Raw genomic sequence first — 144,179 nt, forward strand, 5'->3', positions numbered from 1 at the left:
TCTTCCTCTTCTGCCTTCACCTTTCGCTAGCATGATTGTCTTCTCCAGTGTGTCTTGCCTTCTTGTGATATGCCCAGTGTACAACAGCTTCAGTTTTGTCATTTGTGCTTCCAAGTGAATGTTCTGACTTGATTTTATGTAGGACCCACTTGTTCATCTTTGTCAGTCCAGCACAAGCAAAGTTCTCTTCCAGCACCACATTTTGAACACATTAATTCTCTTCCTGTCAGCTTTCTTCATTGTCCCCCTCTCATTTCCATACATAATGATCAGGAATACAATAGAGTGATCTTGGTCTCCAGTGAAACATCCCTATGCTTGAGTATCTTTTCTATTTCCTTCATTGCTGCCCTGCCAAGTCTGATTCTTCAAATTTCTTGGCTGCAGCCTCTGTTTGAATTGATAACTGTGCCAAAGCATGCAAAGTATGTATTGTTGCCAGAAAAGTTCTGTAATTCTTTTGTAGTCATGATTTCTGTTTTCTTAATGTTCAGCTGCTGCCCTGCTTTTGCACTCTTTTTTTACTTTCATTAGGAGTCGTTTCAATATATTGCTGCTTTCAGCTAGTAATATAGTATCATCCACATATCATAAAATTACTGATATGTCTTCCATCAATTTTCACTCATTTCTCTAATCCTAGGAAATAGAATGGAAACTTACTATTTAAGTATCATCTTGCCTAGGCATGCAAAATCATTTTTTTCCACACAGATGTAGCTATGTTGCTATCCTAATGTTGTGCTATGCTGCAGTGGTAATATATCATTCTGGATTATTTGCATGCAAGTTTAAGCTCTGAGCTCTAGAACCTACACAGCCTACATGTGCTTATTTAGGAGCAAGTCACCCTGAACTTTGAGTCAGTATGCATACAATCAGGCAGCAACACCTAAACTCAGCCCAAATCCATTCCTAAGCAGATCTAATTAAAAGCAAATTCATGCTTTTGGCTTGAATTTGAATATTATCACCTTTGCTTTCTACATACATTTCCCAAAGTAGGTCAGTCCTAAATAATCTTTTAATGGAAATAGAAAAGAATAGAAATATTCTTAAAATGTATCTTAAACCTATTCCCTAACACAAATGTTTAGAAATGGGATGTCAAGCATTTCCATTAACTGAATAGACTGATAAAAGAGGTTTGGCTTTCTGTCCAATCTGTGCTAAGTAATTCAAGCAAGTCTTTTGTTCATCATGTAGAAGGCAAAAGCGCATAAAATATTCCCAGAACAGGAATAAGCAACTAACAAAATTTCAGATGTTTTGGCCCATTGTCAGTTATGCTGGCTAGAACTGCTGGGAGTTGTAGCCCCCCCCCCAAAAAAAAAAAAAAGGCAAGAGGGCCATAATTTATATTATAGTTTGACTAATTCCTAACTGATTTACAAAAGGAATATTAAAAATATTACCTTATAAGAGATTGTTTCAAACTAGTTCATAGTTGGGGAAAACCCAAAATAAGTGTTCAATAAATGCTTTCAAAAATGAGCAAAAGATGAGAGTCCTTTGATGCCTGGCATATTATGACAGCAGTATACAGGACAACCACTACTACAAAGAAAGCCCTTTTCCATGTTACCCTAAATGGAAATCTGTCAGGTGGAACCTCGACAACAGGGCCTCCCTTTAAGATTGCAGTGACTTGGAAAGTTCATTCCTTGATATAAACTTGACCCTAATAATGTAGAACTTTGTATGCTAACATCAACAAATCTAGCTCAGAGGGGCAACCACTGAAGATCCTTTAGAATATGTGAAATGAATTCACAGTGAGGCACCCCAGTCAGTTGCCACTTGACACTGCCCTAGATGCACAGCAGCTAGGAACAGATTTGTTCCTGTGGAAGGCATGTCAATTTGCTTCAGATAATTTATTATACATAAATAATAATCTGGGTCACTGCTCTTACAAAGATATGTACATGTTTTTCTGTTGCAACAAAAACAGTCCTGTCGCACCTTTCTGATATGTTTAAGGCACAATCCTGTGCCATTTAAGAAATACCCAACTTTAAGATGGGCAAAAGGCATACAAGTCCCAACATGCCCCAAGCAGCATGTCTGACTGAGGCATGCTAGGAATTGTAGGTTTTTTAAAAAACTGCCTAAATTTCATAAGACTGTGCCCTTATTCTGGGATTAAGATGGCACAAAACCCTTCACTGCATGTGGATATGGCATCCTTCCCCATGCTGGGACTTGCCAGATGGGTTGGACTACAAATCTTATCATCTCCCTGCCAGCAGGTGGTCAGATCTGCAAGGGTGCACTGGAGGGGGCCCTCAGGGGGCTGAAGTACCTATTTTGGAGGAGGCCCTCCAGGGAGGAGCTGCTGGATCCCTGAAGCCAGGGTCACTGTCCCTCCCTCACTGCCTCTCAAGAGACTTAATTTTGCTGGCTAGTCTGGCAGCTGCCACTGGGTTGGAGTCCTGAATTTAACTGGTGAAGAACTGGGGTATTTTTATGGCAGTTCCCAATAATTCCTGTGAACTATCTACCTGGAGAGGCCTGCTAGGCCATGTGTTTTCTATGACACTTTCCCTCATGGTCAGCCTCTGCACCTCAGCAATGTGTGGGCAGCTTGCCTCTGCTGCTCCAAAAACTACCTTCCATCCTCACTGTTCCACTTATTCATGTCTGCACTTCAGTTGTGAAGGTCTGAATAGGCAGAGTGGCTTCAAGGTCACAGATGTTCAAATTTATTTTTTTTGCAAGGGAGTACTTGTCAATTATAGCAGCTAAGTTTCATTTGTCCTTTTTGCATAGCAGACTGGGAGCCATTTCTGTTTTGTGTTGAAGGGTAAACAAGAGTGCTACTTTGTATTCAGTTCTTCCTATGGTCTTAGTTGGTGTTGAACTTTACAGGGCGTTCTGAGTTAGTTAGGCAGGCCACAAACAGTGTTTCGAACTGCAAACAAGCTCTGATTAATTCCTTCTTCAAAAACCCAAAGAAGTTGCAGGGAACGAGAAGGCTGTAGCTGCAGAACAGACAGTGAACCCTTATTATACCATGCTATTAAGCCGTCTGGTTGCAGCAGACGGTCACCGTGTAGACCCAGAAGTCAGTACTTTGAACAGTATCTGTGAAAGTAGGAAGGACAGTCAGGTGGTGTCAGTAATGTCTGCCCAGATATTTCGTCACTGGAAGCTCAGTGAGCCACTGCAGGCCAAAGTCTAACTTACCTCAGAGGCTGTGGTGAGGGTAAAGTGGAGCTATGCATGCTGAATGAGGTTCTTCACAAGGAGAAAAGATGGGGTATAAATGCAGTGCAACGCTAATAATACTAAGGGAATCCTCCTACACAACAACGAATTGGCGGGCCTGTAGAGACACACTCACCCCCACCTCTTCCCTTACTGCTCCAATATCAACCCCCTTCTTTGCTGCGGGCGGCAAGGAGAATCTAAGAATTAAAACGATGGGCCTGGCTGATACCATCCGACACATATCAGAGCAGTCACTAGGGGTGGTTAACCCGAGTCATTCCTTTGCCCGGCCTCTTTGCTCTCCTCCCTCTGTCTGCGGCAGTGACGTTAATATTACGTAGTTGAGTTGAGTCAGGCATGTCTTGTCAAGATAGAAAAAAACGGTACGCGGGGAAAGGGATGGTTTCGCGCCTGCGCAGTGAGGGCTGCAGGCAGTGACAGGCACCGCGGCTGAGGCCTTTGGGCCGGCGTTATGGAAGAGCTCCGCGAGGTCCAAAGCAACGGCGACGGCGGTGGCCCTGGCGAAGGAGGCACCGCCGCAGCCGCTGGCTCGGAGGCGCTCAGTGCGGGAGAGTACTCGCGGCGTGTACACCAATGGCTTTGGGACTCGTACTGCGGATACCTGAGCTGGCAGAGCGGCCTGGCAGCGCTCATGGCCGGAGCTGCGACCGCGGCCGCCTCTGCTTCTGGCCCGGCCCCCGGCGGGTACTACTACGGCAGCAGCCCCTGCTACTACTTCTTTGCGACCCCTCCGGCCCCCTCTGCCGAGGCCGGCCCCGTGCCCTCCCGCGCGGCCTCGGCTTGGCAACCGCCGACGGGCAGGCAAGCGCCCCTTGCCCAACGAGCGGGCCCCGCCCCCTCCAGCTCGCAGCGGGAATCCGGCCGGCCGGCAGGTGAGCTTTCATAGGGTGGGGCGAACGACCCGGGGGGAGGGGCGGAGGCTGGGGGCCAGGTCAAGCTGGTGATGTTTCCGTGAGCTGGTGGTGGATCACAATGCTGGATAACATCCCTGGGTGGAAGGCATGCTGGGCAGGGAGGAATGGGAGCCTTGCAGGTTGCATGACAAAGTTAGTGGGGTTCGATCCAGATTGAGACGAGAGCAACTGCGCTGCAGGAAGTGGACTTCTTCGCCCACTCCTTCCTTCCTTCCTTCCTTATTTGTTTATTTATAATATTTATATCCTGTCCTACATGAAAAGAATGTCCTAGGACGACTTACAAAAATTATAACAATGGTAACAACAACGAATAGCAATCATAAACAACAAAAACATAATACTAGCAAAGAATCAAAAACTAAACAGAAAGGAACTGTGAGTGTTAAAACGGATTAAAATTTCTAATTCTTAAAATGATGGGTAAATAAAAAGGTTTTCACCTGGCGCCAAAAGGAATATAAAGTCTGTGCCAGGCAACCCTTTCTGGGGAGTGCATTCCAGAGTCTGGGCGTCACTGCAGAGAAGGCCCTTCTCCAGGTAGAGACCTTTACCTCCTGCAGGGAGGGTTCCCAGAGCAGAGCCTCTTCGGCAGATCTTAGGGGGTGCAAGGGCATATGGGGAAGGAGGTGTTCCTTCAGGTATCCTGGTCCCAAGCTGTTTAGGGCTTTATAGGTTAACACTAGCACCTTAAATTGGGTTCATACTTCAGTCCTGTCCTTCTCAGGGCAGCCTCTCAGCTCCTTGAACATGCTACAGAGGGGGTGGTTTGTAGAATGAAAACACTTTAGAGTCATTTGTTGTGAATTGCAGTAGGTGCCAGGTGTGGTTTGCATAACCAGTACTGGGCTGCAGTTTGTCTCTTCTGAACCCAGGCACTATGGCTTGTTAGAGAATTAAGCAACCCTCAAAAAATGCATGGACTGCTGTCGATAGTTTCCTTTGATCATCAACAGTAAGAGACCTGGTGGTTTGGGGAGGTTGGATCCTTATTGGAGCCCTTATTCTTGCGGAAGACTCCTATCCAACAAAGAGTCTCATGGCACTTTTAAGAATGAATATATTTTTTGTGACTGAAGCATCTGACTTCTGCTTTCTCAGATGACAGGTTCACACACGCACACTCAAAACCAAATCAAAGTATTTGAGAATCATAGAATAGTAGATTTGGAAGGGGCCAAAAAGGCCATTGGGTCTAATCCCCTGTTGTTGCAGGTCACCCATTTACACCATTCCACTTATACAGTGAAGTTACAAAGACTAATAATAAATCTGTTAGTTTTTAAGGTTCCCTGTGACTTTTTTGTTACATGTACTAAAACAGTCCAGCAGTGCATCTCTGTACATGTCTACTTAGAACTAAGTTCATTTAATAACTGGATGTAGGAGTCCAGCATAACATGGCTGTCCCTCTAGTAATGTTTAGCAAAGGTGGGCATGGAAGGGTGGCTTGAATGTAATCTGTAAACTGTAATCTGTAAATTGTAAGGGTGGACTCTTGATACAAAAGGAAAAAGAGGAACTGTTCTCTGTAATTAATCAGTTTTAAAACATTACACAAGGGGAGCAGAGAAATTTATTAAATTCCTTTTAACCCCTCTTTTTCTCCTTGATTTGCTTTGTAATCTAATTTACCACATATTTACCTCATAATAATTTTTCCCATTTTCCATGTTCAGCATTCTGATAATTTATTTCATTTATTTATTTACATATATTTATAGGCCACCTATACTTGCCGAGGCCTTCCTAGGCGGCTTACAATGTACAACATACCAACAGAATAAAAATGCATTAAAAACCAATTAATACATAATAAATTAAACATCTATAAAAACAATTTAAAAGGCCCACAGCATATGGCTAAACATTAAAAACATTCCTAAAAAGATATGTCTTTGCCTGGTGCCAAAAGAAAAATAGAGATGGTGCCAGGCAAATTTCCCTAGGAAAGGAGTTCCAGAGATGGGGAGCAGCAGCAGAAAAGGCCCAGGAAAATCAGCAGTATCCTGAAATAGTATCATCTTACATTTATCCTGAAATAGTAGTATTATCTTACATTCCTATAAATTTAAAATCAAGATTTAAATAATTCTGTAACATGCAGATGAATCTACTGCTTTAAATTGGAAAGATCTTGCTAGTATTTACAAAGGAACTCCAGGAACAGTTACAATATTAACTGTTCTGCTTTTAAAGTAACAACATGCAGAAAAAATAATTCATATATAGAAAGACTGTAATTAGCCTATCTATAGCTTTATATCATCAGCATAAGAGAGCCTCAGCTATTGAGTAGTATAAAACTAAAATAAATGCAATAAATAACATTTTTTGGCTCTTTTTAAGAAGAATCTTGCTGGACCCCATCAAAGACTCACTGGTTTAACAGCTTGTTTTCAAAAGTTTCTAGTGAAATGATTCTACAAAGCCAACAGTAACTTGGCATGTAATGTTATACATATGTACGAGAAATAATCCTGCAGCTCCTAGCATTCCCCATCAGCATGGGTGGCTGGGGAAAGCTGGCAGTTATAGGAATTTTTTTTCTGAACGTGCATAGGATTGCATCCTTAGTGGGACTTACCAGATGAGCACAAAAAACCCAGTGATCCCAGTGCCAACTCTTCTTTGACCCAAAATGTCTTGCCTCTTTGCTTTGAATTGACAGCTTGCCTTTTTGCAGCTGTCAAGACAAAACAAAGTGCAAAACAAACAAAACCCCAAGTAAACCCATTTTGGAACCTTTCTGGATCTGTGTCTGTTTGGTATCTCCTACCAAAACATCCCCAAGGACATTACCCAGGTGAGATTCACATTTTTACATATGTGGAAATGTACACACTTGCATCTCCAGGATTATGCAATTGTAGGTTGAAAAGTAAAATTATTTGTGTTCGTTTGGGGTGTACCATTTTTTTGGAGGAGTGGTGTAGCACTCATAGTCCATCCGGTGTGCTGCTTGAGCATTTCAGAGTCACTGTTAGTGAGTCAGAGTCACCCCAAGGAGAGTGGTATAGGGTCAGACAACACAACAACCAAGTATGGCTTACTGCCCATGGTAGATAGTCATGTTGTGTGAACAGGTAGCTATCAAATAATTTGAGTTTATCTATGTTTCATAGTCTTTTTTCAGGCTGTTTATTTTTTCTTCAAGTATATTATAATACTGAACATTCTGTTTTGTTTGTTTTGTTTTTGTTTTGCTTTGCTTTGCTTTAGGTCGTGAATATATTATTCCATCCTTGGCCCACAGATTTATGGCAGAGATGGTGGATTTCTTTATTCTCTTCTTTATCAAGGCAACCATAGTATTAAGTATTATGCACCTTAGTGGAATTAAGTAAGTTAACCAATGCATAATGTGATTATAACAGATTTATCTTCTCTATTTCTAAGCAGCTGTACACACAGTTCCCAGGGATGTGTATCTGGGTTATTTTGCTACAGACTGCAGGTGGGGCTTATATGACTGGATGCTCTGCCATACCAAAATAAATACACAAATAACTGAGAAACAAAAATTAGATATTAAGGCGGCTTCTAGTATAGCCATCTCCCTGACAATTCTAGGCTTTGATAGAAGGGTATTTTTCTTGTACAGGAAGATGTACCATCATATGACTCCCCGTAAGAATCATTCAAACACTGGTTTATAACTTCAGTGAGAGCAAGACCTGTATGTATATGGGAAAGAGTATAAACCCTGAATAACCGCTTGATTTATTTTATAAAAGTTTACTTATAGATAAGGGTCTCTCTTCACAAGCTGATACTGCCATCCCTCAGTAGTATGCTTTGAGGCTCCGCAGTTACAGCAGTGACTGCGGAGCACAACAGTTGTTGAATGTCGGTGACTAGACCCAACTGTGTATATCCTAGCCATATAGAGAAATGTATTTGACAAATATTGGTCAACTTCCTTTTTAAATCATGACAATTCTGTTAGCTTCCCATAATGCACTTGAACTTGGTACATTCTGATAATCATCCAGCACTATATTGGTTGAGATTTTTTGCCTAGTACACCCATGTGTATACATGTTGAAATATTGATTGCCATGTGGCTTTGGAGAGGTTGACTATTAGCCTCTCCTGATGTGGGGATAGGAATGTTGATGTGGGGCTGAAGCCAAGAGCAGTTGACTTGTTGAAAGCAATCTAGTGAGTTCATGATGGAGGGGGATTCACCGTGGAACTTATTACATATACTAGCTCTCTTGACCTTGTAGATGTAGAATCAAGCTGTGGATTTTTAAAGAAAGGGAGGAACTTCCTAAATTTGAAATGAGTATACATTTCCTACTTTAAGTAGAAATGATTGCAAGAATAAGCAGGATCCAGTTGAGGATTGTGTGATCTAAATGTAACTGGGACATTGAAATCTAAGTGCAGGTTATTAATTCTATTGGCTATTTAATTCTCTGCTCATGAAAACAAGTTCCCCATCTGCTAGATGCTTACTTTTCTGTCAGGAAACTGTCAATTGAATGACAGTCTGTATTTTACTGTAATACTATTTATTGGAAGTCTGTAGAGTGCTTATGTGCTTATGTTACTAACATGAAAATTTCAATGCAGGGATATCTCCAAGTTTGCAATGCACTACATTATAGAGGAAATAGATGAGGACACTTCCATGGAAGACTTACAGAAAATGATGATTGTGGCTCTTGTCTACAGATTGCTAGTCTGCTTCTATGAGGTATCTCTATGAAAGTGGTAGGAAATCCACAGTATTTTCCTAAAACATCTAACCTGTTATTCTAAGAACATAAGAAATTAACAGTAAATATTGAGGAAAGCATTCAGAAAATCCACTGACATCATCTGACATGATCTCTCCTCTGAGTTATGTCAGGCCTCAGCATTGGCTTTTATTTGAAAGTGTCTGTCTGTTTTGACATTTCCATGAGCTGTCTTCATACCATCCTTGTGATACATGTGTTTGTGTGAGTGTGTGTGCGCCCTGGAGAGGAGCTTTGCTTGATTTGAATATTATTCTTGTGTAAACACCTTGGGGACTTAAGGCTCTATTACATTTTGATAGAACCAGTGTAAAGTTATGTTGATAGGAACGAGCTTCATTCTTGATGTTTGGGCTCATTTATTCAGCAGGAGCAGGCTGCAGGTTAGTCATTCCATCCCAGCAATCACCCTGATTACACAAAAGATTTATGTCTATTCTAGGTGCATGAAGATAGCTTCATTAACATAATGTCAGATGAAGGTAAAACACAGCCCACTGCTGACAAAGTCAAAATTACTTCTTTCAGATTATATGTATTTGGGGAGCAGGTGGAGCAACCCCTGGGAAATTTCTGCTTGGCCTGCGAGTTGTGACATGTGATACATCTGTACTTATTGCACCAAGTCGCGTCTTAGTGATTCCGTCCTCTAAAGTGAGCATGACAACGTAAGTTACCTTTTTTGTATTGTTGGTGTCTGTTCCAGTGCAAGTTGTAATTCATATTTTTTTCCTAGCAATATTGTGTAAATTAATATTCTCCTCTCTGCTACACTGAGCTTGGGATTCGCTTTAAAGAATGTTTGTCCCACTGCTCAATCCTAATTTCCAGAGTAGTTTAAACCTAACTAAACTTAATCAAAGACTTTAAAAAGCCTAAATAAACTCGCAGCAAAGTAAAACAGTAACACAAAGGCAGTAAAAGGGTTGATTTTCTATGGATGGAAGGGAGGGCATATTTCCCGAAGAAGAAAGTAGTCATTTCAGACTCTCCTTTGAATTCTTCTGAATGTTTAGGTAACAATAGCAAGTGGTTCTTGAAAAGAGAAATGATCCCAAACAATATACCCAGTTTGGGTATACCCAATAGTCTTCTTCCAAACCACAAGGCCACCATAACAACAACTTAATCCATGGTCAAAAGGGATCTGGCTCATTTATCTTACCGTGCATTGGCCTTTGAACTTTGCATAACAATTGGAAGAACTGGACAATCCACAATTCATTTTTAACATGCTTTTTCATACATATTACTCAGACATTTACTAATTCACCACAGAGGCATATCATAGAAGGTGCAATAAGGAGTAGGTCTATCTCCTCCTGCCTTTCCTGCTGTGTCCCCAAGATCTTTTGCTATGTTCCTGTGGATCTGGCAGTTCCATTCTAAACAGTATTACCTGTGTTTAGTTATTCAGTTCTTAGCACTTTCTGAATGTTAGACAAATCATATTGGCTACAATTAGAAGTAATTCAGCATTGTTAATACAGTCACTGAAGCCTCTGAACTATCTGTAATGCTGTGTTGCAACTTACATTGTACCACTGACATCTTCTGTGAAAAGAAGGCGTTTGTTTAATGAATGACAGAAGACATGCACTGCTGAGTCATTGCAGCAGTAAATTATCATGAAAGACAAACATAGTTATGGGAAGAAATAATACTTCAAATGAACAAAAATTATGATTATTATGAGAGCAAAATTCTTAATGAAAGCTGACATACATATTGGGTTTTTGAATGATGTAGTCTTCTGAGAATAATTTGTTTTTTAGTATAACTGCTATAAGCAATTGTGTACCAATGCATCAGTGCTCTCCAGTCTAGACAACAAACTGTAGAGATGTTGTATTTTTTCTTCCAGATCTACAATACGAGCTTTGATCAAGAATTTTTCTATTGCTTCCTTCTTTCCTGCATTCATTACTCTGCTGTTCTTTCACCATAACCGAACAGCTTATGATATTGTAGCAGGAACAATTGTGGTAAAAAGACATAATGTCAGATGATATCAAGAAAGTCTTGATTTGCTGTTCAAATATGCTGATTACATCTTGTTGATTATCTTGTTGGATTTCTGAATCTCACTCCAGAATGCCCGTGAAGACAGTGAACTTTTTTTTCAAACAGTGCCATAAACATTGGTGGGAAATGGCACAAGTTTAATTGGAAAGTATTTGAACTGAGCAAGAAAACTAGTTGTCTTCAAGACATTGGCAGTTTTACAGTAAGAGCACTGCACAAGGAATACTAGTACTACCATTTGGCGTCTACAAATCTTCAAAAAGTAGATTTATTTTTTATGAACATCTGGACTGTTCTTATTACTGAAGGGTAACCAAAAGGTTTACAGTGTTTGTGAGGGAAGCTATACTAAAAAAAGTTGTATCCTCCTATTTTGTTGGACTGCTAAGGGTTTGCCACTTTATAAAAGCCTTATCATGAATCGCTTGCACAAGCATTGTATTATTTTAACACTCAAAACTTTTCTGTAAACATTGTGTTAAATGTCTTTGCATGATGTGGATCTCTTGAACATAATACAAGAATCACTGAACATGCCAGCTAACATGGGAGGCAAGTAATACTGGTATTAATAGGTAAATATTGGAAGCTGTAGCAGTATGACTATAGAGATGATTGCAATTTTAATCATTGGTTTAGATGGATAATAAACTTTTTTATCTTTTGCCCTCCCATCGTACAAGCTCTTATATAGATTTTCATGGAGGCTTAAGAGTTTCTTGTAAAAAAGCACAGAAAATCGGTGCAAGAATCTTAGATTTGTTTCAGATGTATTTGGTAAGAGCCAAAATAAGCTTGATGGAAGCAAAGATTTTGCAGAGCATTTGGCACCTTTTTATAACAGAATAGTTAAAAAAGCTAGTTACCGTTTCTAAAGCAATGCAGGGAATTTGTGCAACATTTGATAAATATAAATAAGGATCCTTTTCATTTTATATGGTTGTATGCCTAGATAACTTAAATTATACTTACTGAATAAAGCATATTGTGCATGTTTTGTTTTTACTTACACTGTATTAACTGAATAGCTAATTCATCAATTCTAAGTGTTTTGGGCTGATAGACCTCTTTAAAAGTATTAGAACACTCTATCACTTTATTGTTCTGTTATGATAAAATACAGCTCTATAACTAGAAAAAGATTTCTATAAGGAACATATTCAATAGGGTAATGTCAAATCATATTTCTCACAGCAGCCATTTAAAAAGTAGTCCCTGTATTATTATGCTGGTGTTTCAATGTCTTGAAAAAACCTTGAGAATCTGAGCCATCTATTTTCTATAGCAGCAGGTGGTTCTTGTACTTAAGCAGGGATCTCAGATCACTGAGGACAGAGAAATGGCTAGAGGTAACATTTCAACTTATTGAATTATCAGCAGCATTATTTTAATTACTGCATTATGTATAACTGCAATTTTACTGGGGAAAAGCAAAGAATGCTAGTATTTCTCCTTTCCCAGAATTCTGAGTGTTCAAGCAAAGGTAAATGGGTTAGATGCTCTTGGAGGGAAACATACTGAAATTAAGTGCTTACTGTTGTTCTGAAATGCACTTTTGAATTGGAAATACACCTTGACAAATTTATTCTTATAACAAGATGCGCAGACTTCAAGTTTGTGGGATCTGAGAACCATCAAACAGGGCAAGGTACAAAATAAGGGCTCAAGTGCTAAGAATTAAGGAATTGGGTGGCCCAGGAATTTGTGATAAGTACTAGAGCCAAGCTTGCCATGTCCTTCAACACAACAATGCACTGTTGGTTTCTCCCCAAACTTTTAGTGAAATGTGAGCGGGTGGTGGTGAAGCCCTTAGTCATTACTGTTAGCAGACAATTGCGAGATGTAAATGCTTGCTGATCCACTACAAATCATTAGGCCTACCTTCTACCTATCCCCAACTTAGAGGAAAGCATTAACAGAGCCTTGGAGGATTTGGGCATGTATTACAATAGAGAACCTGCAAACAGGGCTACCCCCCCCCCAAAATGGGGGTAACTGATGACCCACATGTGGTCCCTCTGTTGCTGAAACTTGTGGCAGCAGTAGAAAAAACATTGGCTGGCATTTTTCAGTGCCTCGTGGATTATGGCCTGTGGAGAAAGTCACGGAGTGAAAATATCCCCACCCCACCCCAAACACACACAGTTGCCCATCCCTCATCTAAAACTAAACCAAAATTGGTCATCAAATTACTGTCACTGAATTGTCAGGCCTTCTTGCAGAAACTGCTAGTGCAGAGTAAAAAATCCATGGCTCTACAGATGTGAGCCAGCTTCCCACTATGGCCCCTGTATTAGCCATGCTAACTACACCTACTGAGAGTTACACTTAAAAAAATTTAGCCAGAGGAGATTTCCATCTACATGGCTGAATTACGTATTTGCTCTGTTGCGAGGGTCTAAGAACCACAGAGATTGAAGGCTGGAAGCAGCCACTACTTTGGTTGCTCTTGCCTGAGGACTCTCGTTTCTCTTTTGCTATCCTGGGTTTGAATAACTGGAGAAGTCAGTTAAACAATAGACCATTGATTTTCTCTCTGTGGTTTCAGAAAACTAATCCTATCACACAGGAACTCTATAGCTGGGTCTGGATGATGTAACAGACCTATTACCGTAAGATTCTCACGTCTGAATCCACCAACGCTGGCAAGGTACCACTCTCATATCTACTCAAGAACAGGAGGTGGCAACTCATACTGACCTGGCACTGTTTTTGGGGTCTTGTGTCATCAGGCAGGATAGAAGCCTTTGTTACCTACTTGGGAGGCCACTCTGTTGCAATCCTTATTGCAAAAGGCCAGGAAGAAAAATTAAAATCCTAGCTCCTGAAGTGAACAGTTTGGGGCTCACCGAATCCTGAAGACTGATACATGACTCAGAACCAGAGCTTTTGACTCAAAGAATAGCTCAGCAGAGATTGCCATATTTAAAGGGAGAGGCTTCCCAGAAAGCAAAACACCCCTCCTTTGTTCTCTAGAAAAGAACAACTCACAACACATGCATCTATCCACTTCATAATCTGAAGTGAATAGCAATTTAGAAAATAGGATGATTCTAAATATTCTAAGACAATTGCCAGTTTCTGTAGGACTCAGAAGGAGCAAATGATAATAACGGAAAGGAATGGGGTCTCTCAAGTTAATTTAAAACCAAGGAGACTGGTCTTCTAGGCTTTATTACATTACAGCTATATCCTGCCCCATTTTCTCTTACAAAGTCCCCAAGGTTAAACCACCTTGGGGACTATTTGCAATCCCTATTTATTCTTAAAACAAGCCTGAGAAGAAACTTAGGCAGTGAATGACCCAAAATCACCCAAGTGGGGACTGAGTGGGGACTAGTACCTGACTTACCTGAGTTTCAGTCTAGCATTCCAACCACTACACTTCAGTGGTGGTTACTAGTGCAGCAGTTAGAAGGCAAAAGAGTGTGCAAGTGCTTTACCAGCTCAATGAGGAGAGTGTAAGGTGTAAGCTGAAAAATCTATACCAGCGTGGAGGGAAACAAGTGGCATTCTCTAAAAGAGCTTTACAGACTATAAAGAATTCCTTTGGACCAGTCAAGTTACTGAGGATCCTATTTTTCATTGCTGCTGAATTCTTGGCAGTAACTATTTTAACCAATATAATCCTGTTCCTCATTTATATGTATTTGATAGGCATTTAAAGTGCCTAGTTAAAGCGCAGTCAAATGCTCTTGGAAATTCTTTTCAGCTCTCTGGTTTGGGAAGCCAGACACCCTCTTACTTCACAAATTCATAAAATCATTGCTCAGAGTTAGCTAAATAAATTTGAGATAAGACACATGTTTGTATTAAAGTTCACACAAACATATTTCATAATTTTTATTGATGGCATTTATCCCATGGTTTAACATGTTAATTATACTGTAATAAACATGGCTTTAATATTAAACTTTTCCTTATTATCCAAAGTCACCAGAGTCCATTTCCGTAAATATAAAAATATATACTTAACACTTTGTACAATACTGGTTTTTGGTCCAAACAAAAATGGATCAGAAAAGCCAATAAACTCACTTTAAGAATTCCCAATTTGAAAGGTTTTTTTTTTTTTAATGGATTTAGGCAACTTTGAATAATGAGATTTACATAATAAAATCTGAGACAATACTAAACAAAAATTTGCTGTAACACACAAAATTAAAATTTCAAGTTCACAGATTTGTTATGCCAAAGTACATAGAGAAACAGAATTGTATTTACACATTTGTTTCATAATAAAATAATGAAAAGGCGAGACAGGTGATAAGGAGCGGTAAGAATGAAAATAGAAAGAGCATATAATTATCGAATGAAGTACTACTGATCTAACTAGTCCTTAGCATGGACCATTCTTTGATCATTCTTCCTCTATCAGAAAAATTTAGTGCACAATACACGCAACTCGCTCACTTCACACGTACATCAGCACAAACTCTGTAAAGAAATCATTCATTATCCACATTCTCTACTCTATACAGACTCCCCTCTCTGATATAATTACAAGTTCGAGGTGTCAGTAAACGCAGATGAGAGTACAAAGTGGTGCAAACAGAGGTATTATACGAAGCCATTCGCTGTGCAGGCTATATTTATAACTATAGCCAGACCATGCCAAGTCACTGAAGAAAAACTGCTGGATTCGAAGAAGTTTTGCTCTCAAAATCCTCCCTGCCACCAACTCTAATTAAAAAAAAAAAAAAAACCAAAACCTATATGGGGAGGGAAAAAGCGAGCAGAGTTTAGGCAGACCTGGCTTCAGCTAAACCCAGCATGAGGTACAATTCAGTAATTGAACAATGCAGGGTGACCAGCTGTGGTAAGAGAGTTGCTGTCTGTAACAATCATTAATATTTTATTTTCTACGTCTAACAGCTGTCTTTATCTTCCGACCAGGCACTGATGATCCAGGCACGGAAAATATATTTTTCCCGTTATTCCTGCATTGGAAGGGGAAAAAAAAATAAAAGTAAGAAACTTCGCATATGTCTGAAACTTCTTAATATTATGGAACAAATATGAAAAACACCCTGTAAAAAAGTCACTTGTGTGAGTTTTCTGTAGATGTTTTCTTAAGGACACCATTTTCTAGAGAATCTGCCTTTCACTTAATGGTGTCTCAGTCTGAACTTTTGTTTCAAGGATGACAAAGCTGAAAAGCTTAAGGCCATCAACAAGTATTTACTGTTTTGGTCATAAAACACTAATGCATTTCTAATAGCAACAACAATAACAATTAAATTTATATTGCATTTGTACACTCGTTAGAAACTACATTTTTTTCTAAGCATCACTATTTAGCAGCCTGGAACTATAATGGAAGTAATGGTTTGAAAATTACTTTCACATGCCCCCAAAAACATGGATTCTAAGATGATAGTGTGATAATCTATGGAAAGTTCTTAAACTCCTTCTTACCCCAGGTTGAATGATGAAGGCTGGGTGAATGAAAATGCTGAAGAGCCTGCAGGCTGTGCTGGATTTACACCAGGAGTTGCACCAAAGGTAAATACTCCTGGGTTGTTGCCTGTGAAGTTGAAATTAGCAGTACTACTTCCAAACTGGAACACACCACCTAAAAGAGTGAACACTGAACCTTAATCTCTCAAGAACAGCTGGATTACAGAGGATTCTCATGTGCAAGTATAGCTGTTGGCTCAGTGCTAATTAGTTGAACACCACAACAAGATTCCAGAGCTATTAAAAGTAACACCATCTGTCCTTTAGAGCCAATTGATATGCTGAATTTTAAGTCTAGAGAACCACACCAGTTGAAGAACAGTATTTCTTTAGCAAGAAATCCCAAGGCCATATAGCAAACCCTTTTTTGAAAACTGGGGGAGCTTCATAAGTAGTTTCTATGGCAAAAGGGTTTTTTTTAATCACACTGGGTATGAGAGAGCTGGTGTGCTGGTGAGTGCTGGACTGAGGATCTGGGAGATTCAGGTTGTAGACCACCCCCCCCTTTATCCATGAAGCTTACTGGGTAACTGGGCCAGTCACACACACTCAGCCTAACCTACCTTACAGAGTTGATGCTGTAAGGCTAAAATGAAGCCGTGTAACCATTTGTTTATTACATGAGTACAAAAGTGGAATGTACATATAATGGAAGAAATAATTCAAGTCCATAGGCATACCCTATATTAAGTCTATGGATCCTAGCTAACTCTCTCAAAATGTATTCTGTGGTATGCTACACAATAAATCTTATATCCAAAACATCCTGTTGGGTGAACTTTTGATTGAAATGTATAAAGTATAAAACCCAAGCATCTTCAGAAAATAGTAGATTATGAAAACAAAGCTGTTTTTGAATCGGTATCTCAACTCTGTGTATGCATGTTTGTGTGTGTGGTTTTTTTCTGGGGGGGGGGCAAAGTCAACGTCTTTCTGTCTCTATATGAACATCACACTTCCCTGTATTCACTGTCTCATTGTGATTTTCTTTAATCAAGACTGACAATCAACCTTTAAAACAAAACAAATCAATTTCTGAACACAGAGAAACAGGAATATTTCGTGTTTATCAACGTTATGTCAACTGTGTAGTTGGCCGGCACCTCTGCATAAAAGCGATGCTTGAACTACAAAATCACTTGTATAGAGCATGTTGATGTTTCAGCATCTGTCCTGGCATTTCATGGAAAGTATATTCAAAACAGAGGCCAGTTCACACTACTGAAAGTGTAACTATTAATCAATTGTTCTTTTGTCCAATTGTATAATCAATTTTATGCTATCACACTTTTCAAATCAATAGTTACTTGCAACCAGAATTCAATATGCAAAATGTTTATTTCATGAGGTATTCATGATACTACAGAAAGAGTAATGTGAAAAGAGGATCGAAAAAGGGGTAGAACAACCTAGGCATAGTTCTGCTGGAACACAGCAGGCTACAGCATGAGACCTGTAGAATCTGCACTTACCAGAATTAGGAGCTGTACCTGAGCCAAAACCAGGCTGTTGGCTGGCTTGCTGTCCAAAGATGGGAGGCTGGGTACTGCTTGACACAGACCCAAATGTTGGAGGCCCAGCCTGAGAGCCAGTAGGAAATAATGAAGATGAGGAGAGTGATCCAAAAGTTAGAACAGGAGATTGGCTGGAGCCTTGGCCTTGTCTGAAGGCTGGTGTCTGACTGGCACCAAATGCTGGACCAGTTGGAGGAGCTGAAGACCCAGAGCCAAACACAAATGAAGAGGAGGAACCTATAAAAGCAAGCAAGCAGGATAAACTTGAGGACTGTGTGGTACTTAAGAATCTAGCCATTCAGAGATAATCTAGTATAAAGTAGATGTTTATTTCTAATATCTTTCTAATATATATTTTGAAATTTGAAATACCTGAAATGGCCAATAATCATATCTGCTGTTTTAATAATGTGGATTTGCACTAGGAGTTGCTGTAGCTGCTAGTGCAAATCCAGGGTTATTCTAAGAATGTCCTTTTCTACAGATATAACAGAACCCATCCCAGTAAACTCCTTCCTATGGTGTGCACATATGAACATTTCAACAGGACTTTATGCAACTGCTTGATGGGAGAGAGTAGCTCTCAAATGAACTTTTAATGTCTAGAACACAGAAGTAACCATTCTAACAGGCACTTAAATTTCTGAGGTTAGAAACAACAGTGATGGTGGTTGTACAAGCAGAGAAAGAAACAGGCAGCATACAGTGCAGACATTTGGAGGCAGTGTGTGGAAGGCAAGAAAGGTGGTGAAAAGCAGCAGCACTGGGTAAGTGGAGAAGGTGTGCAGCCATTTTCAAAACTTGCACAGTGGCATTTGAAGCATGAACATAATGTCTCCAAGTCTGGAGCATACCTGTAGGAGCTGCTGTTGTGGTACGTGCTGCAAAACTGAAGCCCGTGTTGGCTGTGCTGTTAGTGGTGGGTACTGTACCAAAGAGAAATGGAACAGGGGTGCTGGTACTGGAGGTGGTTGTTGGTGGCTTGCTCTCTTGAGAAAAGCCAAAGGATTGTGATGTACTGGAGTCAGAGGGATTACCAAATGCAGAGCTGCTCACAGTGTTGCTGGCCTGTCCGAACAAAAACGTTGGTGCAGGAGTTGAGGAAGAGGAGGTGGTGGTGCTGAATATGCTGTTGCTGCCACCACCAACAGAACCACTTGGCACAGCAGTGTTTGAAGAACTAGCGCTCAGGAAACTGAATGCAGGCTTTGCTGATCCTGGATCTGAAAGTGAATGTAATTAGATTAGTTGAGAAAAAGTACAAAGTAAAAACCAGGAGTGCATCTATGGATAACTGAACAATGTCCAAATATCAGAAAACGCATTTCTGTAGTTTTGCAGAAATGACAGTCAAATAATTCACTGCCTAGCGAGAAGCAATATTAAGATTTATTTATTGTATTTATCTCTAACCTTTTTCCTGCAAGGAATCCATGGAACTTTTCAGAATTCTCCTCCTCCTCCTATTTTACCCTCAGAAGAACCCTGTGAGGTAGGTTAAGATTCAAGTGACTGGCCAAAATTGTTCAGTAAAGCTTTGTGGCAAAGTGGGGACTAGAACCAGATTTCTCGAGTCCTAGTCCAACCACAACACCACATTAGCTCTTTTTGCATTGACTTCAAAGTAATAAAAGGCTTCAGAGGTATATGTGCAAGGATCCATGAAAACATTCCACTAAGAATTCTGGAAATGTTCTGTACACATAGCATCATGAAGATTAGGATATCTATCAATCTCATCTTAGTAAATTGAGAAGAAGTGCTGTATTTGCTTGTTTCCTTCTCTCCTTTCTCATGTTCCATAATGCAAAACTGTCAGGTTTGGTTAACAAACAATTCCCTGTTATGCCTATCAGGAAGTTGTATTTTAATCTCTGAGTGCAAACTGGGATATGAAACTTCACATCCTGATTTCTAAGAAGACACAAAGCTACAGTTTATATCTGAAAGGAGAAACAGAGAATGGTGGATTATGGAACACAAAACAAAGGATGAAGAGGAAGGGGAAGAGAGACTCAATAGGCACATCACCTGTTTTAATAAGCTATATTTGTGATTATGGCTAAACTGGGCCATGGAGCTACACTGGGCTGTTCAACTGCCATTCTCTTTACTTCCTTTGTGTGACATGAAAACAGACTATCATAGATGGTAGTTGTGCTCTTATTTCTGGGCATAAAAAAAGATTGGAAAAGCTTTGGATGAATTTTTCAACTGCTCTAGCACCACATCTTAGTGGTATTCAGTAGAGGCAGGGCATACATTAAGACTGCACAGGGTCCCAAGTCAATTTATTTTCTTGCTTTCATATTTCTCATTCTTTTCCCTTCTGTTTCTTCTCCACTGTTCCTTTATTGCCTATACTCTACCTCTGCCTTAGCATTCCTTGTGCTGACATTTATTTTGTACCACAGCTCTTGCTCCTGTGACACTTTAGGTTTTTCCTGAGGTTCTTCTGTCTCTAGCCACATCTTGAATTTTCCCTCATCTTCACATTCACCCTTTGAATATGCTCTCTGTTCATTCTTAAAAAGGAAAGCAATACTCTCTGAGGAGAAGAGAAACGGAACCGCTTCATCAGCTGTGCTAAAAGACTGGCTCCATCAGGCACCTCCTCTCCCTGAACTATTTCTGACTGGTCACTGTAAAATTAGGTTGCTCACCTGTAACTATTGTCCTTTTAGTGTTCATCTGCACATTCACAGATATGGGATTTGTGCCTGCATGGGACCTGTTGTCAGGAAGATTTCCAAGCTAAACTCATTCTGGCAGGAATCCCTCTCCCTGATATATTTAGGAAAGATCCCTGCCCTTTTCCTCAGTTCTTTCAAGACTGACAGAACCAGCAGGAGGCCAGTGAATGGCTGACCTGTTCCATATGTTATAGGCCCAAAGAAAATTATGTTAATGAAGCTATCAACACCAATTCGGGTTCAGTGGATGGAATGTGTGAATGCACAGATGACCAACTAAAGAAGGCTAGCCTTACTTTCTTCTTCATGGTCTTTGTGCATCACAAATATGGGTGACTAGTGAGTATACTTCGAGACAGAGGTGGGCAGGGGTCAGCAGAAAATTACCGATAGGACTGCTTGACTGAAGGAGCATTGAGCTGGTACTGCTGGATGAAGGTCGAGGTAGTGGACCATGTCACTGCTCTGCAGAGGTCCTGCAGTGGGATGCTACTATGCAGCACTGTAGAAGCCACCATTGCCCTGGTAGAGTGTGCTCTGGGTCACTTCGGAAACTGCAGTCCAGAAAGCTGGTAGGTCAGCATGATGATTCTGACAATCCAGTGTGCAAGCCTCCAAGGGCGAACCAACTCAACTCTGGAATGTTCACCATAACATACAAACAGTCTTTGGGACTGGTGGAAAGGCTCAGTACAAGACTAATAAAACACCAGCGCCCTGCAAACATCCAGTGTATGCAAGGCATATTCCATTGTGTGCAATGGCATCAGGAAGAATGCTGGCAAAATAATGTCCTTTGGGAGGAATAATAGGTTGAGCCGCAGGACTACCTTATCCCTTGGAAGGTTATGAACGATGGATCGATGTGCAGAGCACAAAGCTCACTTGCCCACCTGGCCAACATGATCACCACTAGAAAGGTCACTTTTCAACAAAGCAGGTTAAGTCTACTGTGGGCAGAAGCTCGAAGGGTGGCTTTGTGGAAGCCTGCATGACCACTGACAGGCTCCATCCTGGCAAAAACAATCAGGGATGAAGAACAAGGTTCTGCAGTCCTTTCATAAAGCAAAGGGACAATGGATGTGAAAAAGATGGAGAAGCCACTGACTATTATGCAGAATGATACTGCTGCCAGCTAAACTTTGATGGAGATTGGTTCCAAGCCTCTAGAGTGTAATGTATGGAGGAAGCCGAGGGTCTGGTAGTCGAACACTCAATACGGATTGAAGGCTTCATGTTGGGCAAAGGTGGCCCAGGCATTCCATTTCACTGTGTGGGAATGCCTCATATTTGGTCACAGGGCTGCAACCAGGATTTCCTGGTTCTTGAAATGGAGAGTGGACGCCATGCAATGAGATGGATGGTACTGACATCTGGATGAAGGATCATCTCTCACTCCCAAAAGATAATGTCCAATCTTGACGAAAGTTGCATAAATTTTCTGTTGGACAGGTGCAGGAGGTGTGCAAATCACACCTGCTAGGCCCACCATGGTGTAATCAGAATGCAATGGATCTTTGCTAGCACTCTGATAAGCAGAAACAATGGGAACAAGTAAAAGAGTCTTTTCCCAATGGAGAAGAAATGCCGCTCCCATGGAGCCCTGGCTGGTCCCAGCTCAGGCGTAGAAGCTGCCGCACACTGCATTGCTCCGAGTGGTGAAAAGGTCTATCAGTGGGGTGCATCAGGCCTGGGAAAGCTACTCAGTGACTTCTGGATGCAGCTCCCATTCATGAGCCCCTTTGGGTCTTCCTGCTCAGGGCATCTGTTGTGATATTGATGGTCCTGGCTAGGCAAATAGCTATGAGGGTAATGCATCTTAAAAGGCACCAATTCCATATCTGTATGGTCAGTCATGTCAGGGATGCGGAGTATGTGCTGCCTGGCTTGTTCAGGTAAAACACTACCATGGTATTGTGACTTGAACTTGCTTGTTCCCAAGATGAAGCTGGGATGTGATCAGCGCTTTCTGAACTGCAATGAGCCTGAGATAGTTTATGTACTCCCTTTGGTCCCGAGCTGTCCATACGTCATGAGTTCTGATCTTGTCACAGTGCATTTCCCATCCCAGGCACAATGCATCCAGGGTCAGTATGGAGTCTGGTTCCCACAACATGTCTGGTTTGACAAGTCTGCCAACCCAGGCTTGCCTGTACCAAATGTGGGATCACCAGATGCTTCTGGACTGAATCATGTTGAGATCAATAGACAACCACAAACCATGGCTGGAGAGGCCACATCTGTAGCCAGGCAAATGGGACAACTGCGACCATCAATGCCAGAAAACCCAGGAGTCTCCATACTTGCTGCACTGTTGTCCTGGGGGCAATGCAAAGCCATGAGCAGAGGTCAGTCAACATCACTGCTGTTGGCTGGAGGATAGACTCTTGCTGTCAACACATTAAGTCTTGCCCCTGTATAGATGATTAATTGGGAAGGAGAGAGGAAAGATTTCACACTGTTAATGCAAAGTCCCAGCGTTCCAATGAGGTGACAGACTGAGTCCAGGAATTCATCTTAGGATGGAGCAACCAGCAGCTTGTCATCCATGTAGGAAAAACCTGAAGGGGAGGGTGGTATGCTGGTGATGGCACCCTAGGGTCCACTCCTCCTCTTTCTTTTCCATGCTGGTGGTAGTATGACAGAAACAGTATAGTTCTTACTCCCAATTTGGCAGAAGGGACCTGGAACACTCCCTCAGTCAGCGGTTGGGGGTACGAGATGGTGCCAGTGAGTAGCTGCTACCCCAGTGTGGAGAAAGCCTGGTGGCTGGAACTGGTGAAGGGATCACAGTCAGTGGTTGCTGGCATGGGGAAAACAGGATCCTGTACAGGGATACCACTGACAGTGAGCAAGTTGGAGTACAGGGTAGCAAGTCCCTGACCTCCCTTTCAGAGAAGGACTGTGTCCTCCTAGACAGAGTTGGCACTGGTTCTGGCACAGATGGCAGCAGTGGGAAATGTTGTCTAAGTCATTTTTTGTGTTTCACCTTCCCACATCTGCCATCTTTTAGCTTTCTTCACCAGTTTCTCAGCCCAGTGGGCCTTTTCTGTGTGTCCAGGAGTAGACAGGATGAGCAGAGAGTCCCTAGCTTGGCTTTAGTCACCCAGCTTGATTTTTCTGGGCCTGCCTTGTGAAATCCTGGCAGTGCAGGCTGACTTCCACAAGATGCCCTTCTTCACAACAGAACAGGCACAAAGACAACTCCCAAAAGAAACATACTTCTGAAAAGGTATCCTGAGTCCCATCAGCAGAAAAGCAGAAATATACGAAGAAGAGCAGAAGCAAAGACAGATGATAAGATGGATTTGTGTGTGCGCGCACGCACGCGCATGCACTTTTTGGAGAAAAAGGCAAGCAGAGGTAAAGTAGGGTCAAAACAAGAATTGAGAGGATAGTGAAAGGCTAACAGCAAGTTCAAACACAAGACAAAGAAGGTGTTAAGGAACAGTGAAAGGTGGTAAGTCCTGAGATACCCACAATGGTGGCCAGAAGAGAACTGGGGGAGAGAGCAGGAACCATTCCTAGATACACTAGGTGCAGGGAAGGGAGGGGTTATTGCCAGAACAATTCTATAGCTTGGAAATCCTTCTGACAACAGGCACAGAGTCCATTGTATGATGTACAGAAACCACAAAGAGGAACTAATTAATTTTAAGACTGCTGCTGGAGATTGCTCTGTTCCATCTTGTTTTCTTTTCTGTCATGTAAGTTTGCGGCCTTCTCTTGTTTTTACTGACTTCATGTAAGCAGCTTTTTGAAACCTTTTAGCTGAATGTAGGGCAGAAATGCCATCCATCCATACATACATAATCCCCCTTCCTAGGTAACTTATTTTTCTCCTTCTATTTTAGACATTTTCAATGGGCATTTTGACTGAATTATTTTCTTCTCTGCTAGTTGTTTTTAACAAGTTTCAGTCAGAATTTCACCTTCATCCTTGTCACTTTTACTGAAAAAAATGCACCAGAATTACATATGATGAGGCTGCTTCAATGGTGGCTGAAAGAGAACTGATGGAACAAATAAAACGCCACTAGGGCAATGTGCTCTGGGAAAAACTCTTTAGCTACAGACGGTTCCTAATGAGGACCCACACAGGAAGAGAGCCCATATGTATAATGCACAGAAACCAGAAAGAAAACCACTAGTTTTAACTTGGTTAATCATTCTATTCTTCTCCGGGCAATATCCAGCATGAGCCATCTACCAGTGCTAAACAATCAGTAACACAGCAGAAAGCTAGCACTTGGTAAGTTCTACTAATCGTTCCATTTTAGACGCTCTAGTTTGAGCTTGTTTCCCAGGGTTGTATTATCATTCCCACTATTGCAAGGGCAGTATTATGTTTCTAATCTATGATTCTGTGTTAGCTTGTTTAAGGTCTTACCTTTTTATCATTTTCACTATTTTTCATAGTTGTCTGTACTCTTCTTCCTCTCCTTTCTTTAGTTGTCCCCCAGTGTCCTGATATATAATCTAATGTCTTTACTGCGAATATTCTTCTGCTTGCTTTCCTTATCTGTGTCTTTTTCCTAAACTGTCACTTTTACCTTAATGACTTTCAATTCCTTGCTCTGTTCATGATCTTATCTCTTCGCTCAGTATTTGTGCATGCCTCACAGGATATACTCTTATTAAAATTATTGAAAATCAAATCCACTAGTTTTCCTTTTGCCTCTTCTTTCTTGTTCTCCTTCATTGCATCATTTCTTCACATCTACATCTGAATTGTTTTTTTTTAACCAAATACAATCACTAAGTCATGCGATTATCAGTTCTTAGCTCTAACAACAGTCTTCTCTTTTTACCAATAAAATAGGGACAGTGTTTCATTCTTTTATTCTTGGTCACTGTAATGTTCTATATTCTGGTCTTCCTGCTGCTGCTTTAAAAAGATTTGCTCTCAGTTCTGCTGCTCATTAGATCTGTTCTGCACATTGCTTTGACATTTTTTCCTCTTGTCCAGTGTCTATATTGCCTTCCTCTTCAATCTTGTATCTATTATAAGCTGGTACTAAACTCTGTGTCTTCATTCTCTTGCTCCTTGCTATCTTTCTCCCCTTTTAATAAATAATAATACAGTAATTGCAACACCTTGATGTTCTGTGATCATTTTCCTGATGTTAATTCTTTAACTAGGGAGTAAGGTAGCTCCCATGAAATGACTATATGTGTGAAAAACATTATATACAAATTCATTCTTTTCACTCAGTCTATTATCCAAGTTTGTTTCCTTTTCCAATTTTCCTACTTTCTAATTAGGATTAGCTATTTTACTAGTCAAAATACTTGATCAACTTACTATTCAAACAATTCTTCAATATAACTGGTTGAATAACAATCAAGAATTTAAAGCATTAATTCAGCACAGCTATAACAACAGAAGAGATATCAATGGAAAAAAACACAGTTAACTCAATAAAATTAAGTATGTATTGTAATCACTTATTTATAGCCAACTATTTTATGCATATATGCATGTCTGTCAACATTGTGCATGAGAGTGAAGAGTTTTTAGCTATTATGTTCAATTATTCTGTTTGTAAACCATGCTAGAAACTGCATTTCAGGATAGTATAGAAATTAATAAATGTTTTTCTATTTCAAATACACTCAGCACTATGAAGATCCAAGGACACTCCTGACCTCATGGAATATTTAGCCAGGTAATAGGTGGACAACTGAATATTGCCGCAACCCTAATAGAAACTGTATCATTTCTGCTTATCTCTACAAGCTGCTTATCATATCTTAAGGATACAAAACCTGAAATGGCTCCTATTCCATAACTAAAACATATCCATAAAAGTAATTTTAGATACTTCCATGCAGACTAGAAGCCCAGCCTTTCTCAATATGGTGCCCTCCAGGTGTAGATTACAACACCCATTATCCCCAACTAGGATGGTAACTGGCTGGCTACAGATCATGGAAATTATCCTCCAACTTCATATTGCACCCTACTGGGGAAGGCTGCAGTAGCCAAACATCATAAACTCTCCTCAGATTAACTTAATCTATGACTTATTTTAGTTTGTGGCGTTCTAGTAATAAAACCACAAATATTAGTATACTGCAACATTTTCCTGAGCATGTCAGAAGCTGGCACAAGTGGGACAGAGAGCTCCACTGCAGTGGGGAGGAAATTTCTATGCAGAGAAGACGGAACTCCCTTCTCTGCCAGTCAGCTCACTCAACTGCATGCAATTCTTGAATACAAGGATAGATTAATGTCAGAATTCTTATCTATTTTTTTCCCCAGAATTTCAATTTAGAAAACCAAACAGACTGTTTCAAAGCATCAGACTGCCACGCTACCTAGGGCCTGCACTGAATCCTTCAGCCAGCAGCCATCCTAGATTCCACATGAGCTGAGCAACCCGTATATGAAGGTAATATCCCATGCGGGACACTGGGATGTTGTCCAGAGTCCCTGCCTTCTTCAAGATGACTCCTAAATTTTATTGGAAACAGTTTGGCAACCTTTCAGCAAATGGGGAGCCATTAAAAAGGTAAAGGTAAAGGCTTCCCCTTGACATTAAGTCCAGTCATGCCTGACTCTAGGGGGTGGTGCTCATCTCCGTTTCCTAGCCGAGGGAGCCAGCGTTTGTCCATAGACAGTCTCCGTAGTCTTGTGGCCGGCATGACTAACCACCAAAGTGCACAGAACGCTGTTACCTGCCCACCGAAGTGGTACCTTTTTATCTACTTGCATTTGCATGCTTTCGAGCTGCAAGGTTGGCAGGAGCTGGAACGGAGCAACGGGAACTCACCCCGTTGTGCAGATTCAAACCGGCGACCTTTCGATCAACCAGCCCAGCAGCACAGTGGTTTAAACCACTGCACCACCTGCAATCTTCAAAACAATAAAGGAAAGCAAGGGATAATTTTAGGGGTATGTGTCAGTATTCCCACAGACTCCTTTTAATCGTATGTCTCATAAATGACCTGCCAACTTAATTTTACAGAATCATATGAAAGTCAAGCAAGATACTAAAGTCTGAATACAGAAGCAACTTTTGTACCTACCAGCAGCATTTGCTTTTGCTCCAAATGTAAAAGTTGGCTTTGTTTGTTGTTCAGCTTCTTTTTCCACTGGTTTTGCCAGGCTGAAACTGAATGCAGTTTTTACTGTGCCATCATCTTTGGTTTGTTCTGCTTTTCCAAATGAAAACACAGATTGTGCCTTTGTCTCTTCATTCTCTGACTTTTTTCCAAACACTAATGGATTAGAAGGGGCATCAGACTCCTGTTTTTCATCTGTCCTTCCCAAAACGAGCTGTGGAACAGTCATGGATTCCATATTACCAAAAGTGAAGCCACCTTTTGTTGAAGGAATTTCATCTTTTTTCCCCTCTGTTGTTTTGGAGGAAAATGGGCTTAATGTAACTTCCTTTTCTTCTGAATTTCCAAACGTGAAGCTACTTATTCCAGTTTTATTCTCAGATGCAGCTGTAGAAGTTGTGGAGCCAGTACCAAAGGTAAAAGCTCCTACAGCAGGCTTGTTAGGTCCTTCTTTCTTCTCTTGCTGTCCAAGGTTAGCTATTCCAAATTGAAATGATGTAGTAGATGTAATGCTAGCTCCAGAGGGAAGTCCAAAGCTGAAAGTGCTGTTATTCTTGCTATCTTTCACACTATCTTCTGATTTAGATTCTGAAGGAAAGCTTCCCAGTTTGGAACTCTCATTTTTAGAAAATTTAAAATCTCCTGCTACAGTGTTTGTTGATGATCCCAGTTCTGAAGTGATACCAAATTTGAATCCTGTTTGTTCTCCAAATTTAAAGTTTTTTCCTGCATTTCCCAATATTGGATGTGATTCTGAAGATGATGACTGAATACCAAACGTAAATGAAGGAGCGGATGGGGCTGAAGTAGTAGTAGTAGTTGTAGTAATAGTAGTACCAAAACCTGAAATCAAAATATAACAAGTCTGTTACACACATAATTGAAATCTTTTATAAAATAGTCTTCCATGAGCTGGTGTACTCCAAATTAGTAGGACTACAACTATTATCATTCAGGGGATAATGGAAATGTTAGTCCAAATGTTAGGGCACCAGGTTAGGCAGAAGTTCCCTTGCATCCGCAAGCCCACCAACATTTTTTTCCTCTGCCAGTAAATGAAGTAACTCATCTATCTATCTATCTATCTATCTATCTATCTATCTATCTATCTATCTATCTATCTAAACCATTTTTATGCCGCCCCATTCGCAAAAAGCCTCGAGGCGGCTTACAAGAATAATAAATAAGCATAAATAAACAGTTTATACAATTAGAGTTAAAAAACCGGAAACATCTCGGCATGTACATAAAAACCCCATAAATACAATTCCTAAATTAACAATTAAAATAACTTTTAAATAAAAAGGTCTTGGCCTGGTGCCAAGAGGAAAAAAAAAATCCTTCTTGTACAAGTAAATGGTTGGAGGCAGGCAAATAAGGACCTTTGGTGGTGGGTGGCCTCTATTCCCCTCTCCAAATGATTTTTGTCAGATGGACTTTTCTGCTCCCTATATAAGAAGCCTAGGGAGAGATTCCTCATAGGCTTGCACATGGAAAGAAAAAGCCCCACTGTCAAAATAAGTCTGGAAAGAAAGAAAGAAAAATGAGGAGCTAGAGAGACAGGAGGATGGAAGGAAGACGAAATAGGGGACAGTGAGAAATGAAGAATGAGTGCCAGGAGAAGAAAAATCCATAGGAGGGGTGCGGGGAGAGATAAAGAAGCCAGAGCAGTTAGTGTGCACTCAAAGGATGTACATCATACACACATGCAAATAGGCACTTTTAATGTTTTTTAATTGTCCCTCCCACTCTACAGCAATCAATTTGTGGTGGCACCCAGAGCTCTTTTCAAAATGTCAAATCCATATATGGGTCCAAAAAGGTTGGAGACCCATAAGGTAAGGAAAGGCTAGTATAAAGAAACCCTCTTAAGTTTTAATTACTTCATTAGTCAATCATCAACACCGGCTAAAAATTTCCTTGGCTGTAAAAATAATAATTTCTTTCTAACAATATAACCTCTCTCTTCAATCATCATAGGAACCAATAAGCAATGCATTCTAGATTACTGATATGCTCACAGTAAGAAATACTGAGAAACATAATCTCAAAACCAGGATAAACATATCTTCCTCAATATGTTAGAAGAGGTATCATCACACCTAATGTGAGGCGAATGCTGAAATATGTAAATGTTTATTAGGACAACTGCTTTTTAAACATTATCTGGGAAGCAGGAATATGATTTAGTCAACTCATGCTGAGTAACAAAAGATAGCCAGCGTGGTATAGTGGGTAAAAGTGTGGGACTGGGACTCATGAGACCTGAGTTCTAGTTCCTGCAAAGCCATGGAGCCAACTGGGTGACTGTGGCCTAGCCATAAACTCTCAGCCCAACCTACCTCACGTGGTTATTGTCAAAGGGATGAAACTGAGAGCAAGAAAATAATTGTGTATGCTGCCCTTTACCTTGGAAGGGAAAAGGTGGGATGTAAATAAATAACAAAACAAGGAAAAGCAGATTGCTGAAGGGAGTCTATGTAGGAGAGGACATCTCACCCAGGAATGCAGGAAAATCCTGATTTTGAGGAGAGAAAAATCTTGCTACCATGATTCATGTTTTTCTACTATTTTAAATTAATTTTAATAGTTGTCAATGTTTTTTATTATATTTTATTGTTTTATATTTTGTTGTAAACCAACAGAGAGCTTCAGCTGTGAGCATTTATTAATTAAATAAATATAATAGTAGTAATAATACTATGAACCCAAAAGATCCTTAAAATGCAAATGGGAAAGCATTCTCATAGTTAGAAGAATCACAGGATAAATCAAATGTGCGTCCATGGCAGATATGGTCTCTGCTGCTTTGCTTCCTTGGAATGTACACCCAGATGTGGTTCTCACCACTCATTCACAGCTGGATGGGAGAACCAAATGTTCCTTACATTGAAAGAATATAATCTAGTTGGACTAAACAGACATATACAGGAAGAAGGGGAGTAAAGAGAGAACATTTCCTCTCTTTTAGAAAAGGATATATAAGCTGGATGGGGAAATGCAGGAGAAAAATAGACAAACTGTGTATAAAAAAGTCTAAACTTGTTAACATACCTTTGAGTTCAATTTTGCTGCCAGGTTTTGCAGTCTCACAAGCTACACACTTCGAGGCATCTGCTTTGTTTTCTACTAAACAGGTTTCACAGTCCCAACTTCCCTCTGGTTTCTTGAATTTGTCTAAGCCCAGAAATCCTCCAGAAAGAGCAGGTAAAGAGGATGCACTGCTACTTACTACAGGAGCTGAACCCCCTAGGTTTAAAAAAAAATGGTATACATTAACATAAGCAAAAAGTGCATTTCAAGCAATTGCCATTTTACATAAAATTATGTAAAATCCAGCATAAAACATAAAATTCTCTGTTTCGGCAAAAGAAAATATAAATGGAATATCCATCATTCTAAATAAAGACTACTTAAGTAATTCAGTTTTTATGCTGATGTTTTTACAATACTCTAAAGCAACCCCCAGAAACCTGGTGTCCTCTGCATTTGTTGGACTATCTGTCCCATCACAGGTTAGGGAAGACTGCTCTAGAGACTCTGAAATGCAGTGTATGTAGATTTCAACATGTAGACAAAAAATGAAAGTGACAACACCCATGTAAAATTTGGAAAAAAAAAGATAATTCTTTCACAGGAGACAGTAATCATGCAATTTCCTGACTCATATACAAAATTTTAGGAATGGTTCGCGGCAGAGACAGAAGTTAAAGCTAGTTTCTTGCGTTGCGTTATTAACACTAAATCAATCTTTCCTCATGTGGTACCTATGATGTTTTGGACTACAATTTCCAACTTCCCTGATCACTCATCAAGCTGACAAGGGTTCATGGGAGTTGGAAGGTCTTGAAAGGCAGTCTATGTATGTATGTGTGTGTATAACACATGGATATCCATTTTTAATAGGCAAATGAGTCAAACATCAGTAAGGTGTCATTTTTTTCAACTTTTTCACAGGATACCCTAGGTTACCTTGTAAGACAATAGTATTTTTTTACTCTGACTAGGCCATATTCTGGAACTGCTTGGACTCTACTATTAAAATCCAAGAACTATTTTCTTCAAAAATTATACCATAATGATTACTGTATAGGTGAAATCCTCATGTGTTTTAATAGCTTGGGGTTATTGATTTGAAATAAGTTACAAATAGCTGCCAAAATTCTATATATTTCAGAAATATGGAATAATAAGTCCTATTTTCCTGCTACTTAAAAGTGATACTCTATAATCTGGCAAAGCAAGAGGATAAGATATTCCTTTTATCTTTCAACCCGTGATTCTAAATCAATTGTGATCAGAGTAAAAGTAACAATTCATGAGAAATTTAGTTTGTTGAATAAAACAGAATTTCAGATCCAGTGATCATTAATTTTTCATAAAGTATCAGAGAAATATAGAAGGGAACACTGCTCTTTACAGTACCTGTCCTGTTTACCTTCACCCTGTGACTTCCATTACTACCAAATAAGGCAGACCAATTTTGTCATTGTCCAAAGGTGATACAGCAGGCAAAGAGACTTTATATGTAAGAGTGGGCAGCCTCTTTTGATCTAGGGGCTGCAGTGGCCCCTGCAGATCAATTGGGCAGGTCTGGATGTCATCAAGGGGAGCAAGGCCTCTCTCTGAAACCATGTCACTGAATGAAAGTGACATCCTCATCAAAAGAAAGGCATGGTTGGTGAGCAGAGCAGATGGGAATCCATTTGTTATCTCTGATGAGACATAACAGGGGAACCCCCCACTTTGGCTGGGGCCTGCAAGACTGACTCTTGCAAATCCCAGCCAAGATAGGTGCTTCTCTGCTGCACCACTTTTGCCCAACTGGGGTGTGCAGTAAGGGACTTAGCCATGGCTTGCTGGATCTGATCCTGCCTGCCTTGACTGAGTTGGGGAATCTCCCTATATCCATCCCAAGAGTGGAAATAACAACAGGATACCTGTCGCTTACTTCTTCCCAAAGCCTGTAGAAAGATGAATGAACCTTTGGGAAGGTGCAGGCCAGATTGGGCACCTCTTCAAGTGAGAGGTTGTTTTCCTCTGCCATATGCTGACAAGGGAAGGTGGAGAACAGGCAATTCAGTTACAAATACAGAGCAAAAGACTATGCAGTACCTTTTCAATTTTTTTTTAAAAAATCTGTATATGTTTGGTAATGCCCCCACACTTTTTTTCAAGATAAAAGGCTTAACAGTGCAATCCTATGCATGTTGACTCAGAAGCAAGCACCTATAAGTGCAGTGGTGCTTATATCATAACTGTTTTTAATACAGTACCTGGAGACATATTTTTCTCTCCAAGGCAGATTTCAATTGCTGCAAACTCACCTACTTTGTCTGACTGACAGGCCACACATCTGTTGCTTTCTGCCTTATTTGACACTGAGCACACAGAACATTCCCAAGAACCTTTTGGCTTTTTGAATTTGTCTCCCAATCCCAAAGTGACTGGAACTTCAGCAGAGCTCAAAGAGGAAGACACTGTTGTTGCACTGTCTGTGACAAAAGGCAAAACAAGAGCTTGTTTTACTCCTGTTCCAGGTTTTGGTGTTTCACAGGCCACACATTTTGTAGCTTCTGGTTTGTTCTGGACCAAACAAGTATCACAGTCCCAAGTTCCAGCTGCTGCCTTAAACTTGTCCCCAAAGCCCTTTGTCGCAGTTGTAGAAACAGCTGATTTGACAGTGATGTTCTGAGTCAAAGTACCAGCTTGCTTAGTACCATCTGATGTTAGCACTTTAGCAGCCTGGCAGGCTATACATTTGTTATCTGCAAGCTTGTTTTGTATGAGACAGGTATCACACTGCCAATGAGTTGATGCTTGTTTTACAGTATCTCCAAGTCCTGAAACAGCTCTAGAGAAACTACTTATTGTAGGTCTTGTATAAACTACTGTGCTTGTTGCAACAGGCGGAGTGGCTGCTGAGGAGTACATTGGTGGGGTGGCCGGAGAAGCAAAACCTACAAAAAAGAACAGGACAAAAGCCTGAGTTTCAAGCAAATATTTTCTTAAAATACAATCTATGTTTAGCAAGTCCTTGGAGGAAGCAAACTCTGACACAGTACTTTAAAAGCAGTACAACAGTTCATGACAAGCAATAGCTATTACTAATGCTATTATTCCTAATATTCCCATGTATCTGTTTGATAATTTTCTCTTCACAGAGGTGAGACCAGATTCTTTTAACTAAGTGCCTCAGAAACCCCCTTAATGGAATAGATGCTCAGGCATTGAAAAAATTGGGGCGAGATTAAACATCTGAAGAATTCATCATCCATAAATGTTATAAAACTTGAAATGTATGAAGCTCTTAAAATTTCATCTATAGCTTAACTAATACAAGTCAAAGATTTTGGAGCACTAAAATTGTTCAGTAATTTTTCTCACTGGCAAAAAAGTGCTTTTTAAAATTTAAAATATGATTTAAAAATATGCTAAAAATCAAAATTATGTAACTTAAGGCACAATCTTATGGCTGCAAAATGAACTCTAGGCTGCCATAGGATAGGTTGGAATCCCAGCTCCAGCTTTGGACTGCATGCTGAGATTTTGCAGGTCAGCTCAAAAGACAATTCGCAGGTCAGGTCAGGAGGAGCATGGAGCCAACCCTTGCCTCCTCCTACTCCTTTTCTTCTTTGTTGGATGACTGTAGTCCTCCAAAATCCTCCCTATAATCTTTATTCATAATGATCAAAAAAGGTCATTTTCCTAAGGTTTATGTTACACAGAATTATAAGGCGTCTACTAATGAAATATACAGGCACCAGTGAAAAATGCTATGAAATTCCTTATGGTTAAAGGAAGTTGAAAATACATATTTAAGTTCAAGACAAGGATCTCTCATCATAGGGTAATTAAAGAGAATTTTTATACATTCATATATTGTTTGTATTAAACAGTAGCCCAGATTAAGAAGTATATAATATTAACATGGTAGGAAATGAAATTGCAATGCTACATTAGCCAGCTGCATGCATATGTAATAGAAAGGTTCTTGAAAGACAGGATCTAATCCTATGCATGTTCAAACATTAAAAAGTCCTACTGCTTTCCCAGTCAGCAACTGTAGGATGTTTTTCTGTCTAACACACATAGAATTGTGCCCTTCCATGGTTTTGTAAAGCAACTTCACATCTAATTTGGGAAATGTTAAATGCAGGTGTAGAGTTCTGTTGGAATGATCTTCTTAATCAATATGAGAGGATCTAAGTGCCAGTGTGGAAAGAAAAATATTGAGTAATATGGTAATTGGAGCCAAGATACCTCAGATTTAAAACAAACAAACAAACACCCTTTTTTCAACTGAATGATTGCAAAAGATTTTTGTGCTGCTTGTTCGGGGTGAAAGGATTCCACTTGAGAAAGAAACTTTAAAAATGTATAAATTGCCTGTAAATTGTGCACTGCAGTATGAATAATGCCATGATAATCCAAACTATGATAATGCTAATACATATATACCAATGTTACAAAAAAAGGTAGTTATCTTGATGTCATGTTTGTGTTGCTTTTAAGTGCTGCTGTGGTATTTTCTATTTCCCTATTGTCATTATAGATATTATTTGTAAATGGAAAGTTGTTCCTGTGATTCTGAACTTTTGTTCTTCTATAATTGTTTTGTATCATCAAAAAAAAAATCTTAAGTATTTCAAATTGACAAATGCTTGCTGAATTAGCAGCATGTGATCATATGTTTGAATTAGACACTCATAAACTAAAAATGCTAAAACATTTGTAAAACTGTTCATATCACTATTAGTTTAGCTAAAAACTAATGTATCGCAATGGAAATATTTAGGTGGATATAAAATTATATACATTGTGATAAAGACTGAAATGGTAAAACATAGCAAGTATGAAAGGTGGTGACATTCAGGCAGTAACTTCATTAACACAATTAAACAATACATAGTTTGTTAACTGGGAGCGCCAGTGTGGATTAGTGGTTTAAGAGCACAGGGTTGGGACATAGGCAATCTGAGTTATAGCCCCACTCAGCCATGGTACAAACTGGTGACTTTGGGGGAGTTGCAGTCTCTCAGCCCAAACTATCTCACAGGGTTGTTGTTGTGTGGTAAGACTGAGAGCATTAGGAAGAGAATGATGTAGTTTGTTATAAGAAAAAAGTGAGCTATACACCTAATAAATAATAAACAAACAGTGAGTTGTTTGGGTGTGGCAAGTAAGCAAACTGACTCCTGCTCTCTTGCTGCTTCCACTTTGTGAAAAAATTCAGGAAATGTATTCTTGAGTGAGAAACAACCCAGAATTTTTGTTCAACAGAGTAGAAAGGAAAGCAGGTGAAAAACTGGGAGTCACTCCTACATGCTCACAAACCTATGATTTGCTGTTTTTTATTTGATTGTCTGCTTGGGTCTACAGGTTCACACATTTTCAAAACTGTCGCCATAAACATCCAATCTCAAAACCTATTTACATATAGAAAAGAAAACCCAAGCAAACTAGGTTCTGTACCCCCCAGATGTACACTCTTACTCAGTTACAGTTCTCACTATAATTGCCTTGTGCTAAATTTCTCATAGTAGATTACAGCCCCAAACAGGACTAGTAAAGTAAGAATATAACGGATTCTAATTGTATTTGAGCTGATTAGTAACTGGTAAGATTAATATTTAGAAATATTTATTAGAACAAAATGTATAAAAAAGTATTTGTCAAATTCCCAGTGCTACAGTGACTGAAGATAGACAATGGAGTTCTGCAAGCCTTTGTCCTGGGCAAGAAAGAGCATTAAACAGAAATATTCAATGAGCCTTTGTTGATCTGCATTGCTTGAGAAAGAAAATGGGGAACCTATACATTGTAACATAAGAATGAATTACTCCAGACATTTTTTTTAATTCCTATTAGAGAACACTTCATAAACATTTAATTAACATCAAATATGCAAACTTTCAATCACTCCAAACAAGGTAAAATCTTCACAGCTGTTTTCTTTTATGTAAATGTATAAAGCTTATTAGTTGTCCTTTAACTCCAATGAAACTCACCAGGACTCTTTAAAACATCCAGAACACTTCCTGCTTTTAGGATTTTTGCTGGCTTAAAGGGACCATCATACTCATTCTCCTTCTTATTGCTGATGCTATTGGTAGCTGAAGATGTGAACAGAAACATTTCTGAAGTTTTATGAGCTAGACTGAGGACATCTATAAACACATCATTTGTAGATAATTCCCATCTGTTTGAAGATACTCTATGAGGTAACTTTCTGGATGAATCATATCGTAACCCTTATTTTATCTACATATGAGCTAAATAATCTCCATCAGAAGGTGGGGATCCTTGGGTACAGCTCTATCAAAAATAGATGTAACTCAAAGAACCTTTACTCACAGCTGAGAGCTGGCATGCATTCACTCTTGAGGTCAATTTGATTGAATAAGCCTAACCAAAGCTCATGTTTTATAGATAGCAATCCCAATATTTCCTGAAATAGGAAACTTTCTTCACCTGATTTCCCTGTCAGGGAAAAATGTTTACATGAATGCACAATGTAATTACCTGTATTCATTAGAGATGATAATGGAGTATTCTTGGTTCCTGAAGGATCCGATGATTTTGCAACTGGAACACTAAATTTAAAGCCACCAACCTGGCAAATATAAAAATTAAATGTCAAAAGGACAATTCCAACTCATGCATAGTCATAAACATGAATTGCAGATTTCTGGTTCTTATCACTAAATTTCCAAATGAATAGTATCAGTTAGTAATTCTATCATTCCCATTTGCTCCTTTATTACAAATGCCCACATGTGTTATTACTCACAGACACGGGTGGCAGCACTTCTGCTTCAGTGGATTTTACAATTGGAGACGAAAACCTGAACACAGGACTGCTAGCTTTACCGGCTGGTTGCACCTGATTTTTTGGAAGGATAACATTTTAAAATAAATTGATTGAAAATAATTACCAGTCACTGGCTAACAATGTAAGACACAACTTAATTCATTCAGATTTGTAGTAAATCATGGCATGGATTGAATGAACTACAGAATTTGTTCTGCAGGCTCATGTATTCTCAAGCAGCAGTTCTACTCTACAATATATAAATCAAGTTATTTTTGAAACTGAAGGCAGTTTTGAAATATACTTTGTGATATAGCACATGTTGTTGGATTACAGGCCTTATAAGCAGCCAAGCCTTGTATGTTTAAGTTTACATCAGTAGGATAATACTTTTTCCCATCATTACCTACTCTGTTTTTGAGCTTCTAATTCATCAGCTATTGTGAAAGCCAAAGAATAGCTTTCTGCATCACTTAGAGCTTTTCAAACATACCAAAAAATTCAGCCTCCTGATATACCAAGCTCTACAAGTACGTTAATTTAAAACCATGGAAACAATACTTTTACTGCATGACCTCATATATGGAGTCAACTGCCAGTTGAGTATAGGATAGCAGCCTGTGTATATATAAAGCTTGCTTGGGCACTGGGAAACAGTCTTACAAACTGTTTCACTGAATAATGATAAAAATTTTGTCAAGCACATACAACCATAAACTTTGCCCCAACTATATCACTATATGACACCTAAATTACTATCAATATTTATTTAATATCAACCTTTATATTCAAGTTCCACAGTTTATACCCATGTTTTTGGAAATTTAAGTCAGATGGAGAGAGGAAAAGTTGAAGGGACAAACACAGCTTGAAGAAGGCACGAGAAAAGACAAGATGGAAGAGAATATGCATATAAATTTTTCATCTGTATACAGATACCTTGTTAGTCACAGATTGTGAACCACTGTCAGGTGAAGATGAAATGGTACTATTAGGAAGAGGGCCAAAGCTGAAAGTTGGCAAAGATGATGTACTGATGGGTAAAGATATTTCTGGTAGTACTGGCATCTCCATCTCCTAGAATTGAACAGTTATGTAATTATTTTTCAAGTTCCATTTAAACCTATATTTTTGTTCCATTAGCTCATTTCTACAGAAAAAAATGAAATCAGCTTAGCCACTGAAATAACAAAGGATTAAAAAATGAAACTACTAAAAAGAACACACAGGACAGAGGTAGCTGCTAAGGCACTGGCCAAGCCTTCTCTTGAGGCAGCTACAGCAGTATCCATATGTGGCACCTTTATCTGTACCAAGTAGTATCGTACAGGATCATTGCCATAGCCATAATGAAACTACTATCCCATGAAAGGGGTCTTGGAAAGCATTCCTGTACCATGAGGACACTTTCCTCAGTTTTGATAAGCATTCCTGGTTCAGTCCATATGAAAAGCACTCCTCCTGGAATATGGGAAGCCCGCACGCAAATCCTATACCTGGTGATTGCTGCAAAGACAGATCACAGGCTTGGGCTTTGGGAGTCCCTGAATGAGTGCTCCAACCCAAGAAGAGGGGTTGTTGAAGATCTGACTCATGACCCTGCCCAATTTCAATTGGTGCAGGAAGAACTATGCCAATAATCTCAGAGGGGTAAAGGAGAGAGGAGACCCACAAGGCTAGGATATCATTTAGCCTGAGCCTCGTCCATCCTCTTTCCCTCCTGTCCCCTGTGCTTTTGCTGGACATGCCCCTCTAATGAAAAGAAAGAAGACTGAAACAGTGAGACAAAATCACATCTGTTGCTCCTCCAGCCCTGCTAGCTTCAGCACAGCAAGGCATAGGAATGTCAGAAGCTTCTGAGTTTGGAAGTTTCCAAATTGCAATGGGACAGTCCACGGGACTGCACCATTAACAGTTTAAACTCTGCAAGCAAGGTACAAAATAAGCTCCTCTGTCTAATCATGTTGGAAATAAACAGGGTTGAAGCGCAAACTTACATATAAAAATATGAGGACAAATATTTCAATTCCACAGCTTCTGGATTTTTATTTACTTACTCTAACAGAACAGCAAATATTCTTACCTCTTCTTCTGCAGGTTTTGATACATAGTGGACACCTTTTTCCCTTCTCATCTTGCCACCACCACCTCCCACTGCTGGAGGTAGACCATTGGATGCAGAAGCGCTGAATTTGGGATTTGTGACACTGCTGATAGAAAATTGATCCATGTTACACAGTTTTTCACATTTCATAGACTTTCTGCATCAGATGGAATACAACTCACTCCACAAACAGAAATCAGTACAAGAGAATGCATGTACACACTATATTTCCACCCCAGCTAGGCATGTAACTTTAACAAGGAGTGCATGGATTTGCTTTTATTTCTTTCTCTTTCTCTCTCCCCTTCTGTCTTGTATCTTTCGGATTGTAAGCCTGAGAGTACAGACTGTCTTATTCATTTGCAATTTGCTCTGGAAGGCTTTTTGGTAAAAATGCTATACCTGCAGAAGGGTTGTCATTCTTTATTCTTTATAGTCACAGGCAATAACAAGTTTAAAAGAAAAGAAAATACAATTACATAACAATCACAAACAGAGAAAGTTGTGGCCATGTAGCAGTATAAATACAAAAAGTAATATTTGACAAATTCAAATAGAAAAGTGTTATAAAAAAAGGAAATTAAAAGATCTGTTAAAATATAATGAAAATATAATGGGATAAAACAATCTGAAATAAAATCACATAAAGGTTAAATGGATAAAATAAACATATCCATAAAAATTAGTATGAAACTTGCCTATTCCATATTTTCCTGGCTTCCAGGGCAAACTGCTATACCTAATAAACTATGAGAGGGTAGTTCAAGCAGCATACCCAACGTATAGAGGTAAAAGGAATGCAGAGACAGTTCCTTGAATGGCAAAGGGAAATCACTCTACTACCACCTTCTGGAATTGTGCTTATATTGCTCCTTTCTTTAAAGGATTACCAACAGACAAGCCACAAGAGCAGTCAAAACAGGTTTTTTAGCTGTAGGATAGAGTTCACATACCTTGCTGGTTGTTCCATTTGCTGTTCTACTGCTAGGTTTTTCTCCTGCCCTGCCTGTGAAAAAAAAATATGGTTCAGGGTTTTTCCCCCCCGATTTGCTATTCCTAAAACAAGAGAGAGATTAAATATTTAAATAACAAGACCCCACTGATCCTTGTTTACCCAAATGCCTCCTACCTGTCTCTTTATAATTTTTATATGGCTTTCAGTAATGGTACCTTTTTAATGCTACCTGCTGTCTGAAATCACCCAAATAAATATTTTCTGGTACAAACTATATTTTTTGCTATTAACAAAGCCCATATGAGTATTCTTTTTCTGCCTTCATCATTTACTTGCTCTTTCTGCTGCTGAAAGGGTGAACTTGGCTGCACTAGAGCATTGAGAACGAAACTTTCTGCAAGAACAAATACTCCATTATTTTCAATATGATTTACTTATCACCTTTCCCTCCACAAATCACTGCACAGATACTTAATCAAATGTAGGAACTATTATGACAATGAGATCTGTAATTGGATCGTCTAACATTTATCTTGTTTCCAAAATGAAAAGCAACTGTTAGGGTCCAAATCAGATCAGAGCAATGTGATTGGTTTAGAGTGGGTGTGGTTAAGCATGGTGTATAGATGAATGATTTGTAATATACATACTTTATGGTTCATCTCTATTCTTTGTCGAATCCTTCCTGATTCAGCGGCAGATGTAAGTGATGGCTTAAAATATTGAGAACGACTCACTGACAGTGAAACAGTCTTGGGTGTCACAAGCTTCTGGACTGGAGGATAATGGGATTCAACCTTTAAAGGAAGCAGTGGTCATGAAATCAAAATCACTCTGAGCAAAATTAATTCATATACAATCAACTTACATGGAAGGTGTACAGCATATTGATCATTACAGAATTAGGAACTACTCTATCAGATATCAATGCTCTTTTGAACACATTTTGAGAATACTTTATTTCAAATTATGCTTAAAATCAACGTATCTACTAATATCCAGCAAGAAGGAACTCATATGACCCTTTGCCCAAATTCATTGTCAAAAAAATTCCCATTACATACACCCAAAATTAGGCAAGTATCTTGAATAATTAGGCTATAACTGGGATTCTACCTGCATTTAGTATGTAGTAAGGCCCACTGGACATAGTTACTTAGGAAAAGCTATATATAAGAGTGCACTGTTATTTATTTAACCAGTTAATTAGCTATTTGGACTGACTATTTCATCTACACTAATACAGAGATATTAGTATGGTGATTTTTGTAAGATAGAAAATCCAAATGTTATTTTTCAAATGATAACTGATTAATATCTTTTAAGATTCCATTTTTAATCCCAGCATCCCATTAACACCTCTTTCCAACTATTGATAGATAATAGGAAATGTGTACCACAGGGTAAGAATTCAGCTACTACATGGAAAAACAGAAGCCAACATCAGAACTGTCATCACATGATATTAGAGTTACAGGTTTGGCAGTCAAATATTTACAGATCTGGAGAGCTAATAAATTAAGGTTAAACGACATCAACGCATCCTCTTTCCCTCCCCTCAAGACAATCATCTAGAAAAAAAGAGCTATGTATGAATACATATTGTGCAAAGCAAGGAGACCATTCCTTAAAGCTAACATAGTGGCTACTAGGACCGAACAACAGAGAAGGAGGGAGAACGAGAGGGAGAAGTATACATATACTAGGTTGTATCCAGAGGTGTCTTCCTGTGAAAGAAGTAAGCCTAAAACAAACAGAGGCTTCTGTAAAATGAAGTGATGGGGAAGTTATTTTTGCTGATTCTTCCTTTCCCATTCTTGATTTCTTGGCAATACTTTTCACACGGCTTCCAAGAGTCCCCCATTCCTCTGGGAGAGATCCGGTAAGGCAGAGGAGGAAGGGGAATGCCATGTGATTTTTCTACACAATATTTTCTACACATAGCAGCCTATTACCAAGAATTAATCTAACATTATATATGATGCATTCACCAAATGTATGTGATTTTATGCAAATGGTAAAACTAGTTTAAATTTGTAATCATCCTTACCAGGAGCAAACAGAAGAACTGGATTGCAAAGTACTGCTTATTTACTCAGAAAGAACAGCACTTAGAAACAATATTCTGATGAAGGAGTTCTGAAAGCTATATTCAGTTTGCATATGGTATACATAATGGTACTTTCAAATAATGTTTGTTGTGAAGTTTCATTATGAATGAAACAGATCAAATTGTTTTTTAAACAATTGCAATTACTTGATTATAAAGAAAAATGCCATGCTGCTATAACCAGATTCCCAACTGAACAACACTAATGACATATGTAATGGTTTAATTTCTTGAATAAAGAGGACAGCTGACAGCTCACTCACTTGGCAGCAAACAACTAACAAACCTCTCCTAGCCAACAACTTCTTTTGCCAACCATTTACTACATTTATGAATAGACAATTCCTCCTTTTACCACTTAATGACACTGGGTACATTAGTTTTCTGCCTGACATATTCAGTATCTGCTGCCTGTTAGTGTCTAATGCTGCAGTATGTGAAGTTTATAACTTTAGAATTTAAAATAAAATGTTTGCTCATACAAGACCAATGCTGCAAATCAATCTAATTACCTTCAGGAAAAGGTAATTTTCGCTGAAAACTTGCAGTAGAAGACTAATCTTATTAGAATATAAACATTCATCTAAAACCTTTAGTTTCTAAGTTATGAGTAACTCTTTCCAGAATTACTACAAAACAGGTAATACTTATAGTTAGCACAGACAACTCTTCCATGTCTCTGCCGCGAGACCGTAGCTCACGTCCCAATTACTCACACAGACGCAGGCAATAAAAGCTTAAAGTCCTTTAATTCCAAATGACTACAAGATATATGTATACGACACTTAGTACAGGAGCTGCCTTGATAGTTCTAAGCAACACAGTTGCCCCCTCCTTTTTGACCTCTCTGAGATTTACCACGTGGATCTCAACCTCCGTGTCCGTCCCTCCCTCCGGGGGCTAGATAAACTTCTCTCCCTCCTCCTTTCGCTTTGCCTCCCTTCTAATTGGTCCAAGCGTCGAAGTCTCCTCCTCAGCTGGGCATTCTCCATGGCAACAGACTGTTCAGCCTGATCCCCAGGAACTTGTACAGAAACTTCTGAGCCAGGTGGCGGGGGGAGGTGTTTGTGCCATGGGCACCAAGTAGAAATCTTCCTGTTCTAAAGCCTGATCCTCGCTGGGGGCTCCTGGCCCTCTTTCGTGTGCTAGCGACTCCTCTGAGTCGCTAGGCACGACAGTCTCCTAATAATCTGGACATTGTAAGAAATGATAGAATATAAAAATTGTGTTCTGCCTTTCATAATGCACTTAATTCTTTCCAGTTATGCTAGGTAATCATTTCAAAGAGATGTTGTTTGGGGAGACTTTATAGCTTTATAACTCATATAGATCATTAGGCAACAGGCAGGTGAGTAAACCAGGTGCAGCGTTCGCCTTGACCAGCAAAGCATATTTTAACATGCAGCACTTTCAACGTGTAAATCTGCATGTCTTTGTTTTCCCTGTTGCACTCTTTAATCTGTATGTTCTATACTAATCTGTTAGGGATGGTAGATACAGAAGATACAGATTCAGTGCAAGATTTCCTTCAGTGCTATACAATTTCTATACACTCTTCTATACAGTTCTATACTCTTCACACAGTGTTTCACAGTATTATAAAAGCTTTCATTCGCTCTAGGTTACAGAGTTTGAAATTAAGCAATGCACATACTTTTAGCAGAAGCAGATAAATGACAAAAAGCCTCTACTAGAATCCATATAGCAGTTTTATATCATCTGTACATAGCAAAGATAATCTGAGTTGAGAAAGAATTTACCTTTTTCCTTGGTGAATGGAAGTCAGTGATATTCAACATACTTCTTTCCACAGGCTGGAAAACAGAACAGAAACTTTAAGAAACCTGATTTTAAAAATAAAATGTCAATGTATTTAAAAACTGAAGAGTAACTTACAGATAATGAAGATGAAACAGAAGAGGGAATTCTTTTAGCATCCTGTTGAATAAGCATTACAGTAAGTTAATCCATAGCTATACAAATGAAGATTTTACCTAATGAAATAAGACATATTGATAAAATGTCATGCTATGAACTGAAATAAAACTTTTCAAAGAGAGTAATTTACTGCTAGAGGGCTTGACATCTTCTCCAAAGACTGAAGGATGCGTCGTGCAGTGGAACTTGTCACTCCATAGGCCTGTGTATTTACTTGCTTGGCTTTCATTTGCCTTCTTATTGGTGTCTGAAAAAATAATATTATAAAAGTTATAATGTCTGGTGTTAACCTTTGGTCTGCACATACAGGCTCCCCATGTTTTAGAAAGGATTTGTAAGAGTAAGAATCAAATATGTTCACTGTGGCCCAAGCTAATTTAATTGGAGCTCTTCCTGTGAATTTTAGAGCACCTGCACAGTGATGCCAGCTTGAGTTCAGTAGGGTGGATGCCAGGAAAGTAAAACAATTATCATTCTTAAAAATTTTAAACTAAAGGCTACCCCATTCCCTGTATGCCTCTAAGCATTAGCATGATGAAATACAGATATGGTATTCCAATAAATATATTGTGGAAAGTACAACAAGGACACTTATATAAGAATGATCAGTATACACAACTTTCTTCTTTCTCTTCCAACTCTCATGACATCTCTAGTTAATCAGCATCTTTCTTACCTGATAAGGAGTAATACGTAGTTTAGACTGCCTTGCTGCTGCGGCAGCACCACCATACATAGTTTTTCCAGGATAAAATGGAGAATTTCCAAGCTGACTCGTCTTAAGAACTGATGCATTACCAAGTGACTGCAAACACACATTGATGTCTAGTTAGTAGAAGCAGACAGAGGAACAATGTGGTTAAAGCAAGTGTTGTACAGTACTCACAGGAGAGAGTGTTCCAAAGGCAGATAGATTAAATCCAGGCTTTTTAGAGCTGCTGGCTGAATGTTGAGAAAGACGGACCGGTCTTTCAAGATCCGTAGACCAGAGAGGTGGTACTGAAGCAGTTTTTGAAACTGCTATGTCTAAAAACAAAAGCCCATGTGCACACACTTGCATCAATACTTTACTTATAAATGTATTTTAAACCAAGCATAGCAAAGAAAATATAATTTATTATGAAGGTAAACATTATATCAAAGCTTTGTCCTTGATATACTCCCACTTTACAGAATTTCAACAGAATGCTTGATCTGTTCAATAAAACAAGTCCTACTTCCATTCACAAGTTGAGACATACAACTTGTGTTCTTCAGATACAAATATACTATTTTCTACATTGAAGTTTATAGGTTTTATATTATGTTTTATCATGTTGCATTTTAATTTCTGTTAACTACTCAGAAAGTTTTGGCTATTAAGTGGTACAGAAATATAAAAATAAATAAATTAGCTCTTGGTTTAAAAGGGAAAGATGGAGGAAAAATTGGGAGAGGTAGACAGGATTTTATTTTGTCTTTCCTTCATCATATATAACCTAACATGAACATTTATGATAAGATACAGGTGAAAGTCTTCATAGTTTAGAGTTAGCAAGTATTTGTTCCTCAGGCTAAGCACTTATTGGCACACACAGGATAACCATAAAGAAAAGCAGCACACAAGCGGATACTCTTGCCCTCTGCCTATACTTTTATACTGTACTTTAAAGATCTTAAGTGTGAGAATGTTAGGAAGATTAAAAACTGTTGGAATATAAATCATTAAGCCAATTTGATTTTTAGTCTCGCATGAAAAGAGATCTAAGCAATAGTGGTTACAAACCATACAATCAGAGATCTGTGGAATATATTTTGACTGATATGATTTTCCCCTTCAATGAAGATCTTTAAAAGTGGCTTTGCACATGGAATATTTATTTAAATATTTTCTAAGTTGCATTTCAGGTTAACGGGCCTCCCAAGACTGTTGATAATATTCAAACGAACAGGTGCAATAATAATAATTAAAAAAAAAACCCACAACCACCAATGTACATACTCATGAGGAGGCCAGAGTAAACAAGATGGCACCTTTGATGGCAGCCCATTACAAAGGTATAGGATGACCTGCGGAAAAAGCCCTGGACTGTATTCAAATGTGGGCAAGTGAGAGGACTGCCTGCTGCTTAAAGTGAAGGCACTCCATCAAGTAATTTAGTCCCAAACCATTTAAGGTTTTCAAGGTCAACAAAAGCACTTTAATTTAGGCTTGGAAATGCAGTGGCTAGAGAGTACCCAGGACAGGGTATTCCAGGTATGGTACTTTGGTTCTGGAACTCCCTCCCTCATGTAGTCTCTTTGATAAGTTATAAAGACCATACTATTTCAATGGGCTTTTTATAGTGCCTATTTTCTTTCCCTAATTAGATCATGGAAGCTAACTCCTGTTACTGTGATTTTTATATACCATATTTTATTACTTGCAATTCTTATCTACTCTTTTTATTTTATACTGTGTTTTGTTTTCATCTGAACATTGTTGTGGGAGCCTTCAGGCACTGACATGTTATTATAAACATATACCCTACCTACATACCCAATTGTTTCTGCCATCAAACAAAACACACTGGACATATGGCTTTCTGATTTCATCTCCCCATTTGTTCGTATAACTGGGGCTTTCCTTCCTTTGATTTCTCTCTCCTGCCTTACATGATCCAAAATCTAAATGTTATTCCCTCCCCAAACCTCACTTTACAGAACCTCTATTTAGTTGTCATGACTAATAACCACTGATAAGTCTGTCCTCCAGTGTAATTATTGTTCAACTGATAGGATCCTGATGCCACAGCCCTCAGGCACAACTTGATGACAATCAGAACTAAATTACCGCACTTCAAAGTCATTAGGCAGATCAAGATACACAGCAACACAATATGCTGTCTTCTCTTGAATTGGATATTGCAAATTAAAAGTATATATTTCTCAGGTTACACATTATCTGGAAACTGTAATTGTTGGACTGGTAATGTTCACAATATTAAAATGTATGGCCAGTAACTACCATTAGTGTATTAATCTCTTCTAAAGCATATCAGTGTGATATAACAGAGTTACCAAGTCATGCTATGCTATAATTTTACAAATATTCTGTTGACACTAGTTACCTTTATCAGATGCCCTTGAAGAGAAACCACTTGTAGTTGAGATGTTGTCATCATCATGCTGAGAGGTAGAATCTTTCATTTCCTTTCCAAGTGAAAGTCCAGAATTACTAATTGGAAAGGCAGATGATGTTGATGGTTGACAAAGCGGTGATGGGGATTCCAAGATATTGCAATTAAGGTGGCTCCGATGGAGAGACGGCCTTGTTAAAATATCTGTGAAGTTTAAACCAGATCTACTTGTTGAGGGTTCTAAAGAGGAATAAAGCAACACAGTTAGAATGTTCCTAACTCCCACAGCTAATTCCTATCATCCCTAGTTCCACTGGCAAGCTTTAAGTGTAAAAAGAATGATGATACACTAATTTTAACTTGTACCACATCCATGTAAGGTTTCACTTGTCTGTCTGAAAACAGCTGCGACATTTCTTTCCATCAGTTGAGAAGTAAAAAAGGATTATCTCTGCACCATTAATCTGTACTCTAGTGCACAAATAGTTTCATGACCACATATTATTATAAATAGACAAGTTAATCTAAATGCACAGAACAGCATACATTCAACTAAGTTACTGAACAAGTCAATAGTTTACCTTCCTGTGTGCAAGTAAGTACACATAGACAATTATTTTGGTATAAGGCAATGTACTGATCAATGTATTGTGAGCTTTTAAATTTTATACCACAATAATTTTTCTGACTCAGAAAACAGGTTAAATTAGAATATGAAAAACAGAGGTTTTGACCTAGGACATACCTGTGAGAGAGGAGGGTTAGCCATTTTTTTATCCATTTTCTTCCCTGACCCCCAGTAAGCTAGTTTCATGTGGTCAGGGAACACCTAAAGTGTTTTCTAGGAGTGTGTAGGGGGAGGACAAGAAATTGGCAATAATAATACAGCATATTTGGAAACATGCCTGTTTGAAATGAAAATATAAGTCAAGACAGGGGCCACACTGGTTTCTGTTTGGCTCAACATATTTTGAATATATATTGTAAAAATTTATAACAGTTGACTACAGTATGAATATCCAGGTCTACAATATTTGTGAGAACAAGAAGCCTAAACTGCCTTAGCATCTGTAAAACTTCTAAATTTTGGTCACAAAAATCAGTGCAAGGTAGTCACTACCAAAAACAGTAAATTTGCTGAAACAGTCTAATTTATCAATGTAATTGCCTAAAGACACACGGAAAGTCAAGGTGCCTGCAATTACTCTTTCTTAAATGGAACACTGACAGGTGGGATACAGCATTTTGCAGTTTCCAATTATCAAGCCATCAATCAAGCAAGTATTTCAATTTGTAGAAAAAAGTATCTTAAAACAATTATGAAAAGTCAGCTGTAAAACTAGACAGAATCTACAGTCTACCTTCTAAAGTAATTCTTGTTGGATCAGGAGTGATTCGTCCATCGATTTCAAGGGTATTGTCAGTAATGTCATCTGCAAAAGCCGGATGGTAATTTATGTTCTCCTCCAGACTCCTTTGTTCTCCTGGGGATGTCTCTTCATTCTGTTTGAAGTATCTCTGAAGCCAAGTTGGAACAATACTCTTCACAGATTCCTTCACAATATTCATAATACCCTGTTCCAAATAAATAATGGATTTAGCTTATATTTGGAAGTTCCATTGCAAGGTCCAATTCACTAAGCTACAAATCTGTCTCCAGCATATCAGAAGCTAGGCTTAGCAGCTATTTACAGCGATACTGAGGTGCCTGAAACAGCAAATCTTAATATTCTTTTGTAGAAGTCTTTTGCTAATGTTCTAACTTCCATTATAATTATATTAAGGTTTCAAAATTAAGATTAATCCATCATCTAGCACTTTTCTAATGGGCAGAGGCCTACAACTTCACTCCCCACTGTAAGTGTTCTCCTACCCTCTGATAACTGATGAACCCCCACAGTTTCCACCCAACCTAGCTGAGCAAATCCAACATACAGTTCGATTATAAGGTCAATCCTATTCCCCCTCTCCTGTTCCAATATTGGGAGGAACACTAGAGTTTGGTTTGGTGTTCTTCTGAGGCATCCCAAGTGCTCAGCAGTGCAACACCAAAGCAGGATGGAACCTCCCTCTCAGCATCCAATAAAGATGGACTAGATGGCACTCTGGACACTCCCCATTCTAAAATCTTATCAACTGTAGAGTCCAGCTCGTGGCAATTCTAAGCAATTCTATCCCTAAAGTGCTGGGCAAAGTCGTCGCAGCAAGCTACTGATGATGTGATAGGATCCTCTTTGGGCTCAAAGTGTAATAGGCCCTGCACCACCAAAAGAGCTCAGCTGGACGACACTGTGAGGATGCAATGGAAGCAGAGACAAATTCATTGCTAATGAGCTCTAAGGTGTGCTGGATCAAATTCGTCATGGGATTTCCTCCACCTACGCTTTCCTCCACCATTTCCTTCATCTATACCACTACTACGCATCTAATTTAGTAGTGTATATAACAGCAATGCTCTCTATAACTAATTTGTGACATTGGTAACAATAAATTTAGAGTATATTCTTTTCTCCTTTACTGTAATATTTCATTAATAAACACATAAAATGCAACTTTAAAATTTCCATTGCCTATTTCCATCAAGCTGGAACAATTACTATATTTTATATAAAATTACAACTTTGAATAGTGCAAATTTGAATAATAAAACCACTTAATAGGTTTCATTATCTGAACTAATTGAACCTATCTGCACTGAAAATTTATTTACAAAATAATTATGCCTTTCTTCACCCCATTCAATCTGATTTCCTGTTTGCATTTTTATTATGCCAAATACAGGCTATCAACATTAAAAAAATAATGAGATGGGGTATATGCATGCATACACATTTAATACTGTTTGCTAGAGAATGTATTATACCTAAAGGTTACATTTAGAATTCTTAAGCATTCATCACAGTAACATTCAGCTTTAATAACCCTCCATCTCTATTTCTCTTCTTAGTTATATGCCTATCAGGTCTCATTAAATACAACTAGTCATGGGATTAAGAGTAATATAGAACTTTCAGGAACAATCCAAGAATTCAAAACTACTGAAGCGAAAGTAACAAGATCATTCTATATAATGCTTGTTTAATCTTTAGTAAAGATGAAAAATGCATTAAACTAGGAATGGGTAGTTTTTCTATATTCTTGGGATGGGGCTGCTCTATTTTCCAATCAATGATCTGAAGATCAGATGTCTACTTTGCCATACAAACTGCCATCCCTAGTGATTTGGCTCCATAATAGAACTTGGCACCATCTAGCAGGAATAGATAGATATCACAGATAGATACCACTATATCATTGGTAGCATTCTCAGTGACCCAGTAATTCTTCAGTGGAAAAAATTATTTCTCTACAGTAAACAGTAAACAATTGTAGTTCACCATGATATGTTGTGATGTTTAGTTTTGCTGGCTTTTACACATCTTTTCCCTTGTAAATTATTACTGAGAGAATGAAATTTATAGATTCTAGTGTTTTTATTGTTTTTACAACTGTGGGAACCTTCAAGCAGAAGCTCAGTCCTAGCTGAATGCAGGGAACAAATTTGAAGGATTAGGCAAGTAGGACTAGTCAAACAGCCTGGTCACATTGATCTGGGCACTGGGGAAGATAAAACCTATAAAAGATGCCTTCTTGCACCAAGTAGCCAATGTTTTCCATTATTTGTTTATGTGGATAGACCCAAAATTGGACTGCCGAATGCAGAAGTGCATAAAGCAGAAAGTTAGCTCATTCCTATTTTAAGAACACTAACGCTGGACTGTAAAGCTGTAATCATTTCCTTATAATGTTCCATTAAGTTCAAATTTCTTTTCAATGTTTTCCTCATTCTGGGTATCTGTTTAAAATTACACCAGGTATGCTGCAATAAGCATATACTGCATTTGTCAAGCCTTGACAGTGCAAAACTTTCAACTCAAAAGTGTAATGGTTAAACTCCTTTGTTCAGTCGAAATCAAGTCAAGTTTGCTGTAAAAAAAGGATGGGAAGTGATCAACTTTGGTTACTTTGACAAGTGTACCATACAGTCAGTTCTTAGGAAAAGTTTGATGATATTTGCCCCATCTCTAAATCTACTCCTGCAATGCCCATACTAAGTTTTCAGGCTACCATCCTGAATATTGAAGACAGCTTAAAACCATCAGGACTGGTAGCCATTGAAAACCTCATCCTCCATGTATATGTCCAACCTTTTAAATGGTCCAAGTTGGCAGACAATACTACATCTTGTGGGAGCAAATTTCACAGTTTAACTACAAACTGACTGAAGAAGTGCTTCATTTTTTCTGTCTGGAATTTTTCATCATCCAGCTTCAAGAGATAACTATGAATTCTAGTATCATGAAAAAGAGAAAAATGATACGGTTCTTAGAATTCTTAAAAGACTAAATAATACAATATTTTCTTTGTTCTATAGTTTCACTAAAAATACTTCTCCACAATATGCATATTTTTGCCCTCCTCCTCCCTTAATTTTTTTAAGCTAAACAGTCCTACATTTTGTAAATTTTCCTTATCAGGGAATTGCTCCAGCCCCGTAATCATTTTTGCTGTTCTTATCCGTACTTTTTCCAATTCCACAATATCCTCTTTAGATTTGGGAACCAAAACTGCATGCATATGCCAAGTATGACTGCACCACAGATTTCTATAACAGCAGCATGATATTGCCCATTTTGCTTTCATTGCCTTTCCTAAGTATGCTTAAAGGTAAAGATTTCCCCTTGACATTAAGTCCAGTCATGCCTGACTCTAGGGGGCAGTGCTCATCTCCGTTTCCTAGCAGAGGGAGTCAGCATTTGTCCGCAGAAAGTCTCCATGGTCATGTGGCCAGCATGACTAAACACCAAGGTTCACGGAACGCTGTTACCTGCCCACCGAAGTGGTACCTTTTTATCTACTTGCATTTGCATGCTTCCGAATTGCAAGGTTGGCAGGAGCTCGGACAGAGCAACAGGAACTCACCCTGTTGTGCAAATTCGAACCAGCGACCTTTTGAACAACCAGCCCAGCAGTTTAAACCACTGCGCCACTTTAATGGATCACTGCCTTGTTGTGGCGAAGGGGCTTGCGTAGCTCAATGAAGCCATGAGCTATGCTGTGCAGGGCCACCCAAGATGAACAGGTCACAGCAGAGAGCTCTGACAAAACGTGATCCACTGGAGAAGGAAATGGCAACCCACTCCAGTATCTTTGCCAGGGAAACCCCATGGACAGTACCAAAAGGCAAAAAGATATGATGCCGGAAGATGAGCTCCTCAGGTTGGAAGGTGCCCAAAATGCTACTGGGGAAGAGCAGAGGGCTAGTACTAGGAGCGCCAGAAAGAATGAAGCGACTGGATCAAAGCTGAAAGGACACTCAGTTGCAGATGTATCTGGTGGTGAAAGGAGAGTCCGATGCTGCAAAGATCTATACTCCATAGGAACCTGGATGTAAGATCCATGAATCAAGGCAAGCTGGATGTGGTCAAACAAGAGATGACAAGACTGAACATTGACATCTCAGTTACATAACTGAGACCTTGGGGGGGGGGATGTCGCCCTCTCTCAAAAGTGCCCACCCGGGTATTTGGTTCAGCACCGTCCATGCCTGGGGGGAGGAGAGGGGGGGTTGCTTTGGTTTACTGAGCCTCCATCTCCCTCACGGGGCTTCCAGTCCCCTCGAGGCCTGGGCTAGAGTGCCTCTACTTGGTGTTGGGAGACTGAGACAGACTGGGGATTCTGTTGGTGTACCGTGCACCCTTCTGCCCAACAGTGTCCCTGCCTGAGCTGACGGAGATCGTCTTGGACCTGGTGTTGAGGACCCCCCAGGATGTTGGTCCTGAGGGACTTCAATCTCCATGCCGAGACGGTTCTGACCGGGGCGGCTCAGGACTTCATGGCCTCCATGATTACCATGGGGCTGTCTCAACATGTCTCCGGCCCGACCCATGAACGTGGACACACTCTGGACCTGTTTTTCACGACGGGGCAGGAAGAGGGTGGTCTGAGGATGAGGAATTTGTGTCTGACACCCCTGTCATGGTCAGATCACTTCCTCGTGAGGTTTGTGCTCGAGAGCGGCCTTTCCCTCTGTAAGAGTGTGGACCCGATTGTGTGGGTCCGACCCCGGAGCTGGATGGATCTGGATGGATTCCTGAAGGCCCTGGGAGAGTTTCCAGTTGACAAGACTGGTGCTCCTGTCGATGCTCTGGTCAAACTATGGAATGAGGAAATGACCTGGGCTATTGACACCATCGCTCCCAAGCGTCCTCTCCCGCCGGGCAGAGCCCACTCTTCCTCTTGGTATACACCTGAATTGTGGGCGATGAAGTGGGTTGGGAGATGGCTAGAGCGTAGGTGGAGGAAATCACGGGATGAGTCTGACCGAACACACTTGAGAGCTCATTATCGGGCCTATGCTGTGGCGGTGAGGGCGGAGAAAAAGAAATTCTTCTCTGTTTCCATTGCCTCCACACAATGCCATCTGGCAGAGTTTTTTCAGGTGGTACAAGGGCTGGTTCATCCTGGCCCTAAGAAAGATCTGGTACCACCCTTGCAGGCCCGCTGTGACGACTTTGCCAAGCATTTTAGGGAGAAAATCGCTCAGATTCGTCACGAGCTGGACTCCACTAGTGACCCAGAGGCTTCTGGGGAGATACCAATGTTGCCGTCTGGTCCAAAATTGATGGATGAGTTTCAGTTATTGCGGCCTGATGATGTGGACAAGGTGCTTGGATGAGTATGTCCCACCACCTGCCTATTGAACCCTTGCCCATCTTGGCTAATTAACAACGCCAAGCACGGGATAGGGACCTGGATCCTGGAAGTGGTTAACGCCTCTCTGAGGGAGGGCTGGGTACCTGGCCCTTTAAAGGAGGTGGTAGTCCGACCAGTCCTGAAGAAGGTGTCCCTGGATCCAGAGATGGCCACTAGTTATAGACCAGTGGCCAACATCCCGTTTCTGGGCAAGGTGTTGAAGAGGGTAAAAACCAATGGCACACTTAGTTTACTGTACATGCCAATCCCCAAACAATGAGATAGAAAAAGAGTGTAGCAACTTTAGGATCACTGCACTAATTTCCCATATAAAGCAAGCAATGCACCAAAGAATTTTACCCTACATGCAAGCAAAATGATGCAACAAAGAATTTGTTTCAGATGCCTGACGTTCAAGCTGGATTCCAAAAAGAAAGAGACACTGAAGATTCATTTCTGAATGAAATAGGTATACATATAATTTGTATTGTGCACAAGAAAAGACTTATAGGCCAGAAAAAGGAGGGGGGGGGAGATTGGTGTATTATAGGCAAAGGCCTCAGACAAGGATGATTTTTATCTCCCTACACAGAAGAAAAACAGGATTAAGATCAGTGGAAGGAATGGAAATTGGTAGGTGATACATGAGAATTTAATATGATACCGTAATTTAATAAGATATCATATAACTAGCAGAAAGCAGCAGGGAATTGAAAATGACTCCTGGTGAAAGTGGAAGAAGAAAATACAAAGCAGAGCTGCAGCAGAACACAAAAAACAAAACAAAACTCATGACTACAGAAGAATTACAGAACTTCAGTATAAACAACAAAGAAATGGAAATTGTGGAAGATTTTGCATACCTTGGCCCAGTCATCCATTCAAAAGGAGCCTGAAGGTAAGAAATTAGAAGAAGGCTGAGTCTTGGAAAGACAGCAATAAAGGAACTTGAAAAGATAATCAGGTGTAAGGAAGTTTCACTGGAGACCAAGGCCAAGATAATCTTTACTACTGCAATCTCAATCACTATGTATGAATGTGGAAACTAGACAATAAAGAATGTTGTGTTCTGGTTGATGCTGGAGGAAAGCTTTGAGGATACCCTGGGCAAACAAGTGGATACCAGATCAAATCAAGAGAGAACATTTCCTGGAAGCAAAAATTACTAAACTTAAGCTGTTGTACTTTGTGCACATCATGAGAAGGCAAGATTCATGCAGAAGATAATATACTAGGGAAATCTGAATGCAGAAGAAGATGAAGATTAAATATGAAATGGCTTAATTCCATAAAGGAAGCCACAGCCTTAAGCTTACAAGAGGTGAGCAAGGCTGTCAGGGACAGCACATTTTGGAAGAAACTCATCTATAGGGTTGCCATATGTCAGAGCAGTCAGTACATAACAACAAAGACTTTAGCAGTTGTTACCAATATTTGCACTGGTTCCTCATCCTCTGTTTCTAAAGTTGTCAGTTCAGGAGTAGATATCTGTCCTATATCTCCTGCAGTATGGACAGGTCAAAACAATTTATTCCATTTTCCACAATTTCCTTATCCTCACTTAACTCCACTGTCATTCAGCAGCACAACTGCCTCTCTAGCTGGTTTCCAAATTCTGATATAAAGAATACTGTAGACCTTTGAGCTCCTCAAAATGTTTTGCTTTGTTTTGCAACTCTTACTGTTTATTTCCATTTCTTTTGTGCATGTTTTTGTTCCTTTCTGTTCTTATTTTGGCAGATCTTCCATTTTCTTTTCTATTCCCTAATACTTTATTTAATGATATGCTTAAGCTTGACATAGGTAGCATTTCAGCAAAAGCTGCCATAGCAGGTCTAGCTTTCTACCTCCAAACTAGCAACTTAAATTTGTCTTCCAGAATTCAGGACATTTCACCACATGTTGAATAGCTGTCATAAGTACAGGTTAGGTGACAAGTGGCTGGAGAGCAGCACTTGTGAAAGGGACCTCGGGGTACTGGTTGACTGCAGGCTAAACATGAGTCAGCAGTGTGATGCGATGGTCAAGAGGGCGAGTGCCACCCTTGGTAGCATAGCCAGAAGTGTGGCTTCTAGATCAAGAGAGGTATTACTACCACTCTATATGACTCTGGTGCACCCGCAACTGGAGTATTGTGCTCAGTTTTGGGCCTCTCATTACAGAAAGGATATAGCCAGGTTAGAGTCAGTGCAGCGTAAGGCCACAAGGTTGGTGGCCGGTTTGTAGGGGATGGGGTATGAGGCAAGACTGAGGGAACTGGGTCTCTTCAGCCTGGAGAAGAGGCGACTCAGAGGGGATATGTTGGCGACATACAGGTATGTGAGGGAATGTCACATGGAGATGGGTAGAGATCTGTTCTCTCCTACAGAGGAAGGCAGGACGCGCTACAACGGAGCAAAGCTCAGAGAGCCAAGGCTCCATTTGGATGCCAGGAAGCATTTCCTGACCGTTAGGACCCCGAGGGTGTGGAATGGGCTTTCACGAGAGGTCGTTGAGGCCCCATCGGTGCGGGTGTTCAAGGATAGGCTGGACGTGCACATGGTGGGAATGTCGTGAGCGGAGCTGACTAGTGCCGGAGGTCAGACTAGATGGCCTAGGAGGCCACTTCTGACTTGCTCTGTTTCTATGTTTAAAAGCACTTGTTTTAAACATGAAAGGACAGCAAAACCATTTCTGATTTTATGAAAGTCACTGTCACAAAATGTTATTCTTGAGAAGAACTAAGAGAGTAAACGTTTGTGAAGCACTGTTATCCATCTATTCCTCTCTTCTCCATTATTAAACCAAACTTCTTTAAGACTCTAACACAATTTCAATTTAAACTAATAAACATGTGCAGCCATACAAACTCTGTAACTTTTTCTGACCAGAGAAACCTGTAACTCTCTTATGAATGTAGATGTGAAGCTAAGATAAACTTAGGCAACAAAAGCAATGCTGACACAGGGTGCTTTCCCAATCAGGTTTTACTTGGGCGATCATCTTCCCTCATTAACAGAATTTATGGGGATTGTGCCAGACAACAAAGTCTTTAATTTGTATCACTCTTCTTATTTTCCAAAGCTTATGTCTTTTTTCTTACAACAAAAAAGCAGCAGACAAACCTGCTGAGGAGAAAACAAGGAACAGCTCCACAGTTTGTTTTCATTGGTAGTACTACCAACTCTCTGAACATAAACACCCTCAGTAAGGACACTTTTTCTCTATATATGAGGCTTCTCTCTTTCTACCATTATGCTCTTTATAGGCTAGCTATTAATTCTAATCTTTATTTCATAGTATTCCAGTAGTCAAGAGGCCTGTGAGTAATTCATTCACTTGAATTTCACTTCAATTCAGAATACATTCAAGGTCACAAGAACAATGCAGGTAAAAGCTTTCTAAGCACTTTGCTTTAAGGCATATCATTACTGAATAGCAGCCTGGTAGAGAATGGTGATTCTTCTCTAACAGTGAAACATAATTAAAGGTATAATCATCCTGTCAATTTATTTATTTATTTATTTATTTGGAATTTTCGTATGCCGTCCCACTCGCATAAGCCTTGGGGCGGCTTCCATCATCATAAATAAATGATCATACAGATAAATATATATAAGATCTAGATTCATCCTGGCTAAAAATTTAAAACCAATAAATAATATTAACAATTATTAAAATCATTTAAATAAAAATGTCTTGGCCTGGCGCCGAAAAACAAATAACGACGGTGCCAGGCAGACCTCTCTGGGGAGCGCATTCCATAAGTGGGGCGTCACCGCAGAGAAAGCCCTCCTCCGGATACTCACCCTCCTAGTATCTTTCATGGAGGGTTCCCAGAGGAGGGCCTCTGCCACAGAGCATTTTTCAATTTTGATCCACTGCCTTAAGATTTTTAACAGACCAAATTTCTTATTTTATTTTCTTCATTAAATCAACAATTCTTGCATGTATTAATTTTCATAACAATTTACAGAGAGGCAGCTGTGTTAGCATGATGCTGCAAGAACAATGAAGACTCTTGTAGCACTATAAAAACTAATAGAGTAATTCTGCACTTCCTAAATTAAATTCCTAAATGGGGGGATTGTAAACAGTGAGTCTGAGGGAACTGAAAAACATATATCAGAATAGCAATGTTTAAAAAAATCTGTGAAAACTTTGAATTACCACAACACTCAGCTGGTTCACACATACTTTAAGTATAGAGTGGCTTATAAGTTTATAAACCATTCCACATGTAAAGACAGCCTGGGGCTCCCACTGTTTTTTGATGAACAATCAGGTGCAGCAAGGGTTGTAAAGTACTTTCTCCTCTCTATGTCGCCCACTGATATCCCAGCAACTGCTCTATCAGACCAACAGCGGTATGGACAAACAACTGTGTTCTACTTGGCTTCTTTGAGAGGAGTGTAACAAGGGTGTGGATTATACGTAAGTCTCTGCCTACTGCTTGCCAGTGTGGCCACCTAGCTGGTGCCACAGCAAAGGCAGCATATTCTCCTGCACCTTCTCCGCTCAAGCTCCATGCAAAAACCAGCACTACCACTGCATGCTGCCTAGTCAAGCCCTGAGCAGGGCTTATGGCAGTGGCATGTGGTGGCAAAAAGTCTACCTCAAGTGCTGCCTGGCCACTTTGGGTGATTGTCATCAGAGCTGCGTGTCCCGAGCAGCAAGTTTTTCTGCCATTCTGGTCAAGCAGTTCTGTAAGCTTTGGAATTTCATCTGGGTTTGTTGTGTCATCCAGGTTTGGATGACACAGCAAGCCAACATGTAGCTACAAACTCCTAACCCATTACTGATTGTGATGGTTTCACTGCCCTCCCCCCAAAATCCATCCCATACAAAGGGGTAGTTGGGTGAGACAACAATAGCTTAGCATGTCATGCGATCTCAGTTATTTTCTCATTGTTATCACACTATGTGTGTTAATGCTCATTGATGTATGCATCTCTGTGTTATTAGCCAACAGATATCTTTCTGAATGGCCACCATATGTTAATAGCCACTCTTGGTACTTTCTGCATTTTAATCCCCTCTGGTCCCATTATTTACAATGCTCCTACCACACATAAATACAGGTAGTCCCTGGGTTAAGAATGAGTTCTGTTCTGAAAGTCGGATTATATGAGTAAGCCAAATGTTTGTCTTAGTATATGTATATATTTTATTTATTTAAAACATGTTTACCCTGTCCTTCCTGATAAAATGTTTCAGGATGGCTTACAATAATTAAAAACAGTAATAATAATAAAACTATAATCAACAATAGTAATACAATGATTAAAACAATAAATAGCAAAGCAATAAATAAATAGTATTCATAATTCCGCAAAACTAAAGAAAGAAAATGAGACTGTGATCTTAAAACTTGTAAAATCCTTAATTCTTCAAATGATGGTTAAATAAAAAGGTCTTTACCTGGCGCCAAAGAGTATTAAGTCGGCGCCAGGCAGATCTCTCTGGGGAGCGCATTCCACAATCTGGTCACCACCGCAGAGAAGGCCCTCCTCCAGGTATACACCCTCTTTACCTCCTTCAGGGAGGGTTCCCAGAGTAAGATCTTGCATTGCATAGTTCCTTAGAGACAGTCATGACTGTTTCTAGAGAAATAGACTATTTCTAGAGAACTATGAAGCAACTGATGATATGTCAACAAATGTGTTGTGTAGTTCCGTAGAGATAGTCATGGCTTTTCATTAGAGATCTCATATAGAGTTTATGGCAGTCTGTGCATTCATAAGTACAGGATGTTCACACCCTTGACAATTGTAAACCTGTACAATCACACACAAGCACACAGAAAACTCAAGGTAAAAATTCATACATCTGATGAAGTGGGCTGCAAATAAGCATATGTCATAATCAACTTGCTAATCTTTCAGGTGTCCCTATACTCTTTGTTGATTCAAGTTTTCTATTCATTATCATTCAGACAGTATTTCTAAGCACAGACTTTCCCATGTCACCACATGTGTTCATGCACCCCCCTCCACAGATTAGAACTCCTTTTTACATTATTTGAGTAAGTTTGACTAACTCAAACTCATTTTTACATTATCTGAGTAATCTCCCACACTTATGGTTAACTCATTATTATGCAGTAAGTATAAGTTTGCACTCTGAGATTAATATGACTTTTAGGCTCATTTTAATAGACTGATTTCTGGAAAGGAACATCTTAAAAACGTTGTTGTAGGAAACAAAATTACGATGGATCACATGAATTGTATCAAAAACATTCCAAGTCTTCAGTTAATAAGTTATTGCCTTCATGTTTTATTAGCTTAATTTATGAATGCTGGCACAAAGTAAATGAGATCCTAGGGCATAAATAATATCTGTTGGTTGCTTATAAGAACAGCATCTATTGGTCCATACACATTTGCATTTGGCAGGCAAAATACTCTAGTACTAATGGGTATCTCAAATCATAGAATCATAGAGTTCTAAGGAGCCAATAAAGCCATCAAGTTGTTCTAGATGTTCTCAGTCCCTTCAGATGAAGGAAATCAGACATCCTTGGATGGGGGAGTTTTTACCTTAAAGCCTTTTTTCTAACTGTAATCTATCCATGTTTATATTTTTAAATGCCCGTGGGTGGAATCCAATATCATGCAAGCAGACATCTGCTTATGCAATGGGACATTTTTTCTCCTCTGGTCCTGCAGCCCTTCAAGAACTGTTCCAGAGAGTCCCTCCACCATATGGAAGAGACTTTGAGTATGAGCAGGGGTCGTGGCTCCATGAAAGAGAAGTCATTATCCCCTCCTACTTCTGTCCCAATATAATGAAAGTGATGTTAGCCACTATATTGTACTTCCTGTGCAATCATCTTTGCATTAATATCAAATTTACAAATTGAGTGTACTATCATTTTGAATTACTATTTTGCCAATAGAACAAGCAAACAAAATAAACATTCACTCATTTATAATGTTGGCGTATTGCTTGCTGCCTTTTTGTATTAAAATATATGTATTGGGATTTACTCCCCCCCCCTTTACAAATGGCTCTCTCTTCCTGTCCCAGTTTTAGTTTTCATCTAGACCTGTCTACAAGAAAAAAAAATCTGTCCTGGAAATAGCAAGTACCATATATTTATCCAATACCCTTCCAAACACATGTGTTCAAGCCAGAGTTCTTCCTACACAGCAAATACAATTATGTAACTGAATGAAGGGTAGGAGATAACAGAGGAGAAAACAGAAAACCTGCAGTACTGCATAGTCTTTGCCATAGCCCAAGACTTCAAAATCTAGTGGGGTTAGCATCAACACCAAGAACTTTCAGACTTACAGTGAACTAGAACAAGTGATAGGTTGTTACCCATTCCACAACAGTTATTATCTTTTCAAATATTAAGAACTGATATATGACATAACCAGGATGAGTGCCAGCAAGTGTAAGATGAAATGAGAGTACTCTCCCTTTTCAACACTTCTGACCATCCAACTACTCCAGAAAGGAGAAATATTAACTCGACCCACTTTTCACAGCACCTTTCCACAACAGTTACTGAAGTTCCCTGACAGTTTTAAGAAAAGTATAGAAATGTATCTGAACTTTATGTTTAGAAAGTCAATAAAGTCAATTTTCATACCTACAGTAAGTGCTGCATTAGTGCAGGTGCCCAAATTTCCCCTTCATTTATACTCTGTTCTAACAGTTAGAATTAAAAGCATTACATTTTTAGGAGAAGATGCTGTCATCTCTTCCCTCCCCCCACACACTTTGGCTGCAACTTCTTTTGCTAATTTATCCATAGCTTCTCAACTGTCCCTAGCAACTGCACCCAAATTAGCTTTTATGCAGTCTTACTTTCTCCACTTCTCTCCTCCCTTTCTCAGCTGAAACAGACAGAGAAATTGACTAGACAAGATAACACTTAACAGACAGCTGTTAGAGAACTATTAAGAGACAGGCCAAACTAATTAATAAATAAAGTACATTAAAGACACAGATGCATAAAAAATTAGGAGCCAAAATACTGAAACATATAAATCCAATTTGCATTTTTTCAAGGCTCAGGGAAAAGCCAGTAACAAGCAAAAGGGTTAGCAATCAAGGAAGGGAGACATAGATAATATAGCTTCTGCTGAAAAGGACACTAAGATACGAGGGGCGTTCAATGTATTCTTGGTATCAGCATGAAGAAAAAGGAATGATAAACTGAAATAATTTTTATTTTTCAATATAATCCCCCATAACTTCAATACACTTATTACATCTAGAAATTAATTTTTCAATTCCCTGTAAAAAAATACCCTTCCTTCCTCCTTGTCTAAAAAATGTGCGTTAATTGCCGCTTTGAGCTCTTCATCGTCGGAAAATCGCTTTCTGTGAAGATCTTTTTTTAAATTTGGGAATAGGTGGTAGTCACTGGGGGCCAGGTCAGGGCTATAGGGTGGGTGGTTTATTTCTTCGAAACCACAGTCTCGCACAGCAGACTTCGAAACACATGCAGTGTGAACAGGCATGTTGTCGTGAAGAAGCAACACACCTGCGGTCAGTTTTCCCCACCTTTTTTCCTTACTTGCTTCTCTTAAATTACGCAGAGTGGTTCCGTAAGATGCTGCAGCATTTATGGTTTCACCTTTTTTCATATACTCAATCAATAAAATTCCCTTTGAGTCCCAAAACACTGTGGCCATGATTTTTCCGGACGATGGAGTGACTTTGAATTTCTTCGGAGAGTCAGCACCTTTTCTATGCCACTGCATGGACTCCTGCTTACTTTCAGGGTCATAGTGATGAACCCAAGTTTCATCTCCAGTAACAATATGCTCAAAAATACTTGATAGATCTTCACCACAGAGCTCTAAAAACTCCCTACAGCATTCGACTCGCACTTGTTTTTGAGGCGCCATGAGCATTCACGGCACCCATCTCACACAGACATTTGAAAGGTTAAGATGGTCATGAAAAATAGTAAATATGGTACCAATGGATAGGTTTGTCATCTCTGCTAACATTTTGATTTTTATTCGGGCATCTACCAATAAAAGTTTCTCAATTTTTTTCACATTTTCTTTGGTAGTGGCAGTAACTGGCCCGTCCGAGCGATGATCGTCTTCAATGCTTCCTCTGCCCCTTTTAAATTCACTTGACCACTTTTGAACAGTAGATAATGAAGGTGCAGAATCCTGGTAAACAGCCACCATCTCTTCATGAATGATTTTTTGACTTTTTCCTTGTTTTGTAAGGAACTTAATCACAGCGTGGTGCTCGATTTTCTTCAGCGTTGTCACGTCAGTCATCATGATCGTCTTTCACTGAGGGTTACTAGGGAACTAATGATCATACTTATTTGAAATTTTGCATGTATACCCTCAGATAGTGTCATTAGCTAATGAAATAATTAAATTACCCACATCAATAGCAAATCAACCCGATACTGAGAATCGGGTTGATTTGCGCCCCTCATACTAACAGGAGGGCCAAGATGAACCTGACTCTCTTTCTGGCTTGCTGTGGGTTGTACAGCCAACAAGGTACCCACAATTCACAGAGTGCCTTAGGCATGCTGCATGTCATGCTATTTACTCCTTTTGCAAACATCAAAACACTCAAGGGTTATCAACTGTAAGCTTTAAAAAGCATGTGCTAGGTAACACACACATATAAATTGTATGTATACAACATACGAAAGAAACAATGATGTTTAAATTGCATAAATATAAACTGTATAAAACTAATTTGAGGAGGAATTTTGCTATTTTGCTGCCAAAATACAAGATCTAGCACAGAACTGCTCGTGTTAATTTTTTTCAAATGAACGAATTGTAGAGACTAGCAAAAGATAGCTACAAGATACACACACACACACACAATGAATAGAAGAATATCCATACATATTTCTTAAAACAACTTCTTGTAAGTTTACATATAGTACAACCTTCCATATCCAAATTGATATATAGTGCTTAAAGTATTACATACCAACTCATTCATTATACATATTTTGGAGTATTAGTATGACTAAAATTTCATGGCAGCTCCATGTTTAAGAAATCAATTCGGGCTATTCTTGTTTCTAATAAGGAAGTTTGATTTAGATCCTTGGCAGTGTCTGTACCTCTCACAGTTCATCATCTGCCCATCACATTATATTTTGCCACAGAAGTAGCTTGCAGGAACACTCATGAGTGATAAAATGCATGATCTATAAAAAGCATGATTAAGAGCATCATATTAATCCTGTACAAATTATACTTTGATTTTACAAATTAAAATTATATTTTCAACATCTCAGTTAAATATATGAGTATTTCTAAAGATAATTACATTTAAGAGATTACATGAGATTTTTACTATTACATGTCTTGACTAATAATGAAGAACTTTCGTCAGCATTTTTACAGATATTGCTAGAAAACAGGTATGTTCAAACTTTTTCAGCTGGAGGGCCACATTCATTTTGAAGACGCTCTCAGGGACCATATTTCAATGGTAGCCAAGGTCATTGACAAAAGGGGAGGAGCCTAAACTCCCAAATTATTATAACTTGTAAATAAACCTTAAGACAGCCATTTATCCTTGGAGGGAAGAAATATACAAAAAAGCTGGGAATCCACCAAATGATTAGTGTTTGGGAGAAAGGGGTGGCACCATAGGAAGAAGGCACAGCCAACTGGTGCTTCCCAGATGGCCAGACTAGAACCACAGGAGGCCAGATGTGTCTCCCAGATCTGAAATTCTGCACCCCTTTTATAAAGCAATAGCCATACTGGTGATGCTCAAGTGCTGGTTGTCTTATTTCAAGTGTCTACAACCAATCAAGCTTTTTCAATCTTAAAATCTTATTTCAGTCTTTTAAAAATGTTCATTAAATTTGAAAATATGTATTCCTTATGTCCAGCAAACAATTCTCATAATCAAATCAATGAACTGTCTTTAAAAAGTTACTAGTTTAAAGTGAGCAATGCTTTGACACTAATTTCATACTGAGGGTAAATGAAAGCAAAGGTTTCCAAAGGTTTGATATTAACAGTGTGGTTCTAAACAAGTCTACTCAAATTCAAATAATTCAAAGGGACTTTTGACAAAGATGCTTAGGATTTAAGTTATGTAAGAACCATGAATCCATTGAAGCCTACACTCCTATACCAAAGATTAGGAACATTCAGACTGAAGAAAATGCTGCTGCCTTTTGTGGCCATCTAAAGGAAATGCTGAGTAAACTTAAATCGTATCAATATATGATTTTTTATAGGCTTGGCATTCATTAAATATCTTGCTTTGCTGCTCCACCTGGATGGCATACACTTTGGACATGTAATTGCATATGTAATGACAAGCATTTCACATATCCAAACAAAACCAGAACTATCCAGCAGGATTTGATTTAAGTGCTCATTTAGAAGGATGCAGGATAGTTTTAAAAGCACATGCTTTACATCTGTAAGGAACCACATTCAAACACCAGCATATCCTTCAGTGTGGATAAAAAATCAATGTTTTAAAAAACAAGCAAAAAGGGATTTTTAAAAAAATAAATAGGATTTTTAAAATTTTAATATTGTTATTTAAATTGGATTTTAATAAAAGGTTTTTTGAGGAAAAACGTATCTAAAGATAGCTTTCTATTTAAGATACACTATAGTCCAAAGGTTATTCATCATGAAATAAGGATTAATTTTTCATAGTGTAGCATGAGGCTGTATATTCATGTAATGTGTAAATTTCTTGGTAAATGAATTCCATTAATCCATTCACAATGTCATGCTCGTCCAGAGGTTTCTGTAAGATTATTGGGCAATTTTTTAAATCAAGAGGATCTTATCACAGGTGCTTCGTTTTACAGTTCTCAGAACTGTGAATTTGTGTCTGCGGCTATCACATGCCTCTTCTTCACAGCAAAAATGTTATAAAATAAACATAAGAGTTGAAAAGACCTTAATCCAATTGTTCCTTTGCAATCTATGTATACAGAATCAACCGCTTACACCTTAAATGCTTAGTTTCCAAAAATTCAATTAATAGAAGATGACCTGGGAGTGTACTAGATCTGTAAGTGTGAGGAGGGAAAGCCAAAGAGTAAAAATTAAAGTGAAATGTTTTAAACAGAATACTCCATAAGTCTTTGTGAACAGCCTGAGGTTTATCATATTGTTCTTTCCCTGGTGGAGAAAATCTGTAATGGCAGCAGGTCATAAAGAAGGCCCAGTCTGGGACTATTTTAATGAAGTTCCTCTACATACAGGTAAGGCATGTATGCATGCAAATTATGGAGAAAACCATAATTTGAATCTAGTCTTGCTGACTAGTGATATAAAAATCCATTCAATATAAATCAAATCCATCCTGTTATCCTTTAACTGGAAAACAAAACCCGATAAAGATGTCTCTCTAAGCCCTTTAAGAGTTGCTGACACTCATCAAGGCTCAATGAGCCAATGATCTAACTTAGCAGCTGCATATGGACATCATGCTTAAACTATCTCTGGGGAACCTGCAGCCTTCCAGATGCTGTCGGACTCTCAACTTCTATCACCCCATCTTTAAGGGATGTTAAGAGCTGTAATACAACAAAAAGGCATGGTTTAACAAGATATGTACGAGCCTAGTTTCCCTCCAGTTTGCCTACTCCCTGTCCTTTCTGTTTCCTGCACTGCCCAGATGAAAATTTCAGAAGCTTTCACTTGCTATGTTGTACAAACTCAGAAATTTAAGCTAAAACAAGGCACCCTAGTAAACTACATATTAAAATAGGTTTGCTTGAGAGTATCCATAGTTAAGATTAAGCATTGTTTATTGGATTCAGATGACATGGCAAACTGTGGTTAACAAAAGCCAAAATAACTCCTGAATACTTCTTCCTGATCATGAAGGAAAAAGAGAGGTGGGGAGTGCTTGAACTTGAGGACCAGTTAGGTTCATTCATTTCTTGCCAGGCCATAGTTTAGTACAACATCTGAATATAGCCAGTTCATATAGACTTCAGAATTCAAGTAGCTCAGTCAATTACACAGAAGTCTGAAAGTGTGATTTTAAAAATCTCCAGCCATCCACATTAGAACTGTTTAGATCTATTGAAACCAGCTGATTCAAATTACCATCTTAGATTTGTTTACAAATACATGTGTTTTATAATCGTTTTCTCAAAGGCAGAAATACAAAGGGTTTTTTTAAAACCTTTAAAGCAAGATTACCAGGCTAATAACCAATTCAAATGATTTTCTAATATTGAGAAAAACATTATTACATTAGTAGAACAGAAACACCTAATTTAAACATTTTACTTTAACAAGAATGTAAACTTCAGCCTGTGGAAAGTTACTTTTCTTGGAACAGTTCTACTTTTATAGAATATATTTGTTCTGGCACAATTTTATAGGTCTATAGAAGCAAAAAAGTACACAGAATCAGTCTGCAAGCTAAATGCTCCGATGAACACAGTATCTACCCACAGAGTCTTATGCCATGTGAAATGTTAGCCACAATTTCTTGCAATTATTCTCAGACACTACTGCCAAATTCATGTTACTATGCCAGCAAAACCTCTTAGGTTGGCTTGCAATGAAGTTTAACACAAATTCCAATGCAGTGTTGCAAGGAACAGTTCTCCAAGTGCAGTGCCTCTGTATGTTCTGGACTGCAACTCCCATCAATTCCAGTTCCAGCATGGCCAACGGCCAGGGATGATGGAACTGCAATCCCAAACATCTAGAAGCTACCTTGCTGGGAATACTGCTCTACCAGCAGAAAGGTCATTGCACCCATATGTATTGGGTTGCAGCTCAAGGGATTGTGCTGAAAGTTGGGAATAAATTGGCTAACAGTGAACATTCTACAAGTGTAAATACCCAGGAGCAAACCAATGTTGGCTCAGAATACATTTCTAGCAAAGGCTACAGGATAATATTGGAAGGCAGGAAAAAAGTGATCCTGTACCTATTCTGATGCACATGTGATCAGGAGCAGGCATACTTACTCTGTGTCCAGTAAGAAAAAGCTCAAATCACCATTCAATTTCTTAATCCTCTTCCTTCAGAGATTAAATAAATCAATGACCCATTTCCTAGGAGAACTGCAAGGCCTTTATATCTGGGCAAGTATTTTATGGCTAGGACTAAGGCAGCAATTGTTAAAGGGCCTGTTGTTTTTAAATAAAAACAACAAAGAATCTTGTGACACCTTGAAGACTAATTCCTAGATCCAAATGTGTATGCCAGAACAAATGTATTCATCTTCATGGGGTTGGGTCTTTGTCATTTTTGCTGCAATAAACTAACTGAGCTGCAGCTCTAGAAATCAGACCTGTTAAGTCTGATTAAGGATCATTACCTGTCTTTGGGTCTTCAGAGGTGAATGGCCTAAATATTAAAATGCAAACAGTATTAACCTTTAGTCAACCTATGCAAATTGTAATACTATTATAAAATATCTGAAGGCTTCATTCCTATGTGCATTTAGCTGGGACTAAGTACCATTTAACCCAATGAAAATAACGTCCAAGTAAACATGTAAAGGATGACTCTGTAAATGTGCTTTTGGGAAATGGAGTGCAAGAAACATACCTGCTTACTGTAATTAATTAGCTAACTAAATGTTTGGCACAAGATTGAGAAATTGGTAGAATCACAAAACAGTGAGACAGACATTGATATCCTATGAATAAAGTTTGACAAATTCCTTTTATTTTAATGTGTACTCTTAGAACTGTTAAACGGGAAAAAAGGAATCAAATCTGGCAGCAGAAAACTGACAAAAAGGTTCTAAAGATACTTAATATCTTTTATAGAGGAACAATGACAGCAGATTGAATACTTTAGGTTTATCTATACATTACAAGTTGATTTATTTCAACACCCCCTGTGACAACATATATTAAAAGATTGCACATGGATACAAATAGCAAGCCGACACATCAGAAAGGCTATACTACTGAAGAAAACTGCTCAGGGACAAACAATTTACACCCTTAAAGGAAACTGTGATTGTCGAGAATCAGAAGGGAACTCCATAGCTCCAGAGTCATTAAGAGGATGTTGTCTTGTTCTGGCCAGCCTAGGTTGATGTGCAAAAGTGGATTTAAAAGTGGAACATAAAATTACAGGTAGAACCAGTCCTACAGATAACATGGTCCCACACCATAGATAGGAACCACATATATAATGTAAGCATAGAAGGCCATTTGTTATTTAAGCCAATGGCTGGGTTCACACATGTTAAACCCTGGCTTTATAAGCCACAGTGGTTCATGTACAGCTGGCTGCATTGTCCAAACCACATTCTCTTCCCAGGGGATGGCATATAAACCACCCCAACTAACCACGTATTGTTCTGAGATTTAATAACCCCACTGTGGTTTACTGTATTATCCAAAGCCAGACAACAACAAATCCAGAGAGTCCTTTGGCAGGAGTGGCAGAAAGGGACTAGTGAATGACTGCTTTCTCCAGGCACCTTTAAGTGCCAAAACAACACTTGGGGACAAGGCTGCCTGACTTCCCCACAGAAGCAGGAACTCATTAAGCACTAGCTGTGGCTTAACATTTGAAAAAACAAAGGTTAAGATTGAGAAACCCACTGTTAAAAGGTAGTTCCATCCTCCCATACTTTAAAAAAAGTAAGTAGTGAGCTACATAATTCCAATTTGGCATGTACACAGGGTACATGCCAAATCGCAACTCTGTAGTTAGCTATTTCTTCTTTGAAAAAGGATGCATGTATGGAAAACATCATCTGATGCAGAATCAAGGATTTTTTGGGGTGTTCATGTGGCTCTAGGCTGTTCTCACTTTTTAAAGAGAATCCCAATTTGGCTAAGGTACGTAAGTGCCCCTAAAGAAAAAATTCCTAAACATCTAAAAAAGTGTAAAAAAGAGTGGGCATGTATCCCCTCAATTTCACCTGCTTCCAAGTAGGATCCATGGGGTGGGAAAGGAGCAGTGCTAGGAAGCCCAAACTTTGCAATTAGCCCTAACTGGACAGCACCTCAGGAACTGGCAATAACTTACAAAAAACTCTGGGGGAAGAGGCAAGGCTTATGAGTTAAAGGAACAAGTCTGCCTCCCTGCATGGGCAGTTGCCCAAGTTGTGAACTCTCCCCCCACTAGCAACAGGAAGGTACTTTCAACCTTGGAGAATGGCTGGGATAGCAGGCCTCCTCAAAAGAAACTGGGATATCATGCTGCAAAAAGACAAAACAGACTCTTTACATGAAGCACTTTCTACCAGGTCTTTACAAGGAGCTGCCCACTCATACTTTGACAGGTGATCTCTGTGCAAATGAGAGAGGGTGAATACTTTTAATTTTTCAAATGATTATGGGCAGCTCCCCCCCTTCTCGGGGATTGATGGGCCTCCTTGAGGGGAAGCACCTCCTGGACTGTCTAAAACAGGATAGGGAAAGATGCTTTTAATAGTGGCTTTTGCAATCTTTAGATAAATAAATGTCAAGGCATGGGGTGCTGTGACTTAGGAGATTATTGTGATGCTTCAGCCCCTGGGATACTGCAAGTCTGAGGGAAGAGGCAGGCGTGTGCGTGTACACACAACACACACACACACACCATCCCCTGTGGCCAATCATTTTTCAGGCACAGAAAATTTTCAACTTACAATGCATGGTTAAAGTACCCAAGGGGTTTAATGCATTGTGCAACCATCCCAATATAAAGTATTTTTTCTTTTCACAATACTATATCATGAATTGCGGAACAGGGATTACAAGAGGCACATTGCCTCCCACACAACTGTCAATTCTATCTTTAATCAACAACAAGCAATGCCTTTGCACCTGGGTTGTTAGGTGTGACATCTGAAACTGGAACTCTTGCTTAGTGTTGGGTTAAACCAGGGGTTGGCAACCTTTAACACTCAAAGAGCCATTTGGTCCCGTTTCCCACACAAAAGAAAACACCGGAAGCTGCAAAACCCTTTTGACATCTAAAATGATGATAACACTGCATATATCATTTTTTATCTTAATGCTATGTACCGTATTTTTTGCTCTATAAGACGCACTTTCCCCCCCTCAAAAGGGGAAATGTCTGTGCGTCTTATAGAGTGAATGTGTGTGTACCCGATGCCCAGGATGCTGCCGGCTGCCTGCACCACATGGCACTACCTGGCTGGCACGCGCTCGGCGCGCCCTGCTCCGCCCCCCCCCCCCGGCGCAGGTGAGAGCTGTGCTGCTCAGGGGGAGGTGTGGAGGAGAAGGAGCCGCGGGCTTTAACCCGCCGGCCGCACGGAGAGACGGACTGCTCACCCCCACCACCTGGGAAGACCTGCTGCCGCTGCAGCCACCGGGAAGACCACCGCTGGCATGCTGCCGGCCCCACGTGGCACCACCTGGCCGGCACGCGCTCGGCACGCCCTGCTCCGCCCCCCTCCTCCGGCACAGGTGAGAACTGTTAATCACAGGTCGGTGTTTTCAAATGGCAACCCGTCTTTTAATGAAGTCCATGGGGAAGTGATGGGGAATGTGCCTGTGATTATCAGGAAGCTTTCCATGGATCAGTTATCTGTTAGTTGATCAGACACATTTTTTTTAGGATCAGTGGATATTTCAACAGCATTACCTTTGTGTATGAAGTTTATTCTTCAAAGGCTACTTAGTCCACTGTGTGTTTGATTTACCGTACAATATCTCATTTTTTGTCACAAGTTTTTTTCTATTATTTACTAGTAGGGCAGTATGGACATTAGTGGCTTTTTTAGATTTGTGATTGAATTGTCTGCAGCAGCTCTTGTATAACTGGTGTAGATTGTGGATTCCTTCAATAATTCCACTACTGACTAAGAAAGTGATGTCAGTGATTGTGAGCAACAGAGCTTCATAAATTCTGACTCTAGTGATAATGAGTTATATGGGTTCAACGAAAACTAGAAGAGTACTCGAACTTTAAAGTCTCTCTTTTGTTAATGACAGTGATGATGGTTCTTAATGCCACTGTTGACTGCTGTTCACTTTACAAAGTTGAAATATGGTATTACTGTATTCTGTTATAGTTTATTAAATAGTTTAGTAAACCATTTGATTCAGAGTATTTTTTTTTCTTGTTTTCTTCCTCTAAAAACTAGGTGCGTCTTATGGTCAGGTGTGTCTTATATAGCGAAAAATACGGTGTATCTTCATTATGATTTAGCTGCAGTTCTTGTTCAGCCACTAAAAACTGGTATTTTTAATCTTACATTATAAACTAGTAGGACTCCTTTCCTATATTTTGAATAGGAGAACAGCTTTCTGCAGAGTCAAAGTCAGTGCTAAAGGGCTGCATGCATTAAACAGCAAAACCCCATAAGTTTGTCAGCAGTAAAAGCAAATGAATCTACCCGCGTATCATTAAACATTTGGTTTTCTTCAGAAACTTTTCTGTTCTTCGATTTATCCATGGTTGGCCTGGGGGGGAGGGAGTTGCAGATATAGGTGTATTTAGTGACTGATTAGCAGATAAACAGTCAAGTGCTGTGAATTGTGACAGGTCCCAAGCACAGCTTTTAACATTCAGATGACGGAGATTACATTGGGACAAAGAGAATCTTTACAGCAGGTTTCTTGTAACATGAGAGCCTACAGGAAACTTGCTCCACTCTTTCCCTGCACTATAGCAGAGGAATATAGCAATTTACTTAACCAGCTAGCCAGGCTTCCTGACTGGATGCCTCATCATCACCTATTGGTATTTTGTAACTCGGAGCCTCAGTCCTAGATCTGCGGCTGTGCCAGTGTGTATTTTGGGCTCTGGAGCCGCAGCAGAGGGATTCAAGAGCCACATGTGGCTCCGGAGCCGTGGGTTGCCGACCCCTGGGTTAAACAAACCTGAGTGCCATATTCAGATGCCACATGAAAAAACGCAGGAAGAATAAATGATTATTCAAAATGGATGAGGCAAGCATATGGGAATCAGTGCTTTCATTCACTTGCTTGTGACAACCCATGATTTAAAGAGCCATGCGTTTTTCAATCAAATGATGAGTTATCATTATTTTCAAACCAAACTAAAATGATTTTGCAGCTGTGAAATTCTATACCATTAAAACAACAACGGATGAGAAAGTATTTGTTAAAATAACTGTTTTGAGAACTGGAAGTAGAAAAAAGTAGAATAGTTTGGTCCTATGACACCAGTTTCTGATGTATTTAGTTTTAATGTGCATTACTAGTCAAGAATTCTTTGGAGATAATCTCCCACAAACAGTTACTATAGTGGGCATTTTCCAGTCAGATATTAGTGCCAATGTTGTTGTTGTTGTTGTTGTTGTTGTTATTATTATAACATTTCTATGCCGCCCCTTGCCGGTGTAAAGGACCTCTAGTGGCAATACCAGTAACTCTAGTTGGTACACCAGATTTTCTGGGAAATCATTTTATGCCAGGTAATACTTAGTGACATTGTGCTAAAGGTTTCTTATGCTAACCCAGCTACTAGTGCTAGTGTCTCATTGGGTACACTATAAATATACCAATGTATTCACAGTAAGTTGAACATAAACCCCAGAGAAATGAAAAGACAAAGAAATCAACTTGTCTCACTGAAAATCAAGTTCAGTGAACTTGCAGCACATCCCTACATGCAACTACTGTGAAGTAAGCCTCATAACAAGACAGTGTGTATAAGATTGCAATCTTCATCTGGATCCAACTCGCCATTTGGGAGATAATGCTTAGAACCTCGCAACAAAAGCTAATGCACAGGGTTATATTCAGAACGTAAATGTCCTCTACAAGTTAGCCTGGAGTTATGCTTCTACACTAGCTCCATAACAAAGATTTATTTATTCCAAAATGCATCTGATTTATTTATTGTGCTTTAAACAGACAGTTTATATGCTGCTATCTTATTTGTTATTTGAATAAGTCATGTACTTAACACTGTTTGTTGTTTTTATGGCTTAATTTAGTTTGAAAATTAAGGTGACCTATAATCTACTTTGTCCTGAAAGGCACATTAAAAAATAAAAAAATAAAAAAATAATAATTAAAAACAACCGTTTAGAATTGGCTGATTGTTGTAGAATCCCCAGAAATAAGACATTCAAAGTTCATGAGATTTATAAAATAGATGCTACAGGAAATTAGTGAGCTTTGCAAGGGAACTCTGCATGTTTCTCTTATTCATTCAGAAATTCAGGACTGTTAAATTCCTCTCATATAGACAATTTGTTTGTAAGATTCCTAACATGATTAAAAATACTGAAAAACAAGATTTAGAGGATTTAGTGTTCCAAAATTTGTGCATACCTTTAACAAGGACAAAAACTAATTAAGGAGCCTTCCTTGGAGTAAGCTCCGTTGTACTCAATGGAATTTATTTTTGAATAGTCATACAGAAATGAGCAGTAACTGCAGAAATGTGTTGCAGGATAAATTGGTGAATCTGCCTTTTACATCATAAATGTATTGGTTATAAGAACCCTGAAGCTGCAAGTGCTAGAAGTTCAAATAAATAATAAAAAGAAAGCTAAAATTCCTAAGCTGAAAATCATTCAAAAATAGCTCAACTGAAATAATTACATAAGGTTTATGGTGAAACAGTTACACTAGTTATACAGGGAAAAGAGTGAGGGGGCGATGACATAGATGACAAGCATAAATTCAAATAGTGTAATGAGGGTAAACAGAATGTGTCTGCTGCTAAAAATATAAAAAGAATTAGATATCAACTGCTAAACATATCAAAGTATGGATGCTAGTGTGAAAGTACAGAGAACAATATGAATTTTCTACCTTTAATGGCAATGCAGGAAATTTTGGTTGTTGCAGATATCCCCACGCCTGCCTAACCATCTTTGTTTGCCAGAAATTCCCTTTTCTATACAACGATTAAAAGGTATAGTCTGTCCTACTCTGTATGTGCTCACACAACCAGTTGTAACCTTACACCTCCAACATCATATAAATTAGCTAATAACTAATACCAAATGCACTATACCCTACAATAACATCCAAACACCCTACTCTTCATAATATAATTTCATTTTAATACTATACTATAAATTGTTAATTCCAGCCAATCTTTTCACAAATATTTTACCATTTTCATTTCTATCACTCTCATGTAATTTGAGAGTGTTTACTGTCTACATATGAACCATTTGTATACAGATTGCAATTAAGTAAGAATTGTGATTTATGGACTGTTCAAAACAACAACTCCAATTTCTAAGAGTGATCATTATAAACACGAAGTTGAACTTTTATAGCACCACATGGCAGTGGGCTGAACTAACCAGTTCTTTCAAATGTGCTGAAAGTTTAAAGTCTTAAATCGCACCATGTGCAGTGCATAAACGGACACTTTTTTCCTTGCCTTAAAAAGTCTATTTTAAAAACTTCGGTCGCTTTTTTTTTACGAATAGCAAACTTCCATATTTTCAGGAAAGCGCTATTACAAGAAATTGGTTTTTTTTAATCTATCAAACCACATAATTTCAAAATCCCAATGTCACTGCACACTCACAAATGTCAATCTTACAGTCTGAAGGTAAGTTTTCTACGATTTGTGAAAACACAGACAAAGCTACTGTGGATGTGCTCTCTAGCAAACGAACCCGCTAAAAACTACTTATAAATCGCATTTTTAAAAATCCCGACAGCACACTTCTCTCTCCCCCCCCCCCTTTCGTTCCCGACAGCGATCAAGAGAGGAGGGCAATCCTATAACCACTCCAGTGCCTCAAAGGAGAACCCCACTCCCTTAACCTTCATGCCTCCCCACGCCTTTTCCTTGAAACGTTCGCATCTTTGGGATTTCCCTCCAAGTCTTTTTCACATATATGCACGCAAGCATAGAGAGAGAGAGAGAGTCGAACTCCTCCAGACATTTTTCTTTCCCTCGTCGAGAAAAGAGGAAGGAGGAAGAGCCCGGAAAGGAAAGGAGAAAAGAAAAGCGCCTGTCTCTGTTCACGCGACCAGGTAGTTCGCCCAGAACGTGGCCTGCATATTTCTCAGGCCGAAATCGGCGACTCCCCCAGGGGCGGGGGGAAAGAACGCGAGCCTCCCCCGCCAGTTCCGGGGTTTGGCGGTGTGGCTTCCTCTCCCTCCCTCAGCCGTCCCTGCGGACTCCATGCTCCCGCGGCGGCCTCTCACCTGCTTGCTCCTTGGGTAAGGCTTCGAGGAGGCCGCTGCCAGATGGTACCGCCGCGTCCGGATCTTCCCGCCACCGCCGCCGCCGCCGCCGCTGCTTTCCCCAGAATCCATGCTGGGACCTCTCCAAGCCTCCTTCCCACCCTTCGGGCGCGCGGAGCAAACAGAGGCCCGGCCGGCCCGGCCCGGCCCGGCCTGACCCGGCCCCCCGCGCGCGCGCTCCCCTCACGCTTCTCTTTTCCCCCTCCCCGCTCACTCTTGACCCCAATCCCGTTCTGTGCTGTCACTGTCTCTATGGCGATGTCCTGCGCAGCCTGCCTCGCGCCCTCACAAGGATGTCCCTCTATCGCGCTCTCTCGCTCACCCCCCTGCCGGCTGGCGCGCGCGCGCCGATTCCGTCTCTACCGCTCCTCTTCCCCCTCCCTCTTCCCCCGTCACCGTCTGGCCCGCTAGAGATTCCCCCTCCCTCCTTCCTCTCCTCCCGACCAACCAGAGGACACACGCCCGTGCTGAATTGCGTCACCAAGCCGCGACCCGTCATTGTGCATCACTCTAGTCAGTACGCAATGATCCAAAGCTCTCATGGGAAATGTAGTTTTGGAGAGGAAGCCTGCGGAGGAGTACGGATATTCCCTCGCCTTCCCCAATAATTGCTACTGACGCATTGAAGTGCTACAGGATCTCGCGATAAATGCCGTAGCGGAGGATGGCGCTCTATTGAAAGCGAAGCGTTTTCTTGTTTTATAATTATTATAGAAGGGATTTTTTTTTAACAAGCCAAACAACTGCTGCTTGTAAAGTTAGACGGATTGCTGATCCTTTTTAACCCCAACTGTGCAACGCTTTTAGAGTCGCTTGCTTTACTGTTTTGCTTGCCACAGAAGTCCAAACTGAAGACTTTTTACCTTGGCATAATGCCCACGAGGCAGTAGAATAACCTGCTTACCGTCAGCCTTGCTGTATAAGAGTAAAGTAAAAAGTAATTTAAATAACTTTACCATAGGACTCAAAGTTGGTTTCTATAAAAGCCACCAAGTTTAACTTAATTTAATGAAAGAATCGAGTTTATTTAATTTCGGTTACATTGTGCCTTTCCCTGTCGCATATTAAATAATTTCAAAATTTGGAATATTTACTAGCAAAATCGTTAGACCCAGAATTTAAGCAAAATTCTTGCACCAAATAAGCATATGAGAAGTTATACATCTGGGAGACTAAATACAACTTAAACCAATAGAATTCACAGCTAGAAGAATGATAAAATAACTTATGGCATTCAGTATATTACTTAATGCTTTAAAGGAAGCCACAGCCTTATGTACAAGAGCTGCACAGAGCTGTCAAGTACAGGACATTTTGGGCAGTGTTCATTCACAGGATAGTCATAAATCAGAGATGACTTGACATTCCATAACAGCATAAAGGCTAAACATATTGCCTATTAGGACTACAATTATACACATTTACATGGGAATAAGCCCCATTAAACTCACTGGAACTTTTGAGTCAACATTTATAGGCATGCAGTGTAACTAATGTAGAGAGGCCAATTCTATGCAAGCTTTTCAGAGTTAAGTTCACCAAGATATGTACTCCCAAGCTAACTCACAGTTGCAATTTTAGTATCAGGTAAAGCAAAAGAACTTTTCATTTTACACCTAAAGATAGAATTGAGATTGTTCTAATAAGTACGTATTTTATATAACTTAACAATGAATTGCACTGACCACTGATAGTCTATCACCTGTTTTGTTTCAGTCACTTGGTTCATGTACCCCTCACACTTAAGAAAGCATTAATACTGTTTTGTGAATGAAGATGGAAGAGCTGTGTGAAGTATTTACACAAATAGCAAAAAAGGCACATTCTAACTTCCTGAATAATTTGCTCAAATAACTTGAGAATAATGGAGAGCACCAGCAGTCCCTTTTTAGTGGTTCTCTCCCCCCCCCCCACCGCCAATTATGGAATTTATACCAAGTTCCATTGTTATTTTTTTCTTCAGACAAAGTATAAATGCTACCAGGGAACTTTTAAGTGGAAGTGGAAGCTCAGTATGCTTTTGTCATTGGATTTTTTTGGACTACCTTGTTTTAAAGTTTGTTAACATCATGCTTCAGAACAGTTGTTAATTAACAAGTAAGCCATCTAAGAATAGTCATTAATGCTCTTATTTACACAGAAGCCAATCCCAAGAATTAGATACACATGTGAAGTGTGTATGCATTAGTCTAGTACTAGTCCCCCTCTCTCTGTTCAACACATAGTTCCTATCTGTAACCATGCAGCAGTTTTCAGATATGTCGTGCCACCACTGTAAAGGATGTAGTGTGTCCAAATCCCCAAATTCAGATTACAGAATTACAGCCTACTTTCATATATATGAGTTGAGGACAAAGATTTTAGGGAATTGGGTGTTTGATACACTGATAAACAGATCAATATTTATAGATGGAGGTGCTGTCGGTGGGCAGATTCTGTGTCCAGCTGGGAAATGCTCAATTTGTCGTGAATGGGATCACACTCCCACTAAAGAACAGCCTGAGGTGCTCCTAGATCCTGAATTTTCACTAGTCACAAGTGGACTTACTGACTAGGAGCATCCTACATCAGTTTGGGCTGATTTACCAACTACATCCCTATCTGGGACAGCCAGAGCCTAGCAACAGTGATCCATGCTCTAGTAACCACTCACTTGGACTATTGTAACACTCTATGTGGGGCTGATTTTGAAAATGGTGGGGAGACTTCAATTGGTTCAAAATAGAGCAGGAAGGCAAAATGTAACAGGGACTGGCCAACATAAACACATTCCACTAGTCCTCTATCAATTATACTAGTTACAGATTTAAGTCCAGGCCAGATTCAAAATGCTAACATTCACATTTAAAGCCGTAAATGGTTTGGGGCCTGGTTATCTGAAGGAACGCCTCTTTCCATATGTGCCTACCCAAACCTGAGATCAGCAGAGGTCCTTCTCAGACAGCACTCTCCAAAGGAAGCAAGGAGGGGGGCTACTAAGTGAAGGACCTTCTCAGTTGTGACACCCCATTTGTGAAATCATGTCTCCAAGGAGGTGCACCTGGCACCCACTTTTTTCCTTTCAGCACCAGGTGAAAACCTTTTTATTCTTCCAATATTTAACAGATTTTAATTCCCCTTTTATATTTTTACTGATTGAGCTGTGGTAGCTGTAATATTGTATTATATTGTATTTTATGGTGATTTTATAATGATGGTTTTATATTATTGCGAACCACTCAGGGATATTTGATTCTGTGAACAACCCAGGGAACCTTTGATAGCTGGTGTAAAAATATAATAAGTATGGATCCAAGCAGAGTATTCCTTAGCTTTTTCACAGAGTATAAGCAAAACTACTCCATGCAGATCTCAAATTCTACTTGTGGTCAGAACATAAGTAATCATACACATAGTTCCATCAATAAGTATGCAACATTTAGCTGTACAAGTGCAACTGTAGTAGTGTGGTATTATAATTTGTGATGTTGTAGCTATCAGCGCATGCTAGCATCACTGCCATAACCAGTGTCAAACCCTGATCCACAGAGAAGTGCAACTACAGATCCTCATACTCCACTCAAGAAATGCCTTTTCATGCTATAATCAGAGGAAAATTAGGCATCACATACTCAAACAATTAAATTTCCATTTTGAAAGCTGGTCCAGTCTCTAATTTATTGTAAGCCACCTAGGAAGGCTTTGGCAGTTATAGGCAGCCTATAAATACATGTATAAATAAATATTCAGTTGCAGGATGGGTAGACAATACTTAATCCCAATTATCTCCTTTGTATACTGCTCAATGGAATCAAGCTGCCTAGCACTGGAAATGGTACTAGTCAGAACTTTGATTTTTTCTCACAATTAATTTCTTATGCATTTATGACTTGAGGCTACATCTTCATGTAAGCTACCCAATTCTGCCAACTTGCTGGGTAAGAACAGAAGTCTATCTAGCCCAGTAATCTCCCCCGTGTTAATCAGCCAGATAAGAGAACCCCATCTGCAATAGTCCCCACTTCAGATTTTTGAAAGCTAGGAGGTCATAGTCTAGTGTTAAAGGATAGGGTCCAACTGACATGTTTGCAGAAACAAAGTTTTATTATTTACATAGTCAAGTCTATCTTTAGACTAACCCTTTACATTTCTAGAATATTTACATGATTTCAAGATACTGAGTGATGAACAAAAATTACAAAGGCCATCAAAGCATAGCAAAAAAATCCAACACTGCTTTAAAACTTGGGATCTAAAATAATGTAGAAGAAATGTCAATTTAGCACCTTGGTCATAATAGTCATGCTATGGTGTTAACATAAGACACTTTTAGAAAGCAGTAGGGATCTCGGAAGTGACTGTATCCAAAGGTTGCCAATGACAGCTCATAAGTGTGTCAAAGAGTTCTTCACTTCTCACCATAAATTCTCTGTTCATTCTGTGAACATCTATGTTGAGCTGTGGATCTGTTTAAGTAAACAAAAAGTCAATGAGCCAATAATAAAACAATTGGTACAAACAGGAAATCTTTCAAGGTAAAGCAGTATTAACTAAAATCAGTACATAAAGTTGGTTTGGAAACTGCAGAGAATTTAAGAGTAGAAAAGACACCTCACTGAAATTACTCCTTCCCTGAATACATTCTTACAAAAAAAAACAAACAATTTTCAGGATCTTCAGAAGATTCTTCTAATTGTTCATGCAATTCAAACTATCATATCTGCTGGAAAATGGATAAAGGCTTTTCTTGATATTGGACACAATTCACAGATGATCTTTTCAAGTGGCTTGCACATGTTCCCAGATAACTAAAATCTCCTAACCACTTTGTAATTCGTCACTATCTCAAAAATTGCCTTGAACTATACAGGATTGCTGTTTAAAAAAGGAAAAAAAGGAAAGGGAAAAAGACCCCCCCACACACTAGCCTATAGGGTGTGCTGTATAACATTAAATGGGTCGTTTGACATAGGTCACTGTGACCTATACGAGTAATGCTATAACAAGCATCACAACAAACAAACATGCTATGTTTGCCATGCACCCTATGCTAGATATGGAATTAAGAAAATATTCTGCATGGCCTCAATTTATTTGTTAACATGCCTAAATTCATTTCATTTCCAAATCAGGCTGAAATTGTATGGGCTTAGGTATAAGCTCCACTGAAGACAGGAGGACTTATTTCTAAAAAACTACACAGGAATGCAATTTTTTTTTCAAAAAGTCCACTATTTTTTTGAGAAGTGCCCTCAATAAAACCAGATCAATTCCCACTTTGCAATGTTATTAATATCAAAATTACCTTCTGTTATTAGATCATCATTTATAACCATAGCAGAAGTCTCCTGTAAAAAACAAACATGCATCATTTCTCTAAAACTGTTCCCTATCTATGAATTTTAGAAGTGGAAGAGTTAAAACATAAACAGTATAAGTGTAACCTGATCCCCAGTCTGCCCAGCCCCACTGCACACACTTTTAAAAGGAAATCATAGAAAGGGCTAGTTCACATGTAACCATAAATGACTTTGGCACTATGTATAAAAGGCAGAATGAGTCCAATGAATCCCTAAACTTCCTCTTCTCCTTCTGTCATACAGCTAGAAGAAGGATTTCACTAGCTTTAGTTCCACTTTCAACTAATCCTGGCTTGTGACTACTTGTAAACCAGGATACTGTGGTCTACAAACTATGGTCAGTTCCGGAACAAGGCAGCTTCAAAACAGGAGTAATGAAGCTGACTATTTAACTAATCTGTTGGCTTTAAACCACAATCTCTGGATTATAAATAATAACAGCTAGGATTAATGGACAAACAGTAGTAAAGTCCTTCACATAGTCAGATGGGAAGAGAGGGAAGGAGGGAAATCACTCAAATCCAAACTTTGCCCAGGCTCATTCCATGAAATGCTAAAAAATGGCTTAGCCTTTTATGTTACATGTGAACCAGGCCACTGCGATTTAATACACCTGAGCAGAGTTTGAGTAGCTCACTGCAAGGATGACAAAAGCACAAAAAGGTTTACATAAACATTAACAGAATTGTAACATGTTAAATACTACTTAATAAATTTACTGCAATAGGTTAAATAATTAAGTTCAAAGAACATGATTCTAACTATAACCTGTTATACTCACTCCTACGTAAGTAAACTGACCAAAACAACTAAGCACCAGAGAAAAGACTTGTGTTCCCCCACAGCTATTAGTGGTCATGACTGGGACCACTGAGAGATGAAGAAGGTATTAATCTCCTCTAGTAACCCAAACTTGTCCATCCCCATCTATTAGATACAGCCATCAATGAGTGTACCCAGGCATGCACATTCAACCCCACAGTCAACACCAGATGTAGCCGAAAAAGATTAAACACCTCTGCTCTATCAAAATGCCATCTTTGGTACAAAAAAAATGCAAAAAAAGAGAGCCATCTTTGGGCTTATGTTTATTCACATGAATACCTGAAATACAGCTGGATTCAGAGTTTGTTGTCCCATATTTCCAGTTGGTTGCATCCTTTCATAGGATGCATAACTGTAGTTGTAGTCACTATAATCAGCATTATAATCTCCATATTCAGGATAATCTCCATATTCAGGGTAGTCACCATAGCGTTCACCAAAACGAGAACCAACACGATCGGCATAACGTTCAGGGAAACGGTCACCAAAGTGCTCAGGATAGCGGTCAGGAAAACGCTCACCAAAACGGCTGCCTCGTTCAAAACGGTCAAAGCGTTCAAAACGATCAATGCGTTCATTTCTATCATAATTATACTGACGGTAATAATTCTGATAGTCTTGGTAATAGTCATTATAACTATAAGGCTGGTACCTCTGAAATTCTGCTTTCAATCTAAAAAGCAAGTAGAAAAGCTTATCTTAGAATTTCCCAAAAACAGAAAATAAAACTAAGCAGAAATAAAGCTAAGCAGGGTCTGCCATTTCAGTCTAAGCCACTGAAAATCCAAATTTCTTAGAAAAAGCAGTCTTAGGTAAAGTTACTTTCATTTTAGATGGCAAAACTCACCTGGTTGTCTTTGCTTAACATATATGCAGCAGAACCATTATAATATGCAGCTCATTTAATATACTGCATAATGAACAATATTAAACATTTTCCCCATCATACATTATTTGTTTTTGTAAGAATCTTAAATAGAGTAGATACATTACATCTAGGAAACAAAAAGCCCATTTTGTATATAGTTAGAAAGCTTGCTTCTTAAGACTGTTCAGGATTGGTCACTCTGCTATCTTAAAAACAGAAACGGTACAGCTTGAAAAGTGGTTACATCTAGACATACACATGAGTAGAACAAATACTGTGATTATTCTCCCAGAAGAAAAAAAGCAGAGCAAAACAAAGACATTAATATAGATTTAAGTACACTCATCCTTTATTATTCACTTTTACATTCTAAAAGTGGCAAAAGAACACCTAATAACAAACTGTTAAGAACAAATAATTGTTTGTGGGTACAAATGGCATGTAGAAACCTTCCAAAGAAAGTATATGTAATTATTTTCTTTGATATAGCTGAAGCTTTGAAAGCATATCAACATTATCATCAACATTGCTCCTTTTAAAAGGAACAAGCTTAGCATGGGCTATTAAAGAGTTATGTGCTACCAATTTTATTATAAGACAGACAAAAATAGATTCACATGAATTATGCAGAATAGTGAAAAATTCTAGACTTGGTCCCAGAGTAATTGGATAGAAATGATACCTCTGCAAAAGCCTTTATAGGTAATTTACCCTCCATTACCTTTTTGAAATTCCTAAAGTCAATCGGATTCGTTTTCCACCTAGACCAGGTGCATTCTGGCAATCTTGCAATGCTCTCATCATATCACCTTCATCAGAAAATCTGACAAAGCCATATCCCCTAGACAATTTTAAAATATGTGTTTTAGAAATGCTGGCATTTCCAATTTATTCAAGTATTCAAAAACTATCCAATTTATTCAAATATTCGTTGTGGTTCAGCGGATTCACAAATTATTTCCTTTGACATTTTAATTAACTTTCAGAACAATTTCTCTTCAAGTAAGTTGAAAAAACCGTATGTTCTATAGAATGAATTTTGAAATAAACAGTAGTCTATTTTATTTCAAACCCTAAACTGGAATAACATCACCTCTAAACAATCATATGTTCATACTGTATCAGCACAAGACACTATGCTCTAATATAGGTTGCACAATCATAAATTAGTGACATACAATCGAAATTGTATCAGGGTTCTCAAACAATTAGCCATGCCTATATGTAGACACCTAAGCTCGAACTTTCCAAACTCCACACTTCAGGGGTCAAGCAATGAGACTTCCTTGTCCTCATAGGTTCCTCTTGAGGATCTACTAATCATCCAGGGAAGGCTAGGCAGCAAGGAGGGTGCATCAAAAGAAGGAAGTATCACTTCTACTTCCCTTCCACTGACAGCTTTGGATTCAACTCTGTGTCATAATTTGTTCATGAGGCTGAATCTTACAATCCTCCTTTCCATCCATTTACCTAAAAACTCCCTCATTTTATCAACCAACAATACTATGGACAAACAAGTATTTCCTTTCTGCAGAGTTTCATTTTTCTTTCCCTGCCTCCCTCTCTATACCTACCATGGACTGATTTTGTCTCACTGCCTTCTTTACTATCCAGCTGCCAGGTTCACACTATTTTTTAAATTATAAACAAGACTTCATCCACAAAAGATCTCAATAAAGAAAATAATAAAAAGTCAAATATAATATGAAACAAATGGACATTGCTAGTTCAATTACTTTTGTTTTCAACCTTAACTTTAAAAGACTCAGAACAGTTTTTCATGTATGGAGAGTCACCATGAAACAAACTAAGAACCTCAGCTACATATTGCTTCTAACCAACAATATTTTAATTTGTGATGGATTACCTGGAATATCCCAGCAGATCGGTGGCCACTTTACAGTCTACACATGATGGATACCTTTTGAAAAAGTAGTCATACAGCAAGAAATCATCCACCTCAGGTGTTATCTCTCCTACAAATATTGCAAATTCTGGCCTGGTAAATTCTGCTCTAACAAATTCTTGCCTGGGAAATTCTGGCCTAGAAGAAATAGAATGAAATTATCACCAAAATTTTTGCAGTATAAGCCTCAGGACCCTGTATCCACTAGGTCACTTTCCATAGCAAACAAACACATACCTACCTAAGATTGTTCCAGCCAATACTTGTCCTTGCGCATGGTGCATTCATTGGCACCATATACAGAGGAATGCAAAGTCTGGTCATGTTTGATCAACACTCCTCAAACAGCTTTATCTGAAAATCTACTTCAGACTAAATTGTATGAGGACTGGTACCTCACAAAAAACTACCACTACAAAGTAATCAAGATGTAAATGTTTAATATTAAAAACATTTAGTCCTAAAGGCAGTTAATTGGCCAAAGCTAATTTAATCACTAGATTAGGTAATATGTGGATATTGTCTTGTATGCTTTCCACGTGAATCAAGACAGCTGTTCTCAAAGCACTTATGAAAGTGTGGAGCAATTGTTAAGAGTGCAGGACCAGAATTCAGGAGATCCAAGTTCTAGTCTTCACTCAGCCATGGAGCTGTGTGACTTTGGGCCAGTCACACACTCAGCCCAACCTACTTCACATGGTTATAGTTGTGAGAGTAAGATTGAGGAGAGGACAATTATGTAAATTGCCTTAAGTTCTTTGAAAGGAAAAATGGTGGGATATACATTTAATAAACAAACTGTTTACTAGTATCTACAATGTTCCTTGTGTTCACAATATCATACAAAATGTCTTATTACAGCTGTTATTTCATTATCACCAAAATCATGAACCTAAAAAGACTATTTGGGTGTAGTAGTTATATTGTCTTACCAAAATCAGAGGTACATGCTTAATCCGATTCAGAAAAAGAACTAAAATTTAAGAATTTTTCTGCAGTTCAGATTAGCTATTTACTCTAGCTAAACAACTTGTTGTTATTGCTTTCTTTGATAAAGTGTACCCCAAATTGTTTGGAAGCTTCTACTCTGCAAGCACCTTTGGTATGATACACCTTAGTCATTCTATGTTTGCACCACACTGAGTTAAATGCTTATAGGATTTATATGTAGGATAACCTATGTAGGCATCAAGAGCCTAAACTTACTACTTTTCCAACCTATACATCTATCTTTATACTCCCATTTTAGACTTTTTGTTCAATAAAAGCAGGCAAGTCAGGGAGATCAAGCTCAAACATTACAGACAATTCTCCAAAATATGGTCAAGTATTACTGTTGCTCTGAGGAAGGGGGGCACAGCAGCCCTGTGGCCCAGCGACTATCACCACCAGAGAAAGCAATATATTTAATGCACAGATCCTGTACACAAATTCCATTGGTCAAAAGCTCAATACCAATAAAGTTTTGAGTAGTTCTATGAATAAATTCAAGTGGTTAACTAAATTTGGAGAAAATCTCAAAATCAATTTGGATTTAATTACTACATTGCTTTTTATTACGTGGCATGATTAAAATTCATGTGGAATTTATGAGTGTGAATGATGCTGTTCAATATCCTGCTACAAACTTGATTCCCAATTCAGATTCCAATTGCAATGCTAATACTTTGTAGTGCCAAGATAAGGTTCTTGGCTTTCTAGCCAATGGTATGACTGCTGTGGATTTTCGGCATGCATAATACATGCTGAATAATAGTACCAAATATGGCAAAAACCTTAAAGTATTAAAATTTAAAAGGACCCAACACACTAGGGACATCTTGAGTGATAATAAGAAGGCATATTGAAAAACCTTGAGAAGCAGTAATCGACCCAACAAGGCAGAATGTTCTTGTATATTCTGCATATCTACCAGTAGATACCGCAGCCTTCATGTTGAATAGTATTTTCCAGACAGTCCAGGAACAATTGCCTATTGAAGCCATTTGACTTATTTCATTCCAGATGATTTCAATAGAAGTTCACATCCACAGAGCCTCTGAAAATTACTGAATATATTTAACAGCTCTATTAAATTGACTTGTTTATTTTGCTATGTGATAAACATTTTTCCATCCACAAAGATTTACAGAAAAATCTGAAAACAACCTAATATATTGGTTTTTATTAATGTCTTGCTAATTGATTTAGATACTATTATAGGACAAGAGCCAGCTCTTTTCTTGTCAGTTCAAGGTTTCTTCACCTGCTTGGAATACTAGTAAAATCTGGTCTTCCTGCTCTTGCTTTACTCTTTTTCTTCCGTTTTTTGTGGGGGGATCTCCACCACAGAGGCAGGCTTTCTTTTTTGGCCTTTCCCACTGTATCCTGCTAGAATGAAAAACAGTTATACAGTATTTCATCTCAATTAAATGCCTCCCTCCCTCTCCCGATCACCACCTCGGTGATTTCCCCATATTCACCTTTCCCTTGACAGAAGCCTGGGGTCCCATCTCTCCCTCCGCCTCCCATGAGGGAAAGCAGCCTCTGGGGAAAATGCCTGGCAAAAATAACAGAGCCAAAGGATTGTATGAAAAGCCATATTCCTCTGACTTGGTCAAGCTGGCTATAGGGGTGACTGCTTTTCACGCCAAGATTTTGACTCCCTCGGTTTCCTTCATTTTGAAAAAAAAGTTAACTGTTAAGAGGCTGAACAAGCATGTAGTGTAAGATTTGGTGTTACAGCAGGACCCTGCTTAAGATTTCTCAGAGACACACTCAGAGAAACTATGGCAGAATTAAATCCTGTGAATGAGATGCAGAGCCAGGTCACTATCTTTTAAACATAAAGGGGGATGTGGACTCTTTTCAAAGACAGCGTTCTACCCTGCCAGGTGTTGAATACTACTATCTCAGGGAAACTATCTGGGGCAGACCGAAGTTAGGGCAAAACCGAGGAAAGTTCTGCCCAGTTTTCACACCAGCAGCATGCATGTGACAAAAAAGCCACAATGAAAAAAGGAAGCAGAGGCAATTTATATGGGAAGGAAAAGGGAAGGAGGCAGTAGCCAAGGTAACAAAGACAGTATCAATCACCTTAGCAATACAGTTTCAACATTTTCGTTAAGACTTACTTACATGGATGGTATCATTTCACTTCTAGTGCTCCAATGAAGTTATCCTAAATAGTGAGTGTTACAGGAAAGTCCCACCACAAAAACTCACTGCACAACAGTGTAGAAAGTGAGGTTTCATGTTCTGCCCCCAAGCTGCTTCAGTTGATATAATTAAGAATTCCACAGCAGGGGAGAACAATCTGTCAGAAATATATCTGAGGAAAGCATAGGGCTAAAACCCACCACCACTCTCACCCAGAAATACTTGGCTTAAGCTTGACATTTGCCAACAGCTCTGGGCAGGAATGTGTCTTCCCCTTAGGATTTATGAATGTGGCTTCATTCTCAACAAACAATCTTACCTGGCTAGCCATGGCTAAAAACTATCTTCACAAGAAAAGGAAATCCACAGTTGTTCTTTCTGAACTCTGTTTTAAAAGAAAGAATAAACACCTCATTGCAGTACTGTTGTGATTTTACTGTGCACATCAACAGAAAACAATGGAGATACCTATGCAAAAATCACAGTTCAGTACATCTGGCTATTGTATCTCGTTATGTATTATTACATCAAAAACTACATACTAATGCCCCAAAATGTTACATTAATTTGGAACCGTGGATTTTTCTGCTGCATTCACTGAAGTTAACACAAAAATATTCCACTTATAAAAATGCATTATTACAATACCAGACAAATTGGCTGGTTTTGAAGAAGAGACTGTCCATGGGAAGATGGGTATGGAAAAGAGAAAATTATGTATATATAAACTGCTCTGTTCATGAGGCACAATAAAAATAATATACCAGTTCTTCCAGTGCCTCAACTTCTATTTTTTTAAAAAATGTACGGGAACTCTAGGCTATAAAGTACTCATACTCAATAATTTACAAGTATTCCAAAAATAATAGTACTTATTAAGTAAGCCTTGATTTTGTTTCAATACAAATGCTTTCATCAATATTAAGTGTACTTCCTGCAACAATTTGACTATGGGAAAAACCTGTTTTTACAGCCAATAGTTAATTTGATATTCTCTTCCAAATTAGGCTAAACATATTATATCACACCCCAAATTATTTAAGGCAGAGATGCAGAACCTCCAGCAGTTCCCCATCCAGTCCAAGGTCACATCTGGCTCCCTTCCCAAGCCACCAACCCTAGAGGCTGAAAGGAAACCTGGTTTTCATCTCCAATCAGTGACCAGAGATAACAAGGATTACCCCCGTTCACTGTTTCTCCTCAGAATTAGAAGATGAGCAGGGCATGAAGAGAATCCCAGCTGCTATCTCTAATCAACAATTAGAGGTAGCAGTGGACATTCCCATTCCCACTAAAAAAGCAGTTTTCTATGAAGGCAGAAACAGGAGCCTTCATACAGAAACTCTGCTATGATGTCAAAGGGTGGGGTCTGGGGGGAAGTTCTGCCCCCTGACATCATCTGGCTCCTGGGACTGAGTCAGAGAAGAATCTATCCTCAGGGCTAAAGAGTTCCTCAATCCTGATTTAAGGTATCAGAAAATGTTTGGATGCAAACTTAGTCAGAAAACTGAAGGATTGGGTGCATTACAACTGTTTGTAACAGAAGCTTGCCAGCTGTGATAGTTCCTGGCATGGTGACATCAGGTTACATGAAAAATTAGTTTGTTGACCCATTTTTCTGTTCTTTTTTAATCCAATTGTCAAGTAGGAAATGCCAGTAAGCAATTATTCTGCATAATTTTATAGTTTCCTGTTATACTAATAAAATGGCATACCAGTCTTTCTGCACAGCACTTTTCTTAAACCTAATTATTTATTCTTGTTAGCTTTCTTTCTATTTTCTACATGCAACTATGCAATTTTGGTAGTATTTGATATGGAGCAGAACTGTTGCACCAGTACCTCACAACTCTCATCAGATGTTCCCAATTTGATACCTCGGGATGCTTTGGACTACAACACCCATCATTTTGAACTGGTGGCCAAGTCTCATCAGCCTGTTAGCATGAAGTCCTCAACATCTGGAAAACCAGTTCACCCACTGGGAAACTGCGATTTATGTCATAATAGTGCAGTTAATGCAGCCATTGCCACTGTGACAAGACTAGCTACAATCAGCAGATACTCCACTATGCAAAATTGTAATGCACCATCCCAAAAATATTTTGGACAACAGTCCATGCAGAGTGGAGAAAAGAATGTGTCCAATGTACAACAGGAAACATTACTGCTATTGGAACTTCAATGGACCCAAGCAGAAAAACTTACCCATCTAGTCACACAGGATAATACAGTAATGGCAGTGCAAACTACCCCACACAATATTGCACCTGCTTATAACTTTAGGACTGAAATGTTCATCTACCATGAATCAATGCACTGAATCTTTACTTTAAAAACACTTTTTAGAATTTTAGAGCAGCTGTTCTGGCTCTCACAAAAGCCCCAACTACAGCATCCAGTTTCCCAAAAGGACAAACTAGATGCCACCAAGAAGTCTGCAAACAGAACAAAAAAGTCCTCCCAATTTTTGCTGGTCAGCTGCATATTGCTTCTGGGCATAATGGTTCTGCATAGCTATCCTAGCTATTGGCCATTAATAGACTTATCCTCTGTAAATTTGCCTAATATCTATTTAAAGTCATTTAAATTGGTGGCCATCATCACATTACCCATATATTAATTATTGCACTTTATTTAGTAGAATTTTACAATGTCTCTGAGTAATATATGAAACAGAAAGCATAGCTTAAAATTTTATTTAAGTTTTATACATTATGACTTTCAGGTTGCTAAACATTTCAATGATAGATTAAGTAGAATGCTTCACAGAATTAACAGTTTACCAATAATTAAATCATACTTACAGCTTTTTAAATGTACCTTATTTCTAGCCCACCTTTTTGCCCTAAGCAGCACATAAAGCAGAGCATAATAAAAACACTGCAATTTATAAAATGCCAAATCATGAATCACTGAAACTGCATATGACTTCTTCAGCAAGGATGCAGCTAGTGAAAAATGACTAATCCCACCTGGGCATCCAGCAGAAAAGTCTAATCCAGGGACACTCCCAACCGAAAACCCACTGCTTGAGGAGGAGCACAGTCCTCCATGAGAAAATCAAGTAGCTACAAATATGCTAATATTTTTCTAAAATACATTGTATCTATTTAAACATTTCTGGATTTACCAAATTAATCTGTTGATGGGTTATAAATCTATATACAGGGCCAGCTCATATGAAATTGCTGCTCAAAACAAACCAAAGTGCCTTGATTAAGTTATATCATGTCCCGGGCACAAACTGAATAATTGCCATTTGGACAGAGTTTCTTTGGTTGCTCAGTCCCATACAGTATGGCTTGTTATAGGGTTAAACAACATTCAAATAACCCAACAACAGCTCTAACAAGCCATGCTGCCTGGTTTTAAACAGCAAAAGCAGCCACGCCTGGAGAATGAATTCAAATCATACCCAGCGCTCATGGAAGCTGAAACAGTTACTCTAACTTGAGGTGAGTGTCTGTGAAAATCAGGTCACAGTCTCCATAGCTACATTAAAAAAACATTAATTTGAACGTGTCAAATTACTTATCAAAAAGTGAATTAAAATAGAAAAATTGTGGTGACTGTTTCTATAATATACAATGCGTCATAAGATTAGGAACACTAATATGAGTATGCATTAATGAAGCTAATACATTGCTCCATTTACAGGGATGCTGCCATCAGATACATGATCATGTTATTCTACTAATTCCTCAGATTTAATAATTTCAATTTATTTTGCTTATTTAACTTACCAGTCAGCTTCTACTTTATAAACTTCCAAATAAAGAGAACTTTGATTCCAGAAGACAGTGAATACAAGAAAAAGTTGTGATCCAAGATATTCCTGGCTCCAATTTATCTAACCATTTACATCAAAGTACTTTCTTCCTCCTATATTGTTCAACAACGTTTTAGTTCACTACAATACAAACATATAGAAATAAGAATTAGGGACATATATTCATAGTTTAAGAACTCAAAAATAAATAAATTTAATAAAACGTACATTTACTCTTAAATAAAACTTAAATGGGGGGGCATTTGCAATTTGGTTGAAAGTCCTGTAGTTTCTTGTATGCTTAGTTTTATCCTTGAACAAATCCCTGTGAAATAAGCCATTTCTTTCAAAATGCTGTAGTCTTTCTTAAGACTACTGGACAAGCACATTTTTCAAATTCTGTTTAATAAATTACTATAATTTATACATTATTGAATTTATAATTTATTTATAATGAATTTATTACTTCAATCTTACCTTGCAAGATTGAAGGTGCAGAGAACACATCAATTAGAACTGCGCTCTAAAACCCCCTTAAATATATATGACTGTCTGATATCAGAATACTGATCTATTGAGCCTAACCAACAGTGAGTTTCCAAGATAACGGCAAGATTTTTTCCCTGCACTATTCTCTGAGATCCAACTGGAAATGCCAGAATCAGAATGAAATAGCATAGACCAACATATACCAGAGCAATTCAAATGAACTTTCCCAGTAGTACTTCACATATTTTCCAAAATTTGTGCAAATCTGACTGTTAAACTATGTTAGTTTATAACTAGAGTATAATGCACACAATTTTATATTACAGCCTGGTACTGCATCTCTTTGTTTCACTGCATAATAAACAAAAAATAAAACTGAAGAAACTGGTTATGTGGATTGTGTGCCTTTCTCAAAATGTAGTTCACATTTCTCATCAATAGGAGTGCACTCCCCAAGCTGGTGAATCCTATCTGGCTGGCCACAAGAAAATTCAGTTCCCAGTTCCTACCTTAGAAACTAAGATTGAGACTGGCACTCAATTTGGCACACCCTTCTTCACCTTTGCAACCAGTAGCTTTTTTCCATGCCAGTTGTGACTCCAAGATTGTAAGACCGATCTTGGAACTGACACAAGGGGAAGGGCATTCTGAGGTGAGACTACACCTTGATATAAGGTATCCCCATGGCACCTCACAACTTGTCCACTTTGCAAACCCTGCAAAAGACCAAGATAGCCAAAATTAGCCATTTCAGTCTTTTGCAGGAAAGGTGAAGTACAGAAGTAATCTCTGCCTCCACATTCCTTCTGCCCTTGGTAGAATATCTGCAATCCTTCAGGTCTGGATGGGTATGCGCATCCCCACTGGATTGCACCCTAGAAGTCTGAAATCTGCACATGGGTTATAAAACTTTCTAAGCATGTGGCTATAAAACAGCAGTAAAGCAAATCAGTAAAATAGAAAGCACTGTGTTAAATTTTTGAATTTGTAGATTTAAAGTCCAAAATGCGGTAGTTTACATTTTCTATAACAAATGCATTAAGAAAACTTACCTGACCATTTGAATATTTTTTAATGTTTAAAATTCTGCTCAGGAAAAGAAGCCTGTCTAATCAATAGCTTTAAAAGAAAACCTTTCTAGGCTTTGCCCATTTCAATTTTCAGACAAATGTTTTACCTAATCTAAAACTGTACGTATAGGCAAAAATGTGATTTTCTCAAACTTATTTACTGATTCTTGTCTTTCTTCCTCTCTTTAGGCAAGCCACTCATTGAAAGTTTCAATGCGTTAAACTATATTTTCCAAAGTTGGAGGCCCCAGATTCGCACCCAGTTGTAGTCATGTTTGTCGTTAAGCCCAGTTACGATTGCAGTCTTACACGTGGGTTACAAGGAAGTAAGCCCAGCTACATTAACTAAAGCTGTTCAATTGTTCTGTAGAGCTATATGTATATGCACACACATACATACCACCCGCAACATTTACAGCCAATCTTATACATGTTTAGAAGTTGCATCGAGTCCACTCGAACAGACGCTATAATGAGTGCGCCCAGGCTTAGTGCCTGAAGGTGCTTAAAAGCAAAGCAGCGGGGGAAGGGAAGGCTCCAGGGCGCGCTGCGGCCTCCATGACGGGGGTGGGACAAGAGAAGCTCCACGCGGAAGCGTTGCGAAAAGAAAGTGGAGCACACGGATGCAGCTTATTCTTAGGGTGAGAAGCGCAGGCAGGCCCCTCTCCTCACCTATCACCCCCAAACTCGCGGATACTAACGTCTCCGGCCTTCTTGAGCGTCGCCATAACGAGCCGTTCGGGTCTTCCAACGCTCCCTGCTGCCGCGCCTCCCCCTTCGCCTTCTCCTGTTAGGACTTCCGCCTCGGGCTGCCCCTGAGACTGCCTGTTGTTTTATCACAGGTCTTTCCCTCCCTCCCTCCCTCCTCCTCCTTTCCTTGCATGTGACAGGGACGTTCTCCAAGGAATCGGATATTGCAATAGGGAACGGCGGAGACGGGCGCTTGCCCAAATGTTCGTTCCGGCTTCTGTTCAGGCGCCGAAGTAGACACCCTCCACCAAGGAAGAGGGGGAGGGGTGCCCGCCACCAATTGGACAGAGAAGGACCCCCATCTCATTAGACGTAGCTGAAGCAGTAAAGAAATGGAGTTGTTAGGGGGATGCTACGAACAGATTCTATTCGGGTTCGCGGTGAGGCCTGGAGAGGTAAGGCAGAAAACAGGGCGCTGAGCGGTGGGGGGGGCACATGCCGGAGGGGAGGAAGTTCACGCGCTGTGCACTTACCACGAGGGCCTCTCGCGGCGTGAGCGACGCCTGCGTTGCGCGCGCGCGCGCTGCCAACGTGCGCAATAAAAAGGAAGCCTGTTACTGGTTAGCTTGAGTTGCTCACTCGTCTTACCCAGGAGCCTCCGCGGCGCCACCCCGCACACAGCCCCGCCCCATGGACTCTGCACGTTGCAGCGAGGAGTAGGCCGCAGGCGTTGCTATCCTGAGGAGGCCACGCGGTTCGCGCCTCGCAGGTGTCGCGCGGCCGAACGGGCCTTGGCTCGGATAATACGAAAAGGAGAAGAGCCTGCCCTGTTGTGCTGTCATAAAAGCCACGTCTCAGTTGAAAGCCCGATACCTTGAGAGGGCATGGTTCCTGTTAGGCTTCTGGTGCGCCCAGGGTTCAGAGGCCGTTGCTGGGGAGCTGTGAAACTTGTTAAAGGCTTACTAGAGGCGCTGGGTGGCCATCTGTCGGCACAGGATGCTGGACTACCTGGGCCTTTAGCCTGATCCAGCAGGGGGCTTCCTGTAACCTTACGTGTATTCATGTTTCTGAGCCAGTATGGTGTAGTGGTTAGGAGTGTGGGACTGGGACTCATTCGATCTGGGTTCTACTTCCCGCCAGTCATAGGGTCAACTGGATGATTTTGGGCCACTCACAGACTCTCAACCCAACCTACCTCACAGGGCTGTTGTGGGGATAAGACTGAGTGCATGAGGAAGAGAATGATGTAAGCCATTTTGAGTTCTTAAAAAAGAAAGTGGGATAGAAACCTAATAAAATAATAATTCCTGACCACTGAGTATTCTGGTTGGCTAACAGTTGTACTCCAAAGCATCTGAGAAGTGCCAGGTTGCCTATAGCTAACACAATGTACAGGCTGGCATTTCGTGTAGCACTGCAATGTAATGCATACAAATAGGCATAGCTTTTTGTAACAGTATTAATTGGAAGCTGAAGCAGATGGTACTGCCTGAACAGAAACAGACTGTAGGTGTAGTGCTATGCATGCAAAACAACGACTGAATTTTCTTTATTTTTCAGCTCATGGCCTTTCCTGGCTTTTTGTTAGCTATCTGAATAAAGGTAGATACCTTGTAATAACACTAACTTAAAATAGGTGAACACTCCACACATTTTATTTAATTTTTAAAAACTTATTTTAATCCATATTTATTTATGTTAACATAGTTTTAACAGTCTCAAGTTTAAAAGAGCATTCCATATTTGAAAATTCACTTTGAATGCTTTGGTAACATTCATGTTAAGCCAGATAATGACATACGAAAGTGCTTGATTAGCATTTAAATTTAGAATTTGTTTTCTATCCACCCATCACATTTATCAAATAAAATGTGTTACAATTTCTAATTATATTTGTAAATGCTGGACAAGATACAGTTTTAGGAGGCCAAGTGCAAACTAGTCATGATCATAATATTTTCAGATTTATATATGTGGACTTATCAGTCATCTCCTTCAACATGAACTCTCATTGGGGAAAAGCTGAGTAGGGAAGCTAATACAAGTACAATTGAATAGAATTCATTTTGTATACTGATTTTGGTAAGTTAATCTAAGTCCCACCTACAATTATAATGGTTAGTCATGATTAATCTCATTGCTTCCACAACAACTTGTACTGTCTTACTAGAACACGACTTCTGAAATTAAGTGTAGTTTGGTATTATTTTGTGTAAGTTTGTGTTTTAAAATGGGTCTCCATTGAAGTAATATCAGCAAAGTGTAAATCAGTTACTGTGATCTTTATAAGATTTTTTTCTTTCATGTTTAATCTTCAGAAATGGGAAGTTGTTCCTGATTTCACCCACCATGCCCACAGTGCTTCATTGTCAGCAATAGCGGTGAATGACAGAGATGTAGTCACTGGCAGCAGGGATGAAACTATACAAATTTATGATATGAAAAAAAAGACAGAACATGGGGCGCTGATGCAGCACAATGGTAAGGAGCTTACCCTCTTTATTTTATTTATAGCCTGTCTTTTTTCCTTCAAGGAACTCAAGGTAGCTTACATAATTCTCATTTATCAAACTGAAATAGATGTAATATTTTGCCTTATTCCAGAGGCTCCTTGCATATGTGGAAGCATCAATGAAAGCATGGTACATGAAGACTTCCCTGTTCATTTCAGTGATCAGCAGAATGGGGAAGCCAGCTCTGAGAGGAACTCAGTCTGCATGTATTGATCTGTATTACTTTTCATCCAAAATAACATACAGAAATAATAAACTGCATAAATTTCAATGGGCTTAAATTCCAAATAATTAGTCTTAGAACTGGGGAGTTTCTATACATCAAGGAATACACATAATTTTCCAAATACATTTTATCCTGCTTTGAGGGTAATGCCTAAATATTTCATTGCAAAGTTGCCATTTTGAAATATAGATGACAAATTATAATTCAAACTTATGTATTGCTTTATTTCTATAACCATCCAATAACTGATACAATAGATTATAATTTATTAAAAGGAATTGACCATGTTGATCTTCAGGCACCATAACCTGCTTGGAATTCTATGGAAGTACACATCTGTTGAGTGGTGCTGAGGATGGTTTTATGTGTATTTGGAACACAAAAAGATGGGAATGCTTGAAGTCCATTAAAGCACACAAGTAAGATTTTTTTTCTTTTAAGATTATTTTAGCTTGGGCCAAGGAGAACTCTGTTCACACAACAAAGCTTTCTTTTTCCTTCCATACCCCACCAAAAAGTGACTCAGAAGAATCAAGGAACCCTCCAGAGTAGTGTAATATTTTGTCCTGTGGTTGTTGGATGCTCATACATTGTAAAAGCTACATCTCATGCTATTCCTGAGGGTTCTCTGGCTTTGGATCTAAGCTTTTATATTAATTGGTTTATTTATTTGTTTTTGATGCTATTTCTGTGTTTTATAACCAAAAGTCATCTCAGTGAAATGCATAATTATTTTTAGTAGCAGTATAAACATTAAAATATCATTGCAATGCAGAACATACAAAGAAGGTAAAATAATAAAATCAAAAGCAAGTTTTAAAGTGAATAAACCCAAAGTCTGTTAAAGCCCCAGCAGGCCCCTGAAAACCCTCAGAAATTAAGATGTTTACTTAGTATCAAATGAGTACAGAGACTCCCTGTAGACACCATTGCGTGATCACATGTCTGTGAACTAGAAGGCTTTGTCCAGAGTAGCCATCTGCTGGATCTCACTTGGCAGAAACATTTGAATATGGGCCGCTGAGGTTTATGGTTTGAGTAGGTTAATATGGGATAAGCAAGTCCTACAGAAAAACTTGGTCCCAGGCCTTTTGGACCTTTAAAGATCACAACCAACACTTTAAATTTGGCCTAGAAATACACTAGTGCAGTTGATAGAGCACTGTGTTAGGAAGTGGCAAGTACCTTTTAACAACCCAGCAGTCCTACTTTGGACTAATGGTTTCATGATGTTTCAAAGGTAGTCCCAAGTTTAGTGTATTAAAACAAACTTAATTGTGGAAACCTGTAGCTGGGCTATATCTGTTGAGGTAGGATTGTAGTTAATTAGGCAGACAAAGCTGATAAAAGGTAATGTGAGCCACTCAGACTACCTGTCCCTGTGGTTATAGTGTTAGAGTACCTGAACAGGTGAGTTTCATCCTTTAGGAGAGTTCACCATCCTCCAGAGCAAATTGAATACCACTCATCACAGCTAATCATTGCTGTTAACTTTGACTTATGGCAAGTCTATGAATGAAAGTCCTAGAAAATGCCCTGTTTATGACAACACCATTTAGCTTTTTCAAGCTCAAAGCCATGGCTTCCTTTATGGATTCAATCCATCTCCTATTTGGATTTCCCTTTCCTTGTCTGCCTTCAACTTTCCTTAACATGATTGTCTTCCCCAATGAGTCAATAGACTATTACCAACTAATAGTAAACCTAAATATAAGGGTTTTTTTTTTCAGAATTCTGCAAATCATACGTGGTTTTGGCAAGTCATTTGAGTTAGGCATATGTAATATTGAAGTGCAGAAACTTAGCATGTTTTGTTTCAAGTCATTTATAGCAGTTTACAGTGAAATAAGATCTAAAGAAAGAGCTTGGAATCAGGCTGTGAAAAATTGGAGCGGAATATTAGTATTAATCTGAAAATAGGAGTTGTGAATTGTGAATTATGGAGTATACTTGTTTTTATTAGGGGACATGTGACATCTCTTTCTATTCATCCTTCTGGAAAGCTGGCTTTGTCAGTAGGAACAGACAAGACATTAAGGTGAGCTGAAAGGCTACAAACTTTAAAAATCCTCTTTATTTTAAGCTTTTATCAAAATCTTGGAACAGGCTCTATTGTTGTGGTGGAAACATTTTTCTTGCTGTGGAAACATTTTCCTACACTTTCCCTAAGACATCCTAGGAAGCAAACAACAGCCTTTCCAGAGTTGCTTCCTAGTATGTTTTAAGAATGAAGCTAATGTGGCAGAAACCATAAACTTATTTCCTAGAGTGTTTTCTTTTTTGAGGACCAGTAGTTGTTGGAGGGGTGGGGAGGCAAATGGACAAGACTTGAGAGGCCCACGCATTATTGACAAAATCCTTCATGGTTTTTTTTTCACAAGGGCATATATAATCATGAAAGATCCCTGTGAAAAAATCCTGGGGAGTTCTGTTTAAAAAGTCCTTTAAAAAAGAACCAGAGTTTGACAGCTAGCTGACAAGCTCGAATGGTGCATGCTTCCCACCTTCCTGAGCACCAAAAATCTCAGGAAAAAGGTAGAAAAGTGAAAGGACCCTCAGTGAAGCCTGGTCCAAAAAACCCCTTTGAGGTTCTTGCCATGAAGGGGATAATCTACCACATCGTTTTGATGAGAAAGCACAGGGTACAGTGTCATTGCCTCTCAAGTTTCTGCTGCCATCATATTATCATTTAAAAATGTGGGAGAATATCTTTGCCTATGGCTTTGTTACCTTCTGGCTGATTGGGAATCAGGTATGAAAAGGATAGAGTTGTCCTCCCACCCATTTGAGTTCTTGGAAAATATGCTGCTGATATTTAATGTAGAAAAACTGAAAGTACCGGTAATTAAATTAACGTAACATCTCTTACATTGGATGTTTATGAACGTATTTATTTCTGAACATACTTATTTTTTCACTCCAAAATATGTTTATCCATTCTATTGATATTTTTCAGAACATGGAACCTTGTAGAAGGAAGATCTGCTTTCATAAAAAATCTAAAGCAAAGTATGTTCCTTTCGCTGTGTATTTTCATGTGTTCCATAGTAGAGAAATAGCTGTGTTCAAAGTCTATTGCAATTGTTTGGTTGCAATGCAGCTTTGAAAATATAGAAAACATCAATTTGTTAATTAAAAATGTGCTACCTTTCTTCAATGTCTCCACATTTCATAAACTGCTTTAGGAGTAGCTAACCTCCGTATTGGCAGTTGGTTGATTCCTGGCTAAAAAAAAAAATCCCAATCCTAAATACTGTTATCTCCTCCAGTTTGACACCTCTTCAATCCTACAGCCACTTAGCTGGGAATGACCTTGTTGAACTCAGTGAGACTTACTTCTGAGTGTGGGCAGATAAGTTTAGGAATACAATGACAAATCCCTTGATTTGCTGCTAACTGATATTTGAGAAGGGTCTTCAGCTCCTCAGCCAGCACATTTATAACAAAACACCAAAACATGGTAGAAAATTTATATTTCAGTAGTAGATGGCATATAAATGGAAATATAAATAAATATATTTAGTGTTGTGTACTGTGAATAATTCTTAGCACCATGTTGAGCTTGTTCAGAAATTTTCAGAAGAAATGTTATCCAATATTCAAATGTTAATTTAACACATAGAAGTAAATGAAAAGCTTAACTTTTTCTTTCCAAAAATCCTCTAATAAAAGCATTAAACATAAAACAGGGAGAAAGAGCTTGATAAACTTTAAATTATCTTTTAGGAGTTTAAAGAGTGTTCTAGATGCTTCTAATTTTGGTACGGTTATTGAATTATGTTATTGATAGCTAATATTAGACCTACTTATGTCTTGCAATGTGATTCTTTGAGGTCCATCTTTTATGAAATCTTTATTGTGGTTTCTTCTTAGATGCACATCTTGTTCGGTGGTCACCTAGTGGTGAGATGTATATTGTGGTTATAGCTAACAAAATGGATATGTACAAGCTTGAAACTGCTTCTGTCTCTGGCACAATTGTTACAGAAAAAAGAATATCTTCAGTACAGTTTATTACAGTAAGTAGAAAAGTGATGTCCCAACATAGTGGTACCTCAGCTCACAAATGCCTCAGTTCACGACCAAACCAGGTCATGAACAAAAATTTCAGAAAAATTTTGACTCAGGTTGCAAACTCTGCATTGGGTAAGGATCGCGCCCATCTTCCCTGCACAGGCACACCCGCGATTGTGCCCGTCTTCCCTGTGATTAAAAAAAATCTTTACAGAACAGATTAACCTTACGTACATTGAACCTTATGGGGGAATTTGACCTGGCTCGCAACCAATTCGGGTATTGACCAGAGTCGTGGAACGGATTAAGTTTGTAAGCTGAGGTACCACTCTAGCTAAAATGCTTTAAATAAATTTAAATTAAATAAATAAATAAATAAATAATCTCATCTAATTTTTTAATCTTTTCTTAAAGGATACCATAGTTGCCGTTGCAGGAGATGAAGAATTTGTACGATTATTTGACTGTAAATCTGCAAAGTGCGTTTGTGAATTTAAAGCTCATGAGAACAGGTATAATTTTGCTGAATCACATCATTGCTTAGGGTATTTTGCATATTATGGTTTAATTTTTAACATGTGTGGTATTCCTTCATAACACTTTCATAAAGAAGTTCCAAAGAATCAGTACTTTAAGTTTTACTGATTTCATTTTGAAAGAATGAAATGTGTTGATTTTTCCAACTGACACCAGTAGTTGTTGAATCTTACCAGGTTTCTTCGTCTTTGCTGTTTAATTCTTCCTGATTTCATATATTATACTTAATATCAACTACTGTTCCATAGAATAAAAGAAATCTACAGTTTTGAAATGGAAGGTTCACATATTCTGGTGACTGCATCCAATGATGGATACATTAAGATGTGGCGTCTTGATCTGGACAAGGTTTGTAAATTATCAGGCTGTCTAGTTCATGGAAGAATACTTAGGGTATGTAACATTCCACGGCTAAAAGATACAGAAGGTAATATTCTTCTAGCTCTTGCACAACTATTAGTGTAAAAATTACATCTCAATAATTTGCCCAAGCATAATTGCACATTAGATTTTACGCTTGTGCAAGGACAAAAAGAGGATATAGTATTATATGTCCAGTTGGTTTTCCAACAGTGTTAGTGGAGCTTCTCATTAATTACAGATCAAATCATGTTGCAGTTATACTTAACTGCTTTTTTTAAAAACTAAAGAGACTTTGGTTTAATTGGGTATGAACTGCATCTCTTCCTTAGTGTTGAATGCTATTTGTGCTTATTCATCATATTCCACCCTTTTCTCACAAACAGTTTAGTGGTATTTCTGTATCACAGTGACCTTATGAGATTGAACAACTCTTTGCTTCTAAACCTAGTGAAAGCTAGCTTGCTTTCTCTCTCTGGTTTTGTCAGTATGACCTAAAGATTTGCAAAAAGTTGGCAACATGCCACTTGAATTATAGCTGTTCTGGCATCTAAAAATATATTAATTTTCTGTAATGAAATAGTTGGAAATACGGCTTGTTTCACTGAATGGTCACAGTGCACTGTGTCACTGCTTTGTCATCCTATCTGTATAAATGAGCAGAAGAGGAAACACACTGAATCAGACCAAAGGCCTAGCAAGTCCAGTATTTCATTTGAATAGTAGATAATTAATTTGCTTTTGAAAAACCCATAAGTAGGACATGAGTACAATAACACCTTCCTACTCATGTTCCCCAGCAACTCGTACACAGAAGCTTATTGCCCCTGTTAATGGTAATGTATCACCATCATGATTGGAACTATCAGTAACCTTATCTTCACTGAATTTGTCAAATCTCCTTTAAATACATCCGTATTGCTCACCATCTCTATGCTTAGTGATAGCAAATTTTATACTTTAACAAAGTGCTGTGCGAAAAAGCCCCTACTGTGATGTATATATATCTGGTGGGGGGGACGGGACGGGACGCTATTTATATATAGGTTATAATATATGGCCTCTGCTGCCCTGTCCTCCCTTCTGGTACATACTCTTAGTGTCTGGCTGCCTCGCTGCTGCCGTGTCAGCCACCTGGCCAATCACCCATTTCATGTACTGCCTTTTCAATTGCCTGTCTACCTACCTCCTAGCCAGCTTACTTGCCTCATGCACCTCCTGCCGAATTGCAAAGATTGCAAGAGGTGTGGACATGTCCGCATCCTGTGAGCCTTGCAGAAGGGACAGGCAATCATGAGACAACATTGCAGCATTGCCTAATGAGGCGAACAGTTTGGCAATCTGCCACACAGTGCATGAGGCGTGCAACCTGCTGGGAGGTAGACAGGTAATTGGCCATGTGGTGGGCATGGCAGCAGCTGAGCATGAGGGAGTGCATGCTGGGAGGGAAGACAAGGAGCATGAGAGCAGTCAATCACTGGCCTGTTCACCAGCAACTCAGCTGTTGCCAGACAAATAGGGCAGTGGAACATGGTGGCTGGAACCTCTGCGGCCACTCTTTCCAGCAACCTCACTGGCTAAAAGAGGAAAACTGCAGAAAAACATTGTAAATAGCTTCACATGTGACAAAAAACAATGTGGAAATCTTAGAACAAACTGTTCATTCTCCGTGGTGATTCACAGTAACCCTATATACCATGTTTCACCATGCTTCCAGTAGTCACACATAACAAGCTATTCCTGTCATGGCTTGTTGTTATGTGTAAATACAGCCAGAGTAGATGTTTATGATTTATTTTTTATTATTTTCATTGCTGCCATAATCTCAAGCTTCTTCACTAACCTTTCATAATTCATTTATTTGGTCATGTAGGTTGTTGTCTTAGAAAGCTCATGCAACAATAAATGCACTTGCTTAAATGTTGTATGTATTTTTTGGCAGCTGCAGAATAACATTACTATTTTTCTGGAATTTACATGAACTGACTTTTATTTCTTCAGATGACAGATTCCCCATCATTGCTATGTGAAGTCAATACTAAGGCCAGGCTTACATGCTTAGCAGTGTGGCTCAAAAGAGTCTCAGAAACAAAGCAGACAGCTAATGAAGCCATGGTATCTTCAGCTCAAGGTATCATAAGAATTCATTAGAGTTTGTCTCAGTTGAATTAAAAACAAATTATGTAATTACATTTTTAACAGTTAATAATTTTGTTCCAGTATGTGAAGCAGAAGAACCACTGATTAAGAAAAAGAAGATTTGTTGGATTGATTGTGATAAGTCAGCAGAGGGAGATGGCCAGGAAGCCTACACAAAAAGAAAATCTGCAGATGTACAACAAAAGAAGAAAAAGTTGCAAAAATTAAAATAAATAATGGTTTCATTACTATTTTCAGTCTTCAAAATATACTAAATGTCCACAAATCAGGTTTCATTTTTCCCATTTATGTCTATTTATGACAGCTTGATTTATTACTATCTACAGAAAATAGTCAGTTTTCAGATCTTTTGACTGTTTTAAAAATGAGAGAAATATCTGTATCAAATAAAAATAAATATTTCTTATTTTAGAAGAACTTAAAATTGTTTGCAAGTTGCTAACAAATTCTGGAGTTCATGAGTTAACTGTATGCGTTTTCTTTAATTGTCATAATTCTAACTTCTATTGCATTTTTGAAAGCATAACTCAAATACAGAAAACCCCATAGCATCGTTTGTAAATTGTTAATGAAATTTCCAGCAGGGGTGTTCTGTTTTCCTTAGTCCTTTCTATTTGTTGCTCTTAGAAAGGAAACTTTCATGTTCAGAACTTCATTCATTGGATTAAATAAGAACATACCTGTATGTATTTCAGGAAACATACATAGAACATAACTTACTGTACTGTCATTTGTTTTAATAAGGACCAGACATTTTATGCAAAAGGCTATACATGCAGATCTGCTTTCCTATATTAGGAAGCAAATGCAATAGGATGAGTTCTGTATATATAAGACTAACGTATTTATTCAATTTCTACCCCACCCATTAGCCAGAATGACGTTTAGAGCAGCTTCCTGTGCCCATAAGCCACGTTAGAGACTATAGAGCAAAACAGACCTTAATACGTGTTTATAGCCAATAGGTATAAACACTTTATGGGATGCAGGTGCTGCAGTGGTTTGGGCTGCTGGTTGGTTGATCGAAACAGGGTGAGTTCCTGTTGCTCCATCTCAGCTTCTGTCAGCCTTGCAGTTCGAAAGCATGCAAATGCAAGTAGATAAAAAGGTTCCACTTTGGTGGGAAAGTAAACAGCATTCCGTGCACTTTGGTGTTCAGTCATGCTGGCCGCATGACCATGGAGATTGTCTGCGGACAAACGCTGGCTCCCTCGGCTAGGAAATGGAAATGAGCACTGCCCCCTAAAGTCGACTGGACTTAATATCAAGGGGAAACCTTTACCTTTTATAAACACTTCTCCATGGAACCGTTGGTGAGCATGTATTAAACTGAATTTTGGAAAATGTAGGTAAAATATTAACTCTTAGCCTCTTGGCATATTACATATACAATTAATTTGGTAATGACTGCAATTAGCGATAGCACCAAAAATGGAAAAACTCAAGGCACCTGCAAGACACCGTCGCAGCTGGCTTGAAAAGAACTGTGTTCCAAGAGCAACTTTGGAAACAGTTTTGTGGTGGGTGGGCAGGGAGGTGAGAGAGAAATGAGGCCAACCATTGTTTCCTGGAAGTACCTCCTGCTTCCCTTCCTTGAGCTTCACTAAGGCAAATTCAACTACCAAGTGCTTTGCATGGCAGAAGAAGCATGGAGGAGATGTTGACTCCCACACTCTTCTTAGGATGTCTGTAATCCCCCCAAGCTCAGCAGGTTATGATGAAACACTTTGGATTCTGCTGTATGTGTAGTACATCAAAGTGAAGCAACCAAGAAGGGAAATGATAGCCTGAAGTGCCTGATCCTGCCTAATCTTGGATGTTTGGAATCTGGATGGAAGATTTAAGTCCTGCTTTGGGCAGGCAGTTGGACCTGATGGCCTGTTAGGCCCTTTCCAACTGTATGATTTTGTGATTTCTGTGAAAAAAATGTTTTTTTGTTATTTGTAGAAAGTAATTTTTGTATTATTAAGAAAAATAAATGAAAGTTATCTCCCCAAACACTGAATCCCCATATTATAATTCTGCTTATTTTCAGGTGAATAACAAAAATGGAACACATTCTAAATAACTTGATTTTAATGGAAATAGAGGAATGCAGGAGGAGTTAATGGTCTTTAGTTCTAACATTGATGTTAAATGTGGGAAGTTTACATTTTAAAATTTGCTAACCAAAAGATTCTGATTTATTTAAAAGTACTAATGTATAACATTGCTTTTTTTGCATCAATTTGGTTCTTTAAAATAATTGCCTATTAAAAATGAATTCTGAGATTGCATTCATTGAATTTTGGGCACATATGCTACTTCTAAATTAGGCCTGGGCAACATAAGTAGTTTATGATTTCTATAAAGATAGCCAGCAGAACAAGCAACCTCAGTATAGACAGTCTGAGAATTCACCTTTTTATATTTTGACCCAATGAAGTAAGATTCATGTGTCTTGGATTCAATGTGCTATGTTCTTGTTATGTATCTAGAAATCATGCTCTTTACCTGGTCTTACACTGATGAACTGCAATCCTATGACACTCGTGGGAGTAAGCTGCATTGAAAATACTGATGTTACAGCACTTAATGAGCAAACATGCACAACATCATGTTGTGGACAGCTTGAGAATGAGAGACAATATACAAAGGAGCGGATGTGCAACTATAATGGCATATTGAGATACTTTAATATATTTCTTAAGTGTTTTAAAATCGCAGGAACTATTATTTTGAAACACGACTAGTTTAAATATTTCTTTTTGCAAATAATCAGTAGAGATACGGAGCTATCAGCATAACGTGAACTCTTACGTTCAGTACGTTTGGACTGACGTAGCAGGGGAACTACTGCCGGGGAAAACGGAAAGGCGAAAAACCCAGGGCAATACGCTGCTTGGCCGCGGCTTTGCCAACTGCGGCTAAGGCCTTCGCTCTGATTGGCCCGCGTTCACGTGCCTTGCTCTTCCGTAGCATTTCCACTGCCGGGAGCGTTCGGTTTTGAGAGGCAGGTTCGACGAGAACGGTCCATTGCGGCTGAACAGCAGAGTGAGTAGCTTCACTGAACGGAGATGCTTTGCGGCGTTTCCCTCAGAAAGTAGTTAATAAGCTGCTCTTAAGCCTGTCTCTTGCTGCAGTTGTTTCCCTTCACTGAGCATATCAAGAGCCCCTGGCTTTGTATTGGATCTTTGGGGCATGTATTAGTTGATGGATGAAGGAAGACACGCTGCAACAGATAAACAGATGCAGTTGTAAATTAGACAGATTATTAAAATTAAACAATATGGATTGGGGTTTTTTCACCAAGAAACTTGTTTCGCACCACAAAAAAATAACAGGATCAGTAAAAATACTCTTGGTTGTGACCACAAATATTCAAATAGTCTTTTGAGTTACATAGCTGTGTTCCCTAGCCTAGATAATCGGTTTTTTAAAATTAGACTTGGAAAAAACATTTCCAGAAAACAGAATAACTAAAGGCACAATTCTTGCAGGTTTAAACAGAAAAAAAAGGTCCTACAGTGTTATACCATTTAGGTCTGTCTAAGCACCCATGCATAGTGTAATGCCCTAAATGTTTAATATGTGAACACTCTGCATTTGTTCTAGAAATGATTGTCTGCAAAGCCAAATAGTACTGAGAGTGATTTCATTAAAACAGCAGATGCACTTTTTATATACATCAGCCTGCAATTAAAGAGTGACTTTATTATATCATGTATTCCACCCTTTCTCTCTGTAGTGCAGTCAGGGTCGATTTTATTCTCTTAGCAATAAAATAAGATAGTTCAGTCTGAGAGTTATGTTGGTTTGCTTACTTGTTTTAATCTGTTCCTCATATGCCCACAATTTAGAAGGTCATTTAGGAAAAATTGTTATATATTACTCCAGCCTGTAGGCGTTTATTAAAGTTAATACAAAAGACTACTCAGACATGAGTCCCTTCCCGAAGAATGCTTAATATTGCATTGCCTTTTCAGGATACTTTGCAATCAACATGTCATTTCTTTCTGCATCTCTTTATAAATTCTATTTATATATAAGGACTACAAGCTCTGACTTGTATCCAAAACTGCTTGGTGAATCTGAGACTGAACTAAGTTAAAAATAAGGAAAAAGAAAGAACTTGAAAATCTCTTGTTCTCCTTTTCCTCATTAACATTGTTGAAATGAATTGAAGGGACAGAGGCAGCGAGCGAGAATATGCACACATGTAGCAGTAAGTTTGGTAATCAGGAATGGAAGAACTTATAAACAGGAATTCATAAATAGGTAATTTCCATAAACCCAGTTTGCAAGGCTGAGAGTATGAATTCTTAATTGTTGTGTAGTAGGAACTAAGGGGATGAACCTTGCTTAAAGATATTTTCATACAGGAGACATCAAGTTTATTTGTATCCCTGATTTTCACTTCTTAAAAAATTATGATTAGTAGTGTTTGAGTTATTACAATAACCCATTAAGATTTATTCTGTTGTATTTCAGGATGGGGCTGGATTGGATTGGTTTTGGCTATGCAGCCTTAGTGGCTTCTGGTGGAATCATGGGCTATGCAAAAGCAGGTAGAGTATCTATGTACCCTGAAGGTCTTTTCTTTTCTGCAATTAAATCTATTTCCTAAAATGGAAAGTCCACTTCTAAGAAGGAAAACTTCAAGTATTCATTCTGAGACTGTGAACAGACAACAAGCTACCATTATTAGCTCTCTTTTCTTGATGCTGATTGGCTTTTACATATAATGGATCCCCCTTTTTAACTGAGCAAGTGTTTTGGAATGATAAACTTTCAAACAGTCATCTACTTGTACATATTGATAACTCCCTGTGCAACACCCTAATTTTTGTTAGTGTAAGCAAACTGTTTTTTGCTGATGTTCCAACAGTGCTTCCCTGCACAAATGAGTGCTGAGGACAAACAGTGAACCTAATGGGTAAATTAGCAACTTTGCAGGTACAGTTACAGGCTTTTAAAATTATCCTTATAGTTGTAGATTTTTTGCAGTCATTACCACTGTTAGAGTTTTCTATCCTGTCTAGAGACAGAAAAATTCTGAAAACTGAATCAGAAGGGGGAAAAATGCTTCCCCTCAGTGCCCAAAAATAAAGTGAAAATGTTGCAAAGTTGAAATCTTTCTTATATCTAAATTTAGTTATTGCTTTAAGGCTACAATCACACATCTGCTTACGTAGGAGTAGAGCCCACTGAATTCAGTGGGACTTGCTTCTGACTGGGTATGAATATGATTGGGCTGTAACAATTGTGCTGTAACAATGTGAATTGTGTCATGTATATCTTGGAAATTTTATTCTGTAAAATTCAGACAATGATTACAAATACACTGAGTGTTATAGATACAGTTGCATCATAGGTAAGAATACAATGGTACCTTGGCTCATGAAATTAATCCGTTCCAGGACTCTGGTCGTGACTCAAATTGGTCGTGAGTCAAGTCAAATTTCCCCATAAGGTTCAATGTAAATAAGGTTAATCCGTTCTGCAACTTTTTTTTTTTTTAATCACAAAAATTTGAAGCAAAGTGACAAAGAACAACAAAGGTTGCGGCCATCTCCCCCCCTTCCCGAGCACAAATGTGGCCATCTCCCCCCTCAGCATGACCGCGATTGCGACCATAGACGGGTGCGAATGCGAGCGCGCTGTGGGGGGATAGTTGCGATTGTCACCCGATGGGGAGTTCGCAACCTGAGGCAAAATTTTCTGAAATTTCTGTTGGTGACTTGATTTGGTCATGAACTGAGGTATTCGTGAGCTGAGGTACTACTGTAAAGGTAAAGGTAAAATGAACGTTGAAAATAAACTGTGAACATTGTAGAAAAAGAAGGTCTTTTATGATACGGTCTTAGAAATGACATATAGGACTCAGCATAAGCTAGAAACTACTGTCAGGGAATACCATTTTTGCAGCCTACAAGAATACGCGCTTGGATCCACAGGGAGACCTCTGTGTGTTAGGAACCTCAGCAATTTTATTGGTGATAACATCCAGGAAAAACCTCTCTGCAGAGACAAACCTACAGCAGCCTCTTGGTTTTGCAATTAAATGTAGCAGCTGCCTTAGTGGAATGGAGTCTCTCTGTCTTTTAAAGAAACAGATGACTAATAAAGCTTCAGAGAAACAGAGGAGCCTGGCTTGGATTTCTGGGGAAAAGGCTTTCTCTATAAAGATTTATTTGGACTCCCCCAACTCTAGGGAGGTTTGCATTTTTAGAAAAGGTGCTCTGAAACCTAGTGTTCTAATGAAACCATAAATTGGCAATATATTTGAATATTGATATATTAGACACATGAAAACTACAGTCATATGCACACTTACAGTTTCACATTTTGTCCAAACCAAGAAGCTATAGTTACCAATTTTAAAACAAGAAATTGAAACCAATTTCATATAATGCCTTATGATTCTGAGATGTTCCAAGACTGATATATGTAGCTTTCTAATTGGACAGAATTAGAAACCATAGTTAATTAGAAGTTGCCTGGTTTGTTTGCTCATGTCCCTAATGGAAGGACAAAGGGGCTGCACAGGATACAGTCATATCATGGTTTATTAAGCTATTATCCTTATTTAAATACTGTAGTCTTTAAAATTCTAATAGAAATTGTATTGATTATGACTTCTCATTCAAGTTCAGGCAGAAAAAGGCCTACAATTTTCAGCATTCCCCAGCCATGGCTCAACCTGCGTACAGCTATGTCCTTGATATCTGAAAGAGCCATGGGTTCTGTTTGAATTTCATGGGCTTCAGGAAATGGAAGGTTTGCTTGAATTAATTTCACACTCCTTAATTCCAAATCACCCTTTAAAATCAATTTAAATTAATTCCAAATCAGTCTAAAAAGTGTGTCTGCTGGTTTCAGGCAAGCCTTCCATTTCTGGACTTCCATGAAGCTGTAAGTACTTTACTCTTAATTCTGAAACAGGAAATGCTGCATAAAGGGGTTTTTTTGTGGGGGCAAGGTAAAAAAAAATCCCATGAATGGGGGAAAGAAATCAGAAAAGGAATGTGCTTCCTCTTGAAAACTTTGCATGGGAAGTCACCCTTCTCCAGGCCTTCACATCTCTCAACATGTCAGTAATTTTAATTGAATGCAAGCTCCCACAAAAGAAAGAGCATACACAAGCTGTGGCTTTTGTGTCAGTAGGGGGAAATAATGGGTTGTATCTGATGATGATGTTGTACCAGTGGAAGGAAGGCTGTTGGTAATGCAGATTTCTTTCCTCCTCCATCCTCCTCAAATCTGCTGTGGAGAATTGGGGGAGGGGGTTAGGGCAGATTTGGGGGATGTGCAAGGGGCTGCAGAATGGAGAAAGGGATGGGGATCTCCCATTGAACAAACAGGGATCTGCTCATGTGACAATGCCTGCAAGCCAGCATTTTTCCCTCTTCCCCATGGCTTTTTCTGCAGATGAATAATTGAACAAAGAAGGTCTCTTAGGAACTCACTGTAGTACTGGAAAGGGATCAAAGTACTGCAATGAAAGTCCTTAGAGATAATATCCTCCTGCATGTATAATTCCCATTAACCTCAGCAGAAAAATCTATGCATTGATTTGCAGTGAGACATTTGATGTTATGGGGGCCACAGGTGGGGCTTTTATCTTGCAGTACTTTGACAAGATAGAATCGCATTTTCTGAAAAATATGGCTCCAGAGAATAAGTGGTAGGGGCGATCTTGTGCTGGTGCATAGACCCAACTAGCTGTTTTCTGCTTTCTTTTGTCCTTCATCTGAACATATTTCTGTTTAAAGAACAAACAAATCAAAAGTAAAAATACCTATGTTTAAAGGTATCTGGGTGAAAGGCTTAAAGAAACATAAGGATCTTAGCACTAGAAATTTAAATTGAGTGTATTTATTATGAATAGGACAATTTCATTTGCAGGTCACCTCTCACTGTATAAACCGATGATGGGACTAGAAGCAGTCTCCAGAGACATCTTCCTAGAATAGTGCAGGATTATCTTTTGAGAGTAAAGTACTCTTAAGGGCTTATTTTAAAGGACACCAACATAATGTGAAGCTTTACCATGAGAAAGTTATGGAGGATAAGGCAGACACAGCAGGATTTTTCTTTTAACAAGGATTTCTATTTCTGTCCTGTAGACAAACAATGGTTTACCCAAACCACAGTTTGCATTATTTGGATACAGTGTCAAACTGTGATTTAGTCAAAGCAGGGAGAGTCAGAACAAGAGTGAACAAGGGGAGGCAGAATGTACAAGCTGCAAGGCACAGACAAATACAGCCAAATCAGTGGGCAGTACCCACTGGGCCCTAAACCCAGCAATGTTCTGGCCACAACATTCTGGACTAGTTGAAGCCTTCAGCCACTTTTTAAAGGCACTTCCATGTAGAGTACATTACAGTAGTCCTAGGGAGTGTAATTCCATCTTACAATGATTAAGTCTCTTTCTTCACTTTGTTATATTTTTTGCTTGCAGGAAAGTACATTTTTACTCAGGCTTGCCCTTGGTCTTGCACTGGAGGAGCTTTGCACTAATGAAGTATAATTTATGGTAGCACCGGTGTGACAAGGAATACTGCCTGCTGGTTTGGTTGCTTTTTTTCCTGAGCCCTGTGCTCACGTTTGTGGACTCGCCTCGTTCAATCCTGACTCCCTCACGACTTTGATTTAATCATAGTTTGACACTGCACCCAGGTCATGCAATCTATGGTTTGGGCAACCATTGTTTGGTTAGAGAACACAAAGAGAAATCCCGCTGAAAAGAACAATCCTCCTATGTCTGCTCCACCCTCTACAACTTTCCCATGGTAGAGATCAGCATTATATTGGAATCCTTTAAAATAAGCCCTTAGAGCACTTTCTTCTTTCAGGATAATCCTGTAGTATTCTAGGAGAGTGGCTTAGGTTAGGAAACTCATCTAGTCCCATTATCAGCTTATAAAGAGAGAAGTGACCTGCAAACTAAATTGGGGAAGAATCACCACTTTTGGTTACTGTTGAATGGTTCCGTTTATCAGGCTCTAGGTCCCATTCAATATCTCTTGTTTCTAATTGATGCAGGGAGTTATTTTAATGATTTTGTTTTAATCTGAATTTGATTTATTGTTAGTCACTTTAAACCAACAATATATAAATTAACAGAAAGACATGAGATAAATTTATGAATTTAATAAATTAGTTTTTGAAGCACAGGAAATGCTGTATTAGCTGACAATTGGTTAGAACAAAAATGTTACTGATTTTTCCTTACATAGTCAGTGCATACTTTACCACTTAACAAATGCAGTTTGTTTGTTTATTCAAGGTAGTGTCCCATCTTTGGCTGCTGGTCTTCTTTTTGGAGGTTTAGCTGGACTGGGAGCTTACCAACTGTCTCAAGACCCAAAGAACATTTGGCTTTCCCTATGTAAGTGTACACTATATCAAAATAACTCTTATGGCAAACCTTTTACTATGTCTATATTTTCTGGCACTTGTCCATGTAGCACTACTGGCCTTATTCAATAGCAACAAAGCCACTTGGCAAAAGCTGCAAAACCACCTATTTTTATGGGCACAGTATTTTGGAGTAACGTTAGGGCCATTTCATGGGTTTGGTATCAGGAACCCATGAGTTTTCAGCCACCCAAGCATTTGGTCCCAGAGCGTGAGGAGAGAAGGCTAAGCTGCCACTAGGATTCCACATATGTTGGTAGAACCTCTTTCTTTTCCTCCCGGTCTCCAAAAGCCCATCTTTGAGGTTGGTTTTGCATTCCCAGAGCTGCAGCTGGTACAGTTCCTTTGCACTGGCTGCAGGAGCAGGGGGAGGGCACTCTGAATTTCAAGTCTCATCTTTACTCTTGGAACAATTTTCTAACAGCAATAGGATTGTGCTCTAAGAATGCTGAATGCACACAGACTCCCTCACAACCCAGTACCTTCCAGACGACTCCAAGGATGCCTGACCATTTCCCATGCTGGCTGGGGCTGATGGGAGTTGAAGTTGGAGAGATGGAACATAATGGCAGAGCACCTGCTAGGCTTGTCAGGTCAAACCCCTGGCTTCTCTATGTACAGCTAGGAAAAAATCCCTCAAGAAACCCTAGGCAAGGCCGTATATGGCATGAGGCAGCTTCCTAAGAGGTCCAAAGGTTGGGCAAGTCTGAACTTGGAAGGAAGCCCCTTTGAACACAGAGGAACTTACTTCTGAGAACAGATGCACAGGACTGTACATTGCACAAGTTTGTAAAATGGCACTGATGTGAGGGGGAGGCAGATTGCTGTTCATCACTCAGAATGTTGGAGGAAACTATTCAGTTAGTGCTCACGCAGTTCAAACATGCAGAGGACTGGTCAGTTTCTTCACAACAAACTATGGCAGGCTGAATACTGGAAAAATGCTTTGTCGAGCAAAGGCCACTGGATTTCACATAATAAATAACAATAAATGTTTTTATTTATGTGGTGAACTAATTTGATCTAGGAGTACATAGCTTCATGTGTTTGGGCCCTAAGCGAAAAGCAGAGCTGGTGATTTTTGGTGCATGGGTAGCACTTGGAGATGGTTTTAATGGTACAGTGTTGAAGTCCAGAACTGCCAGTATTGCTCACAGGTCCACGCATGTAGCAGTGATTGGTGAGGAAATTAGAACAGGCAATCAAATGCCCACTTTCACTTTCTTCAGTAAACGTCAAGGCATCTTGGACTACTTCTGGAGGGGAGGTACATCCCTTGAGATGCTGGCTCAGTTGAAATGGTCTTCGTTCTGCACCTCACCTTATCAGAAAAAGGCACATGAGGAGGAAAGTTGACTGAGCCATAGCCTCAAAGAGCACTGCTTGAGACTGTAGCTCAGTTGGGCACAGCTCTTCTGCCCTTCTCTGAGGCCATGATGAAAGGGGCCTCATCCTATAATCAGGATGCATTTGCAGAGAATTTCACTTTGCCATGTAGAGTTCATTGTTCATACTTGTTGTTTTAGAAGGGGGAGGGAAGGAAGAAATGATTTTAAGTAATTATGATGTTGAGAATGTCACAAAATGATTTGAAATATTTGCATTTGTAACATTAAACTCTGGATTTCTGTTTCTGTATTTGAAATACTAACATGCACAATGCTGTTGGTTTTTCTTTATCATTCTCTACATGTTGACAGTTACTTAGAGAAACACCCAGAAGATAATGCTACCTTGTTTTTTATCTTCCAATTAGTTGCTTCTGGAACCTTAACTGCCATTATGGGTGTGAGATTCTACAATTCAAGGAAATTCATGCCTGCTGGATTGGTTGCTGGTGCAAGGTATTGTGCACACTTGCCTTACTTTCAGAAATTAGGACGCAGTTCTATGCACACTTGCTTAGGAGAAAGCCCTATTACATCAGTACAACTTGCTGATAGGATCAGGCTGTAATTATATTTTTTAAAATAGCATTCTATTCACTAGGAAGGGCAATATTGGGGTGTCTGATATAAAAATCAACTGTGACCCTGAAGTGATGAAGTAATTAATTTCTCAGGTCATTTTTAATGTAGTCTTTGCAGTGAAGTAAAGATTACTTAATTCCAATAAAATAGATTACTTAGTCCCAATATGAGTAAATGCACTGGAAGGTCACTGAAATGATATTTGGAACAGTTTTTGGCTGATGCAAACCAGTAAAAAAACTGAGTTTGTGAATATATTCCTATTTTCTGCAATTAGAAACATAGAAACAGAGTGAGTCAGAGGGGGCCTCTTGGGCAGATCAAGAAAGGAATATTTCTCACTTGCAGTGTGAACCAACCAGAGGGGATAGATGAAGGCAGGGAATGTTAGCACTGGAAAAAGAAGAGACAAGCATTATCCTTTAACTGGTTTTTAAGGACTATATGGTATCAGTTTAGTGAGGCTGAGAGTTGAGGTTATCGGCTTAATGGATAGCCTTACCCAATGTGATGCCCTCTACATGTGCTGAACTGTAATTTGCAGAATCCCCCATCTAGCTATGTTGAATGGCAGATTTGTAGTCCAGCGCCCCTGGAGGCTGCTAGATTGAAGAAAGCTGCACTAGCCAGTGGTTTTTTCCCTCCAATCTGTGTCTCAGCTGGACATGAGAGGGGATATGAATGGTATGGGAGAGTCTTTCCTCTATTCCGTTATGTCCATGAACTGACTTAGAGTTTTCTTTAAAGTTTGCTGATGGTTGGAAGACTTGGACTGAAGATGATAAATGAAAAGGCTCATGAGAGATAAAAGAACATTCCATGTGGTTTTGGCATGTGGATAAGAAGACTGAAACGCATCAGGTCAAAGGTGATGTGCTAAATAGAATGAGAGAATGATCATACCCCAAACATGTGAAAGGTCTAATTTTTTAAAATATATAAACATATAGTGCAGATAATGGACAAGATTCTCTTTGTGTACAAAAATACCCTTCCAGATTTCAGGCATAACTGCTGTTTATGATATAACATTTGGTATGCTGATGTTGTCCTAATAATCTTTTTCCCCTGAGCTAAATACAGTAATAAGTGCCTGGAAAGGCAGAGGTAAGCAGTTGGCTTAATTAAGAAAGAGATTATGCATTGTGAGCCAGCAGGGAAAGGTCTGGGTGAGTGCAATACGTGCCAGGTTTTAGCTGTTCTATTCCTGCTGGGAGACAGCAGAGAATCGGATCACCCTGAGCTGCTTTCCAACTTTAGCAGCAATTGCCTTAGTGTATGAGCTGCACACTTGGCTCCTACACAGCCTGCTGGTGTGACATTTCTCTGCCACATTCATGTAGCAGGACCATTTAGGAGAAGGTTTCTATAAGCAAATGCATCTGAGTCAGTAAGCCATGCACTGCTTGCTTGCCACACCAGCCTTCTCCAACCTGGTGCCCCCAGATGTTATAGACTCCAGTTCCCATCAGTCCCAGCCAGCATGGCCAGTGATCTGGAATGGTGGTCGTTATTGTCTAAACTATCTGGAGGGCTGTCCTATGGGATGTTGCTACCTTTGCTGGAGTAATTTTCAGTGGAGAAATAGTTGAGGTTTATGTTGGAAGTGTGAGGATGTTTTTGTTTCTATTGCATTAGCTAAAATGCCACTGAAAATAAATGTTTTTAATATGTACAGATATATGTATACTGGATCAGGGTACTCCTGCACTATTCTTTCTCAAACTGCTTTTTTAATTAGTGGAACGTGTTGAAATACAGACTTTGATCATGTCTCCAAGTCTTGTCTTTATATAAAGAGAAACAGGAAGATATTGTATATGATGCATATATAATACACAAAGCTTCTGTTGCAGTTTCTTTAAAGAGAGCCGGTGACCAGATCTGACAGAGTGGGCTATGGCAAACTAAACATTAAAGATGCCTTGCAAGTTGCAGCTCAAAGTTTGCTTTGTGAAATAATGCAAATCTGCACCTATGTGTCTTAATTCAACACTATCCTCTATAGAGGTTCATACCTGTCTTCCCATCCACGGGGCTTAGCTGGTAGCAAAAAACCCAAGCACCTTCTGCAACTCAGTGCCCTCTAGATATGTTGGATTACAACTTCTAGAACCCTCAAGCCTGCAACTTTAAACATTGCCTGTTGCTAGATGTTTTCTTATAAATCTCACTGACAACACACAGTGGCTACATTCTGAACTCTGCCCTCATATATTGCACTTGGGAAACTCAGGGGCTCTTCTCCTCTGCCCAGCCTCCATTTGACAATAGTGTGCATGAATGGAAGCATGTTTTCCTTCATGCATGAAACAGCAGGAGTGAAATTACTCTCTTTGGTTCACAAGGCACCACTGTTCCAGAACTGTTCCATTTTATTTGTAACATATAATCCTGTCATACCTGTTTGGTAAAGCACTAGCAAAATTGGCCCAGTGGATAGTTGCACTCTGAATGCAGCTGCACACAATCCGCAGGTGTAGAAGCCTGGCCTATGAAAAGAGACGACCCCTAAAATCTATTTGTAAAATCTTTTTGCCTCTCTTGTTCATTCAGTTTAATATCTGTGGTGAATGGGAAGAGTTTCTGGGTGAGACTAGAGAGCATCTCATGATAGACTTGTATCTGTGTTCTGCCCTTGGGGTTTATGAGGGTGGGAGCCTGTAGTAGCTGGAGACGGGAATTCCCTCTGGGTGAGAGCTAGTGGAGAGAAGTGCTTGCAGCATTCCAGGTGAGAGATGGAGCGAGCATGAACTAGTGAATGTAGGTTTGAATGACTGCTGGGAAAGATAAGGTTTGGTCGTCCTTTGTGTAGCTTGGCAAGTTGGCAAGCCTGCTGCAGCATAGATTATTTGTTAGATTTATATCCCATCTTTTTCTTTCTTAAAACAACTTAAAGCAGCTTACATCATTCTGCTGCTGCTGCCTATCCTCACAACAGCAACCCTAAGAGGTAGGTTGGGCTGAGTGCCTGTGACTGACCTAAATCACTCAGTTGGCTCCATGACAGAGTGGGGACTAAAATGCAGATTACTTGAATCCCCTGTCCCCTGCTGTTAATCACTGTACCATACTGGCTCTCATATATGGTGGCTTGTTATACTCAGAAGCTATAATTTGTGACTCTGCTGGCTTGGTTGTATGTGATTGACCAGATGAATGGAGTGTGCTGAGATTGTGAATGTTGAGAGTGTGTTTGAGCTGAGGTGGCTGTTGAGAGTATGAGAAGAGTTCCAGTGTGGTAACGATGTGCTTGAAACCCATCAAGGTGGTTCCTGTCTTCCAGTGACTAGACTCACAAGGAAAGACAGGAGGACATGAGGTCAGAACTTCCGAGTAGTATGAGTTACAGATGTTTATACACTATTTCTCTTCCACCCACATCCCGCAATACTTGGTAGCTCATCCACTAAGCCCTCCTGTCTTGTAGAAGTGCTATTTAACACTGAATCGGTCCACAGCAAGACCACCTTCATTCCCAATGTAACTGTGGATGACTAGGCCAATCTGACACATCTAACTGCACCTTGGATGGATACGTTTATTTATTTCTTTATTTAAAACATTTTTATGCCGCCCCCATCGCAACAAAGCCTCGGGGTGGCTCACAACAAGAACAAAATTATATAATAAAAATATTAAAACCCGGTGCATCTCGGCTTCAAAAAATGTAAAATCCTACAAATAACCAATAAATTAATACTTAAAATAAGTTTTAAATAAAAAGTTGGGTGGGACTGATCTGGTTCAGCACTATCCAGCTGGGTAGTTGATGCAACACCAATATAGGTTAAAAGGCCAGTGGGGAAGAGTTGTCATGGTTTACAGAACTTCCATCTCTTTCATCAGGAAAATGCTCCACATTGCAGTGGACCTTGAGAGGGCTACACCTGGTGTTGGGCCACAGAGCATGGATGCTGCTAGTGTACCACTCACCTTGCTACTCAGTGGTTTCCCTGAACAAACTGGCAAAGAACAGTGGTTCTGGGTGACTTTAATTTCCATGCCTGAAGCTGTTTGTGGTCCTCTGGCTCAGGACTTCATGGCCTGGTGATCTAGCCAAGGCCCTGGTCTCATGGTGTGACATGGAAGGCTATCGATTTGATTGCATCTGAGTGCCATCGCCTGTGCTTGATACACTATTGGAGCTGCAATCTGTGGCACAGGCTGGGAATTGTTTAGAGTGCTAGTGGTGGAAAACTCAAGGTGAAGATGACTGAGCATGCCCTGGAGCACATATCCATGCCTACTGCACTGCACTGCACTGCGGGCAGCAAAGAAAGCGTACTTTGCTGCCTCCATTGCATCCTTGAGTAGTGTCCAGCAGAGATCTTTCAGCTGGCCTGGGGGATAACATTCTCCTCCAGTGAATGGAGCCCTAGTCTCTTTAAGGACCTTCATCACCCTCTGAGACCAACATCTCGTCTCCGTGGGAAACATGACACTGTTGTTAGTGCAGCTCTAATTGAGGTGCCTGACAAGGTCACCTGCTGGATTTGCAGGATCAGTTTTAGTTGCTGTGGCCTGACGATGTAGACAAAGTGCTTGCAACAATAAGACCAACAGTGTGACTTCTTAACCTTATTTCTTTTGGCTAATAAAAGGTAGCTGAATGGGTATGACCAGATGGATCCAAGAAGGGGTACATGTATCCTTATGCAAAGCCACCATTCCTTCTGCCCTTAAGGAGGCGGTAGAGCAGAGCAGCCACTTCTGCAAAACAAACAAACCTATGGACCCAGTGGCATTATACAACCACTGTTCAGCCATGGTTCTGCATCAGCTGTGGTCTAGCTGGAGTCCTCCCAGGGAAGAGCCTTCTGTGTGGTTGCCCCTTTCTGTGTAACACTCTGCTTCTGGAGGCAGGCACAAATATTGGTGCCTGCTGAAAAGATTTCAAGAAGATTTCCTTGAGTGACCAGCCACTTTAAATAAATAAATTATATATATATAGTGTATAAAAACAACAAAAGTCTGCTATGGTCTTCCATTAATTTCAGCATTTGTTTACCACTCTGCAATCTGTTTATATACATAATTATTGTAATGAAATAAAATACTGCCAACAGCAGACTTGGATAGACTGATGCCTGAGTAATCTTGGATATAATTCCAAATACCTTGGACTAGAATTCCTGTGCATGACTGCAGTCCCATCACATGTGCACCACAGAGCCCTGGTCACTGCAACTTCCCCAACAGCAATTTAAAAAAAATCCACACCGGTGTAAGAAGACACCTATGCACGTGCTTCAGCATTAATCTTGGTCATGGAACTAGGAAATACAATAGTGTTTTGTAAAAACTAGCAGACATGTTCAAAACTATTCTGCCCATCCTTAGATTACCACTAGAATTCCGTTGGTTTACTTCAAGCAATTTAGTAGGCTCTGCCCGCAGTACTGAAAAGGTAAGGAATTTCAAGGAAGCAAAGAATTTTGATTAGACTGTCAAAATATCTTAGGTGAGTTCTGTTCATACCCAATGATGATATCATTACATTACAGTTATATCCCTGTTTTCCTCTTGTGAAAATCCTATGGCATCTTACATAATCCTTCCATATAGCATGATGTGCCTGGTCCTGCCTAAACTTGGAAACTAAGTGTGGTCAGGCCTAGTTGAAATCTGGATGAGTGACTTGATGTGAACTGCCCAGAGAGCTTCAGCCACAGGCAGTACAGTAATGTAATGAATAATAATAATCATTTAAGGCTGGGATTCAATAACTGGCCCAAAGTCACCCAGTGAGCATCCAGACTGACTGGGGACTAGAACCCAGGTTCCTGAGTACCACCTCTAACCACTAAGACACACTGGTTTTCACTTGGAAGTAGTGCACATTCCCTCTGACCTGGCTGTCTCCCATACCAAATGGCAGCATGTCCCAGATTCCCCTGTGATGGTGCACTGAACTCCCTAGAGTTCTCAGTTAATCGCTTTCGTTCCCTCTCCTATTCCCTCTCATTCTACTCAGGTAGTGAAGGGGATCGCCTAAGGAAGAGTTGGGGGAAAGTAAATCCAGTGTATCAGCCAGCCAAAGTCTGAATGCTGTACATTCTCCTTTCAGCGAGAGAGCGAATCTATTGCTGCCATGACTGCTGTGCACATAGCTATAATTGCTAAGCCACTGCTGTGCAAAATGCTGGCGCAGGATGTTCAGCCAGAATCTTACATTGCCTTCAAATGCAGCTTTTTCTTTTGTACAAAATATTACCCTCCTTTCTGCTCTGCTGTCCAGGAAATGATTACCTGTGGATTATATTGGTATGCAAATTCTATCAGATTCATTTCATGGCTAGCACCAGAAGAGGGCAGAGAATCCAAGTTTGCAGTGTAACTACAAACAAGGAATCTTAATGTAGGTTGGAAGTCATGGAGGAAGGCATATCACACCTTTGAAATCTAATGAGAAAGAGCTAGGAATATTTCTTCAATTGAAGAATGTTGTTTTCAACTGCACTGTAGAAAAGAAGAATGAATGTCATTTTTGTAGCAAGATGGCTAGGTCTGCCACATTTACTGGTCCCTTTCTCATAGCATCATGAGGGGGTTGTTCCACATTCCATTGCTATTTTAGTAGCATTCAGCACCATATCGAGAGAGGCATAAGAAGAACCTGCTGAAGGGAGAACAACGCAGAAAACATTTCTGCCAAAAATAGACCCCAGGGTGCCTGGGATTAAGCATTGTTTGGACACCCAGAGTTCTATTCCCAGGGTTGTGAGAGCCCACATGCTCAAGAATTGTTTATACGTTATTCCATCTGTATCTTCCTCCCAAGGAGCTGAAGGCAGCAATATGATTTTTCTCCCCATCACCACCATATTCTCACAAAATCCTTGTGGGAGTAGAGCAGGCCCAACATCATCTGGTCTGCTTTGCAGCCTGAGGGGATTTAAATCTGAACCTCTCTAGTCTTACACCAGCACTCTAACCCCTACACCACACTGGCTCAATCCTGTAATTGTTAAGCGTCTGAGCTGTGACCCAGAAAGTCTCCTTTGGTGTCAGCTGTTAATTCTCTAGGTCATCCAGTGTTCAGTGTTAAGCTAGGCTTGGCACTTGATGATAAAGAAGGGAAGTCTCCTGTCGGGTTATGTTTTTAAGCCTTTGGGCTAGCTACCAGCATATTTTATTCAAAGCCTTGGAAATACATTTATTTATCTGATCTATACCAAAGGTGCATCTATACGACAGGATGCAAAGACTGTGGCATCCTGTGTTCTATACCAAGAAAAATGGTACTCGTAGCTGTTGCCAGACCTTTTGATGAAAGCAGCAGCATTTTCTAAGGAGCCATGTAATTTGAGCTGAGTCCTCAAGCGTAATTTCACATTCTTCTGCTTGTGAGGCTGCTCCATGTATGCAGATCTTCCACAATTGCCTCTTATAGACTATGAAGGAGGGAGAGAAGTAAAAGACCAGAAGAAACAGCCGGATCAGCCCTACCATTGGACAAAGTGAGGTATGACAAAAGCAGCTATGGGGATTGCTCTCTACTTGCTGCCTTATGCTTGAGTTCAAGTGCGGGCTTAGACCACCACATAAGCTGTTGCTCTCTGCATCACATATCCACCATGGGAATCTGTCAGGCTCCAGCCTCTGATTTACTCAGCATTCCTCCCTGGCCTCCATCTGGAAACCAGCATTTTTTAAATCAAAAGTGAGCAGCCTCTTCTGCCAGACAGGTTGCAAGGATCACTGAATTAGTATGTGATGCACACTGAACATTTTTTAAAAAGAGAGTACTATGCAATAAAAAGCACAGTCAGCATGGTCCAAAGGTAGGGCTCCTATCCATCTTTGGTACAGATAAGGGCAAATCTTGCACAGAATCCTTGTTGAAGAGTAAGACAGGTGGCAGTCAGGATAGAAAATGTGAAACTCCTGTGGGATACCTGAATGTGAAAACAGCGGTGGGGTGGGGTGGGGTGGGGGGTACACACCGGGTGGCTGGTTTGCAAAAGTCTGAAGAACTGCATTCACTGAGAAACTGACACACAAAGAAAGGGGGGTGCTTCCAAACAGCGGTTCTATTGTGCACTCACCCTGCTTCAAAGGTGGAGTTGTATAAGACATCTTCCATGCGTCGCCCTCCTGAGTTTTCCCACTGCTTTTTTCCACAGCTAAGCCTTTTTGTCTTGTGGCAAAAAACCCTTGAAGAAGAAAAGATGATACAATGCCATTCGATTGCTAGTGCTAGGAGTCTTTCTGGAAGCATGCAAGTAAACATTTGATTTCAGAAACTTTGTTCCCATTTATATCTCACATGTGTGCGTGCATGTGGGTGTGTGCACACCCACACAGACATACACAAACACACCCACCCTGGCTCTTCTGATCATCATTCATCACAGGCATACAATTCTGTCTGGAAAGATCCTGTGCCTTCAAAAAAGAAGGAGGAGACATGAAAACAAGCATTATCTTCATAAAATTCATTAACTTTTTCTCTCTATTATATGACTCTTTAACTGCATTTTTATGATTATCACAGTGTGCACATGTTAATGGACTGTTTACTGCTTTTTTCTATAAAACAAATTCTTTTGATCACATAAAAGCTGGCAAAATTCTAGCCATCTGAAAAAAGTTGTGGCTTGTACCTTTGGATCATTAACTTTTTCTAGATCCAGGTAACATTTAACTATAGATAAACACAGATAGATATAGAAACACAGAAATAGAGTGAGTCAGAAGGGGGCTCCCGGGCCATCTAGTTTGACCCCCGGCTCCAGCCAGCTCCACTCACAACATGCCCACCATGTGCATGTCCAGCCTATCGTTGAACACCCTCACCGAGGTGGCCTCTACCACCTCCCATGGAAGCCCATTCCATACCCTCAGGGTCCTAACTGCCAGGAAGTGCTTCCTGGCATCTAAATGGTACCTTGGTTCCCTGAGATTTGCTCTGTTGGAGCATGTCCTGCCCTCCTCTGCAGGGGAGAACAGGTCTTTACCCACCTCTGTATGATACCCCCTCACATACCTGTATGTTGCCAACAGATCCCCTCTGAGTCTCCTCCAGGCTGAAGAGACCCAGTTCCCTCAGTCTCGCCTCATATGGCATCCCCTGCAAACCAGCCACCAACTTTGTGGCCCTACACTGCACTGACTCTAACTTAGCTATATCCTTCCTGTAATGAGGAGCCCAAAACTGAACACAATACTCCAGTTGCGGGCACGCCAGAGTCGTATAGAGTGGTAGTAATACCTCTCTTGATCTAAAAGCCACACTTCTGGCTATGCAACCAAGGGTGGCGTTCGCCCTCTTGACCACTGCATCACACTGCCAACTCATGTTTAGCCTGCAGTCAACCAGTACCCCGAGGTCCCTTTCACAAGGGCTGCTCTCCAGCCACTTGTCATCTAACCTGTACTTATGACACCTATTCCTATGCCCCAAGTGCAAGACCTTGCACTTACCCACATTGAACGCCATCCTGTTGTCTCCTGCCCACTTCCATAGTCTGTCCAGATCCTTTTAGATCTGGAGTACAGGCTCCTCAGTTGTGGCCGCTGCCCCAGTTTTAGTGTTGTCTGCGAATTTGATCAGCAGACTGTTCACCCCTTCTTCCATGTCATTGATGAAAAGATTAAACAGGATTGGCCCCAGGACAGAGCCCTGGGGGACCCCGCTTGTCACTGGCCGCCATCCTGATGATTCCCCACTAATGGTTACCCTCTGCTTTCGGTCAGTCACCCATGCCCTAATCCACCGGACAGTACTCTGGTGTATCCCAAAACTCCTCAGTTTCTCAACCAGGATATCATGGGGCACTTTGTCAAAGGCCTTGCTGAAATCCAGGTAAACCACATCACCTGCATCCCCTCCGTCTAGCCACCTTGAAACCTTGTCATAGAATTCCACAAGGTTTGTCTGGCAGGACCTGTTTCTGCGGAAGCCGTGTTGTGTGGCTGCCAGTCTTCCTTCCCTATCTAGCATCACTAGATCTCTTGCTATTATGAGCCTTTCCATTGTTTTTCCTACAATGGACGTAAGCCTAACTGGTCTGTAATTCCCCATGTCCCTTCTACTACCCTGTTTGAAAATTGGGACCATTGACGCCACCGTCCAGTCCTCCGGAACTTCACCCGTTCTCCATGAGGCCTCAAAAATGGAGGCCAGTGGGCGTGAGAGAACCCCTGCCAACTCTCTAAGTATTCTCGGGTGTAACCCGTCAGGGCCTGGAGCCTTTGTAATGTCCAATGCCCTGAGGAGCCCCTCAACTTCTAGGGGGTGACTCTAATCTGTGCCCCTAAGTCCCCGGCCTCATCTAATTTCCTATGTGGATCTCCCCCATCCTACTTTGGGGAGAACACAGAGGCAAAATAGTCATTCAGCATCTGTGCCTGTTCCCTCATACCAGTCACTGGATCTCCTTCCTCCTTATTTAGTGGTCCCACCACTTGTCTCCCCTTCCTCTTCCTATTTACATACTGAAAGAAGCCCTTTTTGTTGCTCTTGATATTCTTGGCAAGTCTCAGCTCGTAATCAGCCTTAGCCTTGTGAAGAATCCTTTTGCAACAGGCCTCCTCCTCCCGGTATACCCTTTTGTCTATTTGCCCCAGTACCCATTTCCTACGGAGGTTCCTCTTTGGTCTAATCCCTCTAACCACCTCCTTTCGCATCCATGGCGGCACTCTCCTCCGCCTCCCCACCTTACTGACTAGAGGTATTATACATGCTTGCACCTCCATATCCTCTCTTTTGTGCGCCATCCACCCCTCCTCAACTCCCTTGCCTTCCAGTAACCTATCCCAGGAGACTTTCCCCAGTCTGGCCTTCAGTTGGCCAAAGTTGGCCCTCTTGAAGTCCCAGCTTCTAGTGCTCGACCTGCTACACATCCCCATTCCCCTGATCTCAAAGCGAAGGATGGAGTGATCACTCGCATCCAGAGCTCACCTAATATGTACTTCATCTATCAGCTCCTCCCTGTTGGTCAAGACCAAGTCAAGGATGTGTGTCCCCCCCCCCCCCAGTCGCCTCTCAGACCCTCTGTGTGAAGAACCCTTCCTCTATAGTTTCTAGGAAGCGACGTGACCTGGCTGTCACCGCTGAGTGAGTCTCCCAACTAATAGGCAAGGGATGCAGCCAACAGTTGAGTGCGGCCTTATAAGCCCCTCAGGCCAGTGGCCCTGTCCCTATGCTTCTTCCTGGCCCCTCTGGCCCTGCCTCCCTTCCTCTCCACTGCCCCTGTCCCTCTGCTCCTCTGCCCAGCTCCTCCCTTGCCTTCGCCGGTCCCCTGGCCACTCAGCACTCTCTCCCAGCCTCTGCCTCTGCCGCTCCACTGCTCTGCCAAGAGGCAAGAGCCAAAAGCTATGTAAAATTACCGAAAGGCAAAAATTTGCTTCTCCTCACAAGTATGGATTGCTTCCATTATTTACAGTAACTGTAGGACTTGGATTTGGTGCTGTAGTATTTTTCAGTAATGTTGGTAGAAAGGCTTTGTAGTGCTCAGAATACCAGATTCTTAAGGTACCATCCTAGGCATATTACAAAAGAGAAAAGACTGAATTGGCTGAGGAATGCTGAGGGTTGCAGGCCTTTTCTCTCCAAACAACTCTGGGATTGTGACCTTACTTTTCATTTTATTCCAAGGTTGACATTACAACAGGATCACAATAACTAGAAATAAATCAGGCCTTCCCCATTCTTAAAGTACAGAAATCTCAATGGGTTGTGCAAAGGAAGCTAGGAAAGACAAAACAACCTATTAAATAAAGGTTAATTATGCTAAACAGAATGCCAAACTCACCCGAGAAGACAAGCAATGCTAGGGAAAGTTGAAAGCAGAAGAACAGCAAATAAGAGATGGATTGATTCTAAGAAACCACAGCCTTGAGTTTACAAGACCTGAATGGGGCTGTGAAGGACAGAGCAGTTTAGATGGCATTCATTTCTGGGGTTGGTCAAAGTCAGGTATGATTTGATGGCACATGATAACAACATCATGCTGATCTCTGCATTCATTTTCCTACTGTTCACTTAATTCAGGCACAGTCAAGAATGACTATCTGGACAGTTGGATGATGGTGGCAGCCTAAGAGAGGTCAACCTGCCTTAATAGTTCTTGTTTACATTGGACCAATCTATGACCTCATTCAAACCATTAACAGCAATCTTGATGGAAAATTCAGTTTCATAACACGGAAAAGTACTGGCATTACAAGTTTACTTTGGCATCAACTCTCCATTTAACAGGATTTTACAAATACATGAAAGTTCTGGTATACAGAACACTAATCATGTAATCAATAATTTTCTCTGTATAATCAGCAGGTAACTAGATGCCAAAGTATCTATGGTATCTGTATTGGAAATAGTAATAGAAAACTGTGTTTCTGCAAGTGCAACTTTTGGTTCAATGCAACATCATGTTAATAGAGGTCTGCAAGTGCAAAGCATTTTCTCCCTCTCCCACTTTTTTCACTGCCTAATGTGTTTTGGAGTGTTTGCAGCCCTCTGGAGCTGATATTATTTATTAGATTTATATCCCACCTTTTTCTCTTTTGAAGAACTCAAGGCAGCTTACATCGTTTGCCCCCTTCCGCTCTCAATCTTATCCTGACAGCAAACAACCCTGTGAATTAGGCTGAGCAGAGTCTGTGATTGGCCCAAAGTCACCCAGTTGGCTCCAAGGCCAAGCAGGGACTAGAATTGCCCCCTTTTGTTCCACAGTTGCATCAGCAGAGCTAGGTAGGTACTTTGTTGTCTTGTCCTGACAAGCTTTACCGGACAATATTTTCTCTTTGCTACAAAACCATTAAATGCACTGCAGCCTTGTTGTCTTTTGTATCTAGTCATCCTATGAATGCAGCAACTGCTTTGCTGGGGTACAACAACAGTTTGTGAAGGCCAGCCCCTTGTCTGTTGGCAGAAGCCTCAGCAATTTGATTCATAAACCAGGCCTAACCCTCTTGACTTCCAGCACAACTGTGAATCACAACATCTGATCCTCAGAGAGGTATGTGGTATCTGAAAATAGAAAGAGACAGGTAGCAGTTTTCCATATAACCATTGTGTCTTTTTATACAGTCATTTAGGTGCATATTAGACAGCAAGAAAGTCCCATTGCTGGTCAGGGAGTGCTGGGTGTTGGATGTTACAGTCACCATATATTGGAGATGACTTGACAGCACAGGACAGCAATAAAACATGCACAGGGTTGTGCCTTTATTTTAGTAATCATTAGATATTTGGGTAATGTGCAGCTTATGGCTGCATGTGGGCCCCAGAACCCTGTGGTGTACCTACCACATTTCCCCATTTTTAACTAAAAAAGCATCCAGCGCAGCTATGGAAGACCAAAGGGGTTAAATGTTGCTTGTAAACAAGCTATATTAAACTACAGTAGTATTCTATAGTGCTATAAAGTGGGTTGCTGTCAAATTTCAGCAGCAAGCTGCTAATTTTGCTGCTGAAATTGGAGTGGGTGGACTGTGAACTGTGCAGTCTGCAGCCTGTAACGGGGAAAGATATAGGGGTTGAAAATGTTCTCCTGAGAGTGCCAACCCCTGCAGTACCTAATTCCCAAGCAGTAACATCACATATCTGATAGAAAGATTATGCTGGCTTTCTGCTTTCCAGATGGTTTAGACTACAACTCCCAGCATTCCTGACCAGAAGTTGCATTGGGTAAAACTGATGGGAACTGAAGTTCATCTGGAGGGCAGCAGATTCAAGGAGGTCGGATTATGCCGTCAAATTCTCAAATGAATCAGAGTCTGTGTATACTGAATTAATAAGCAGCAATATTTATAGCCACATCTGCCTTCTGCTCCACAGATTAGATGAATAACAAAAATGGGAGGGAGGAAATCACAGGAATGACATATTTGGAACTGGGGGAATTAAACTGCTTTCTGAGTAATCTGCTTTTTAAAAAGTGACCTTTGGACTGAGTACCAAAATGCTTGCTTTTCTGAGTCTTGACTGAGTAGACTGAGATCAGTTGTCCCCAGATTGGGTCCCTCCAGATGTGCTGGACTACAACTACCAACATCTCCAGTCAGCCAGGTGTTGTAGGGAATTGTCATAATGCAAAGGAACCACTGTGGGAAAGATTGAAATGTTACAGGTATGTTACTGAAACCTCATATGCAAATATTCTAGCATTTCAGTGCTTTGTGGGAAGATTACAGCATCCTTCACATGAGGTGTCTACCCACCCCCTTTGCAGGGCGTTTACTCTCTACCTTTCTAAAAGTTTCTATACGTTCCATTATGCATTACAAGGTGGGGCTATACTAGAGTGCAGAATTGCCAAAATATACAGGGCTTATAGTGAGCAATGTTACCACCTAGGAAAATACCAGATTTTCCGGTCTCCAAGAGCTTCTTTACATGAGTAATGTATTCTGCACTCATGATCCTCATTCACAGAAGGCTGTGGAACCTTTTCACCACGTCACCTTCTTCAAAGGACTTCTCTTTATTTTCCAGCCATTTCGTGGCTTTTAAGGAAAGCTGGCTATTTCTAAATGGTGCCATTTGTATGGATAACTCTGGAATGCTATATATTTTAAAAAAACAGAGTATCTTACCAAACCTGGATATAGAAGGGAAGAAAGAGATGGGAGAGGCAAGGAAGATTTATTTATTTATTTATTTATTTAGAACTTTTATATGCCATCACCATATGCCTTGGCATCTCGGGACGGCTTACAATGAGAATAATGCAGCCCCCACTGAACTTATTCCCCATCCATAGTTTCTCAGACTCAGCTTGCAATACTTGAGACTATGGTGTCCTGTGACTGCCACTTGGTCCACAGTTCAAGCTTCTACTCACCATTAATGCAAGTGAGAAAATAGAAGTCACTAATGAGAAAATGAATACATATAATGAGAAAGGTACTGTATAATACCTATTACTCACTATTTGATAAGCTGTTCCCAGTTATGTCTCTTGTACAAACGCAGTTGGTGAGTGCTCTGCAGGTACCAGCGAAGTGCCTAATCCTCTAAAATCTCTTTTGCACATTGGAACTTTTAGTAATACATGATTAAAACAGCTGCTCTCTTGATGAGAAAATTGTGGGATGTCCCTATAGAAAGACAGAGACAGTGTAAAATTCCAGAAATTCCAGAAAGGAATGAATTCTCACTAGTCTGAAATGGTGGACTCAACTGCATCAGAGATTTCAAGATCTTGTAGATACAGCAAACATAGCAAGGGATGACTCATTAAAGTCTGTGTGTGGGAGAACAAGACAGGTTTGAACCACCAGTTCCTTTATCTTTGAATCACAATTACTGTCATGTAAAAGAACTACAGTTCTCAAGGTTGCATAAGCTCAACCACAGTAGTGAAAAACAAACCAGTTTGTACAAAATTCATCATGCCTGTTTAATGAAGGATTTCAGCCTGTGCAGGCAGAGAATTTAACACAGTACAGAATTCCAATAATTTTCCATGGGGTTTTGCAGGTTGGCACACTAAGTGCTATCTTTTACAAGCTGGAGTACAGAAGGTACAGAATATAACAATAAATACAGTGTGTTGTTGACAAAGATTCTAAATTAACAAATGTGCTAAGGGATGAAATACAGAAAGGACAGTGATAAAAATGTAAAATGTCTAACACAAAAATGTTTGTCCTCCAGCAAGTGGAAAATACCTACACATAGTTCATACAAACATTTTAAAAAAAACCTTGACCCTTGGCAAATTAACATTTCATTTTCAAAATTCCTGTTTTTCTCCTGCTTGCAATAGACAAGGATGTCTATCCCTCCAGCAAATGGAAAAAGTAATGATTTAACTTGCTCTCTCCCTCCCATATCCATTTACTTAATAGCTGTTGTATCTTCCTTACTCTGTAGGCTGACTTTCAGAATGGATAAAATAGAAATTGCTTCTGCATGTTTGCTTATAAAACAACTAGCTGACTCTTGGGAGTGAAATGATCAAATGAAGCCGAACAGTAATTCACTCCAAGTGCCACTAGTTCTTCCAGTGGGTACCACATCTCAATGCTTTCATGGCACACTTACTTGTGAGACACAAGGAAAATAAGCTGAAGAACAAATATCTGAAATGTATTAGCCTTGAAAATTTAGAGAAAATTTGGAGAGAGATAGCCAGAGAGTAGCCACAAACCAGCTCATATTCCCACTCCTGTCTTGGCTTGACATGGCTGGTTGAGTGTGTTACGATCACTCTTTCCTTTCCGTCGGAAGAGAAAAATATTCCAGGCATGCAGAGAGTTCTTTTTAAAACTTTATTGCAATGAAGGGAATAGAAAGGAAGGTTTCCTTCCCATTTTTATGTTCACCTGAGCACATGTTCACACCCCCTTTCCCCTAATTGGCTAAAAGGGTACTGAGAGTTTACACTCTTTCCACCCGCCTACTCCGCGCTGCCCCAACACCGGCCCTTCTTCCCAATCCAGCCCTGCCCCTGGTGGGCTACAATAGGCTCAGGTGTTTTGTTCTGCCCAGCTTGTCAATAAACTATCAGGAAGTATTTGGCCCTCCTGCCTATGTGCCTGTTTCCCCATACCTTGTGCTATCTGATTTTGGCCCCTCCCCTCCTTTGGGCTAAGTAATTTTTTTGTTAGCCTTTTAAATCTCTTTACTCCCTTGTTTCAAATCATCCTTTCACACTTATCAAGTGTAAATGATATGAAAAAAGAATGGGATATTATTGACGGCATCTTAGGGTTTCCACAGAAGTTTCTATCATCACCCTCTCTAATAATGAACCCAGGTGCCGAGTGCCAACAGGACCAGAATCAAAATGGGGCCACTGAGAAACAAAGTAAGGTGTCCACATGCCTGGGGGTTCCCCAAGATTAATACGCTACAAAATAAAAGTACTGGCAGGGTATACAGCTCTGTTGCTTTCCTGCCTACTCTTCTATGTGAGGGGGGGACTTTGTAGAAGGAAGGGGCCAGTCCCTGTAGTTTGGATGAACCAGCCTGGTGGACCAAATTTGGTCTGCAGGTCAGTTTTGTACCTTGGCCCTAACAACTTTTAAGTATCCTGGAAGAATAAGTTAGGATCATGGGTAAGGGTGCCATGAGGTTAAACTACTGCTCTTCCCATGTTATACAAGGATGCTCTAGAAGGAAGTAAGAGAGAAAGAACAGTGTTCCTTCTTCCCTTTCTCCAGATTGCTATATAGCTCTAAAACGCTCAGGTGTGTGGTCTTCAACAATACAGGACCCCAAGAAGTTGTCTTTTATCAAGACAGATCCTATGTCCATCTAGCCCAGTTTTGTCCTCTCTGAATTGCAGTTATTCTAGTCTCCTTGGTGTCTTAAGACTTCCTTAAGTCTATGTTTCACAAGTAGGAGCATTCAAAATGTGTGACCTACCTGTGGTCTTTAACAGTGCAGACTCTTTTGAATTCTGGCCATCTTATTCTGCTGCAGATCAAGCTGGCTGAAAGCATGGACAGAGAGACGGGATCCATCCAAGTCCAACTCCAGGACATCTGAAAACACAGGGCTAGTGCTGCGTGAACACCCACCCATGCAGAAAGAAATTACTGCTACAGTAACTTAACAATCAAAGTCCATCACTTAATCTATGGTTAGCCTAGGGCACAATTAGTATTTCTGCAATTTGCAACTGTATAAATGTTTTGTTTTTTAAAGTACATAAGCATTGGGGATGGGGATGCAATCTAGGCCTCACATGGGGAGAAAAAGTGCAACTTTTCCCTCATTACCATCTTATTCAACTCTGGGGTGGGGCCTCTGCCTGCTTTTTGCTTTGGAAGAAAGGCTCTCATTCATACCAATGGAAGCTTTTATTCTCACACATATAGCAGGTGCAGGGACCACAATTCTAACTGGAACAGTGGTGCAGAACAAACTCTTAAAACTGCACTGCCTCCAGTTTCCACTTTCTGGAGTGTTTGCATTATGCCTTCCCTCTGCTTTTACAAACTAGTTTTGTCTTACATCTTCACATCATATCAGTTCACTAGACTGGGATACAACCTTGTGTTTAGCTTAGCCTTGAAATCATACAATGAGTAGCATTCCTTTGGCTTATTTAAAATGTACAAGAAGGAAAGGAACAAAAATGCTATTCATAGGGAATGCTTGTTTGATTTGCCTTGAGTTTTATTTCTATATATTGGAGAGTTTTGGAGTTGCAAATGTTTCCATGGCACACTTCTAATGTACTAATACAGGAAAATATATATGTATTCACAATGCAGTGCATAGAGGCAAAAGAAAATGAAATGAATTTGTAAAAATAATAAAATGATTTATTCTGCTGGGCATGACCAAGCCAAAAGGAAGAAAGACTTATTGTTTCATCTTTGCTGCCATCTTCTATGTGATTTAAATATGAAATGAACATATTATCAATAAGCAAATAAAGGAAATTTAGTTACTCTATAATTTCTCCACTGAGCTAAAATGTACTTTAAAATATTGACAAAATGGAATGAAAATTAAAGAGATTAAACTCTTCAACTTTCATTCTTTTGTATTATATAATGGTAGCATAAGCACAATGCTATGACAAGGCAACAAAACTAGTTAGTTCAAAATATCCCTTCCTAATAAATACTTTTATGTCATATTTGACAGGATCTGAGCTGCTCTGGTGACCAGAACCAGCAAAACTACCACTGGCGCTCTAGAGGAAGAGCTATATAAGACCAAGCTCTTCCTTCTATAGGTGGCTTCAGTAATGCAGGTCCTTTTGTAGCTGCAGTGGCTGCCCCTTGCCATGTTTCTGCAGCAACACAGGTTTGCAGCTGTGCCTCCATCCTGCCTAAATGGCCCCTGCTTTTCCATGGTGCTTTGCTGTTGTGCCTGTCTGTGTTGCCTCAGTAATGTAGGGCTTCCTGTGAGCTGTGCCTCAGTTCCTGCATTTTGCTGCACCCATGCTGCAGCTGGTTCCTGTTGTCTTGTGTATGTTGCTGTGGTGGGCATCCTGCCATGCTGTGTCTCCTTGCTGTTACTTTGATTGATTGAGTGATTTATATCCTGCCTTTTTTTCCTACAAAGGGCTCAAGGCAGCTTATATCTCCTCCTCCAGCTTATCCCCACAACAACAACCCTGTGAGGTAGGTTGGGCTGAGAGTCTGTGACTGGCCCAAAGTCACCCAGTTGGCTCCATGGCTGAGTGGGGACTAGAACCCAGATCGCCTGAGTCCCAGTCCCATGCTCTTAACCACTACGCCACACTGGCTCTGACTGGTTATCCTGTCCAAGGTGGCATCCCTTCCCTTGATCTTTCTTGTTCTCAACCCTTGGCTTGTTCCTGACCATGTCCTTGTTCTGTCTTCTGGTTCCTGAACTTGGCCTGTACTATGACTGATTTGGGCTTTCCATTAAATCCAGTACTGGCACTCTTTCCTGAAGTTTTCTTGCACTGGTCCTAGTGCCTCTGTTGCTCTTGCTTTGTCTCTGTTCACATGTCCCAGCTGCAGACCCTGACAATATTATTTAAAGTTACTAGGAAAAGCTAAGCACCTCCTGTTTAAAGATCAACTAAAACTGTGAGACCAGGGTCCACTTCAGAAGCTTTGGAATGGCATTTGGTTTGATATAGATTCAGCCTCATTCAGAATAAAAAAGTGTCATAGTATAGAGGCTTTTAGGCATAACTTAAGGGCCATTGATTTTGGTGGGCCTTCTCTGAAAAGCAATCTGCTTGGATGGTGAGGAGGAGGAAGCTAAGATGCCTGTCTACTCAACAGCTCCTGCGTGTCAAAAAAGGGGTTCTAATGATGAGAAAGAGGATATTGAACAGCTGTAGCTGGTAACAGTGGTGGTGGAAAGACATACTCACAGAAATAGCTGGCCCCTGGAGAGTGTGTAAGAGCACTCAAAAGCAGCTGCTGGTTGAAGGGGAAATGAGGGATCAAAACAAATTCCTGCAAGTGGTTCTAGTCCCTCTCAATCTTATCCTAACAACAATTCTGTGAGGTAGGTTAGGCTGAAAGTCAGTGACTGGCCCAAAGCCATCCAGTGAACTTTGTGGCCAAATGGGGACTAGGACCCAGTTATTCATAGTCTCTGTGCATCACACATATGGGCTTTGTACCACACAGAACCTATTAGTGGAGAACTTCTATAGCTAAGCATTCATTGTGGGCAGGAACCCCTCCCTTTCCTGTTCCCAGAAAGTGTGGGGGAAGGCTCCCTCCCATCCCCTCAGTTCCCCTACATCACAGCCAAATTGGGAATTGTTTCTCTTTTACTTAAGTATATAGGATTCTTTTGCATTTTTCTTGTGTTTCTCCATCTCTTTGCTCCTTGACGAACCCATTTTCTTCACTCTTTTCCTAAAATCTTACTTTTTTTAACCTGCTAAAAAAATCTTACAATATTTTTTTACCTGCTTTCCCACTCACCACTCCTCAAGCTCACTCCCAAGCTGCCCATAGCAATCTCTTTTTTCCACCTTTCCCATCTTCCACAATGGTGTCCTTTGCAGCTTTTTAGGAGCTCTGCAGCCTGTGAGAGCAAATGCCCTGCATCCAACGACCACTTCTTCTGCCTCCTTTGTCTGCCTCTTTTTATGACCAAGTCTGAACCTAACTAAAAACCTTAAGGGTTGCAATGATATTGAAGTAGCTAGGGCAACACTACTATAAGCAATACTCAAATTGCCTCTAAAATTAGTAAAAGCAATGTCATCTCATTCTTTGCAAGGTGGAACCTACAACAGAATGTTACAGTATATCCTGACTTCTTAGTGGAAGCATTCCTGTTCAGGGCTTCTACCAACCCATTGGCTATATGCTGCTTCATTTTCCCAAAGACTGTAAAGAGCTCACCTAAGGCACACCCCCCGCCCCCGGCCAATATATTGTGGCAAGTGAGCATGTTCAGTCTTCACTGGACAGTTTTGGAGTCGTTGGCTTCTTTGCTTACTGTTCTTTTAGGTTCTTGCATAACTTTTGTACTGACCCTTGTCTGCATCCTCTGATTAGAGAGCATCAGCTCTTGGGCTGTGTAGAAATTAAATAAATAACCCAGTGGGTATAAGTGTCACAGAATGTTCAGAATATTCTAACTTATGAGAGAAAATGATTAGTAACAGAATTTTGGAGAATGGCTCAGTATATAGCACAGAAGTTAAAGGTTATCTTGGCCATGGAAAGAAATATGCTTAGGATGCCAAAGCAAGATAAGTAGCATGGAGAGCTTTGAATGAAGAGAAGGGAAAGACCATGAGGCAGAGTGAAGGAAGGACAGTAACTGGAGAAGATGGGGTAGAGGATGAAGAGCCCCTGGCTAAAAGAGGTGCTCAATGAAGGCTGAGGGGTTAAAGCAAAGTGAGAGGATGTGAAAAAGCTTCACCCAAGTCTGGAAGATAGAAGTACGTTATTGTCAGGAAGACAATGGACAGGTAAAAGAATTTGAGGAAGGAGGCTATGATAGGGTGGAGAGCTGAAATGAAAAGCGAATTGCATCTAGACTTTAACCTACTTAGAATAAATCCACTGAAATCAATTTACTTGTCCCATTGATTTGAATGAGTCTGCTCTAACATGACTAAGACATTGATTTGAACCTGTCAACCAGATGCCTGCATGTTAATGCTATAAGAAAATTTAGATGGTACTATGTTTCATACAAGTAATACTGGGAAGGAACGTAATAAATTCTGTGGAATTTCAGTGAGGTGTTAAAATATGCCTAAACAAATGCTGTCTTCACACACACACACACACACACACACACACTCCTCCCAGAATTGCAAAATAGATGTGAGGAGGGGAGAGGAAAAATAAAAAATGAAACCAATCATCCTACTAAGGTTGTTTCTAGATCTACTGCATAGAAGACAGAGAAAAGAGCTTTCTTGTAGCATTGATAAGCAGTGCTTCTGATATGATGTTTCTTAAATTGGTGGACTTTTCTGAGGGCAGTTCCCTAGCAGGCAATGGTATTTTTATTCACGCAGGCCTTTGGATGATTGGTTGCTTGATTGCATGGGATGGTGTGGGTAATTTGTTTTTATACTGCCACTGTTTTTTTTAAAAAATTAAGGTCATATTTGTGATTATAAGTTGCCCTGAATGCCATTTTCTTCATAGAAAGGGGGTGTACACATCAAGTCAAATAGATAAATATTTTAAAAACTTTTCTGGAGAGTCGCTAACTCTACCAGCCATGGTGTAGTGTTGGAGTGGGAATCAGGAGAAAAAGGTTCTAGTCTCTGCTCAGCCCTGAAGCTCAATGGGTGACTTTGGATCAGACAATATCTGACCCTAACCTACCTCACAGGGTTGCTGTGATGATAAAGTGGAGAAGAGGAGGATCATGTAAGTCACCATGGGTTCCTCAAAGAAAAAAGGTGGAATAGAAATATAATTTTGGCTGCTCCAGCACACTGATATAAATAATAAATTAAATTGTGACTTAAATCGATAAATTGTGTAGAAATAATACATAGATGTAAGAGATACAAGTGGCAAAGTAATAGAATCTTCTCCAGGGAATTGGTCATTTGTTCGTTTTATGCATATAGGATATAGCCTGGATATGGCTAGATAGAATGAATCCAGATGGAAACAAATCTATGGAATTTTTGCAGGTACATTCGTGTCTATAAAATGTCTTTGTTCGTGAACACCCTTAGTTGAGCTTTTTAAATTAAGAAAGGAACATAAATGCAGGGCTTGCATGTCAGCAGAAAAAGTGCAGCGTGTGCGCGTGCCTGACTTGGCCTGATTACCCAGAGCGACAAGGTTGCAGCAGGCAACCGCCGCCGCCGCCGCCGCCGCCTCGAGTGTCTGCGGAAAACAGGCTGGCGCTTCCCCCGCGGTGTGCCGTGATAGCCTCCTGCCCTTTCCGCTGGGCGTGCCCCGAGGTTAGCCGCTGCCCGAAGCGCGCTCGCCCGCCCGTCCGCCCGTGCGCCATCCAGTAGAGACGAGAGAAGCCGCTGCTCAGCTTCGTCTCGCCGCTTTGCAGGCAGGCTTCTGCCATCGCCGCCGCCGCCGCCTCTTCTCCCCTCTATCTCTCTGCCTCCCCAGCAAGCTCTGGAAAAGGGAGAGCTTGGCGGCCAATGACATGTGGAGAGCTACCGAAAAGGGCGTTGCAGGGAATATGTATACACAGACATAGCCAGGAGGTGACAACCCAAACTCCTCCTTTTCTCGCAATGCTCAGGAGTGTGTTGTGGTGAACATGGCAGATGACGATTAAAACCCGGCTGGCGGCGGCGGCTGCTCGCAAGCGCCGCGCCACTTGTTGGCTGCCCTCCGGGTCCTTTTGTGGACTGCGTTGCGAGGGCGATGAGCAAAGGGTAGGGCCGTTCCAGAGGGCGCTGAGCCTTTGAAGCAAGCGATCGGGTTTCTCTTTTCTCCTTCCAACATTAAAGCATTATTTAGCGTGTGCGCGTGTGTAAGACGGGGGCAGCATCACGTAGGAGCTTAAGTCGGGCACCGTGTATGCGAAAGAGAGAGATGATACGACTATGGAGACTCAGCGGCCGGGAGCCGAGGAGGATACCGGCTTGCTGAGGAGGCGGGGGACGCGGCAGCAGAGGCCCGGCGTCGGGAGCACAGCCAGTTGCTGCCGCAGGGATCGGGTGCCGCGGGCTATGTGCAGCCGCCGCAGTTCCCAGCTGGGACTCGGCGCCCTTTGCCTTGTGACTCCGCATTGCTCCTGTGACTGCGGCTCGGCGTGAAAGGGAGGAGGGCCAGCAGGAGGAGGAAGAGAAGGGGCATCGAGAGAGGGGAAGGGCAGGTCGGCGCACGGCGGATTGGAGGAGGAGAAAAGGTGAGGAGGAGGGAGGGGCAAGGACGACAGCCAGCGGCGGCGGCGGCGGCAGCAGCGGCCATGCTGCCCGGGGTGGGTGTGTTCGGCACCAGCCTGACCGCTCGGGTCATCATCCCGCTGCTCAAGGATGAAGGGTTCGCGGTCAAGGCGCTGTGGGGCCGCACTCAGGAGGAGGCGGAGGAGCTGGCCAAGGAGATGAGCGTCCCCTTCTACACCAGCCGAATCGACGAAGTCTTGCTGCACCAGGACGTGGATTTGGTCTGCATCAACCTGCCGCCGCCTCTGACCAGGCAGATCGCTGTGAAAACTCTGGGTGAGTCCAGTGTGGCCGGCCTCTGGGACAGAACTGCTCCTGCCTCGAAGCAGTGGGGGAGGTGTGTGGTGCGGGGAGGGGAGAGGAGGAGATCTCTTCGAAAGGAAAGTGCCCAGGCTTCTTGTCTGACTAGAAGCCTTATGCCCTGGATCTGTATATCCTTACGGGTGGAACCCGGTTATTAGTGGGGGAAAAGAAAGGCGCGCGAGTTTGTTTATTATTGCTGCTTATACTCCATGACATAGCTCTGCTTCCTGTGAAAGCCAGCCTCTAAGACGGAGTCATGCCCCAAATAAAAGCCCTGAGATTATTTGGAGATGACAGGGTATGGAAGATCATCTCAAAAGTGCCCCATGTTCACCTTTGTAATTAGCCTAGGCTTAATTTCTAAAGCATGAGGCATTTAGGACGTCAAATGTCATCCTTGCTCTTAAAGTTCTTGTTCCTTAACCTTGCAATGTAGCTTCTGAATGGGGTCAGTCAAGCCATGATGGAGGAAGGCTTTCTGCACATACTCGGCACTGTTGGCCCTGAAAACTGGCCAAATCTAAGTCCTGGAAAACTTTAAGTTGAAGTAATTAAGAGAACCTTTGATGAGGTTTTCATTGGTGGTCCAGGGAGAACTAGCCTCCCGTGGCCTTTCCAAACGTGTGCCAGGTTTTCTCCCTGGAAAAGGTTGACTTCCTTATTGCCAGGTGCTTCTTTGAAGCCCTATTATTTCATGCTTCCTCTTGCTTAGTTATCTTATTTGTATGCCACCATCAAGAAGCTCAGGCCAGCGTATGTCAGAGCAGGCGTGTATGAGAGTTTAATACAGGTCAGGGCAACTTCTGGCCATCTAGATGCTTTGACCTGCAAGTCTCATGCTCTCTCATTGATTATGTTGGCTACCAGTAATGGAAGAAGTAGGCCAAAACAGTTGTCTACGCTGTTTTTGGCTGGCAGAAGAAGAATAACCAGATTGTATTAGAATGTATTGCCTTTCCTCTTTGTTATGTTCCATCATGTATATTTTGTGGGATAAAGCTGAATGCTGGGAGAATTTTGAGATGTCATTGGTCTTACCCAGTTTTAAATAAATGTAATTTCTAACTTTGACTCATTATAAAAATGTCAGTTTATATGTTTTAATATGGGGGGTATTTTTGTTTGTATTGACTATTACATGTTTTATATTCTTCCCAAACACCCTTTGAGAAGTGTGTTCTAACAGCAATGCAACGTATCTGAGTGTGAGTCATTAATTTAGTTGAATACCTGAAATAGGCTTTTATATCTGAATATATTCATACAGTTTTATTTTTGCTGATTTAAGAGGCAGGTAGATGCAGTTAAAAATCTGGACAGTGTGATGATAACCCTTCTTTTGTTATTAGTATTTATAGTAAGTAATAATTCGTTTTTCCTGGTCTAAACAGCTGTCAGTAGAAAGCCTATTGTGTAGCATGAAGAGAGCCAATTTTGCATTAATATTAAGGCTAGGGAAGCTATTGCTATGTTTGGAAGGGCTATAGCTCAGTGGAAAGAGGGCATGCCTAGCATACAAAAGTTCCTATTTCAGTTTTTAGCTAAAACCTTGTAACTAAGAGCTGCTGCCTGGCCATGGAGACAGTAAGTTAACTAGATAGATCCATGGTCTGACTCTGTATCAAGTAGCTTTTGATATTTGTGCATTTGTATGCATTGGTTTTGAGGCCATTTTGCTGCAGCAAAGAAGGTTTTAGCCTTCCTGGTGTTGCTTCCCCACCACGTGTATACGTTTGATTTATAACCCACTTTTTGTCTTGAGTTCAGATACATGGTTCTTTGCTTCCTTGGTTATCATTGCAACAACCCTGCAAGTTTGGTTAGGTTGAGACAGGAATTGGTCCAACGTCATGCCATGTACAGTACTTTATCGGTGAGTGGTAAATTGAACCTTGTTGGATCACTGCTCTAACTCAGCCTTCCCTAACCAGGTGCCCTGAAGATGTCTCATGCCACAGTGCCCATCATTCCTGGCCAGCTTAGCCATCAGGGCTGGGGTTAATGGGAGTTGTAGTCTGACACATCTTCAGAGAACCAGGTTGGAAAAGACAGCTCTAACCACTGAACTGGCATTGTAAAGCATTTGCCTGTTCTCCTGGAATGACGTAATGGGGAGCCTTCAGTCTACTAGCAACTCAGAAGATGCATTCCAAATTTTAGCTAAGGAGTGTTCTCCAAATGGTATAGGAATGTAAAGCAAGGATGCAGGACCATGAACACCCATCAGCCCGTATGTACCAGTGATGCTTGTGCAGCCGTATTGCACATGGCATTCCATTTCAGATAAGAGTTAGATCTGGGTTGAGGAATCTCAGCCTCAGGGTCAAATATAGACTTCTTGGGGTCCCAGCCTGGCTCAACTGGTTTCCTCAGAAAGCCATACCCTTCTTCCTGGCCTCACCCCCTACTTCTAACCACTGCTTTTTGTTAATTTCCTGATTTTTGTGCACTTCCTCCCATTCTAAAGTGTTGTGATGTGTCTCCTAAGGCGTAGTTTCTGGCAATATGATCATTCCACTAAAATAATCTACATATTTGTTCTATTTTGGCTTTGTTTTGGCCCTTGAATTTGGCCTTCAGGGTTATAGCAATGATAGGTGCAAACTAGAATTTACTAAGCAACAGACAACTCGGCACAATTTGATCCTTTAAAAACTCTGTATAGGAAAACTCTTATGAAACAATTCAGATGCCATAGGAATAATTTTTACACACATATTTGCTGAGCAACAAAATTTGTATGTCATTTATATGTGTTAAACCATATATATAAATAAGTAAAATGCATGCCCCCTTTTGCACTACATTATAGAATCTATGTGACTTACGATAATTAAAAAGTGAAAAAGAAATAAAATACAGTAAAATAGTAGACAGCACGCAATAAAACCATAGAAGCAGTAAAAGTAAAAGCCTTTAGCAGGCCCAGACTAAAAATGTGAGACCATGAAAGAGACAGATGCACTTCTAAATATGAATTGTTAATTATCTGAGCATCACTACTGAAAAGGTCCTTTTCCTCTTCTGTACCGGCCAAGCTTTAGCCGGTGGAGGAAGAGCAAAAAAGACCTCAGAAGTTGAGCACAGTTCTCAAATTACTAGTTAAAGGTGCTGATTCCTTGGATAACTTGGCCCCAGACTCTTTAAAGGCCAAAGCCCACATCTTAAAGTATCTGGAAATCAACTGGTACCCAGTGAAGCCAATATAAAACAGGCATAATGCAATCCACCAAAAATGGCCCAAGTAACCATGTGACATTCTGAACCATAGAACTTTCTGGGCGGTCTTCAAGGGCAGTCCCATGTACCATGCATTACAAGTGATCCAAAGATAGCAATTGAAGTGTGAGGAGAAATGCAGATTTCCACCCAATGCATTCATTAGCTACAGGAGGAAGGACATTTAAACCTGTGCCTTGGGTGATGGTTGTTCATTCTGACTGCTGCTATGTTCTTTCCAGAGCTGGTTTTAAAGCAGAAGGAGTATACTAGGATATTCTCTTTGATCAGGCATATAATTACAACGGATGTAGGACTAATCAAAGAGATTGTTATTCAACCTTACCCAGATTCACTGCCTCACAGAAAGCCCTGTGAAAATCACTGTCACTTGTGCAGGCAACAGAAAAGGGCTGTTCACCAGTGCCACTGGACCCTGTGCCACTTGTAAATAGAATCACATGATACTACCTTATACTTTGTGAGAGAGGTTGGTTTTTCTTGCTTGGGGTGGGGAACTTTGAGACATCTGCGGGCCAGTTTTGTTCCACTGGATTTCCCTTGTTAGCTATACTGTTGTTGCCACCCTGTGTGATTTGGTGGCGCCTTAAAAAAAAAAAAAAAGGTGATTTGCTCCAGAGTTTCTTGCAGTGTGCTGCTACAGAATGGTGAAAAGGTCAACATTTGCTTGTTCTCAGGAGATGCAGGACTTTTCCCCCTGCAGTCTGGAGTTGTCTGCTGTCAAAATATGGCAGCAAAGCACAATTTTTAAAAACAGGTTTTTCTGTGTGAAGTTCAGTAGTGCAGTAGGAGGGGAGGGGAATGGAAGGAAGTGCCCCAGGGTGGGGGCCCAGGCAGTGCCATGTTGTCAAGAGTAGCTGACAGCCTCCAAGATTGTAGAACTTTCCCAGCTCTTCCTGGAGATGCCAGCAATCTTGTATGCAAAGCACGTGCCCCTCCACTGAGTTCTAGTTCATGCACTAAATTGCTCATCCAGCCATTAGAGAGAAAATAGATTTTAATATTTTACTAGCTCCTCTTACGCTTTCCCTTTTAAGGATTTCCATTCCCTTTCAAGGACTGACTCAAAATAAGAAAAATGTAATTTGGCCCACAATAACCTTGCCATTTAATGAACACATTTGCCCCCTT

General features: G+C 40.0%; 5 protein-coding genes and 1 long non-coding RNA gene across 23 annotated transcripts; 4 read left to right on the forward strand and 2 right to left on the reverse strand.

Moving 5' to 3' along the window:
• Positions 1-3,627: 3,627 nt before the first annotated feature.
• Positions 3,628-11,926, forward strand: FAM8A1 (family with sequence similarity 8 member A1). Its single transcript, XM_044426668.1, has 5 exons — positions 3,628-4,106; positions 7,371-7,491; positions 8,730-8,853; positions 9,425-9,564; positions 10,761-11,926. The coding sequence occupies exons 1-5, from the start codon at positions 3,686-3,688 to the stop codon at positions 10,903-10,905; spliced, it is 951 nt and encodes a 316-aa protein (XP_044282603.1). The 5' UTR covers positions 3,628-3,685; the 3' UTR covers positions 10,906-11,926.
• A 2,801-nt stretch (positions 11,927-14,727) lies between these two features.
• NUP153 (nucleoporin 153) lies at positions 14,728-76,819 on the reverse strand. Of its 2 annotated transcripts, none has more exons than XM_044426667.1 (22): positions 76,432-76,819; positions 49,037-49,250; positions 47,667-47,915; positions 45,464-45,603; positions 45,254-45,382; positions 44,708-44,824; positions 44,536-44,577; positions 44,400-44,453; positions 41,180-41,326; positions 40,528-40,580; positions 39,554-39,677; positions 38,410-38,547; positions 37,450-37,542; positions 37,182-37,272; positions 36,668-36,772; positions 32,984-33,616; positions 30,711-30,905; positions 27,621-28,499; positions 18,750-19,118; positions 17,854-18,132; positions 16,340-16,496; positions 14,728-15,861 (listed from the first exon to the last, which is right to left on the reverse strand). In XM_044426667.1, the coding sequence occupies exons 1-22, from the start codon at positions 76,540-76,542 to the stop codon at positions 15,777-15,779; spliced, it is 4,404 nt and encodes a 1,467-aa protein (XP_044282602.1). In that variant the 5' UTR covers positions 76,543-76,819; the 3' UTR covers positions 14,728-15,776. The 2 variants fall into 2 exon arrangements, with proteins under 2 accessions (XP_044282602.1, XP_044282600.1); XM_044426665.1 differs by having other exon boundaries at positions 39,554-39,680.
• Positions 19,060-27,206, forward strand: LOC123021670. Its single transcript, XR_006414369.1, has 3 exons — positions 19,060-19,387; positions 26,209-26,257; positions 26,854-27,206. It is a non-coding gene; the product is annotated as an uncharacterized LOC123021670 (long non-coding RNA).
• A 3,715-nt stretch (positions 76,820-80,534) lies between the features above and the next one.
• On the reverse strand, positions 80,535-95,199 carry LOC123021558 (tRNA selenocysteine 1-associated protein 1-like). 10 transcript variants are annotated; one of them, XM_044426377.1, is made up of 10 exons: positions 95,101-95,199; positions 92,293-92,459; positions 88,866-88,931; positions 87,871-87,947; positions 87,654-87,775; positions 85,370-85,546; positions 84,224-84,343; positions 82,914-83,307; positions 81,755-81,797; positions 80,535-80,915 (listed from the first exon to the last, which is right to left on the reverse strand). In XM_044426377.1, exons 4-10 carry the CDS (start codon positions 87,898-87,900, stop codon positions 80,779-80,781), a joined length of 1,023 nt encoding a protein of 340 aa, XP_044282312.1. In that variant the 5' UTR covers positions 87,901-87,947; positions 88,866-88,931; positions 92,293-92,459; positions 95,101-95,199; the 3' UTR covers positions 80,535-80,778. The 10 variants fall into 10 exon arrangements, with proteins under 10 accessions (XP_044282312.1, XP_044282310.1, XP_044282309.1 ...); XM_044426375.1 differs by lacking the exon at positions 95,101-95,199 and adding an exon at positions 94,550-94,647 and having other exon boundaries at positions 87,654-87,778; XM_044426374.1 differs by having other exon boundaries at positions 87,654-87,778; positions 87,871-88,931.
• Positions 94,889-105,343, forward strand: PAK1IP1 (PAK1 interacting protein 1). Of its 5 annotated transcripts, none has more exons than XM_044426368.1 (10): positions 94,889-95,022; positions 96,886-97,048; positions 97,172-97,286; positions 99,270-99,344; positions 100,263-100,315; positions 101,180-101,325; positions 101,735-101,832; positions 102,106-102,205; positions 104,219-104,348; positions 104,438-105,343. In XM_044426368.1, the coding sequence occupies exons 1-10, from the start codon at positions 94,960-94,962 to the stop codon at positions 104,587-104,589; spliced, it is 1,095 nt and encodes a 364-aa protein (XP_044282303.1). In that variant the 5' UTR covers positions 94,889-94,959; the 3' UTR covers positions 104,590-105,343. The 5 variants fall into 5 exon arrangements, with proteins under 5 accessions (XP_044282303.1, XP_044282302.1, XP_044282305.1 ...); XM_044426367.1 differs by lacking the exon at positions 97,172-97,286 and adding an exon at positions 97,605-97,725; XM_044426370.1 differs by lacking the exons at positions 94,889-95,022; positions 97,172-97,286 and adding exons at positions 95,789-95,813; positions 97,605-97,725.
• Positions 105,344-107,265: 1,922 nt separating this feature from the next.
• LOC123021607 (transmembrane protein 14C-like) lies at positions 107,266-134,119 on the forward strand. 4 transcript variants are annotated; one of them, XR_006414355.1, is made up of 8 exons: positions 107,266-107,410; positions 108,848-108,924; positions 113,652-113,753; positions 115,539-115,626; positions 116,500-116,620; positions 123,149-123,980; positions 128,560-128,723; positions 133,139-134,119. XR_006414355.1 is itself a non-coding variant. In XM_044426508.1 (5 exons), exons 2-5 carry the CDS (start codon positions 108,849-108,851, stop codon positions 116,558-116,560), a joined length of 327 nt encoding a protein of 108 aa, XP_044282443.1. In that variant the 5' UTR covers positions 107,266-107,410; position 108,848; the 3' UTR covers positions 116,561-117,527. The 4 variants fall into 4 exon arrangements, 1 of the variants encoding a protein (XP_044282443.1); XR_006414357.1 differs by lacking the exons at positions 123,149-123,980; positions 128,560-128,723; XR_006414356.1 differs by lacking the exons at positions 123,149-123,980; positions 128,560-128,723; positions 133,139-134,119 and adding an exon at positions 117,609-117,689.
• Positions 134,120-144,179: the final 10,060 nt, after the last annotated feature.

This window comes from Varanus komodoensis, unplaced genomic scaffold (assembly GCF_004798865.1).
Source record: "Varanus komodoensis strain SLA01 unplaced genomic scaffold, ASM479886v1 scaffold17, whole genome shotgun sequence".
Lineage (NCBI taxonomy): Eukaryota > Metazoa > Chordata > Lepidosauria > Squamata > Varanidae > Varanus > Varanus komodoensis.

What these genes read in the sequence shown, in the direction of transcription:
- NUP153 (XM_044426665.1), bottom strand. Translation starts at nt 76,542, where the DNA reads ATGGATTCTGGGGAAAGCAGCGGCGGCGGCGGCGGCGGTGGCGGGAAG. An exon ending in CACAACAGCAGCTCCTACAG is followed by an intron (nt 18,133 to 18,749) that starts GTATGCTCCAGA and finishes TTGCTTTTATAG; the next exon opens with GTTCCTCCTCTTCATTTGTG. An exon ending in AGGTACAGCTCCTAATTCTG is followed by an intron (nt 16,497 to 17,853) that starts GTAAGTGCAGAT and finishes TCACTCTTTTAG; the next exon opens with GTGGTGTGTTCCAGTTTGGA.
- LOC123021558 (XM_044426374.1), bottom strand. Translation starts at nt 87,900, where the DNA reads ATGGGACCCCAGGCTTCTGTCAAGGGAAAG. An exon ending in TTTACTAGTATTCCAAGCAG is followed by an intron (nt 85,547 to 87,653) that starts GTGAAGAAACCT and finishes TATTTCTTCTAG; the next exon opens with GCCAGAATTTCCCAGGCAAG. An exon ending in TGATGATCTAATAACAGAAG is followed by an intron (nt 80,916 to 81,754) that starts GTAATTTTGATA and finishes TTACTTAAACAG; the next exon opens with ATCCACAGCTCAACATAGAT.
- PAK1IP1 (XM_044426367.1), top strand. Translation starts at nt 94,960, where the DNA reads ATGGAGTTGTTAGGGGGATGCTACGAACAGATTCTATTCGGGTTCGCG. An exon ending in GGCGCTGATGCAGCACAATG is followed by an intron (nt 97,049 to 97,604) that starts GTAAGGAGCTTA and finishes GTTGATCTTCAG; the next exon opens with GCACCATAACCTGCTTGGAA. An exon ending in GGCGTCTTGATCTGGACAAG is followed by an intron (nt 102,206 to 104,218) that starts GTTTGTAAATTA and finishes TTATTTCTTCAG; the next exon opens with ATGACAGATTCCCCATCATT.
- FAM8A1 (XM_044426668.1), top strand. Translation starts at nt 3,686, where the DNA reads ATGGAAGAGCTCCGCGAGGTCCAAAGCAACGGCGACGGCGGTGGCCCT. An exon ending in GGAATCCGGCCGGCCGGCAG is followed by an intron (nt 4,107 to 7,370) that starts GTGAGCTTTCAT and finishes GCTTTGCTTTAG; the next exon opens with GTCGTGAATATATTATTCCA. An exon ending in TGCTAGTCTGCTTCTATGAG is followed by an intron (nt 8,854 to 9,424) that starts GTATCTCTATGA and finishes TACTTCTTTCAG; the next exon opens with ATTATATGTATTTGGGGAGC.
- LOC123021607 (XM_044426508.1), top strand. Translation starts at nt 108,849, where the DNA reads ATGGGGCTGGATTGGATTGGTTTTGGCTATGCAGCCTTAGTGGCTTCT. An exon ending in CATGGGCTATGCAAAAGCAG is followed by an intron (nt 108,925 to 113,651) that starts GTAGAGTATCTA and finishes TGTTTATTCAAG; the next exon opens with GTAGTGTCCCATCTTTGGCT. An exon ending in GGATTGGTTGCTGGTGCAAG is followed by an intron (nt 115,627 to 116,499) that starts GTATTGTGCACA and finishes TTTTCTTTAAAG; the next exon opens with TTTGCTGATGGTTGGAAGAC.